This window comes from Lepeophtheirus salmonis, chromosome 6 (assembly GCF_016086655.4).
Source record: "Lepeophtheirus salmonis chromosome 6, UVic_Lsal_1.4, whole genome shotgun sequence".
Taxonomy (NCBI): Eukaryota; Metazoa; Arthropoda; class Copepoda; order Siphonostomatoida; family Caligidae; genus Lepeophtheirus; species Lepeophtheirus salmonis.
This window is the reverse complement of record NC_052136.2, coordinates 11,120,550-11,264,728: the sequence shown is the minus strand read 5'-3', so window position 1 is coordinate 11,264,728 and position 144,179 is coordinate 11,120,550. Positions and strand designations below refer to the sequence as shown.

The 144,179-nt window shown below is 29.5% G+C and overlaps 1 protein-coding gene across 1 annotated transcript; it reads left to right on the top strand.

Moving 5' to 3' along the window:
• The first annotated feature begins 74,249 nt into the window (after positions 1-74,249).
• On the top strand, positions 74,250-131,223 carry LOC121119732 (guanine nucleotide exchange factor DBS). Its single transcript, XM_040714491.2, has 4 exons — positions 74,250-75,416; positions 95,414-95,659; positions 98,350-99,068; positions 129,487-131,223. The coding sequence occupies exons 1-4, from the start codon at positions 74,796-74,798 to the stop codon at positions 130,883-130,885; spliced, it is 2,985 nt and encodes a 994-aa protein (XP_040570425.1). The 5' UTR covers positions 74,250-74,795; the 3' UTR covers positions 130,886-131,223.
• Positions 131,224-144,179: the final 12,956 nt, after the last annotated feature.

The window sequence follows — 144,179 nt, the reverse complement described above, 5'->3', positions numbered from 1 at the left end:
CTAGTTTTCCAAGTAACTTTGGCAACTCTGACGGTAATATACTAAACTGGTATAAGATCTGGTTCATACAATTTCCCTATGTCATAAAAAAAATGCTTTCCAATGGCTAACCCGTCAAATTTATTACCCTAAGAAACAAAATTCTGCTTTATACAAGAAGCAAATATAAAAAGTTTCATTGTATTCAAAGAAGATCTTATACTCGTATGTCTTAGTTCCCCCTCCCCTCTTCCTGAACAAAATTCCAGCGGACGCCCCTTCACGTGGTGGAAACCGAAAAAGTGCAGTTGCATTTTTATAATTGGCTGCATAATGAAACCTCGTAATTAAAAATAACAAACTACAGATAAAAGAAAAATAAACTAGTATTTTAATACTATGTCCCCAAATGTAAAAATTTAAGGAGCAACAACAAAAAAGGGAACGCAAGTGCAATTGACTCCTACCCGATGTCAGTGCCAAGAAGCCTGCAGAGACGATTGCGATCTCCATACGGGATACGTACAACATCAAGAAGTTCCTTACAGTCAAGAAGATCCAAAAATGATTCAGCAGCAATATAGCTAAAAAAAATTTGCCGTCGTGTCGAGGCTTTTAATTACTGTGAAGTAATAAATATTGAATAAAAACATTTCAAAATGTAGTATTCAAGCATATCACAAGCTTGTTTTGAGTTGTTTTTTCTTGATTCAATAAAACTCATTTATTTGTAATTGAGTCAAACTACTGCAATTTTTGAGTTTACACTCTCTAAGTATCTTTATATTTAATTATAAAAAATACTGAAATACTGACAGTTTTTTTTCTACCGGAGCCACTACAAAAATGTTAGTATCATGACTTTACTAATTTGATATGGTTTGATCACTATCCCCACCCTAACCTATATCTTGAGTTTATATAAATAAAAAATAGTTATAACATCCTATAGTTCCACACGTATCTGATTATAAATATACATGTGTTACTCTAAGCCTAAGTACATTTTCATACTTTGAACTTATAACCCCCACCCCCGTCTACCATGCCCATAAAAACCACGGAAACACGAATAGAAATGTATTTAAATAAATATTATAAACAAATAAATATTCAACTGTTATTTTACGCAAATACCTATCTTCCTTTTATTGTATGTAATTGAAATATTATATCCTTAGACTTTTTGAATAAAGAAGATTAAAATATTTAAAATGAGTGTATGTTTCTATAAATTATTGAGATAAACAAATAATATTTCACATAAATGAATTTAAAACTTGTATAAGTATTGAAATACACAAATATATACAACATTAAAAGTTATACAGATTATTTATTTATCTATTTTTGCAAACTTTTTATTTTATTACTAATAACCAATTGGAAGGAATACATATGCATCATACACTCATTTTTACTTTTCCTTATTCTCTTCTGTTGTTGGCTGAAATGAAAACGATTTTTAGAGAAGAATATTTATGTTATCAAAGTGGAATAGAATTAAAAAAGTCGTATATCGTATATGAGTGTGTTTTTCAATGATTATATGAAAATACTATGCAACAGAATTGTGGTCGTCAAAAAGGTAAAACCCCATTTATTACTGTAATTTAAGCCATAGAATACGAAAATGACCATTAAAAATTTTAATAGCAGAAGATTTTGACCTTAAGGCCATGTTTTAAAGATCACGTTTTGAGTATAATTTTGATTCAAACCAATATTTCGAAATGAAATAACTATATACCTAAAAATTATATTTACTAACAATTAATAAAAAAGACATTACAGTATTCGAAAAATAAAATAGGACAGTTCATTTTACTTAATTTTTGTACGACACATTTTTTAGGAGCTCTATTCAAAATAACATAATAAATGTTTTCTCTTTTGAATACTGGAATCATTTTTATCAATTATTATAAGTAGGGATTTACCGATACCAGCCAGTTTCGATTCAGATTCCTTATAATGTATAAAGGAATTTCATAAAATAATAACCAAATTGTTTAGTTTTATTAATGTTCTTATTTTTATTAATTACGGATAGAAAAAATAGACACAAATTTATCTATCATAATTAATTGTTAATAAATTAAAATTTGAAAAGTTGAATTGCTCTCTGTGCTCAGGAGAAAATAAATTTTTGGTTAGTTCATATAAGAGAGTTTGACGCCCCTCATTTTTTAAATATTTTATATGCCTCCTCGCCCCTTGGCCCCTGATCTAATTACAACTACCTCACTGCTTAAAAAAAAAAAAAAACTGGCGACACAATCAAAAGACTATTTTCTATTATTTTACTGGTGCGGCCAACATGAGATCAAATGAATTTGAACTGTCTCGAATTCCTAACTGAGTTTTATATGCTTGCCCCCGAAATTGAAATATGTACAAATCAGTGATCCAGTCCGTTCGTGTCTTTTTTAATGGAACCAAGATAAATACTGATAATATAATTATACAACAAGCATACAAAAGAGACATATTTAGTGAAAAAGTTACTTAATGGTTTTTAGAGTAAGACGATCAACCTAACTCTTATCGTTACGGAATTTTTGGAATGGATTATGATACAATTCAAACGTATGAGGCATTAAAAAATGTGGTTATTTTTTATATGTTACTTTCAAGTAAATTTCTTGTACAAATTTGTAAAATATTTCAATGTAGTTTCTCCCCCCCCCCCTCCACCCTCTTCTTTTCTTTTTTTTAAAATGTCTGAACAATTGTCTTTATTGTTATTTTATTCCAAAATATGACAAAATTGAAATTGTACTCAAAAAATTGATATTTAAAAAAAGGCATTTAAGACTAAACCTACTGCGATTGAAATTTTTAATAGTCATTTTCATGTTCTAGCGCATAAATAATAATAATAAATGTATGTTTTACCAGGCTTGCGAAAATGTTTTTCCATAGTGTAAGGTTAATCAACTGATGCAACAATTACATATGTCGTTAAAATATTCTTATTCCCATATTTTTCCAACTCTACTAGAAAAGTATTTAAAGTTAAAGTATTGTCGTAATACTATCATAATATATACAATAAACTCAATATCCTTTCTTTTAAAAAAACCTATAGAATATTGAACTACGTTTGGTTCCATTACTAGGAGATGATTCGTAGTAGACATACCAATTATTTATAAAACAAATTTACATTTACTTACAAAAAAAAAAACTAATTAAACACCATTTATTATGAGTAATTTTTTTCTAATTTACAATTAAGTATGAAGTGTCCTGATTCTCTCTAAATTCAAGTTATCCCTTGAATTTAACCTCAGGTTGGTACATTTAATCCCTGTTAAAGCAACTAAAAATTCATATTTGTGCAGCTAAAATGAAATAGAGAAAAAAAAATAGAGGGTATACATTTTCGATTTCCTTTATATGTAGGGTTGTAAATTGTAAGCATTTACGGTATGTAACAAAAAGAGACCGAAAATTAGAATTGTAGCACTGACAATTTGAAGATTGTTTTGGGAGGAGAATAAATTAGCTGGGAGCAGCTATGATATAAAAGAAATCAACAGAAGTACCACTTCGTATCTAGCAATGAGATAGACCAGAAATATTAGGGTTTCGAACTTCTATTCTACTATGAGTCGAACAAGGACATTCACTTATGAACCCTAAACAAATCCTCAGTCTTACTTTTCGTCCTTCATGAGCAAACACACTTGTGAGTATACTTTATAATTAGATGTTCTCTCTTCAAGACTGAAAAAATAATTTTTGCATCTTTATAAACAAACAAATACTGTTGAGGTTGACAACAACAAGAACACTCGCACACTAAAGAATGAGTAGAGTTTACGAGGGTTGAAGGTTTTTATTGATATGCCATTGGAGAATCTAATATATATATTTGTTCAGAGGGAAACATTAACACCATGACAAACTATTAAATAATGAACAAAAAGAAGAAAAAGCACGCGCAATAATCTTTTTCCCTTTTTTAAAAGTTATTTTTTCATATAAAATTAATCAAACCCAGCTATGTCCTACCTGAGACCTAACCAGAACTGAAAAGGGAAAAAAATAACAGTTTAGTAACTAAATAAACAAACATAGTTATTTTAATGACGTTTTATTTCCTTCTCATTATTAACGTGAGTATTTTTTAGCTAGACCGGATAAGATCAAAAATTAATGACCAACAAACAACAATAAATTGTTCGTAATTTGGACAATCCAATAAAAGCACCTCTTTTTCTGTTAAGAAACAATATATAAATCTTGTTCCAACACTGATTGAGTTTTTCTTAACATTATGAAATACCCAACTATTTGTTCACACAGTCATTACTTATCCCTGTAAATATTTTATGAATGTATATTGCATATCCTACCATTGAATATAATCTCAAGGTAATTTACAGAGAGTCATTAGTACAAGAAAATAACATTATACGAAGTAATTAAAAATATCATTAACGTGATTTGTGTTAGAGCCAAAGCTTTCAGCACTAATCTTCTAAGGAATGTACTAATATATGTGGCTCGTCAATACATAAGTAAACGGAATGTTTTTTTTTCAAAATTTAGAAAAAACTATATGTGTATCCTTTGATACATTATAATCGTTGTCAACTTTTATTAAAAAATTATCCTTATCAATATTTCGAAGGCCAAGTGACCTCAAATTATGTCTCATAAATCAAATATAATAAATATTGTTGGGCATCTTAACTCATCCGATAAATTTGAACACACAACCTATAAATGATCAAAATATGTCTATAAACTATTAAGTTGCTAGTTTTTTTGTATTTCCGAAGCTGTTAAAATTATTTTTTTAATTTTAAAGAAGATAACATCTAAATATAAAGTTTTCTCTAAGAAGGTCTAGTCATTGTCAAGTTTTCCAACTGATAAATGATTTTTTTCGGTTCTAATATGAGATGACGACTTTTCATTTTTCCCACACAAACTAAAAGGTTTTTTAATATATAATTTGGTTAATTTTTAATCAAATAATAGTTTTTAGAACACAATTTTATTTTATTTTATGACCTTTGATGAAAAAGTCAGACTTTATTTGAGTACCTTTTCTTAGACTGCGTATTATGGTGATGCAGTTGCTCAAACATTTTCAGAATAAACAAAATCTAATTTTGGTACTACAACTAGGTTAGTCGAAAACAAATTCAAAATTTTAGCAAAATTGTTTAACGTTTACCCTTAGGACAATTGCAATTTCTGAACGTGTATCAATCAAAACTTTTTATTATGGGTTCTATAAAAAAACGTGTTGAAGAGAAACATATTTCTATAACAAAATAAAGATTGTCTTGTTATACAATTTATTTTTGTCACTTTACTTTCCTTGATTGAATCAAGCAATAAATGATCGTAATTAGACCGTTTCTGAAATAAATAAATAAACTATTAAACTTTATTTAAGAAAAGAAGAAGAAACATTATCAATATTTTTCCTTTTTTATCAGCTTTATATAATAATGTAAATTTATTATAAAATTAGTAACTACTTTGTACATATATGTAAATACATAGATACCATGTATGTTTTGATGCCATTTCTAACTTACTCAAAAAACAATGCTAATGATACAAGCTTTTCAATTAAGGATAAATTCTTCTTCTCTTCTAGTCTATTGTCCAGAGATGTATAATTGAGGTCCTTGATAATGCGTTAGACTAAATAATAATTTAACTCAACAGTCAAATGTTGACCAATACTACCAATGCACACATCGTGCCTTGTGAACGCAAATTCGTCAATCTGTATTACCCACTTGAAACAAAAACAATAACTGACACAGTAAAGTTTAACACATGTACTAGTAACTGTGACTGTATATGTGTTCAACTGACATTATTGTAGTGCTATAGAACAGTGTTCCCTTATTGCTCTAAACAATCAAGGAAATTAGAGTCACAAAAAAAAAAAAAAATAAAGAAACATCATAATCTTTCTTTTGATCATATATAAATATTTTATAGAAAAACATATTTTTTAAATAACAGACAAAAAAAAAGTTTTGCTTCATACATGTTTAGAAATTGCAATTGTGTTAGAGGTAAACGTCAAATAAATTTGCTATAAATTTTGTATTTGTGTTCTACTTACCTAGTTACAGTACCAAAATTACATTCCATCATCCTACTATATATATTTGGTTATATGTTTGAGTATTTTAAAAAAAGGTACATTTTATTTATTCAAAAGGGCCTTATTCAAACTTTTTGAAGCCAACTCGTAATCAGTATCCAATTGTCGAAGGTATTCCCATTTTTTTGACTTTAATACTTAATGAGGGGCATTCTTCCCCCCCCCCCTCCTCATGGCACCGGCAATGAAATTGGAACTTATAGCTACTTATTAATCAACTAGAACGGACAAACTTTGGTTTAATATTATATAATTACTACCTTGTAAAGTATATTTGGTCTTACTCTCCTTTTTTTTTATGAGCGTACTCATACGTAGCTACTCCATGCTTACATGTTCTATCCTCTAGAATAAAATAATTATAATTACAGTACGAGATTTTATTAAACATGACTTGATATATCAGGGAGTAATTTAGCTTCTTGTGTAACCTTCTTTTAATTCACATTATTTTTTTATTTAAAGTACTTCCAATTTTTTATTTTTTTGGTTTTATTCTTTTTTTCATTCTTTTTTTATACAATTCCATACAAATACTCACTTCTTTTATTATGACGAGCACGCTCGATTGTATTGTTATTGTATCTAAACTCAAAATGACTTACTTTCAATATATATATATATACATTCAAGGGTGGGCAGCAAAACGTGCACTCTGCCAGAAGTTGGCGTCGGATACTCATATTTGAAGAATATCCCAAATTGCTATACACCGTTCTCCTGATGGTTTTGGCAGCCACAAAGAAGTCGTTGGGGAGACAATTCATCGATTTAGGGTGGGCCCTCCTTAATCTTCTTGTAGGAAGCTAGACAGGAAATCTGAAGTCCTCTTTAAATTGTGGCATTATACTTCCTGCTTTCCTGGGAGGTTCTTTCCATCATTCTTCAACTTGGCTACCTTAAAAATCATACTCCTAGGGCATTTCACTATGTCCATAATCCTCGACACCTCAACTTCAGAGATCCAAGATTCGCTTTTTACTCACACATGATGACGGGATTACTAAATTTTTGTTATTGTTTGTTTATGCACAAAGGATGACCAAACCAGAATGTATAAAAATAATCACTAACCATTCTATCAATGAGAAAATTAAAAATAATGAAAAGTTTACAATTTGTTACCAAACCCTACACAAACAGACTTTGCTTTATTAATATGGATTATAAATCCAGAAATCTACGTTCAAAAAACTGATAAAGGTGAAAGAAGCAGAAAATATACAGCTCACAACAAAATACAGCGTAAATTTATATTTTTTAGTGAGATAACGCTATGATACGTAATATACTTCTTTTTCATAATAAACTTTCAATTTATCGAAACGCATAATATTTTTAATCACTTCTTATTTTCTTGTAACAATTTTTGAAACCCATTTATAAATTATAATTATTCATAATGTATATATATATATATATATTATTAGTAAATTAATTCATTTTTATTCAAATCGTTTACTAACATTTAAGGAAATGAAGCATAAATGACCATAAATGGTTATAAGTATATGAATAATTATGTACATACCAACTTATGTATGAATTCATTTTATTGTACTTATGTACAATGTACATATATACTCGTGTATGGATTTTTTAAAAATGAATAAAGATGTATGCAAAATGTAATTCTATATATAATGATTCCTTATTTATAAATCAATTCCATAGAATATTCCAGCCTGTAAAAATCTTAATTTATTCTGTATATGTAAAATCTGTAATAATTTATGATGAATCATTTCCAAGGTTCACCCAAGAATATTTTATACATGAACTCAAACTATTAACACTTTTTTTTTACCAACTAAAGCCTATTATTTCTATTAAGAAAAATATTTATAAAATAAAAGATCAAATTATAATAAAGCAACGGTGTAATAAATCTATTAAGGAATTTAAAAAAAAATTATTATTAATTCTTATGATATCAAATAAATATGTACATCAGACTAGACATTCATTTTATGACTGTTTTAATTCAATATATATCAGCCTAATTGGAAGATATCAATAAGAAACAAATTTGGTGTAGTATTTTAGTAAAAGGGGCTGGAAGAAATGACTGACTAAGATTGCAAATTCTCGGTTCACTAGATTTGGTTAAATTATTATTATTAATCAATGTACTAACCATAGCAATCACTATCACTCTATCGTCTCTATTCACTAACAAGTCGTGCATTGATGGAAGAAGTAAAACTTGCTCCCTCTACCAATACAGCTTTGAAACTTCGGCACACCTGATCTATGGCTGATCTTAAGTAACGATAGTAACACAACTCTACAGTGTAAGTTAAGAGAAAATCTTGAACCCCAGGATAGCAGAAGTTGATTGGAGAAAGTGAACCAACTCCAATTCTCCATATTTTCAAAATAGAGGCGATTCTCAGCAAAATTAAAAAAATATTTATTCTGCCAGATGGAAACAGATTCCAATTTCAAAACATATAAGAACGTTCACTTCTTTCCTAAGAATTTCAACATCTAAGAATCAAGAAATATAATGAATAATTCCAAAGTTTTAATAACTAATACAATCTTATAATTCGTATATTAATATCATATTTTTTTCATTTATGGATCAGTAATTTTTAATCGATCTCGTCATTTATTAAAGTGGTGTTCCATTTGTGTCAATAAATTTACTTTTTTGACTCAATTTTTCTTTGGTAGGAGTTGCAAATTGAAATTATACTATTGAACGATTGACTTGAAATATTTATTTATGTAACATTCATTTGGTAATACTGTTGATGCCATACTAATTAACTAAGAATTACATCATAAATCCTAATAAGAATAAAATATTGTTAAGTAATCATTTATTTTTTTATGAATAATAAAAATCGATTTAAAATCAACAAATTAATTGCATAATAAAAGTTTTTAAAGCCTCAACTTTGAAGTAAGACTTCGCAAAAAAAAAAGTCAATTTTTTCTGTATTTCAGATGCAAAAATTTGGTAACTGTAATGTCAAATGAATTTATTCATTTCAATACCAGGCTATATTTTTTCAACATACTGCGAGTGGAAACCTGTTTGCGGCAATTGCTAAATACTTGAAAAGGATGTTGTGTTACATGAATAGAGATGGCAGGTCGCTAAATGGAAGCTTTAATTATAAATTTAATCAAGTGAGAGAAATTATGGCTATTTATCATGACTATCAGCTGCAGTGGTATGCAATCCATATTATTAGCTTCTAACAAATATAATTATAACATTACTTTACTTCAATAGCTATATGTACTAGGTATTAGTATACAACAACATTTTAAGTAAACTCTACAATGAAATAGTTATATATCCATGAAATATATGCTTTATTATACAATCTAAACAAGTAAATATGAATGAGTTTTATAAAGTTAATATTTATAACAACCATAAATCATTTTTGAAAAAACCTGACAATCTAGTAATTAGGTAATGCCAATTATGATAGCAAAATTTGAATATACCTAACTTTAAAATTAGGGAAGATATAGGCATCCAAATATTGAAAGTTAAACATCTCAGTTCATACTTTTGTCTATGAAGCATATTTTTGCACTGAATCAACGAAATGTTAAAGATAAATATTAATTATAACCATCTACCTTCTTTCCAATCAAATACTATTCAAAAGGTAAAAAAATAATGCAATTACAATCTTTTTATTGTAAATGAAGCCTTTTAATGATAAAATCAAATGAAGTAAAAAGATTTTTGTCTTTAAGACAAAATTTTGCTTATTTCATGCAATGTCATGAGTTTTATAGGTTTAGTTATGAGTAACATCGTATCGTGGACAGAGATCAAAAGAGCTGCAATTGACATTTTGTAATTTTCTTTTTTTATTAATATGTTTATGTATATGATATTTGACATACATCTATCATTTTTCAATTATCAACTTTCCAACAGTTCCATTTCCAAGACCACTTTGTTATAAGTAAGTCAAAAATGATATATAAAAATCATTATTTTATATGTTAAAACAAAGAATTACAAAATATCACTTGTAACACTTTTGCTCCAGACCCCTGGTATGTTTAAAGCTAACTAAAAATTAGACTTTTTGGTAACAATAACTTCGAAAAAATTTTCTAGTACCCTTTCAATGATATTTCAGTCTCTGGGGTGGATAAACACCAAAGGAAAGTAAAGGAGAATTAATCGATGGCTTTATTAGTATCCCGTATGAAAAAGTAAGTACATTTTTCAAGCAGTTCTTTACGATTTATAATTAATATTTAGCCTTGCGGGCACTTTTGGTTCGCCACCCCCTAGAAAAAAACATCAATAAGTTGTGCAATGCAAACATGTAACTCTTATTCACTATCAAATATTTAATTATAAACTTTTCTTTTCAAACTGAATAGATTGTAAAAGTATCCAATTACATAAAATTCCTTAACTTTCCCATAATTTTGAAGACTGTTTTCATAACAAGCGCATACTCAAACCCCTACATACGTTTGTCTTCTTCCGCATACAAAAAAATAAAGATGAATATATGAGTTTATGTACTTATAAATATATGTGTATGTGTGAGCCCTGTTAATTTGTGTTTGTATTTCAAGATATATAAATATATTAGTGTTGGTACTTGGTCTGCAAATTTTAGACCGGTTTGATACCATTATGACTTATGTTGAACCAAACTAATTAGTTCCTTCAAGAAAGTTGGTTTGATCAGTATAAATCTGTCTAAAGGAAATAATCTGTCTAGATCAGTCAAAGGAACAATTCGGTCTATTTTTGTCTCAAAATAATCAGTCTTATTTCAAATTCAGTCTACATTGATATTACGTATAATTTGTTCATTGCATCATATGGGCTTTCATATTGTGAACACGGTGCGATGACGTCATACAAAGTTAAAACAGAGATAGTTCAGACCAATTTTTATTCCTTCGTCCCACCTATAATACGGAACTCTGAATTTGAGCATCTCTTGAGATGGATGATCAAGTTCAAAGCATATTCCCATACCGCCCATTATCCTCCTTAGGTTCTAACTCTTGGAGAACACAGAAGTGCACTTAATTTGTTCTTAATGAATTATGAATGATCATATACCTTAAAAATTATACAAATTAAAAGCCTATTTAATTACAAATTGTTATATATTTTAGTTTTATGGTTATAATTCATATTTTAATAAATGGATGGATAGATTTTAAATTTTTCTGAATGTTATATGTATACAATATTTATTATATATCATATCGTGTGCATTGTAGATTTCAAGGTTATCGGGACATTTATAATCAATGCAAGATGCTTGTTTAATATAATGAAAACATCAGTTACAGTTTGAGCTAGAAAAAAAGAAAAAAATTTGGTCCATAGAATGAGACAAAAAATATTGGTCCACGGTCTGGACTGAGTCTCAACACTAATATACAAGCTATTGTAAATACTAAATATGCAGAGGTTCAAGTCTAAAAGTAGACGTGGCTGAATATGTTTATATTTTTTTCTGTTTATTTAACATTTAAATTCTTTGTTTCTTCTTGTTATTTTTTTTTCCAAAAAATATGACAAAAAATGCAATGAATTTGAAGTGGGGCGGTGTGGTCAAGATGCTTGTTTATATTTCTCAACATCTCACATGTGCAGTCGTCATTTGAATAAAGTGAGCTTGCTGTGAGTATATTTTTAATTTGTGCTGTGTCTGTGCCATTAGATACTAATAGTAATCCTTGTTTCATTTGTGCGTGCTGTTTTATGTTTTTCGTGTTAGAACTCAAAGGTAAGACGCTAACTATAAGTTAGGGATATAGCGGGTCCATAAATTGAACGTCCCACCCAACTCCGTTTTAAATCTGAAAGAGACCGAATCCGACGCAAAAGAGTTACAATAGTTCGATTTTAATAGATATTAGACAATGATGTCATCATCAGTCCATCTTCACATATTTGTTTAACCCTTTGTTAGTGTACCAGGATGTTATACGCACGAGACTTGTGAAAATGATTTTTATTCCTTTGAATCTATATTTTATCGCCAATCTTTGTAACTATGCTCCTGATTTATTAAATCAGATAATATATATTACTTTATTTTGCCGTAAATTTATCATTGAGGCTAAGATAGTTAAATTAATTTTTTTGCTGAAAAGTAGTCCTTTGGTTATTCCTTTTGATTTCTTGGATTTTTATGTTTTTGATTGTGAAGTCTGAGGTATACAACGGTAGTTACAAAATGTAATATTGTAGCTATTATTTTTATATAGTACATGCAACCTCATCAAAAATGATGGGTACCAATTTGAGTTCCAAACTTCGCATGAACTAATGAATATTTCATAGGTTTAATATATTTATAACAAATTATATCTTGTTGAAACTCCAAACTCATGTTGATAGATTATTTTACAATAATAATTATGTTTTTTCCATGTCTTATATTTATACAAGTAATTTTGAGCCGTGTAATTGATATTTATAAGTGCGAAATCAATAGAATAGTTACAAGTATGATAAAAAATATAAATGACTTATTTATAATACGTGTTCAACTGTGTTTATCATGTTGTTAAATACGTTTTATTTTTTTTCCAGATAAAGAACTGTGTAATAAAAGTGATATTCATTAGTTATTTTTATTATATTACGAAAACGTTCTTCCAAAAAGTACCACAAAAAAGGCCCAAATTCATTTGTTACTTAGCCAAAATAGGCAATCATACTAAAGGCTATTTATCTCTTAAGTAATCCCTGACTATGGTTGTTGTAATATTTCTTAACAGTTTTTAAAATGAAATATATATATATTATAATATTAAACTCCTCAAGAATATTTTCCTCAATACTGCATTATAATAAGTATTGCTTAATAATACTTTATTAAGACCGTTGCTATATATTTATATATGATAGGCAAATTCATTCATAGAAATAGTATGATGGAGATGAATGTATTTATATACTAATACGACGAGGAAACAACACGAAATTGTGATCCTGTCCTTTGGAAAACGGAGCAAAAGTATATTATTTATAATCTATTACTTCGTTTATTTATCAAAAAGAATAAATTATGAAGTAATCATAATGTATCAAGTGAGACGAGGTAATTAACAGCTGACAACTAAATACAAAGGGTATTTTTTGTTTTACATGTATCGCCATGAAGAATAAATATACTTTAATTATGCTTAAATTAAGAATATTGGCACACTATTATATACATAAATTTTAATAAAATATTTTTATCACATTAACCATTATTTTTGTATATCTTCAAGTCCAACGACATACGCCTCTACTAGAGAAATAATGCTGTAGGTCAATATTGACCTTCCAACAATTATTTTATTGGCAATAGATTTGCAGAGGCAAGTAATCGAGAGAAATATATTATATAACGAAATTTACTTTACGTTGAATGACATTCTTGCAAAAGAAAAAGCCTTACAATAAGTAAATTTTTTTTTTTAAAAGACCTATGGATTGTCTGACTAATTATCAATTAAGTTGGATTATAAAAAATTAATCAACCTTATGCATAAAAATGCTAAATTACAATTTGTAAAGGAAAATAAAATAATGGGGCTAAAATTTTTAGCTAAACACATATTAAAATGTCTAGAAAATAAAAAAATCTTGTTGTTCCTTGTATTGGTTCAAATATAAAGACCAACATTTATTGTTTTGGCAGCACATTTGGTAAAAGAAACTATGAGAGAATGTGTTTCTTTTCTGAATGTGAACTAAAAATATTCTTATTCGAATATGTATCTGAAAGGGAAATATAAATTCTTTTAACGTAAGTGTTTTATTCTAGATTGGAATTCTTTTTAATAGTAAAATAATACGTTTTAATCTAACTGGGCATAGGGGAAAATAATAAATGTTTTTTGCCACCCAAATTTAATGTGTATTATACAAATTTAGCTGCACTTAAAATCCCTTACCACAAAAGATTCATGAAATTAGGAGTATATGTATTTTTGTAAAAATCTTAACTTCATTTATATTATTTTTTTTACATGTATAATAATAATTTACTTTAAAAAAGTATATTGAATGAAATTTTATTTTATTATTTAAATGAAATTTAATTTTTTTATTTCAATAAAGTTTTATTTTATCATTTAAATGAAATTTTATCTTATTATTTAAATGAAATTAATATTTACATCATTATTCCTAATTGCACTAATTTTCCATTCTTCTCTTTTTTTAAGACCATAAATTTGAAATATTTAAAGTTATGTTGTTATTTTGTGTATGTTTTTTTTAATTACAAAAATAAAATAAAATTTTAACATTCGCTTTGTTGAGCTATTTAAAAGATTTTCAATAATGTATTATACTTGCTTGTCATTGTTTGTTTTTTTACGTTATATATAACTAATCAAACATTCATCAAAATCCTAATTTTTTATAGAGTTGGACCTAACATTTCATTTTTGAGCTGATTTGCAATCAATAATATCACAATTGGAGTCGAATTCTTTTCTTGTGAAAGTTTATGATTGAAAAAACATAATATGCACGTGTCGATATTTTGGTACTTTTCGATACTTTTCGAATAAAGATATAAAATAAATATGTTGTTACGATAAATAAACAGGTTTTTACAAGTGCATGCACTTAATTTTTGTTTGGGATGAGTTCCAAATATTTATCACTTGTATTTGTTAAGCATAATTTTTTTCTTGAGTTTTCATACATTTGAGGGGTTACGTCATCAATGATTAAGTATTTTATGATGTTATGCAGGTGTAAGTACTTTCCCCAACATCAGTTTAATATACCAACACTAAAATAAAAGAACTCTAAAGTGTTACATTTACGAAACTAATTCAATTGGTAAACTGAGGAACGTTACAATAAGATTGCAAGAAATAATGGAAGGGATAACTACTCTAAAATTTGAGACTTTACAAAGAGCGATAACTGGAAGAGGAATAATTTTAATTCCCCCATTAAGAACCAATACAACCCTAATAAAAGTACAGGGTGGTTTAGATAAATTGTGAAATACATATATCTAAAGAACTATGAAGATGGCGTAGAGCCATATCTTTTATATTATTTCAAAAGTACATTTGATGAAATTCAATCATTAATAATGAGATTGGCCCCTCTAGATAACCTCGGCCATACGGCGCCGAAAACTTTGACAAACATGTGTGCCCTCGTGCAGATATGAGTTTACCATTGTAAAGGTTCTGATTTAGCACTTATAACTTATATTCCCTGGATTGAAGGAGTAGCCAAAGCAAAAAAAAAGGAAGACATCTATCAGCTAGACAGTGTAGCGACCCAAAAGCCCAAAAAGTTGCAGGATGTCTTTGCACAAAATTTCCTCACTTTTAGAGCCCAGTTTTTTGGCCAGCAAAGAGCCCGGATCTGAACCCATGTAATTTTTATCTCTGGTAAAGCAAGGGGCATGTGTCAAGTATCATTCGTCTGTGGAGGCCCTGAAGAAGTTCATTACCCGTACAATGGCAATGCTGGATCAGCACGAGGTTGCCCGTGCCTACCAAAGCTTCCAACCCCATGTGACCGATGTTATAAAGGGAGGTAGATCTCATTATAAATAATTGAATGTGATCAAATGTAGCTTACAAACAACAAAACAATTATGGTTCAATCCTATCCAGTTCGTTCATGATAAGTCTTAAAAGATTTTCCCAATTTATCTGGACCACCCTGTACTGCTGAAATTGTGTTTTATTTCCATTTTAAATATCATCATAAACTACGACAAGAATTATTTTCACGGATAAATTGTGTTACTTCCAATTATAATATATCATAAAATTATGGGAGTTTGTTTATCATGTTATTTTGAAAGTAGTATCCCTCAACTTCCAGTCTACCATTTATTTATGTAACCTCTAAATAATGATAATCTCTAGTCTTAGTCCCTTCATGAGTCAGTCAAAAAAAAATATGTGGTAATAAAATATGACAAAGAGATTTGAGATAAACTTTTCAACAGTCTACTATTTACATAGACATAATATCTATGTTTGTAACTTTTTATTATGTTTTACAAAGTTCAATCATAGTTTACCTAAATAAGATTTTAATCCTTTAAATACGTTAAGTTAAATCCTCCAGAATTCTAGACATGCCTTAATTTGATTACATAACTTTAAAAAATTACTTTTTCTAAAAACTTATAAAATTATATACATAATATTATTAGTACTTGACGGGCTGATAAAAAATCTGTAATTTGTTTTTTTCCTGTGGAATCTCATTTATAACCTCACGTATAACCTTTTAAAACAAAGGTTTCTTTTGTAATAAAAACTCTAATTATTTTTGCATCAAATAAACTTCTTTTAGGTATTTAACAATAGAAAACCCAAAGTGTTATTCCTTTACAAACAAAACTCTAACAATATGGTGTTTTTTTAAACGATAAGTTTCATATTTTCAGTATTGAATGATCCAACGTAAGGGCATTGCTAGCTTTCATCATTTGGGAGGAAGAGGGTAAAATACTTTAAAAATTCAAATCAAAAATTATAAGAAATAAGATTCGATACGAAAAAACACATTTACAGATTCGTAATTAAGGGTTCACGTACTCATAGAAACAATTATGTAAATGAAAAAAAAATCTTGCCTTTGTAATTAGTTAATTTCTAACAAAAATGCACATTATCTGTATGTCATTAATTTAATACGTATTTTATGTATATATATATATATTGTTTAGATATAAGTGTGCACAATATAAGTTAATTAACGTATAATTGATAACCTCTATAAAAGTTCATAATAAATACATTAATGGAAGAATACAAAACTTCTCTTAAGACTCTTTTTAAAAGACAAAAAATAATTGTTATTTTAAGCTTTGCTGTTTTTATGATCTCTTTATTCCACTAAAAAATATATATAATGAGGTTTAAACAGGGTTGAATATATAGGCACATATGCTTCATCTACAATTTTTAACTTGTGTAAGCAGATTGTACAAGTTACAAACAAAATAAAATATGAATTATTTCAATCTATTAAATATCCATTTTCGACTGTTTGTCCAACTTCCCTTTTGAGTCCAAGGTTTTTATTTCCTCAGTTTAATAGTATATTTTCCATACATACAAATACGAAAACATAGTATATTAAACAACTGAGTTTAATGGGTCATTGAAAGTTTATACACTTACATACACGGCTGAAAATCTATTATAGAATAAGTAGGGTTATAGAAGTTGCCATATTTAAAAAGAAAAACGATAAACTGATTCAAATTTTTGTCCATGTAGGCAACAATAGCTAATTTCAATGTTACTTTTCCAATAAGTAATTAGTTACTAAAGGAAAGAAACAAAGATTATATTATAACACAATTTATTTGATTTTTCGAAATTGAATCGATTTTTTATATAAATACAATCGACATTATTATGGCGCATACTTTTCTCAGGAAGACACCTTGTAAGAAATCCCACATTTTGCAATAAAGGCACTATATTACCAAATGAGCACCTAAAACTTACAATAGCATTTATTTAAGATATTAAACTTGCTATTTTTTTAACAAGGAAGCTTTATTTTGGAGCCAAACAACTACTGAAAACAGAATAAACAAGTACACTTTTTATTACATTTCATCAAGTGTAAAAATATGGGAGCAATAACAAAAAGGGTAACGCAAGAGTCAGTATAAAGAAAACCGCAGGGACCGTTGGCTTTTTCCATCCAGACTGCCTGCAACATGAAAAATTCAATAACAGCCCCATACAGCCAAAATAATGGCTGACATCTGGCTTGCCTCCATGTGACCATCCTCCACCCTGAATTTAAACCCATTGCCTCTGAAGTTTGGAGTATCTTGGATAATTTTTTTTTAATTTTTTGTGTTATAAAGTCATTTTCCTTTTATATTTTAATTTCATTTTTGTTTAACTTTATACTAGATTTAGTTATTTACATCATCTTTGAAGTAGATTATGACAAAAGTTAAATCTGCTACTCGAACCTGTACGGAGATTCCCTATTTATGCCACCTTTTTTCTCTGATGGAATCATTAACCTAACTAACAGTTGGTCAAGTTTTTAAATATTTTCATTATATAAAACATGTTTAATTACAAGATAGTCAAATACCAGGCAAGGGAATTTAGATATGAAACCAGCTGGAGACATTATCGCTGAAATCCAATTGTTTATGAAAAGGTGCAATTTACCAATAATTACAAACGATTCTGCGAAGAACAAATGTGCCAAGTAATACAAGGAATGCCAAGCTCTAAATAAACACCAAGAAAGTACATCAGAATTTCATATCTAACATGTTGAGAAATTTTTGATATATCTAATCACAAAACAGAAGAAACACTGAGTTGAACACTAAGAATGGATGAAGTTAAAAAATATATGGAGTTTTTCAAAATTCTCAGAGTGGAAGAAATTGTAAATCTGGAAGTAAAAGATAAGACCTCCTAAAAGAAAATTAAAAGGAAAATAACCAGAAGAAAAGGAATATTTAGAAAAAGAAAAACAGCGTCTTAACATGCAAACTATAATGACTTTTCAAAAGAAGAATGGTTTATTATTAAACCTAAAAGTTCAGTTCAAAAGGATTTAAAATTTTGTTCTCAAAAGAGGAAGCTCTCTGATCAATTAGCTTCAAAAAATTAGTTGCTGGCTTAGCCCAAAAAGATTATGGCATATCCAGAAATAGCCAAAGTCATTGATAGAGGAGAAATTTCGAACAGAATGGTAATTTGGCTGATTGCAGCAACAATTATAGCTGATGGAGGATAAATTAAGGAGTTTATTCTTTCAAAGTCATCAACAGTCAGAGCATGGGAGGAAACATGCACAAATATATACAAAGAAGTGAAAGACTCTTTCAGAGAAGTAAAACCCAAGTCTCTAAGGGGAATAACAATTCACTGGGATTCAAAAATGATATTAAATGTAGAGAGAATAGCAGTAGTTACAACTTCAGCCTCTCTTAATGATAAAATATTGGCTATTATTGAACGAGATGATTATTTGGAGTAGACAGGGTTGAATATAGCTTTACTACTATGGTCTTTAAACTAATAGGCTGCAAAAATTTGTTCATTCTTATACACATATATAAACATTTTTTATCAAAAAAAAAAAAAAAATTGGCTGATTTTAGGCCTTTAATTTCCTGGACTGAGGGTTAGCTGAATTTTACATGTATTGATATAAATTTTTTGTTTTAGAAAAGGTTTAGGTAAGCCTCACAATAAAATAGCACGGGGTTCATAATACAAAAAAAAAAAAATTGGGACAATTTAATGTAAAATAGTAATTTCGTTGACGTCACAAATGAAAATGCAGCACCACCAAGCTGGAGGTACTGTAGTAACCTAGTTAATTATCTTTTAAAATAGCATGCAAAGTAAAAAAACATGACCCTAAAATGTGTAAGATCTATTATTAATTCGCAATCTAAAGAGTGTTTTTTCTTCTGTTCCAAAGCTGTTATCATTATTTGCTCATTCTTGAGAAGTAAACATCTCAAGATAAAGTACGTGAGCTTAGGAATGACGAAGATTAACACTTATAATTTATAGGGAGAGTTATTATAAGTTTAAGTCCTTGTAGAACTCGGAGTAGAATTGTGAATTAACATTGGAATAATGCTTCATTGCAAGATACAGAGTGGGATTGATTTGTGTTTATTTATTTTCTAACATGGCTGCTTGCAGATAATCTACTGAAATCTCCTGACAGCTAAACTGCTCTCCTCCTGAACATTTTTTTAATTTTGTTTTAATTTATTTTGATAACATATTGACAGGTCCTATTTTCTACAGCTCTGACTATACACCAATGCTACAAAGAGATGTCGTGTTGAGATCGGACTTGAGGAAATTGGTGCACAGTTGAACATTTAAATAGGTGGTTAATTTTGCATTCATGCTCCATTACATTGTGAAATATTATTAAAATATATATTACAAGCCTATTGTATAGTTGAATGAATGAGACTTTTTGTAGAAACAAAAAGTTTATTTTTTTATTTTTCAAGGCTTACTTTCATTAATTATATAATACTCGTCTATGTACCACTCACAACGACTTGATAAATTGCAGTTCATTATAATATACCAAATCTTCTTTGGAATTGCATCAATTAAGATTTTTTACAAGAATTGTATGAGGCAGTATGTATTAAAATGCATTTTTTCAAGGTCTACCTATTCAATAAACGTATATTTTTATGTAAGATAACTTTGGCCATTCTCAGCTTTTATCCTTCTTCCAGAAAAATTCCGGATTTTTAAATGACACAATAATGCTGTAATCAAGCTGTTGTTATTGGGACCTTATTTTATATTTATTGGGAGTCCAAAAGTATCACTATTAATTGGCTGATAATTACTACTGCTGACAAAATGCATTCCGGAACTACAGTGGAAATATTAGGAGGCTGGGTATCCTCTGACGGAAATAAAAACGTACTTTACCTATTATTGATCTAAAACTGAAAACTTTTTATTCATTTTCAAATTTTTGTGGTTAGTAATTTTTTTTTTTTTTTTTTTTTTTTTTTGTAAATCTCATTTTAAGGAAGAAAAATTATAGTCACGGCTCAGGACCTTCTTGAATATGGAGGTCCCTCTTTAAATATAGATATAGTTGCGGGACTATCTTTGGGATATAAATTTGAAGGAGACATCTGATCTTCATTGTGGTTGAGAGTACTTCTAAAATAAATGAAAGATCTGGATTTATTAACAAGACAGATTTCATATAAGATGTCAATACCTTTATGACCTTTTTGAGTAAAGAACATTTTTTTATTACATGATCAAGTATAGATAAAGATTAGTAGATTGACATTCCTTATTCCTCACGTTTGATAACAGTTTTCAGTGAAAAGGACAAACGTGGCCCATCACCTAAAACAACCTTGAAAGAGTTTGCTCAGATATGAATGTTCTTTGACGAACAATTATAGCAGTAACTTTTCATGATAATCCCTATCCAGGCACCGCCTATTTCACTCAAGTAAAAAAAAATCATAGTTCTACAATAAAATGATTAGAATTTGATAGATTATACATTTTCAAAGGCTATATTAACGAAAAATCAAGTCTTATAAATTAAATAAAGGCTCTAAAATATAGTGAACAATTTTGAGTAATATAACTTATCTCAGAGATTGAAATACTAAACCTATAATTGATCAAAATATGTGTATAAAATATTGGGCTTTATGTATACTAGGTATATGGCGTAAAAAAATTAATTTGAAATCTCTTTGTTCCCTAATTTATTTCAAGATTATTTTTGTGTTAACTTAACACAAATTTGCATTAATTAAGAGCAAATCCCCATCCAATTAGTTACCCTTTCCAGACATTGCTTGTTATTATCGATTAGAATGTAATCATTTGGATAAAATCTAATTTCTTTATTTCATCAATATTGAATGCCTAATAAATGGCAATTCATATTTTATTTGCCCAGATTCAGGTGGGAGAGGTAATTCAGGGTAGTATTAATCAAAGAGTGCCAGTCTCTTGGAAGATTTTATAGAAATCTCATTTTTTTAACGCAGTAGCTGTTTAACAATTAGAAAAAGCTGTGCGATTTGGTTAAGTAGTATAAGTTAAAAATAAGATTCAAAACTTGCAATTAAGTTCTAAAATAGGCAAACCTATAATATTGAAAAATATATTTTAAAGTTGCAAATCTCAAATAAATCTTTACCTCCAATCATTGCATGTCTCTATCTTCTTAATTAAATATGGAAGATGAGTGGCAAATTACTTGAAAACCCCAAGGAAGCAAAATATAGAAAAACCACCAAAATAACCTTGAATTTGCACATAATTTGTATTGCGCAATGTAGCACTTTCTGTTTACCTCTATTTCTGTATTTGTATGTATATCAGGGTGACTCGTTTTAAAAGGGGTTTGACCAACTTCTTTGAAAGTTAAGTTCGGAGTATTTGAAAAGTGGTGTATTTGTATCAAAATCATTTTTGAAAAATATAAAGAGTGGGTTTCAGAGGTGTCCGAACACATATACACTAAAAATGTCTATTTTTAGTTTATTTTGTGGGAATGACTAACCTCATTTATTCTATTGTTAAGACATGAGTACTTTAATTATTTTTATGAGATTTGATAATTCATTAGTTAATAATGATTATTTTGAGTTATTAAGTAAGAAAAAAATGAAATATTATTGAAATTTTGCTCTTGATGCATGAATATGAAAATAATAATTTTTTGTATTTATAAAAAATACAAAATTTGATTTGTTTGATGTATTACTATTTTTATGTGAGAGTTACTCAAACCATTCAATTATTATGGGTTAAAAGTATGAGTTAAGTTTCTTCAGAAATCAAATTTCTTACTGTAACTGGTAATAATGAAAAAATTATTCAAGCAATCTACAAAATATGTACGAATAAAATTTCAACTGAATTGGAGAACCTCCAAAATACTTTTAATCGTCCAGAAATTTGGCATGGAATAGTCATTCGTGATATTACAAATTTCCTTATTATCCGACATCTGATTTTCGACTCACTCAAAGTGACATGGACTCACATACTTATGTTACTTTGCACTATATTGACATAAAATTAAACATAACATCATTTCTTCCCAAAATTGTAATAATATTATTTATGTATTTGATATAAAAAGTATGCAATAATCGGCAGTAAAATTTTCAATGTGTGAATGATATATTCTACTGAGATATTATTTCAAAGAAGGATACTGCTACTTTATACATCATCTATGCATTTATGGGCTCGTGTTATATCAAGAATTTTTTTGTTTTTTTTTAAATGCAAAAAAAAAAAAGAATGATTGTTTCTTTTCAGTACCAATCGACTTGTCTTGAAGAAGAATAATAATACCTCATTAAATAGACACGTAGGCCAATCAAATAGGAGGGAGGAAATGTTCAATCGATTAATCTTTAAATGTTTTTTGCCGCACATATGCAAAATACCAAAAAAAAAACAACAACACCTTTTTACATAATATTCAACTAAAATGTTTCAAATTGCAACTTTTTTTACATCTGAAATATTGTTAAGTGTGAGAAAAATTTAGTAACCACTTGCATTATAAAACACTAACATGATAATAGGGTAATTGTTAATTATATTACTTCTATGAAAATATTTTTCCCGCAATAATATTATTATCAGACAAAAAAGATTTGGATTTTAAATCATAAACATTTAAGCATAATGTTTTTTACAATTTATTTCCCTATATTAATTTGGCAATTCACAAATCTTTTGATCTTATATGAAGGAGTCCATAGTGAAATCTATCACTTAAACCAACCAACTTCATATTCAACAACAGCCTCCAACCGAATTTTAAACCAAGTATTTTTTTTATTGGACTCTCTCTACAAGAGTAGTCAAAGGGGCTCAGATCCATTGAGCCAGGAGGCCACATTTCCTTTGCCTAAAACACTTCAGGAAGTATGGATTACATTTTTTACTCTCAAGAATATAATGAGTGTACATTGCAGGTGTTCCTGACCCACGACTCCTTGAAAGCCTTATCAACATCCTAAACAGTTGATAGGGACAGCTTCGTAAACTGAAACATCTCCTTGTTAATATACCCGCCTCAGAGACACAAAATAATGGGTGCGCGGCGTTTGAATTAGCATGACATCTCCAGGATTTTGTATTTTACAGTTTACCGTTTTGTCAGTTGAATCTAATGAGCACACTTTCATAAATATGTATCTCATAAGTACCTTGATGTTGAGCTCTAAACTTGTTCCGGATTTCAAATCCTCACCCTGTATACACGGGTATTTTTAATACAAAAAATAAACTTCTTAAATTTGAAGCAATCATATTTTGCGTTTAAGTAGAAAAGTTAGAAGGGACTGGGATACTTTTCTTATTAGTCTTAATTAATCAGAGCTGTTTCAACTAAGGGACGTCATAATTTAACAGAAGATACTGAAATTGCTATTTTTGGATATATTAAAATAAAGCAGTTTTTGAACAACTTACATTTGAATAATACACGGTATCAGTTCATACAGCTGCAGATTTTTATTCGAATTTAAAACAAGTCCAATCATGGTTTTAAGTCAAGAACGAGTGCATAAAAAATAGTTTGAGTCTCATTCCAGACTTGAGTACTACAACTCTGTTTTGGTGAACTGTTAATTCTGATGGCAAAAGAGTTAGATGCGATACCAAAAATTGAGAATCGTTTGTTAAAGTCATGCAATTTATTGATATATTATTATACGGTTCCGTATTTATATTATGTGCTCAATTTTGAAAATCTCGAGGAATATTTTTTTTGGCCCACTGAAAATTAATTATTTATATTACTAGAAACCAGACAATTCGTATTTTACATCTTTTAAATTTTATCAAAAATCGGTCAAAAGAAGAGATTTATACGAATACAGAGTCAGGACCCAAAACATGACTAAATTTCAAAAAAAGGGATGTTAATTCAATCAAGAAAAAACAACTTGAAACCAATTTGTGATTTGTATAAATACTATACTCAGATATATTTTTTTATTCGATATATCCTCCTTAACAAGCAACAGCACCAGCGAACAGATTGACAATTCTTGATTATGAAAGCTGTGTCCATGGCGTACCACGCTGTCATAATAGCAACACGGATCGAATCTTAATTTGGATGAGAGATGCGGCAGACATTATTCTCAAAGACCTACACAAACTACAAAGTCCATGGGGTTGAAGTTTTGATTCTTCTTGGCTATATGAGTCTGTAATTGAAGTAATGAAATTGTACGGATGGAGATATCTATAGTCTTGGCAGCCTTCTCAGGACATTTACAGGCGCTTAGGGGATCGCACAAACGTTGATTTTTTTGTTGTTGCTCCAATATTTTTACACTTACAGACAAGAGATTAAAATAAAACTTTTTATTTTTGTCTCAGCTGTCGTTAGGTTGTGTAATGAGTCCTTGTAATTAAAAATAACGTGGCATCAAATCGTTATTCAATGCGACTACAAGTATTTTTTCCCATTCTATTTATAACTAAATTTATCACAGCTCTTCTAAGTCCCAATCACCATGCTGCAAGTCCAAGTAAACTCAGATTCCACAAATTTTCGAGTCTGACACCGTAAAAAAGATACACCTCCTAAAACACTAAACAATGTCTGTAATCTTCATCCCATCAATTCCAGCATCTGGGAGATCTGAGATGCACTTTCTTTTTGCTTAAACTTTTCATACTTAGTAATGAGGAAATAAGCATTAATTAACAGTAAACCTTTTGCTACCCTACCCTGTATATTGTACATATTTTAATAGTGCCTTTTTTATCCAACAGAAGCATCATAGTGCTTCTCTCTCTCTCTGAAAGTATCATCCTATGTAAAATATGTATTGTATTTATTTGCAAACTATAGTATACATAAATCTAATTTCCTTTTTCTTTCCAATCTTTGTAAATATGTGACTATAAATATCAACTCACATACATACCATGATGTTCATACGAGAAAAATCTAATCATGAAACCCATTTTGCGAGGGAATTCCATTATATGTTGTAGGATTTGAAAGATTAAATTCTATCAGAACTCAATTATGGATGCATATATTTGTATATGGGTCCCATAAAAATGACGAACATTTGTAGGGTTCAATAGGTGTGCAGTTGCTGTATAAAGAATGACTCATAGCTTTGATAGAAAATAACTAATGAAATTGTCCCTATATTACACGTAATAATGTATCTGGCAACCTTTTTGCGACATAAAAACAAGGGGAAAGATATCAATACCGTATGTAGCAGTAAGCCAATTCTTCCTAACTATAGCTGTATTATTTAATCATAATTATTAAGAATCTTTACAGCACCTTTACAAAAGCCAATAAACGACAGAATAATCGACAGCTGACAATCAAATGCATGGTAAATTTTTATATTGTTGAAGTAACGCTGTATTTGGTAGTGATTATTTAAAAAAAAATAATTACTGTTTCATCCTTTCACTTTCTTAAATAAAGCACCCATTAGAAATAATCACTTAAGACCGACCTGAAAACCAAATTACTATTCGAGTGAGTCTCAGTAATAGCCATTACTTTTAATGTATCTTGCAACCTTTCTTTTATAAAGAAACATTAAAATGGTCCAGAATCAGTGGATTAGTAGTCTACCAAATCATCCCTACTATGAAAATTTAATAATTGTTGAGAATTGTTAACAACTTATCAAAAGTTAATTCGAATTCCACCCATCAACGTTCAGAACATTGCTAATGAGAAAATAAGTAGATCAAACAACAGCGAAAATAAATTACGGTGTAAATTGTTATGTACAACTCTTTGATTAGGCTGGATTTTATTTGTGTCCATTTTGTGGTGACTGATCACATAATCATCACTTTTTAATGCTCCAAAGATCAATGTTAAACATATTTGATGTTGCCCCAATCCGAGTTAATTCATGGATGTGGATTAAATTAGTAATTGACCTTTGCATTATATTTTTCATCATTGAAGGTTTAGTATAATGTTTGTACATAATGTGTATGTAAGTGTGTACTCTTTTTTTCTATACATATGTATGCATACAGGTGTTTTGTTTATGTTTGAATATGACATTTCCACTGTTTTTTTCTAGGCTACAGGATTGTTTCTCAATTGTGCTCTACTTTTCTATTTATGAATGCGAAATCTATATACTAAATAAATATAAATGAGTACAAAATAGGGTTTCTCGTTTACCGGGAAAACAAATTTTGAATTAAAAGGATCACAAAAACATCTTTATAATGTTAGTAAATAATAAAAATTTAATTATTTTTTGGTATATTTTAAGAATTTAGGCTATTCCTATCCACATGTTATGCATTTTTATATTCTTCACTTTTAATATTTTCCCTGATTTTGCGAGGTTTATTTTTTAGAGTATGCAGGTCCCTAATTATTTGAATTACTTACATTTGCAATTAATACAGCCTCGTTTTGCCGTAATGACCAGTTCCAACCTGGTTCAAAACTTTGTAAAGCAGTTATTCACCATGCTTGGCTCTAGGTTGCTCAAGCATTCAAGATGGCGGCCTACTGTTGGTACTTTGATGTATATCAGCCTCTTGAATCTTCACTTTGAGGTGCTTAAAAATACTAAAGTCCATAAGGGAACAGTCTGGGCTATCGAGAGGCCAAGATTCTTGTGTTTAAGGTTGTTGACAAGGATTTTAGAGCGGTCAAATGCTTTACTCGATCCAAAGGCTTCAAATCCCGACGAGGAGTTCTCTTGTGTTCACCAAGCAGCCCATGATACTTTGAATCCTTTCAAATTCACGAACAAGGGCATTGATGGTCACCTTGCCTCTTCTGCCTTCAATTTTGCGTTTCACTATGTTATCCAATTCTTTTGGCCTCATTGGTTTTGATCTGGGCCTTGTGGAAGTGTCTGGTGTGCTTCTCGTGGTCACTAGGTACAACCCAATACATTAGAGAGCTCTTATAAGGTTTTCCAAGTGGATAGCTCTAAAACTGCAGCTCTGCGTTAAACATTTTATTTAATTATAACACAAGCCATTTTAATGGCAAATATTAGTATAGTTTATCATTTTATTTTGATCTATTAAAATGAACTATTTATAGGTAATCGTAAATAATATACCTGCGGGTATTAAAACTATGTAGTGTGCCATAAAATATTGATTAAGATGCATCAAAAAAAATATTCAATGGTACCACCATCAATGTATCGACCATCCATGGAATATTCAATGATTGTAATATCCTCAGTACATATCCAAGTACAAGTTACAACTTGTACAAGGTACATATATATATATATATATGTTAGAGTAATTCAAATAGGTTGTTTTATTCCTTGCTGTATTCAATTATTGTCAAAAGAGCTTTTATTTATCGTTTTACCACTTAAAAAGGTGTTTTAGTCAATATTAAAAATATTAAGAAAATATTGATGCATGTTTCAGGTAGAATAAAATAGCATATTTGCTTTAAAAAAAACTAATATGTTATACATTGATCCTTAATGCGCAAAAATGTAGAGTATTCTCTTACAGAAATATTAATGTAGAAATACATCATTTTTAAAATACTTACATATAACATACATATAAACATGTATAGACAACTTTCATAAAATAGATTAATAAATCTACCAGCTTACTTCTTTATGGAAATGTTACTACATCTACCATGCGTGTACACTGTACACACGCAATTTATCATTGAGAAAGTTACGTATCGTAATCTCTAAGCCTTAACAACTCTCCCTATCAAATTAAAGAGGTTTTGAGAGTAAAAATATTTCTTGTTTAGTGGAGAAAAAATGCCATGATAGTAAATTTCGTGCTTCTAAAGTATAATTTATGACAGTTTTCCTCCTACCAACAAGACACATTTTAAATCACAAAAACTTCTATACCTTGAAAAGGGATCATTATTGAGGTTTGAAGATTATGACATGTGTACTTGTATTGAGTGCATATACTGATATTCCTAAAAGCTTTCCATATTATAAATGTAATAACCTACCTTTTGACCAAACCGATATAATTTTTTTTTTGGGTCATAACAAATTATAATCATTTAATGGCCCGTGAAATTCTTAGGGGTTGACAATCTGAACAGTGTTTCTTTTTATCCTAAGCGATGAACACCCTTATTTTTTGTATAACTGTTGGTTGTATAATTGTGAAACAAACAAACCAACCTTCAGGCTAAAATTCAACCAAAAAGCTACAATATTTTGTTGTTGGAGTAAAAAAATATCATTCGATACGTTTTTCGTAGTTCTTTGAACATAGTTTATGATTGATTCATTGTTTAATATTAAGCAAGGCTTACATAATCAAAATAATTAAATAAAGAAATGTTCTGAAATTAAATATTTTTCCAGGAATTTCCCAAGGGTGTGAGATCCTGGGATCTTGGAAGAGAAACCCTAGTACACACATTTAGATGTAACATGAGAACCAAAAAATGAGCTGTCACGTGCTTGGGCATATCAAAGGGTTACATTTACATTTTACATATCCACATTATTATACACAAACTGACATATCTTGCGCATAAGTAGTGATTTTGTACAAGTTTTATCTTCAATAAGCCAGTTATATAAATTGCAACCCAAAAATGAGATTATAAATTTTAAATGAAGGATTCTTGGATTCTGTGGCACATTAGAAAATTCCAATGTTCACAGTCATATTGTTCATAAATGAATTATGTAATGTTAATAGATTAAAATGAAATGACTATGTATTGTTAGTAATTCGAATATGAATGCTGTAATTGAATAATGCATTTTAAATCAAAGATTTCTATAGATGTACAAATTGCAACTTTTGAGATGCCTAAAATTGTGATAGCTTGTTTTTTGGTAACGTGATACTCCTTAACATACATGGCTATTCATCTGGCAATTATTTCATAAACCACCTATTTCAATCTTTATATCTAGTTTTGTTTTTTTATTGGTGGGTTCGTTTATCAGTTAACTATAAAGCTCTTTAACAAGGCAAAGTTGACTCATTTCTATTATAATCCCAAAACGGTATTTTATTTATGTAACTATCATTTTTGTGAAAGGGAATTTTATATAAGAGTCAACAAACTTTATTTGTCTGTGTTTGTAAAAGTAAAAAAAAAAAAGTTGGATGTACACCTACATCCAATATAGAAAACTTGTTCATATCTAACTACTTAGCAACAGGTTTAATTATATCCAAATTTGGGTACTATATATTGGATACCTAAGCAAACTATTAACACCCTAAATAAAGATACATCAATTTAGAATATTAATCATTCCAACCTTATCACAAGTAGTAATTAAAGTTATTGGATCAGGAATAATCCGATAATAGATTTTATACTTCAATCTTGATGTACTTTTATGTATTAAAATTTCAATTCATCTACATTTTCAAGAGCAAATCGTCAAAAATCAAAACATTAAAGAACATAGTTTTTGAATTGTAAAAATAAAGTAATAATAACTACATAAAGAGATTTAAATTACTTCTAAGTGGCATAGTTGCTTGATGTGTATGGTGCATCAATTTATCTTGCTTTGTATAATGTGCGACAATCAAGCTGTAGAAGTAGAAGCGAGGTTTCATTATAGAGCGGGCATTCTAAATTTTTCATGGAAAAACAGTCAATTGCAATCACTCGTTACTGAAAAGGGATTAGACATAATATCTTATAAATATTAAACTAATTGCAATTTAACTCATGCTTTGTTATTGGTGAGATTTATAGAAATCAGTAAATTACTTAAATTTCTTATATACCAACACAACTTTTTTATTCCTCTTCATTTTTTGAAATTTGCAAAACTACTTGAAAGTAAATATCTTCACAGATAATAATGCAAGAGAACTAAAATTGATTTTATTAAATTTGGTGTCATACAAAAATTCTAAATTGGTAAGGTTTATTCAAATCAGGTAATCGTAACCAGTGTTGTCTTGGTCCTTATTTAGCACCGAGGACCGAAGTCCAGTCTGGTCCCATCCAGTCCAATCTCACTTTGCGGTTGTTTTTCCTTTTTTTTATTATTCTGTTATATAACAAAATAAATTATGTAACTGAGAAAAATATAACATGTCTGTTCTATTTACATTATAATGAATAAATTAATGTTTTTGCAAGATTTTTGTAATGATCTTAAAATTTATCTCATATATCTTATTTGAGATAATAACTCAGTGGTATTGTTATAAAACATTCCAAGGACCGACAACTTAGGAGCGGTGCCAAGGACTGACAACCCTCAGGACTGGTCAAAAGGAGTAACAGTCCTAAGGACCGATAAGGCCTGTTCTAAAACTGGACTGGTTTGAATAAATAAGGAGCGACACGGTGCTAATTTTAATTCTATTTATTATACTGTCATTCTTATGACCCTTGCAAAATCCCCCATTATTTAAATTTATATCTTTTTGTGTATAATAATTATCTCACTAAAACATCTCAAATGAAAAAAAATCAATATAACGACACTCGGTTTATTTTGTCTAAGGACAATGGGTTATCTGATATAGCTTTCAAAACTGAGTAAACAAAAATTTTAATACGTACTATTATTATGAAAAATTAAGTACATTTTTTTTATTATAACTTCTTTAATTGTCTTTTGGAAAAATGAAGTTATATTGCAGCAGCCTGTATAATCCAATACCAGATATATAGGTTAAAATGATGTCCGAATTCGTAGCATTTTGTAGATTCATTGCTTAATTACAAAATTAATCATTTTGCAGTCCATGAGTATAATAAAAATAGTATTATATACCTTGTTCCATTTCATTAATCATCCTATAAATTCATTTGTTGTTTTTTTTGGTATTAAAACACTATAAATAAAAGTAATAGTAAAACATATGGTATGCAATAGTTGATTTTCAGATTAAAACTTACAATTTATTTGTAAAATTCATAGGCTTGGAAATTAAATAGGACTCTCAAGTTTTCAAACCCATGTGTAGTCTGATTTTTAATCTTACTGTGTGACGTCATTACATAGTTATTAGTGGATGTCAATGCCTTTCAGTATACTCTTAAAACATTAAATCGGATTATATACGACTCTATATTTATCTTGATTATGCCTTGCTTAAGATTAATTCGTATATATAGCAATTTTTAGTCGATATAATTAGTGATTTTAATTAACTATTTACCTAAAAAGTATTTCCTTTGTTTTCCCTTCTGATTTCTTAGATTCTTTTTTATTATTGTGAAGAGCTACAAAAATGTAATTTTGAAGCTATTAATTGATAAAATAGATGCAACCCCCTTCCAAACTGATGAGTAATAATTTGAATAAAAAAAAAACATAAAGTAATGAATACTTCATAGGAATTTTTATCAGTATTAAAAAATTAATGTTCTTACTAAAAAAATAACAAATTAAGATCATTGTTGCTTTAAGACAGGAGAATGGAGAGGTAACTCAAGACTCCACAAAAAGCAAACAAGAAATCTCGTCATTTTACTTCAATCTTTATAGATGTTGCGACTGTAAAAAATAAGGTACCTCCTCCTATTGTTTGAGATGGAGAAAGTGCCGAGAAGAGTTCTCGCTGGAGGATTTAGATGACGTTGGTAAGGATCAGCATAAAAAAATTGATTGAACCAAGCTCGATTCCCCCATCTCACCCCAAGAAATACAATAATATGTAAAGAATTATAAGAAAAAATTCAAATCCCTAGGGTTATCGGGCTTGGCATTTGATTTTTATAATATATGGGTGAAAAAACTATGTCCCATCTTAGAAGCTTCTTAACAAGATATCTGGAAGTTATGCTCTATTCCAATGTATAGGAGTGAAGGGGTTTTAGCTCTGATACTAAAGAAAGACAAAGATAAACTGAATATAGCAAATTATAGATGGATAACGCTACTTAATAGATCGTACAAAATTATAACAAGAATTATCAACAATAGAATAGTCCAGCCATTTCTATCCATTATACCAGAATCTAAAAAGGCCTATCAGAAGAAAGACAATTAGAAAACATTCCAAGATCTATCCAAGACGCTATTGATACAGATAAGGCAAATGGCAAGGACTTTTCACTGATGCTACTCAACTTTCAGAAGGCCTTCGACTCCTTTTCCGATAAATATATTCTGTCGGAGATAAAAAGATTAGGATTCTCCCTGAAAATGATTTATATGGTTCATAAGATACTCTTCTTTTAAAATTAGTTCTTTGTGTGGGGACGATTATTTTGAGATAACTCGGAGATACAAGCAATGAGATCCTTATAGCATTGGACTATTTACAGGAATCTCTACGTTCTATCTCAAAAAATGAAATCCCAACTATGGCTCTATTTTACGCGAATGACTTAACTGTTGTCTGTACGGGCTCTTTAAAGGAGATCACTTCGTATATGAGAGCGGTGATGGAAATTTTATATTCACTAGAAGAACCTTTGACGAGATGTTTTCCTTTATTAAAATTCTCCAGTAGATCAACTCTCCTTAGAGTCTCAATAACAAAAGAGGATGGAGCGATTGACATCAACACTAACGCAGAGAGAGTCCTAGAATCTATCTCTAGTACTACGTTGAGGTACGATTTTTTAACATATTAATATATATGATATAATGTAAAAATATGGAATGCGGTCGCAATACCCAGAGTAGTCCACTTACTTAGGTAACACCTTATTCAGAGAAAATTAAAGACAAAATACATATCATCAAGGAAAAATTTATATGAGGTTCAAAGTGAGCTTATTTTTCAAAGAGCCGACAGTACACTCCAATTTTATCGTGAGGCATAGGTCAAAATAATATAAAAACCTAGTGGACTTTACATGGCTGATTAAACTCAGAAGCTGTTCGGATTTCTGGGCAAAATACTTAAAAGATAATTTTAAAAGGAACACGGGGGTTCCATTCAGCCAAAGAATTTTCATGGGTCCTGCTGAGCTGTTCAAGTCTTGAAGTATGGTTAGTTCTTACTTGAAGAAAATGAACTATTTATGGAAATCAATTGTGGATTTCATTCTTCCTATGCTGGCATAGACAAACCATTGAACTTCAACCACGGATTGAACACTAGATATTAATTCTTTAAGGCATCAGGACTTTCAGCAATTAGACAATTGTGGAGCGAATCCACAGATGCCACAACAACGACCTTCTTGTTGATTAAAAGAATTTAAAAAAATGCTTAAGCCGTATTATACAAAGTTATATAGCCCCCCATCCCGTTCTACATGGGGTTAGAAACTTTTTCAAGTGTCTGCAAGAAAGCCAAATTGTTGGTTCTCCAGTTGATTTGTTGCGTATACGCTTCCTTCGATTAGGTTGTAAACTGTCGGAAGATGTTCTGAATAACTCAATCAAATTATTTTGCAACCCTGTCATGCACTCAAAACAAAAGTGGTTCTGCTACAGGATGGCTACTTTTACCCTTTTTATAAATTGATCGAGAGTTGAAGAAACAGAGAGAGGATGCACATTCTATAGGTCAGTTTAGAGCCTTCAAGACATCAAAGATTTCACTTGAAAATAGAATGCTTCATAACAAAGGTACTATTTATTCTCTACGCTACAAGAAGTCAGAACTCTTGCATACCTAATAGTATGGACAGACACCTCTTAAGATCCCACGAAGTGCTGGAGCGGTTCAATAGGAATGGAATTGTCTTATAGTTTTGTTTTTTAGTTTAATTGTTTGGCAGAGGTTTGCTAAGATGTTATAATCTTTTTTTCATTTGCCGATGCCCTTTTTTTTTTTTTTTTGTTTGAACGATGAACAACAAATGATTAACACAAGTGTTAAATTAATTAATCAATATTATTTTGTGATGAAGTTGCTCCATGTTTTTTAGAATGTATAGATATATGAAATTAAAGTCGATACAGAAGGGAGTGGTACCGCTTGACTGGAAATGCCCCAATATTATCCCAATATACAAGAAAGGAAAGCATAAGGATGTTTGTAATTACTGTTCAATTTCTCTGGGCTAATGGAGAAGCTAATCAATTTTGAAGTAAGAAACTTTTTTGTCTAACACAATTTGATGTCTCCCAGACAACATGGATTCTGAAGTGGAAGGTCTTGTGTTACAAACCAGTTATCATTCTGGGATTATGTCACTTGAAGTAGGGACACCTCACTGGCTACATATGTCTCATACTTTGACTTCAGCAAGGCGTTCGACAAGGTGATGCTTGATGGGCTCGAACAAAAGCTATATTGCACTGAGATTGGGATTTCATTTCGGTTCAGAAATCGAGAACAGGAGTTCTGATAGACGGTATTGGATCCGCTTCAATAAGTGTCCCATCCTATATACCTCAGGGTAGTGTACTTGGACCTACCCTCTTCTCGGTCTATATTAACAACCTGTGTGACAACATCAGATCCAAAATATGTAATTATGCTGACAACACAAAGCTTCTTTGTCACACAGAAGAGGAGGTCAAACATGACCTCAGAGAATTTCTGAGGTGGAGCGACCGTTTGAAAATTCCTGTTAATTTTGAGAAGAGCTCCTTTATGATTTTTCGGCGGCGCTGTTGATCTTGGAGGGATGAAAAATGTGGGTGTCTTTAAGGGTCTTGGAGTGCTAGCATCTTCTAATATGAAATGCAGCACTCACATTTATAATATTGTTTGCAAAGCAAACATAGCACTTAGGTTTCTTAAAGGGAGTTTTAAAACCAGAAATATGAAGCAGATGAAGAAACTTTATGGAGCATGTGTTATGCTCATTTTAAGCTACGCTTCCCAATTGTGGCATGTATAGAAAGGAAATCAAAGCTCTTGAAAATGTACAGGAACGCTTTATTAAGATGGTGTGTGGCGATATATCCAATGAGATTGGTTTACATCTAGTCGGGCTGCTGTGGCTTGAAAAGAGGAAGAAACTTCAGGATGTGATTATGATGTATAAAGTTATGCATGGACTGGCTAATTGTAATATCAAGCCCAAAGTATGTAGTAAGGTGTACACCACTAGTTCGTCTTCCGATTTTACTTAGTTCAGCCATGGGCAAATACTAATTACCTAGAACATAGCTTTTTTAATCGAACTATACGGATATGGAACAGCCTCCCCGAAGAGGTAAATAACTTCTTTTTGCGGTTTTAAGAGACTTTTAAAAATAATCCACATCTACTTCAATTCCACAATGCATTATTTCATTTCATTAGATTTTATCATATTGTTTTATTATACTCTATCATAATGTTTTATTATATCTTAACATGAGTCGACAATATTGGTCTTCTTTTTCTCAGCCAATAGTCGAAACCAAATAAATAAAATAATTAAGAAAGAAATAATAAAGCCCAGAGCTCATAATGTAAAGATTTTTTTAAATATAAAATTTAAGTTATGCCATTATTATAATCGTTAAACTGTTTATTATGTAATTATTGACGTTTTATTTTGGTGTTTATTTTTTATCCAGTTCACTAACAGTGTTATAGAAAGGTTGTTCAATTATGGATGGTTAATTTTGTTTGACTCATGCTCTCTCTGCATCATCTTACAGTCACGAAAGTTTTGTTAGTATGATGAATCCCTATTAGGTATGGAACATGGATTGAACTCATTTAATAAACTGCAAATAAAAAAGTATTAGTTGATGGTTCCCCTTAATTTTATGAAAGGGAAAATTTAAAAAAACTTTAGTTCTACATGATTAAGTTTGTACTTACAAATATTTAGGTTTAGTAAATGTTATATTTACAAAAATAAATATATTCTCTAAAAAGAAATTGATTATATTTACCTATCTATCATTCAAGTGCAAAAGTGAGTTAAAAACATTATTTTTCCCCCATACATTTGAATTCAACTTTCCTCGCTTTATTTTTCTTAGGAATAACATAGTTTTTGTCCTTAATTTTTAATGAACTAACACGTAGTAGGAAAATATCACCTAACTCTAACTAAATCTTTTATTTACAGACATTTGGCCCTCTTTACTATAAACAGTATGTCGTTTCTGATAGAGTTGTATTTGAGTCCACTATCTCCTAGTCTGAGTCAGGTTTATAGAGAGCTTTTTTATATAACGTGAGCATTTTATATGTCGAACATTTTAGGGGCATAAAAAAAAGTTTTATAAGAATAAAAACCTTTTTTTTTCATTAAGATTAAGGTAAATAGTGAATTATTGGATGTCAAAATGTTACTAACAAATAAAGGAACTCAAACCTTCATATCCAAAAAAAAAAAAAAAAAAAAATCTATCCATTATTGCCTAATTTTATTAAATATCTGACCCTATAAAAATGTACTCAATTTTTGATAGAAACTAAAGTATTAAGTCCTTTTAAGATTTTTTATTCCCATTTTGACATCCAAATGTAGGGATAATAGTTCCCCTTTGTCCTCAACATTATTTAGTAAAAAGATATGGTTTAAAGTTTGACATCAACATTGTTAAAGAACGCCATTTTGGGAGCTTAAACAATCAGGTTTTATAATAATAAAAACCCCTTTCTCATAAATATTAAGGAAATAAGTGAACTATTTGATGTCAAAATGGGACTAACTAACAGAGGTCTTAGTTAAAGATGTACCCATCAAATGCCTCATTTTATTTTAGACCCCAAAATATTTTAAAAGTATTGTATAACAATGTTATTTGCATTCGGTATGAGTATGAAAAGAGTATCAATCTAGCCATTTCATAAGGATTTTTAGTGCAGATTACTTAGATTTAATTTGAATATCAGTGTTTATCATAGACATCAAATGTAATTTAAAAAGTTGTTAAGTCTTTTTTTTATTGAAGCCATAAGATGAAGTTTCATTCAGATTTGTAGGAAATTTTTCTATTTGATGAAGTACAAAAATCAACTATGAGGCCTAAATATTGATATGAATAAAATGTTATTTGAATACTTTGGCGCGTAGTTTTTTTATAGACAAAGAAATGTAATATAGTTGCATAAAAAAATATCCTGTACGAATATTGGGAAAGGCCTAATTTATATTAATAAGCAAAATTTGTCTGTCTATACGAATGTATGTGTGAATGAATGTATTTATGAAAAATAAGGATATGATAAATATCATAAACATATTTTGTTCTAAAAAGTAATAATGTAGTCGTATTTATGAAGTATTGCAGGCGTGTGCATGTTACATCGAATTTATAGGAGAGATTCTGTTTATTTTTGTTATTGTTTTGCTATGTATATCTTAAGTCGTATGGATTTTTATTATATACTAAGATTTGAATAAAATATAAGCTCTCCTATATAAAAATCAATTAACTCTTGCAGTTGTTTTATATTTAGCGTTGGAGAATTCCTAGTATGTTTATTTTTGTTAGTGAGCGCTTTCGAGACTAAATCTATCATTAGTCATCCCATCCTTTTATTTGTCTTCTCCAACCCTCATTATTATTCTTTAATTTTGTAGGACAAAAAACATCATATGAATAGATATAATTATGAAGTGGTTACGTGCTCATGAAAAACAGAGAATAACACTGAGAATTTCTTAAGGAGTAATCTTCCGTATTATTAAAGCTAAATTTGTCTTTTAACCGTCCCTTAATTACTCTAAGCCAGGTCGAGTACTGCCGCTAATATAGAATATTACTAATACGTTTAAAAGAGTGTTTGATAAATTTTTATCATTAGGGATTGCTTATAGGTAGGTCGTAGAGAGCTGATCAAAAATGTATGTATAAAATCTTAGTATTCTTTCAGACCTGAATATTTAGAGATGTTAAATTAATAAAAGACTTATTCGTATCTTATCGTAAAAAATAACACATTTATTCCATTCGATGACTATATTATAACTAATTTGAATTCTTGAAGGCTCTAAAAAAATCTGTTTGTCTACAAAATAAATATAATTACATTTTTTGTTTAAATAATTATAATTTCATTAGTATATTCAAAATTATACATATATAACATAAATTTAAGATCCTTTTATGCCTGAGATATTATATGCAAAATCAATTTTTGAAACAAAATTTTATATAATTGTTGCATCTGTGTTATTTAAAAATATGAAGCAGTATGAAATTGCAAAAAGTTCACTAACCTTATGTACATTTACATATATATGATATATCTATGATGATAATCCCCATAAATAAGAATAGACAACAATTTGACGATTAGAGATAATTTTGTAAACGAGCAAATGAATAAATGGTCATTATTTTTAATATATATAACTTCATAAATGCATTGTAATAAACAATTAAATAGGGATATATATATTTTTTTAGTTGAAATACTTAAAAGAAGCCAAGAGAAAATATTATAATATATAATCTAATCGATGGTTTGAGTAATGTTTATTTTTTGTTGTTTGAATCGATTTATGCGAAATGATGTTAAAAAAAAGTTTTCTCACAAAAAAAATCTTTAGACAGTTGTGTTATTGTTCGACTCAGTATCGTTTGAGCATGCATCAACGATGTACTCAAGAAAAGAGAAAATACGCCATATTTTACAGTTTTTCTTATATAATTGCAAAAACACTAGCCAACCGTCTAAAAATGTGAATAGCGTATATGGTTATGATACTGTAACAGTTAATCACGTGCAATGTTGGTTTCGTAAAATCCGTTCCTGTAATTTGGATGTCAAAGTTATACCACACTGTGGAAGGTTAATTAACAAAATTTGGATAAAATAATGGAAATCATCAAATCTGACCGTCATGTAAACACTGTTCTAATCTATCCTAAAATGAAGAAAAGACTCGTTAATAGTCATGCATCCATGAAAATTTTTGTGTTTATAGATTATACATATAAATATATTATTTTTATAATCAAAGAAATCATTAAATTGATTATTAATTAACATTAAATTACAATATTATATCCCCCTTTCCATGGTCTGTAACGATGAACAACAAGTCGTTGTCATATCAGGATGAAGAGGATCAACTCTTTTTACTTCTTATTCGGGATGTTTAAGAGTTTTTATATAAATTTTATGAAATTACAGGTGTTTTATAGTAAAATTGAAGATTGTCCTAGTGTATGATCAGAAATATAGAAAGAACAATATCCAAAAAAAAAATATATATATTTGTTACAAAAAAAAATTACAATTATGAAAATTATTACATATTTAAACTTTGTTGAGATACTAATCAGGCTTCATATCCTGTTTTTAGAAAATCAACTTGTGCTCATTCTAATGGAGATGTTTACAAAATTAAGCCTACAAATTGTAAATGAGGCATTAGAGTTTCATGGTTGTAAACTTAGTTACAATCATAGCAACTGGAATGTATTAGTATGTCAATATTCTCCAGTCTACCCCCCATATATAATTATTTTATATATGAAATTTATTCTAATATAAAGAGAATAACGGAAGCAGAGTACATTGATGACGTTATTTGATGTTATACATACTATTTATGAACCTTTCTTTAAAACAAATAATGATAGCAGATATGTCATACAAATCATTTTCTTAATCCGCTAATTTTTGCCTTCATGTTCTAATAAGATGGAAATAATCATTACTTTTGTGATGAGTATATGTTGAAATATATCACTATGTGTAACTAATTATCCTAATATAATACCATTAATAGTAATAATATACTTTTATTAAAAAACAAACATATTAATTGTCGTAGATATTTTAAGATGAAACAATTTAATATAGATTTTTTGATGCCATTTGTACCAGTGGTTTGATGATCATAGAAGGGCATAACGAGATTTGCATAAAATAATACTTTAACGCGTGCATTTTTTTTCTAATTGGTAATCTGCCGAGTGTTTTCTTATTTTCAAATAATGTGATCATTATTCTTTCATTCTTAAAGAGATAACATCTAAACATAAAGGAACTACTAGTAAGTGTGTTCATGAAATACGGAGTAACATTGAGGATTTGTTAGATACAGGATAATAAGTGTAAGTCCTTGTTACAATCAGAGTAAAATTGACCTATTATAGCAGCTTGCAGCTGATCTAACAAAATGGCACGACAGCTAAGCTGATCTGTCCCAAAATATCTTGCAAATTGCCATAGTTACAACGTCATTTTTCGACTTATTTTCTTTAGTATACTGACAGCTCATATTTTATACAACTTTAGAAATCTGTAAATATTTTATTACTTAGTTGGTAATTTGAGTTTTTTTCCTTTTCCAAAGATGTTATCATTGTCAAAACTTTAGTGAGCGTACATTATAAAAAAGTATTTGTTGGTAAATTCAAGCGTATACCCAAGAAAGATGCATTTTAGTTTTTATTATAATCTTAGTCTACAAATATGTCGTTTATCAAAGTTGACAAGATATACTTTTCTTTTTTATTTACACTAAAGTGTGTTTAGACCATTTTCACATCCCTAATTGTCACTCTTAGAAGGAATAAAATTTTGATTTTGAATAATTTTTTTTATGAATTACATTTTTTATATTTTTTTGGTCGGTATTTTTATTGTATCTTGTAAACTTTCCTTAAAATATAATGAGGAATAAAAGCCAAAAGTCAGTTGGAATTTGCAAATTTAGCCCAATCGAGGGATTAAAATATTTAATAATTATTAAAAATTGTTCATTGCTAAACATGAACTAATTCGAATTCAAACATACAATGTTCAGAACACTGATAAGGTGAAAAAAATCAGTAAAATAAAGAAGTAAAACCAAAATTTATTCTATGTATTTTAGATATATATATGGCCTGTATATGATCTTGCTTTTTTCAAACAAAAATATATCTTTGATATCGTCTACGGAAAGCTCACTGCGCTCTTTTTACCACCGAAACGTTCATCTCCCGCTTTTCACCCCAAGACAAGTTTATCCCGAGGAAAATGCATTCCCAACAATACATATATTTAGAATATATCTTAATAAACAAAATCAACTATAAAATTATATTTTAATCTACTTTTTAGTACAATGATTAAATTATTCAATAAATATACTCATTATCTTAGTAAAGAAGTTCCTCATTTAAATTAGAACTCAAGCTTAACGAAGCAATTTATTTAACCCTTAACCGGGGATTGCAAAAAATTTGCCACGTAGTTTAAAGATATTTTTAGTTCCCTAAATTGAATATAGACATATAATTCATTTAATTATCACTCCTTGGGACGATTATCACAAATTATCAAGACTTTTATTTAATATTTTCAAAATAAATTTTGATCTTGTACACATGTAAGCAAATTATGTAACACATTCATTTTACCTTCTCCAAAAATATATTATATTATATAAAAGTTTTTTCTCCGAGTGAACTTGTCCTTGGATAGTTTCTTTGTGATGAACTAGCTTCAAGATGAACTTGCCTTTGGCTGAAAGAACGCGTTGAAGTTTCCTGTAACCCTTTTAAATTTGCATTTTTCTTAAACAAACTGCAAGGTGCAATCGCTACTGTGTGATCAAGTAAGATACTCTAGTACCCTAAGCAAGTAAATCTAAAACCCTCAGGGACTATAAAAGTGTTCAAAGTACCACGTAGACACTTTTTATGACTTGAAATCCAGTCGCACAAATATTTCCTTACACTCATAAAATATGTGCCATTTTCTTCACTTCGTCTCATATTTTTAAACTATTTTCCCTATGCAAAATAATATTATGTGCTATGTACCAACTCAGGCTTATAGAATATCAATTGTAAACACGTTCAAACGGGGGGATTTGCACATTTGAATGTATGTTGAAAATATAAAAACGCTATTTCTATTCATTTATAAATCCATTTTCTCAATACGTAGAACACAAAGGAATCTATTAGAAAAGTTATAAATATATTTGCAAATTATGTCCCTTCTTTTTTTGTGCACAAGTTTTTAAAACTTTAGAAAACCATACTATACATGAGATTGCAAAAAAAATATTATACACTTGAAAATAATTAATATTACAGACATTTTTGTATATTTATGATTAATTTATCAAATAAATTTTACCAAAATAAATATTTTATATTTTAGCCGCAAATTGGATCATACTCTGTATACGTAATAATAAGACGTATTGCCACATAAATGGGGTTCAAAGTGTGTCATTAATTATCATGTTGTCACTCCATTGATTTGCAGCGACTATAAATGTTGATGAAGAACATATATATAAGATTGTATATTTTTTTGTAAATTTGAATTTTAAAGTGACAACTTATGTTATAAACAATTCGGATACATATTTTAAATAGAGATATGTAACGCATAAAATTATTTAATTTTGTCAAATAAGTGTTTTTTAATTTACTAAAAAATAAAATGAAAGCTAGTGACTGTTGAAGTTGTTCATAAATTATTGCCCAAAATACTCTAACTACGCCTTTGCATACGATACTTACGAATAATCCATTAAATTTATGTTTTGGGTATAAAAGATATATATTTTAGGGGTAAATGTTATTAAAAATTCTTTTATATTTTTTAAACTGTTCTTCATTTATAAAAAGTTGAAATTTTGATTATATTTATTACCTTGAGACAAAATAATAATATTAATGTAATTGAAAGTCACGTATTATATTTAAAACGAAAAGAACACTCTACTTTTGTTGTTATAAAATTATATTTACCTAGGCCTTGTTTTAAATAAATTGAATTATCTACAAAAGCTTATAACTCAATATTATCAGTAAAATATAAACTAATCCTATTTATTTTTTCATGGGTTTCTGGTTTACGGAGGAGCGTCTATTCTATTTTTTTTTCTTTTTATGTTTGGTAGTTATTAGGTTTTTGTACTTGCCCAAAGATTTGTCTTTTCCTTTTTTTGAAGCCATTTTCTATGGCTTTGTATATTTCTAGTATTTATTTTGGATGTTTTTTCGTCAAAGAAAAAAAATTATTTATTTATTTAGGTATTTATGGTCGATAATTCCACTTGGTGACCGGTTCCCTGGATGAAGAGGGAGAAAAGTGTGTATGTCATCATACCTATAAAAAATATATTTTTAAATATTCATAGATAAATACAGACAGTCTAACAGTCTTCCCACAAAAACACATTCCTTAAGTGATACATTAGACATGTATACTCGATGAAGAATAAAGAACCAAAAAGACAAAAATATGTATCTTCAATACTGATAAAGAAATATACAAAAACACATGTCTATTCATATTCTTTAGGAAATCTTGTTTTGGACGTCTGTTTGTTATTTATTGCTTAGTAGTTATTGCTTTGTTTTTTTCTATCTCTAATTCCCAGAAACGCTTTTTCTTTTATAAATGAATATTTATATTTATAGGAGATTATATTATTGCTATAGAATTGGAGTAGTCTTCAATTGTTTCATGTATAATGTTTAGAATTCATTTGTAGTTTATTTTAATCCCTTGTTCGGTTACTCTCACGCAGAGTTCATCAACTTGAATTTCTTAAAGGCTTATTGAATGATCGTTTCCATCAAAATATGTAAAATATCCTATACAATTTATAAATACAGGCTACAGCAACACAACTTCCTTTTTTCAAAAAGCAATAAAATAATTTTTATAACTCAAAAAACTATTTTTTTAGTTTTATAAGGACATAAGGACACATGTAAGTTGTTTTTTTACATACATTTAATAATCATATCACATCAGTGACATCCTCTATTCATTATACCTTGAATAAACTGATTTTCGGTATTTTAATACCTGGTGATTTTTTTTTCTCTTTAAATAACTTTTTATAGAAAAGTTTTTAGAGGGAAATGTATTTTATAATGAGAGAGGCAACATTATTAGAGAAAATTATTTCTTTTGTTATGAATAAATGAAATTTCGAAATGAAATAAATGCCGCAGAGTCCAGTTAAACAGTTGAATAATACCGGAAGGGATTGAGGAAGAAAGGGATGCATATTAATCCTATCTCACTAGAGTCGTAATTAGTAACAATTCTTTATTTTATCATTCAGTGTTCTTTTCGTCTTCTGTTTCTTTTTATATAGATATAATAATTAAATGATCTGCTTTATTTAGAGGGGGGAGGGGAGTTAGGAAGAAGGGTAGGAACGAAAATGGAATGGGGAAGAGAAAGGGAGAAAAAAAAATCTTATAAATTGTATATTTATTAATAAAGTGAGTACTTTAATACTGGAGTGTGAATTATATTTTACACGCCCCAAAAAAAAATCAGGGAATTGTTACAATTTTTTTCAATGATAACTTGTATTTAAATTTCACTTTATCAGGCTCTATGAAGTCATTAATAATAATTATTATCTACTTTTTACATTTTGCATATATGTTTTTCGTTCAAACAATTTTGCAAACTTTAAATTATAAAACTGAATAGAAAAAAAATTGACTTTGTTTATTATAAATTGAAGCAACTAACTGATATTCATAAATCGCACTAGTAAAAACTCAGGACCTAAATTTTGGTTAATTATGTCAAACCATTTTTTACAAATATGTATTTTTGACAGCAAAAGCAGGTTATTCAATATTCCAGTACATGATAGCGACTGACTGTATTTCCAAGAAATTTTTTGAATCTCATCTCTGCTACTAATTCTACAGCCTGATTACCACATATTATACAAAAGGAAGTTATGTTGCTGCACACTGTATATAAGATATAAGTCTTGCTTTTGTTTTATTATGTAATCTATGACTTAAGTTAAAATACACTATTATTGAATGTCACGTATTATATATTGTAAAAATACTATATAAATAGAAAAACTTTTTTTTAAAGGTCGTTTTAAAAAGGGAAATAAATATTTCTTTCTGAAACACCATCAACAAATTATATATAGACATGGACTACAAAAAGTTTTGGCCTTTTCTTTTTAAAAAAACAGATTAATTAAAGTTATTAAAATTATGGATTAAAATGATTTAAATGAATCCACGAGTTTAAAGTTATAGAATTAAATTGAATAAATTTTTTGAAAGATGAGAAAAATTATACTTTAGTTGGAACAGCCATTCTTACTGCTTTTTTGATTAATTATTGATACTGGGATCTCAAGCATTATTTTAAAACTGGAGGAAATTGACAAATTAACCCTTAAAAAACTAACTGGGTTATTTAACCCATTTTTTAAATTTGATTGGTTGTCTTTCTTCTCCTATTGGTGCAAGCGCCCATAATTTTAGGACTTGGTATATATCTCTAGAGATTAAGGGTTTTTGATTTGATTTTTCTATTGGGCTTAAAAATAGTTCCTTGATTTGTTCTTTAAATTCTTTGATTTTTTTTTCTTTTTTTTTTTGTATGCAAGAACTGAGACTTACAAGTTGAAAATATAAATATACACTTTTTCGGAGTTTCTTTCTTACCCAGTTCACTAACTGGGTTTTAAAAAGGATGTTCACTAAGGGATGGTTAAAAAACTGAAACTAAATATGGCCACTTTCATTATCAGCCTTAACCCGTTCCCTGAAGGCCATACAGGATTTGATGACAAGCTCCTCTGACAAGTTGTACCATGGAATCATTATGTAGGACTTCAGCGAGTCCACATTTGGCTGTGAGATCCTGTTGGTTTCCCATTCCAAAGTCTCCCATATATAAAAATCAAGTGTATCTAAATCTGATGTGGAAGGGGACCATATCACTTTGGACCAGAATTGAGCCAAGTTATCTACACAGCATTTTTGGCACTTTGGAAAAGTGTGAGAGGGGTTCCATCCTGAGTAGTTACCCTACGGATAGTTGGTCTTCAGCCACGGCAAGATGGTGTACCTAAGCATCTTATATTGGGCCTCCTGGCCGATTTTCTATCCAGCCATTAAAAAGAATAGTCATTTTCTTTCCACCAGAAGCCCCAACGCCGAGGAACATTGTTTTGGGCTGGGTATTTAGTGCAGTAAACCCCTTGGACCTCTTCTTTTTGTTTCTGCAAGCCAGCAGTCATTCCGGCAGTTGTGGAATTGATCAACTGTGGAAATCTTATTTTTCGAGAAAATTTAAATCCATTTGCCTTGAGCCATGTGAGGATTTTCTTGCACCTCTGGAGCCTCCTGGCTTTCAGAAGGTATCGTGGGATCCTTGTGATAGAAACTAATCCCAATTCGTGCTTTATAGCCCTCTTGGTGATCCTAGGAGCCACATAGAAGTCGTTTGCGAGGTGATTCATCGACTTAGTGGGATCCTCCTTTATATTCTTCTCCAAACTTAAAAAGAACTCTTTAAATTATGCCCTCCACTTCTTGACATCTTGGAGAGATCTTCTTCATTTTTTTATCATCTGGACCAACTTAAAATCCAGGCTCCTAGAACATTGTTAACAATGTCTGTAATCTTCATCACACCAACATCCACGAGATCTGAGATGCGCTGCCTTTTTGCTTATTGCTCGCTCATGACGATGAAATGACTAAAATATTAGTTTAGATTGTTTATGTACAAAGGATGGTGGAACCAAAATATCAATAAATAATCACTAAACCTTCTCATAGTAATGAGAGAAAAAACTTAATTAACCATACACAGTTGGCTGCTCTACCCTATATATCTAATCGACTTAATTATGGATAATATGTGCTTTGGTACGATAAACACCTCGTAATAAAGCCCGTGTTTTGTGATGAAGGCATAAAAATATGTGCAAGAGTAAATATATGTCCAATGGACACATGCAGTATTATATGTGCTGTAAATTGTCTCGGGGTTTAATGACTAATCAGTTACATACACAATACAACAAAATAAAAGCATTGTAACGGCCGCCAGATAAAATACAAATTTAATATTATATTTCCGCCATAAAACACGAAAATGATCTTTAAAATTTTCAATTGAAAAAAGTTTTCGTTTAATAGCCTTTATTTTTTTAAATATATTTTTAGAATATAATTTCGATTCAAAGCCAAATTTCAAAAGGAAATACTTATATAGATAAATAAAAATTATAGTAAATACTAATTAATAAAAAGATTTCAGCATTCAAAAGAAACTGACTTTGCCTCCAATATCAAAGTGATACCGGCATCGTACATATCAATAATATGTTTGTGCATTCCAAAATCAACTCCGAAATCCCCAAACTTGTATCTCATGGTATTCCCAAGATCTTTAATCCTTGCAGCAAAAAGTAGAGGAGCTGAAGGACAACCCTGGCGACAGCTTTTTTTTTTAAACTACGAGAACACTTTCCAAATAACCTATTGTAATGGTGTACGTACCATTGAATTGAAAAGCTTTGATTGGGTTGCAAAATCTTCTAGGAAGGCTCTCAAAATATGTCCCTGTAAAATTGTATCAAAGGCCTTTCAGAAGTCAATTACAATTATTGTACCAAAGCTCCCCTTACTTTGTACACTATTAATTCCAGTATGAATATTTCTTGATGTGTGAGAAATCATGCTCCCCTTCAGGAATTATTTTTGTTCCAGGCCCAGCTTATAATTTAAAAATTGCTCCGTTTTGGTTACAAGAATACCAGAAAGGATTCTATAACTTTCATTAAGAACAATAATTGGTCTGCAGTTATTTCATCCGTAGGCAAACCTTTCTCGGGAATCAAGGTTATCTTGCCTTTCGTCAACGACTTTGGAAGATGTCCATATATGTCCATGAACTTTCCTATCTCAACCAGGTAAGGAACAACACCATCGATGCACCAAGTGAAAATTTTATTTAACATTACAGAGATCAAATAACATCACAGCATTTTATTTCAATTTGAAATCTTCAAGATCCTTTTTGAAACCTTAGAATAAAGACTCCGTGACAAACATATATTGTTCTTATGTATTATTAACATAAATACAAGAGTCTGGTAGTGAATTTTTCTATGTCTAGATATTTAGATATGTGTCTTTACGCATATATAGATAATATATAAATATATGCGTAACTAACGTCACGATGTGGAAATATCATTATTCATCATCGAAGTATAGTTCAATAAAAAAAATGAATAGATCTTGTTTGATTTTTTGTTGACTCATCCAAGTCACAATTTGGTACTAGTTAAGTGAAATGTCTACCAATTCATAAAAGGAAAAATTGTAGCTGGCAAAAAAGGTATCTATATACCGGACTTTGACCCATTTATACTTTTACCCTTCAGGCGCTCATTTTTACATTTATTTCCGTTCATTTTTGAAGGAAACGATGACCACTTGAACAGTTTTGTCCAAATTTAGTAGGCTATGAAATAAATTCCATGAGATTCCCATTTTAGGTACCAAAGATGAAGTCAATTATCATGATTTTTCCTTATTACTGAAGCATTTTTTTCCCAAAAATTAATCAACTCATTATTGAGGTTACGTTATAAATCATAAAGTATGATGCCCCTAGTAAATAAAAAAGTAATATTGATGTAGTGGTCTGTTAATTATCTTATTAATGGGTAATTTAGTTAGATTCTATCATTTAAAAAAAAATGTAGGTGAATAAATTGTTTATTAAAAACCTTTTTAAGTATCTCACAAATCCCGAAGAAGTGTTTCAATCTGCTGCCAAATAAATCCATGGAGAAGACGTAAAATATGTCTATGGACAACAATAAAAAATTATTGAAGAAATCAACAAATAAATGAATGCTGTGGAAATAATTATTCTATAAATTGGTCAATTTTCCAATGTCCAAACGCTCAAAATGAATGGAAATCATGAACCGTGCTCATTTACCATTCAACATCCAAGCCTGCTATATACCTATATATATATAAAATATGTATGAACAAATGTCAATCTCTTTTAAAAGAGTATAACATCAGGTGTTACGCATGCATGTTTGTTGATTTGAAGATATGATCTTTAATTAAAACGAGACACGAGTCTTCTTCCATTTCCGTATTCAATGTACATAATATCATGTTTATTCAATGTTTTAAATGACTTTTTTTAAGCACTCAGGTATTCAGTATCTGGAAGGAATTGATAATTTTAAGTCTTGAGAATGCAGATGGTACCGGAATTTGTATGAAATAATTAAACATAAATTCTAAATATGAATAGAATACTGATATTTATTATAAATTGATATTGAAGTCAAATCAACTTAATTTTTGCCGTAAACAATTTTACTAAAGGGTATTTTGGCTTAGAATATAAATGTACAAAATTGATACATTGTTTTTGTTATTTATGTTTAAAAAAGATAGTTCCCTTGGAATTTTTAAGCCAATATATAATGTGCATTAAATGGTTGTTTTCTATAGGAAAATGACGGAATCACGCCCCAAAATGTCAATGCATACACTAACCAAACTTCCTTATGTAATAAATTTGAACCAGAGACAAAATAGGTAATAAAATTAGTAATATATAAAAAAGAATAATTAACAGACACAGTAACAATTTGAATAGAAAAATTGCTAATCACTTCTCCGATAGTAATTATTATTAAAAATAATGGATTATTCATAATAGAAAATAATCATGTATTGACGAACAAGTGTAATAATAGACAAGATCATAATTCCATCATTATTTCGATAGAAAACAAACATTTAATGGGTATTATAGTAATAAATATTGCATATTTCAATTTAAGAATGTCAATGGGATGATTAATTTCACCAAAAATAAACTATATAGACGTATACACCTTATTTATTCATATATTAAGTCGAAATATCCTTTAGGCGTAACGACATTCAAGCAAAATGTCCTGAGACAATATATGTACTTTAGGGCCAAAATACCAGACACCAAATTATATGACACTTTTTATATAAAACAATTTTCACTTTTTTTTTTTTTTTTTTTTTTTTTTTTTTTTGCTAGTGAAAAAAATTAAGTAGTTAAGCAATAAATTTTCATTTAAAGAAATTTTGCTGAAAGTAGAGGTTACAAAAGCAATTGAGTATAGTACTGTTTGAAATGTTTCAGATATCACTATATTATTGTATAGAGCGTTTTCAGTGACATCACAAAAGTACTTACAGCGCTACCAAACTGGAGGCCTAAGTACTAATTAAGGTTGGTATATTTCCTCACGTTCGGTGGCTCTATCTGTTCTTTGTGACGTTACGTGAAAAGGTTATATTTAGTGTTGGATCGGATTTTAAAAAAAAAACTAAACAGAATGCATTCTTGTCACTCCAGTCCTAATAAAATTTGTCAGTCCAAGGTCCGATCCTTATTGTTTTTTTATGGATACTAACTATGTCATTTCAGTTGCTCAAGTTATATGATAAATTTCTTCAAAGATACATGATACCTGAAATTTAAAGTAGGGAGTATGTTCCTAGAACTTATTATTATACCTTCTAGCTATTATTCATTATTTTCTTCGTTTTTATGTTCTTTACTCCTAGCTCGGAGTGAGGAACCGACTAATAGGCCCTTGGGACTGTTGAGTTGTAAAAAAGATCGGAACGATAAGAATAAATACTGAAAGGGGGAGGGGAGAGACTAATTAGGAAATATGCCCCAACATTAATTACATACGATGCAAAACTATTATTTACTCTTGTGTCTCAGTGAAGATACTTAAATTGGACATCCTTTGTCAAAGATTGAAATGGGTTCTCTTATAGAAGTGAAAAAAAGCAAGAGCCTTGCAATCAATCATACTAAATACTAAATCCTACTCCCATACTAAATGAAAAACTCTGGATACTTAAATAAGTACAAAACATTTGTCAACCCAAGCGTCTCACAATGCAAATCATAACTCCATTGGATAGTATATTTACAAGAAGATGAGCTTGTGCCTTAAAATATACTTTTAAAAGACATTGTAAAATAAGGTTGATAATAAGATAAAAATAGTTATGTCTGGCGATATAAAGAAAACAAGGAAGACAAATACTTATTGCTAGAATATTTATTTGTATAACAAAAATGTCATTCAAATAAATGATATCTAAAAAGATGTCTTTGGAAACTGATCAAGTTTGAATAAATAATAAAGCATATACTTTAATAGTATCTAGAAGTCAAATGGATGACGATTGAGAATAAAATCTCTCTTTCTCATTCACGATTTCTCATTTTTATTCCAATATTTATATTTTATCTAATCTAAAACGTCTCATTAATCAATTTTTTCACATACAATGATATATTTTTAGGTAGAATCATTTTGTGGATGTAAATTATATCTACCGTATAGATATAAAAGGTTCGAGAAATAACAAAAATATAGAAATCGATTTCTCTCTGTTTTTTTTACATAATATTTTAAGGGGGAGAAAAAATATAAAGTAATGAAATGAAATGGTTGATAACAGATTTATGAACCTTATTTAGGTCAAGTATTTGTTATGAAATAGCTATTTACAAAAATGTTCTCTTCTCTTTTGAATTGTTCTCTATTTTCTGTCATATCGAAATAAAAAACTGCTTTCTACACAGATTTTGAAAGAAAAAAAAATTATCTAAAAAGCTGTCAACTAATAATTAATTTTAACAAAAAATACAATAATTTATTATATCTCCAAACCTTCTTCGAAAAAGAGACAGAAAAAGGCCGTAAATCAGTTGCTAATTAGCCCATTCTTTCCAACTTTAGAAATATTATTCAATAATTATCGAAAATAAATCACAATTAAAAATGAGCGTTATGAATTGGTCCAATCATAGGAAAAAAAGGATCAAAAATATTTTTATACAAATAGAGGGCGATTAGAAAATTATTATCATCGAGTGTCATTATTTTTCATACTCAACATAAATGAAGACATTAAATATTATACTATTTTATTTTTTTTCTAAAAAAGTTATAAAAACATTTTATGGTACTGCATATTTTAAAGATTTGGTAATCTTAAAATTTTTGCAACAAATTTAATTTAAATCGTCTACTTCACTATTGAAAATTATCCTTGTAAGCTAATCATTCATTTATTATTAGTTTACTTTAACTTAATCAAATTAATTTAGTTTTCAGTTTATTAAATTATTTTTCTATATATATCAAAAAGATGTATTAAATTATATTTTCTGGTTTTTGTGTTGTATAGCTCTAAATATATGATTATAGAAACCATCATTGATTAGTGAAGGACGGAGTAATGAAACTCAGATGATATGTATTTAATAAAATTATTTTTTTATCAATCGAAGAAGCTTTCTATCTCTTTGGTATTTTTCTATCTCTGGACTGATTGATAGTTTGGTATGAGCGAAAACTTAATTTTACACTTCCAAAAAATTATATCTCATTATTTGACTCTAAATTTCTAAGTCTTTAATAAGGTTTAAAATAATCCAAATAGTATTTCATCGAACTTTTATATTCTTGTAGCTAATAAGCTTTATCACAACAACCAACTATAATAATAATGATCCTTTTAGCTCAAAGCTTAACTATTAATGAATAATGATCTTTATATTTGAAGGGTAGACGGAGTTTTATGGACTATTAAAAAATGTAGGCATAAAGTTATTGCATCTACAGACCGATAAATTACTTAGTTAATTTTATTATTGTATTATAATCATATTTTACTCTTAAGTATATATATGTTTAATATATATAATTCCTTCAAGTATCAAAACAAGGTTTCAAGGAGTGTTTAAATACATACACATACTATTAATAAATAGAGCTTAAAGTCATAAAGCTTTATTTTTGAAAAATTTATGTGTGTAGTGCTGAACATTTTTGAAAAAAATTCAGACACGATATTTCAAGAAAATAATAATTAATAACATAAAAATAAATTGAGTTACAATTCAGGGTTTAAAAATAAGTTTACTCAAATGATGAGGATATAAATTGTCTTGTTGTTACAGAAAGTAATAGTCTGAAGCTAATTTAAACAGTACTCTATTTTTAAGGACAAATACTACCACTAGAATAAAGATTGACACTTTACTACTTATAGGTAATTTGTTCATATACCCGAGGAAAGTGGTGCACCTTACCTTTATCATTAATTATTAGTAGTGTGTATATTTATTTGTGTATTACAACAACTTAGTGTAACTGCTCCATCTTTAAAATACGGATGATTTTTTTTAGTTTCCCCATGCCCTATTGATATCAAAACAAAGATTATTTGTAATAATGTGGACACAATTGGTTTGATTGTCTTTTTCTTCAAATGAACCAAAGAAGTTATATGAAAGATAAAGAAGTGATGTCATAACGTTTCCTAAATTTTGACTCATGTAGGTGTAAAAATTCATTTGAAGTAGGATATTTAGAGTTTTTGAAAACAGTTGTATGGCAACCGGTTCGTAATGTCTTCCCAAGCAAAGAAACTTCCTTCGAACTGGATCCAACTTCGTCCACAGAGTAATTTTGGAGTAGAGATCACTTAAAACAATTTGGGGACAATAGTAACTATTCTCCCTCTTCACCAGACCTGCACTCCTGAATTTTTCCATGCATTTTATGGGTGACAGGGAGGTCAGTGAAGTTTTTCAGAACACACAATAAGAACTTTTTGACCATATTAATTCATATATGGGAAAAAAATTCAAGGAGAGACTATTTGAGCCACTTTTAAAGTGCTAACAAAGTTTTTGCACAAAGTAAACGAGACCAAGAGTGACCATTTTGTAAAATCTGTGTATATGTACATATATATATAATCATAGATAAAATATTGTAATAATATGAAATTTTGGTAATTTTTGTATTATTCTTTATTATGTTTATATATTGTAAATATATTAATAAACCCATATAAACCTCAATAAATGATTTTTTAACAAATTAAATTACATCTATGTCATTCGGCAATAAATATATAACTATTGTAAGGAAGAGATATTATTATTGTAACTTGAATATTTTAATATCATACCTACAAACTGTAAGTTTAAATTTTCATAAATATTGATCGTGGAACGTTAATTTATATACTTAATGATTGAGAGAAAGAATATATTTATTTACTGATTAGTTATCAGACTAGTGGGCCATAAAATTTGGTACCTTCATCATATTTCCACTTCACAAATGAAATATATTCTTCCCTTTACATTTCATTAATGAGGGTGATTTTGATGAGGTTGTATGTTTATTTATTTTGTTATATTCTTGAAGTCAGCTCATAATCTTCAAAGGACAAAAAATAGTATCGCGTAGATCACTACTTGGGACAAATATTGATCATTTGGTCTTGGATTTCTTTTATGATAACTTGCTATGGTCTCCACTACAGTAAAGAAAACTCTTTAGAAAATATTAAATTGTCTAGTATTTTGAAGTATATTTATATATTTTTTACAAATCAAATCTTTTTTAAGCCATAGTAGTACTAATTAGCCGAACCTACGAATCATGGAGCTTTATGTGGCTTATTAATGAACCAAATAACTCTAATTAAAGTACATATATGAATACTTTCAGATAAGTAACGACACATTTTCTTCCTTACTAATCATTTTATATCCTTCTACTCTTAATAGCCACTTAGTCACTACGTTTTATCGGTCTCATATATACACATATGATTATCTGAGATACAAAAAGGTTTTTAATATTATGTTTTTAATCATAATAGTACTAAGTAATACAAGTTTTTTATAATAAGTGCTTGTATTATCCTTTTTCATGAGAATACGGATTTGTTTCCTTCTATGTATTAATTTTTACTATAGGCACACATTCAAAGAAAGAATTAGTTATATATTTATCAGCTTTGACACAGTTACAATTCTTATTCTACGTAAATCACACTCGAGGTTTGTTTAAACTCATGAAACATTCCTAATGAACCTTTTACTTCCAAATAATAATTATTCTCTATTAAATGCTCAAAAAAGATCCATACTGTTTATCTTTTACATTTTCCCTACATAAAATGCAAATTTTTTAGGATATCGTGTTAGTTTTTTTGGGTTTTGGCGCAAATACTAATTGAATTTAGCAATATAAATCAAATGAAATAGTCGATGCCAAATATTCGAGCTCCTCTTTTTCCTAGTTCGAGTCAAGTCCGAACCCTCATGCTCCGTATCTATATAGAAGAACCGTTTTACTCAAGTTCTGGTTTTCAGTGCTCCATCACAAAATTAATAAAATATGTTTAGACCTTTTTTAATAGAAAAGACAAATTTCACAACAAGCTTTTAGTCAGGGCGCTATAGCATCCTGCCCGAGTCAGTCCAGATGGTTCCAATCCAAAGTCAATTTTGAGTCCATAAAAAATGACTAGAGTTATCATTCAGATCCTTTGCAGTCATTTTCTTGTACAATTAAATATACTTCTATGTAAGGTGAAGTAAAAAAAATCATTATTTTTAATGGAATTAGAAAGAAAGAAAATTTCCATTAATTTGTATCTCTCTGGCAATCAAAACAGTGTTTATAGGACGGTTGGACTCAACGATTTTCATTACATTATCCATAATTTTTTTACTAATAGCCTTCCAGAGCGTGGTAAGTCTTTGACATCAAAATTACCAAAATGGAAACCAACATGGCGAGTGATTAGCTTTTACAGTATCACAACCAATAAGACTCCTCACATTTTCAACCGCCTTACTTGCGTTTTACCTTTTATCGAAGAAAAACTATAAAACATGTCGAATTTTCTCTTTTTCTATTTCCCTTCTTTAACAGGCACTCCAACAAAACTGACTTAAACAAATCATAAAACAATCTAAGTAATTTTAATAAAAAATCTTAACTTTTTAACATCATCTAGCATAAACTGAGTGCACTTATTTAATACCATTACATTTACCATTACCATTATACATACACCATTTATATTTTAACCATAAATTCTTCGAATTAGGGTCTAATGACGATATTTCATGGCTAAAAATTACCCTAAATTTGTAACCTGCATATGTGATGATAACATATTAAATCATTTGACCAATTAGTGCTGGTTTTAGAAGGTACAATGTATTTTTAGTCAATGTAGCCAGATCAGACAAGAGTTTTTTATTAATATATCTATTTTATAGAAAAGATTCTTCTGAAATTAAAATGAATTTTGTTGATTCCCCCCCCCGTCTATATTTTTAAATTTATTGTATATATATTCTAAACTATATAGGGGCAGTGCCTCAGATTACGTCATAGGTAACGGTACACAAGTATTCTGTGCACAACGTCAATCATTTTTTAATATGCACTATGCGTCCCACATCCAACCAAACATTTAATGAATAAATAAAAAAGGTATCAGGATGTTAAAAAAGACTTGCCATTTACAAGAGAACGGTTTGTCACCCTGGCCGTATGGTCAGTAGAGTGATTACCTTTTTTACTTTTTTTCTCCAAAATTATAAAAGTAGTGCTAATGGATAATTAATTGTTTGTCTAAATATGACGACAATCACTTTTATTTAATTGAAAATCGCATAAATCATTTATACGTAGAAGTCATTTATTATAAATAAATATATGTATACAACATTGGTGTAAGAAGTTTTTCCACATTTTTTAGGCCCGACAAAGAAATTTACTTTTAATTTGGTAGTTTCAGGAAGAAAAGGTGTCTAACACAAATATTGCGTACCTCGTTCCTACGCATTTTTAGTGCATATATTTTTCTTGTTTATTGATGTAGAATATAATGAGCTCATAGGCTGAGAATTATATTTGTTGCTGACATAAGCAAGGGGAATACAGGCAAAAATAACGAAATTGGGGTTATTTTTCGCCTACACTAAGACATGTCAAAAACAATCTTGTATTTATTTTATTCCGATTCAAAAGGTTTTATGCACACACGAGGAGGAAATCAACTTAATTTGAACTGGTTAATAATGTTGTTTTCTCTAATAGGAATCTTATTGTTACTTATTAGCGTTAGTACCCGGTATTTCATGATTTATTAGGTCTCCACGAACAGACATATTTTGATATCATAATAGAATACGCTCCCATTTTATATTCACACATAGTTACTCAATACGTAAACGTTCTCTCCGACACTCAAAATTCTTGAGTGAGAGAGGGAGCGCCCTCATCATTTTAGAAGAGCGATAAAATCGCTCGAATTTCTGCTCATTTATTTAAGTTTGTATTACTTTTTCCGTTTCTACCTCTTATGAGATAACATCAAAAAATTTCAGAGATAAAGAATAATTTTAAAGATTGCAAGAAAAGTCGTTTGAAGTTATACTCTAGATAAGTTAGAACCTTTTTTTCTATGATGTATCTGTGTCTCTCTGCTGGTTTTGATTTGCGAGTTTGCCTCTCATGTAAGCTGGCCCATTTAAGAAGTCTCAAATATGTGTTCTCCCGATATACCATCAGCTCCTTTGTGGAGATACTGTTGGAAGATAAATCTTTATTTTTCGTAAATGGATTTTCCGAACTGGAATACGATTTGTTTTATATATTTTTATGTAGTCAATTGACATAAGATCTCAAAATTTCGTGCAAGCATAAGTTCAAGAACTTGAAAACCCTTTTTTCAAGCTCAGCCTAATTATCAGACCTAACTGGATAATAGTGGCCGAAACTTTGTAAATACATTTCACCTAAGGCACACCAAAAGACGGATAATTTTTTTTTGGCACACCTATATTCATTAAACATTAGGTATTGTAAATAATGTACAATTTCTTGAGCGGACTAATGCTCTACCTAAAAGTGAATTTAGTATTATTAAGTTATTAGTAAAAATTCATTTAGACTGTTATCCTCATCCTAGAATAGTTTAAAAATTTAAGGATGAGGTCAAGTTCAAATGCTGTATAAAAAGTAATAATTTTAAAGCAGGAAAATAAGAACAGCAGGTTTGAGTACAAAAAAAAGATATAAAACCAACCTCTAAGGTAATTATCAAAAGAGTATTTATCAAAATAGTACGTTAGGTTGTTGCTAAACCTCATCTAAACTGACATTAATTTTTTGTTTTTAATTTTTACACAGTGTATTCCTTTTTCTTTCTTTTATAATACAAGTTGAACTAAACGCCTGCTCTTTTGTATTCCTTTTTCTAAACCGTCGTTATATACTTTAAAAACTCTTAACATATGCTATAAGTATATACGAATTATGATATACTCTTATATCAGAGGGCAATATCATAATCCCAGTAAAGTATATTCCCTCTTTTTTCCTTATAAAAGAGTGCACCATGGATATATACTAGATACTACATGCATAAAGACTGCAAGACTTAATTAATAAGACAAAATTGTTAGTTCTTAGATCAAAAATGTCTATATTATATACTCAATCCCACATGGAATACTTTTGCAATATTTCATTAGTATGACTACGTTGTTTTTTCTTAGATCAAAAACTCCTGTTTTTTAATCAAAGAAAGATACACTTTCCTTTATGAATATAGGTAATAGGAGAGCAAATGAGTGCGCTTGGTGTGTCAAATTAACTTTTTCTCCTAATTTGTACAATTTACAATTTATTCAAACAAATTGTACAAGTTATTTTACTGACTTAACGGTGTTTGTTAGATTATTTTACTCTAGGAGCCTTCTTCTTTTATTTCTTTTTTAAATATTATATTAATTGAAAGGCAAAGATGGCTTCGTGTAGCTGCAAAACCAAAAACAGATATATAATTTGCGTTTTGCTCGGGAAACATCTCCGTGTGCCTTATTATTTTAGGATAAAAACAGAATCAGAGTGGCATGACTTTCACAAGGAACATCATACCTAAATTTTATCACATCTACGTAACATATTTAGAAAAATTAATATATCTTTTTACTTGAAGTCTCCAAAATTATCTTTTGGAACTGATTTTTTTAAAAGCTTATTTATTTTTTGAATACATTATTTTTTGCAAATTTATGCCCCCTTTAAAATATTCATTGGGAGGACCACACTGTACATTGTACACATAGTCTGAATGGAACAGAGTTATTGCCACAAGAGGTAAAGCCTCTAAATTTGTTAGGAGTTAGATATCTTTTTATTCATCAATTTATGAATGGAATAGTCTTTAAATATGTTTTAGGTACTTTGAAAATATCACTGTTTATCAAAAAGTGTTTTTATATTATTATAAAATCATATCATATTGAAAAACAATACAAATGAACACATGTTTTAAATAAAATTATTCACCCTCAATTTTAATATCTTCTTTTTTGAAGACTGCCAAGTAATTTAAAACATCATATTTGATATTACATCATTTTTATTTTTATTTATCTTAGGACCAAGTGATACTCTTGTACAATCATTTTGGAAAATAATAATAACGCCCATACGAAAATACTAAAAATATTTATTTCTTCCAAAAAGCAAGTTCATATTGATGATGGCGCAGATTTATAATTCAAACATAAATTTTGAACATTTCTTTTACGTTTATTAATACGTCATTATACACCTCTTACTTTTTATTATCTATAATTACAACAAAGTTATTTTAGATATTTTTTTGATGAGGTAACCCTAAAACAATCTTGGAATATATTTGAGATATATCTAATGTTATTTTATTATAGATACATACAAGCCCATCATTGTTTTAGAGATATTTCGGCCAATTATAGGTTTTTTATTCAATCAAGCCTTCATATGGTCAATTTGGCCGATCTCGACATTAACAAGTAAGAACACTCATGGCAAAGAATCATTTATTTACCCCCTTTGTCAATTTTGCAAAATCAAATTGTGGTTGTTAGCCTTAGAGCAGTACAAAACATCAGGGAACATCTCAAATATTAGCAAAAAATCTCACTTACAGTAAGTGTCCCTATAGGAGTGTATTCCATAGCCCCCGCAAGAAATTTTTTGTATTGCCATCACTGGCCCGGAGTCTCTACTTTTTGTTAATGCAAAAATTTAGTTGCTCACATTTGGCCTTTTAAATAAAATTTATCAATTTATAATTCCTGGCTGTGACGATGAACTTTTGCTTCTTTAAGTTTCTTTTGCAGCGGCTGCAAAGGATTAATAAGAATAATACAATTATTAGAAATCGAGGATAACTTGTTGAAGAATACAACAAATGTATTCCAGACTCATTCATGAACTAAATAATTATTGCTTGATTTTGTGTTGACGAGCACATTTGTAAACGACATTATAATCATATATTTATTATATATTTAATGGACGTTCAAACTATGTTTACAATAACTAAAGTTTTAAAAATATGAATGGTAGTACAGTTGTATCTCAAGAGATTTCCTTAATATCTTGAAATAATGTTAGTAAATATGTTATGAAATGAACACATAATATAAAGCAAATGTTATCTAGTAACTTCATAACAAACGTCATTGTTCGAGAAGCTAATGAAATATAAATGTGTCTAGTGTGGTTCACTAAATAACACAGGATAACAAAAACAATCTTGTAAGTTTTATACTCAACTCGAATAATACTTGACGCGTTGATAAAAAATCTGTCATTAATTTTTTTTCATATTAAATCTGGTTTACAGGAGTTGCCGAATTAAATTCCCGAAGTATTTTCGTTTTTTTTTATGTTTGAGCAATTTTAGAGCAAGTAAAAATTGTTTAGGAGTAGCAAAATTTAATACTAACTTCAAATATTTTATATGGAAACATCATATACTCATATTTTCAAACTTATCAAAAGAGAAAAAATACTTACTAACTACAAAAGAAAATTGTCTAAATTAAGACTCCATATCAAAACACGAATTACATATTCGTAATGGAAAAGTTAAGTACGATTGTATTATAAATTTTTTTGTATATTTTTTTGTTTCCGAAAAAGTATAATTGTGCTAACTAGTACTATCAAGCAGTTCAGTGATTCTCGAACTTCTTACAATGTGTATCACTCACAGGCTGGTAACCACTGATTTAGAACTTTTATTCGATAAATGATACTTAATTTGACTCATATCGAGGTATTATTATTCATCCATTTCTAATTTTTTGATTTTCCCTACTTTAAGTGGAATTTCCAGAACTTACAAATGATTAATTATATTAATTTATTAACTAAATTTGACAAAAATTTGTCTAAGATAATGAATAGAATATAGGCTCAGTTTTGAGAGATATTACTATTGTTTGCTTTGTAGACGGCTTGTATGCATGGAGATCAAAGAAGTTTCAAATATGTTACATTAAGTTCTAATAATATTTGGAACGTCAGATATACAAAAATAAAATGACATAAGTCTAAGGAATAATTTATAACGCAATTTTCAAATCAAAAATTTTATGTATATGGTACATCCCTCATCTCAATGAAAAATCGATTAAAATATTATTCCTTGTGAAGAATTATATTTTTTGTATCGACAAGATTTTTTGAAATTGTGTTGAGTCATCATAGCTTTTTGGAGAATGCCAAAGGGGACAATAGATATAGATCATTAGATGAGACTATGATGGTTTTTATTAGATTAAAAAATCGTCAAAAAACCATGAAACATCAATTGCTTAAACTGTCATTAGACTACAATGAAGAACAAATCATGTTTAAATGCCTAAGTAATGACTGACTGAACCCTGAGTAATTATTTTAGTTTGATTTGTGCACAAAAACCTGTACAAAAAATGCATGCAACATATATATATTTTTTAGATGTACGTCATAGGTTTCGAAACTCATTTCACAACTTTCACTTTCAATGAAATCATTTTCCAAAAATTTGTCGAGTTATAATACTGCCACTTTTTTAAATTTAAGTTGTTGCATTTTTTAGTAATGGGTAAAGTGTATCACAAAATCAATCACATATTTCTTTTAAAATTGAATGACATCTTTACAAATTTCAAAGTATTTTTAAATGTGTTTGAATTTTCAATATGTATGAATTATAAGCCCTTTTGTGATCAAACTAACAGAGTATAACTTCTCAACACAAACTCTTTTTGTAACAATTAACTTTATAAAATAGCAAATGATTTCCAAACACTTCATGCCAACCAGGCATGGTAGACCCATATCGACTATTTTAAAATGTTACAATATAGTCAAGGTTATAATCCACTAGACTAAAACAAGGAAGCTAATAACCATATCATTGGTATTTTCTAAGTTTTAACAGCTCGAAACTCTCAATTAATGAGAACAGATTGATTCAGCTGTTTTATTTATCAAATATATCACATATGCTAAAAAGTCCGTGGCTGAACAAAGAAAACACGTTTTTTCGTTCAAGTTTGACTTTTTTTTTTAAATATTATTATTATTTATTTATTTATATTTTATTTTTCTTATTCGCTTTATAAAAGAGCACTATCTATGTGTGAAACCCAGGACTTTTCAGCCTATGTGTTAGGTTACCTCCATTTGCCTACAAGTAACATTTTTAAAAAGAAACAAAACTTAATAAAGAGTATTTACATACAAATAAACAATCCGACACTGAAATTTATGCATTGATTTTGTCGATAAAAAGTGACAAATCTACAATAACAAAAAGTTTAATTTTCTATTTCACAGAAATAATTTGACCAATTGGTGTTATGAGCTACATTATTTTAGTTTTTTTAGAAAAAATTTAGTTTTGAATATATAAAATCACAATGCGTAGCATTTGACAGCACTTAGATAATCATAAAGTCATCAATTTTTTTGGAGTCTGATGAGGGTCAAGTGAGATGTTGTAAAGTATTTAATAATATAATGGGTCAAATAAAACCTACCGGTATTTTAAGGGTTAACAAACAATTTATATAATTTGTTCTTTAATTGTAAGGGGATAATTCGCGAAAAATCATTAAAGGATTGTAAAAAAAAAACTTCAAAAGTATTGTAAGATTATATATACCATGCTCTATAAAAATTCGTCATTATATAAATTCTTTAAAAACTGAAAAAAATTTTAAGCCAAGCTTGCTTATTTGTGACAATTCTAAATTTGATAAATTGATATTGCCGCTTAGTTCTCCGACACGCTTAAAACAGGTAATCGTTAGACTAGGTGTAAGTGTATACATATTGATCACAAAATGTGGATATTCGTGGCTTTTTTTCACTGATTAATATGACCAGTGAGTTTGCAATCGTTGCATCACTACATGAACAAAAAGTGGGAAAGGTGAAAGGACGAAAATTTAAACTTGTATCTCAAAAGTACCCTTAAAAGCTCAACATTCTTCATCAAAAAAAATGTTTTTTGATAATAACTCCAATAACAAACTTCATTTTATACGTTTCACGAACAAATTGTATGCATTTTCTACTCTGTTTTAGAATATATATATATTTTTTTAAGTTTTTTATCTTCTAAAGAAGAATAGCGCATATTTTATTATACTTTGAGCAAGTGGTCAATTTGTTTACACTAGTGTTGTCAAATATACCAATATTTTTGTAGGCGTTCCGGAACCATTAATTGGTCTTTCAATATTTTTTGATACTTTTTCCGTTAAAAGTAGTAATCAAAACAAGGACACTTTACATGCACTTAAGACCCTGTCTTTAGGTTATTTGTTTGGTTTGTATTGGGATGAGGAAAAAGTTATTGATGACGTTTACGAGTGTGCTCTGAAAAGTTTCCAACAGTAACGTGAAGATGGTAGCACCTCTAAATAAAAAGCTAGTCACATCTAAACCTTTAAACCAAGATGCGAAACGCGACTGTTAGCCTAAGGAGATACAATTGTGCAGCGTGTAAACACTTTTTCTATAAGAGGTCGCTTTTTATATGATGTCACTCTGTATTTTTCTTACTACTGACAAAGGTTGGGATGTAATAAAAAGAGGGATTGATGAAGTACGGCTAGCTGTGGGGAATTGCTGTGGGAAAAGAAGAAAATATTTCATTCTTTGATTTTTCCTTTTTTTGAATTTCCCGCCAAAGAGAAGAAGCCAGAGTTTTTAATTATAAATTTATGATTTATTGATAGTTATTACAATATTAAATGTATAATTTAAGATACAATAGTCAATTATTGTCAGAGGTGGGAACTTGGACTCAAGACTTGACTTGGACTCTATAGTTTTATGTCAAATATATATTTCAACATTAATTATATTTGAAAAAATAATGCATAATAAACATAATAATCGTTTAACTAGAATAAACAAGTTATTCGGTTAAAAAACTCAATTTTATAAAAATATTATCCAGTTAAGCTAATTCCGTCTTCTGGTCCTCCAATGAGCATCTTCTAAAAAGTAAAATAAATTAGATAACATCATAACTCCTAATTATATACCCAAAGAATAACTAAACAGTAACTCTAGTGAAAAAAAAAAAGTTTCTATGCACCAATATATTTTTAAGCTATTGATCACACGTGGGGCCTCGTTTTGCAACTTGGTTTAAAGCTTTAGTCACATCTATTCAGGATCTGTTGACAGTGACTCACAAAAGTTTCTGCCATTTTGAAAGCGCAGTTGTTATGTGAGTGAGTTGAGTATTTTAGTGAAAATGTACAAAATCGAGTATCTCTCTATTGGAACAGTTTAATAGCAATAATTCTTTGATTTGGCGATTATTGATTTCTGTAGATTAAATTTGGATACGTCATTATACGCCCAATACGAAAATAAAGTCCAACCCCTGGACTGCAAATATTTTCGTCAAATGAAGAGGAACAATTATTTTATAAAAAAGAACGCCGAGTACTATTTGGACGGTTTACAGAGATGGGAGCATAGCTGGAAGAAGTGTGTAGAGTCATAAAGTGACTATTTTGAAAGACAAATAATATAAATTTATCGTATTATCGTTAGGTGAAAACCATTTCAGACCACACTAGTATTTATGAAAGACAATATTTATTCTTACGTTAGTTAATAAAGGACAATTTTGTTTGGAACGTGGGGAAGTATTCAGAAATTTGGAGGTTACGTCATCAGTGGGTAATTTTTTCCATAAAATGTAATGGCGCTGCAAGTTATGTATTAAAAGTTCCATCACTCAAATAGAACTATTGTACCGGCATATCAAACAACACTAGTATAAACTATATATTTGTGGTCCGTCAACAAAAAAGCAAAGGTAGTATGATTGTTCTCACAATGAGTATAGATTACATTTGCAATTTACGACGAATTATCGTCTCTTTCTATCACCAAATTATTTTTATTTAACCTTTCGTTGTGTCGTAAATTGCACTCTTAAAGTAGCCAAAATATACATATATAATAAAATAATGATAATTTGACATATTTTATTTGAAGACAATGTTACGACCAATATATGTCGCACAAATCAAATAATAGTTTTAAACTACAGTTAAAAATTTTGCGCAGCAAACTCATTCCACAAATTTGAATACAACGCCTAGAGTTGACTCAAATATGTTTATAAAATATTGAGCTGTATGTACGGGTAGTTGCATAAATACGCGGAATAATTTTTAAACGCTTACTTCTCGAGGTTCCGTGACTGGAAATAAAAAATTCTAGCACAAATAACTCGGTAAATCTTTTGGCTTTGTTTTTGTTGTTCTTACTTGCATCAAACAAAGTCGTTTACGTTGAATGACGAGGCCAAACGTCATATGGTTGACACTCTCCTCCGCGCCGGTTGGTCTGTCAAGGAGATAATCAAGGATACTGGACTATCTAAGACTACTGTAGTCAAGGTCCAGAAGCTTGTCAAGGAGAGAAAAGATCTGAAAGACCTGCCCATACCTCTGGAATGACTCAGAATTGACTCGCAAGCCATTTTGGAACAAAATATTTGGCCACCTCAATGTCCTGATTTGAATCCCCTTGACTACAGTATGCTGTGGCAATTTGAGAAAAAGGCCCATGATACCCACCACCCGAATTTGGACTCATTGAAAGCCAGCATCAATGAGCAATGGGTAGCCATGGAAAACCATTACATCATCAATGTGTGCAAGGCCTTCCGCGGGCGCTCGGAGGGTGTCATAGCAGCTGATGGCGGTTATATTCAGTAATTATATTAAATTTTATACCAGAATAAATTCTCTATTATATAATTCTTTAAAAAAATACGCCATACGAATTTTATTACACATTTAATGATTTGCAACAAATAGTCCGCGTATTTATGCAACTACCGGTATTTATATATGATGTAAAATATTTTTATTTTTTATTTGTGTTCAAGAGTATTTTTATGTCAACACCCCACATTTATAATTTTCTTAAATGAAAAAATGATGAGAAACTTTACATATTATACTCTCTTATCTAAACAGTCAATCTCAATATAAATATTTCATTCTACTTTTTTCATGTACACGATAAAAAAATAAAATATATAATATTGACGAAAATAACCCCTATTACAAAATAGGAATCAAATTGTATGTAAAGTTCTTACATAATAGACAAAATTTCATTAGACAATGATGTAGATTCTTTGGATAGTTATAATCATTTGATTATTCATGGTCAAAAAAGTAGAAACTTGCAGAAAATCCCATAAATTTCTACACATACCATCAATAAAAAAAAAAACGCATTTGTACTCTATGCTACAGTATTGGGGGAAAAAGTGAGAACACATTTTATTAAATATGAAGCCAAATTTAAAGTCTCTCAAAAAAATTGTTTTTTTGTTTTTTATTCATTATATATATAAATGTAAAAAAAAATAAAGCAATCATTAATACATCCACCTTACTTTTGAGTTATAGTCTCCAACCCGTTTTTCAGAGCGTTGCAGGAGTCACGAACAATAGCAAGTTTTAAAATCATGATAGCTGGATTGATTAACCTTCTTCACCAGATACCTCTATGTAAAATAACCCAAAGGATTTTAATTTGGTGAAAAATGCAGACAAATTTCCTTATGCCAAATCGTATACTCGCTACCAACTAATGTTGTAATTTTTAGAAGGCATGAATGGATGAAAAATCTTAAACAAAAACATAATTTTTATTCCTTGTTGTATTTTCTACAAACCAAGGTTTCACTATTAGCTCCAGGATGGTGTCTATGTAGGCTTAGGAATTGAAAATTGAAGTGTCTTCCATTTAAATGAAAATGCTAACAAGACCATGACAGATGGAGGATTGACATGTATAGCTATTATTGTCTGGTACCTTAGAGATGTATTTGACTAGAGATATCCTTTATTATTTTTAACAGCCTTCGGAGTGAAAAGCTGTTCGTCACAGAAAACGAAATGCCCACCTCCTGTAATTTTTTAAAGGATGCTTATAACTTTTTCTCTTATTTTCCTCCTACAATCGTTTTGAAAGTTGATGTCGCTGTATGGATTTATACCAATTCATCTTCAGATCCTCCTTTGAAATTATTTTTATTGTTTTAGGACATTCACATTGGATGACCCATCGTAAAAAGTCAGCATAAAAATTCCATATCGGTTCAGGCTTCCTTTGTCTATTCTCCTCTACAAAAATAAACATTATTTTGATACTTGTTTTGGCTCTTTTAACCAAAAACAGTATGTGGCATATCAACTCAAAAACAAGCTTGAATGACTTGAATCAAAATTTAAAATGTAATCTTATTTAAATTTTCGTCTATTAATAACGACAACTTATTCTTATCAATTTCTGGAGAGCACGTAAATTGCACTTAAAGAAGCAAAAAGATAATCGTCACAATGAAAAAATACAAAAGTGATTGATGATTTTATTAAAAAAAACGTATTGTGGCAAAGTTATGTAAGATAGATCAAATAAGGGGTTAAACTTTATTTAACATATCTTGAGTTCTCAACACATTCCAAAAACGTAAATGCAAAGTCTATGATTGATTGAAATATTGGCTAAATAGGATATCAAAATTTATTGGACATTTTTCCTTTTCCGATATTTGATCAAAATTGTTTTGTGTTAATTCACCACATATGTATGTTGTCATTGATCCAATGGGGGTGAAATAATATTGATGTGTATATATTGACACAACATTGATGAGCACATCTGTCGTTTACTTCCCTCTTGCAATGACGATGGACTCATCATTATTGTTAAGAGCATATGCACTGAAAGAGAAGTATAATGAATGACACCCCATGTGTTAATTTAATTAGTGTTAGTCCATTGATTAGTCTTCAAAAGGAGATTTGCGCTACTTTATATTTACTCTGTAAAATGCAATTTTAAACGGAAAAAAATTTGTGTTGGATTTGAGTTATAACTATCGATTTCGAGTAATTTAGTATTGAGTCAAGTGAGTTCGAATTTGGGAGCATTGAGCCAAGGTGAGCTTTGTAAAAACATCAGGCAAAAAATTATATTTTCTTCTTTAATTGATACATTCCAAGTTCAATAATTTAGTTAGTTTGACTACCTCAATAAGATAGGCAATAATTATTAATCAAATTACGTAAGTAATTCATGAAAATATTATTTATTTTAAAAAATTGTACTTATATAAAGAATAGGGACACAAAACGGGCATTAGCATGATTAAATAACGAAAAACAGTTAACAGCTTAAAAGGAGCTTATTATAATTCAACTAATCAAAGCTCAAAACCTTGTTTAGTAGAAAATAAGCATAAACATTTAGAGATGATTTCAACGAGATGACACACTGTACGTGGTTATTCAAACACGGCGTTACATCCCTAAAACAAAATTTACTCTGTATTTGGTTGTCAGATGTCGATGTTTCTTTCCTCTTTTCCAATAATCAATATTCTGAATATTGTTGGTTTGGAATCAAATTCGTTCTTATCAAGATGTAAACAATTATCGACTATTGCTGGATAATAACTCTATAGTTGAAAGAATTACTTAACTAACAACTGATTTTGGGACTTTTTTTTAATTTTTTGAGAGGAGAGGTTGTGTTTTATAGTCCAAGTAACGACTTGTCCAATGTTCAAACAATAATTCCAATAATTATGTTTTAATAGTAATAACATTGGGTTATTAATTGTTTCGGAGTCAGTAAACAAGTTAGTGAAATTCGGATCATATTTTATTAAGGTATGAACTTCGGGTAAATTGCACATAAAGTTAGAGACAAGTATACAACTAATTTGGCTTTCGAATGTTCGTCCAAAATTCGGAGTACGCGAAAATTACTTGAATATTTATTATATAAATATTCAAACCGACTCAAATCATTGTTAATGTAGACTTGTTATATCTTTTTACATGCATGCCCCATTAATCTAAAGTAAAAATATGGCACCAAAACGAAATTTATATGGAACTTAATAATTAAAATGTAGAAACAACTAAAGATGAAATTAATCTATATATATTCGAATAATTTGAGTATTTATCATTCAAATTTGAGTGTAGGTATATTAAGTTTTTTAATATTATTTGGAATGAATTATAGTGATTTTTATACAATGGCCAACTTTAGTAAAGTCGATTTTTTTTTCTTTCAAGTTTGAGTAATTCTCCAAACTAACACTACTAAAAATATAATAAATATACAGCTCCTGATTTACAACGAGAGTTTTATTTTATGTGAAGAGATATAAAATAAATGAAATAAGGATCATATTATGCATATAAGAACCATTTGAATGTAGCTAAAATGTGCATAGTTCTAAGCAGAAATTAATTCCGTTCTACTACCTACAATAAATGGGGATTTACCTACATAATTCTCCCTACCCTTTCAAAAAGAAAAAAACACACACAATCAAAGTTAATTAAGGTACATCGTTTCACGACTAATATATTCTAATTAGGGGTTTTAATTCCTTTTCATACAAGAAAGTAAAAAAAAAAAGAGAGAGAGGATAACTAGGGTTGAAATAGGAACCAAAATATACATACATAAAATAGGAAGGCTTTATGAAGAAAATCTGGAAGTAACTTCTCACATATTTTGTTTTGATGTGTTCAAACAAAACAACCTTCTAATTTTGATCCACGCGAGAATAAAGCCCAGGAGCATTACCAACCAGTTGAGTGCTTGTGCACCGCAGTGTATTCTGTAAGGGACAGAGTTGAGGTATCCAGGACAATATAAAGGTTTAAAGTCTAAAGTTAGGCCTGAGTCTAATTTATGATGTAAAATTATCCAAAAAAAATGAAAAGTCGAATATAGTAAGTGTTATAGAACAAAAGTGAAATAATTTTCAATTAATAAGTCCTAGTTAAAAAATACAAAGGACGTTCTTTTTGGTCTAAATTCAACCAATAACATTACCCTTGGCCAAATTCAAATATGACTACATTTAAGACATTAGTCTTTCTCTTATCTTTGCACTGAAGAAAACAGAAGAAGATTATCCGATTGATTCATTTCATACGTATATCTTAAACTATTTTATGTTAAATGCTTATAGAATATAGTGCCAATGAATGATAAACTTGCATTGAAAAGAACGTAAGGGAATCTTACTTATGCTCTGTCTGTCAACAAACAAATGACATAATCACAAGAAAAAGAAAGACGGTACATTAAAGCTTTGGAACAAAGTGGCGAAACGCTCTTATTAACAAAAGGAGATGCATGATCCTTGTGAAATCTTTTTGCCCACGCAAGATGACACTTTTTTATACCACAGATGACTTCACCATATAATTTTGTGTCATTTTATATTTTGCGAAAATTACCTTGTTAATTCAGTATTAAATTTATGGAAGTTATGTTGTTAGTTATGGAATAATGGAAACGCTCCTAATGAACAAAAAATTCTTGCTAAGAATACTACTTTTTTAAATACTGATCACGTGATCTTCTTTTGCCATGTGGTTTACAGATTTGTGGTAAATAAAAGAAATGCTAATGTGATATAACATTTTGAAAAGTATCGTAAATTAGTACAAAATCACAACCGGACAATAACTTTTTCCCGTTAAATTTTATAACACAGATTGAAAAGAAGATATTTAGAAAAACCTTGATTCTTAATTTGTTTAACATATGTATGTCTGACTCTTTTCGTTTTGAAGAAAAGATTAAAAGATGCAAATAAGATCTCTACGTGTTCTCTGACAAACAATTTACTCCACATAGAAAAATAATAATTATTAGATAGATGCGTGTTCCATTAAGGATGTGTTCACTTACACACCCTAATTCCACATAATGTGCCAAATAGCTGTTGGAGAATCCCTAATGATAAACAAGGACACGTAAGCAAAGTAATGACATAAATGATGACCCACAAAATAAATAAACATATATACAATCATTCAGAAGTAAAGATATATATTATGATAAGTCATTATTTGACTAAGAAGTGAGGGGGGGGGGACTCAATTTCCAGCCTTCTTGTCGTCGTGATGGAGACTATTTAAAATAATATATTGCTTTTGTATGAGAATGTTTATTAACAAGGTGATACCATATCCGTCTGTCAGTTATATCAGTTTCAGTTCTTGAACTTTCAGAACTCGAACCGAAGAATGAGAGCCAAAACCGGATAATACTGGTTATTGGTCTTCCTTTAATAAATGAGAGAACAATAGGTTCAATTCATTACAATAAAATATCAATAGAGTTGTGTCGATCCTTATTTAGGAGCAAGGGTTGTAGTCCAGTCCCACTTGTTAGCCCCTTGTGACGTCATTGAGGGATTTTCCTTTTTTAATTATTTTATTATATGTGTAGCAGAATAAATAATAAAGTCAAAATAATATCTGTTAGTCATATATTTAATTATAATGAAAGCATGAATATGCTAACTCTTAATACAAATCTCATATATCGTATTTGATTTAATGAACCATCGACATTTTTAAGAATGGGCCGAAAGGACCGGTCCTAGGACTGGACTGGAGCAAATAAATAAGGACCAACACAATACTCTAAGTATATCTTGATGCTGGGACGTTGTATTTTCTTTGGGAGAGTAGGGGGGTATTTTTTTCAGAACAAGACGATCCAAATTTTTTCAACACCATTCCCCTCCCCCTGGTTATTAATAGTCCAAAACTTCCTACATATATCCAAAATTTGCCGACTTAAACGATCCAAGGTGTTAGTTCACCCTCTTCTCTCTCAACACGGGCCCACCACCTTATCGACGACCCTCTCTTGTAAAAAGTTTTAGTTTTGCTTCTGACGTATTTATTTAAATACCAGTTCTATAAGATGCAATCAAGTTAAAGTTTGGGATTGACTTGACCACACAATAAAAAAATTCAGTTTTCACTCCATAATTCAAACTTCTATGGAAAGGATAGTATATTAAACAAAAGAAAGGCACATTTTCAATGTAAAATGAGAAATGATAGGTTTAATATTAATAGATATCCTAAATCATGACTAATAAGTCACTTAACCTGTTTTAACTATTAAGGCAAATAAAAGAGTATGGGACAATACTCATCTTTTAGTTTGAACCGATTTCTGCACTAAAACTAGAACCCTTAAACTAAACTGAGACAAGACCGATTTAATAAAATAATTGAGACCTGAACCTAAAGAACCGTTGAACCTGAGCCAGATTCAACCATGTTAATTTACAAGGATGTAATCGTCCTAAATTTCGCAATTTGCACCCGAATCGGACGTTAATGTCATTTTTCAATGCAATATTTAATAAATGACGTCATCATCAGACAATATCTAGAAAAAAATATTTAAGACTAATAAATACTTTGATAAGGCAAAAATGAAGGATAAATTATTATCATGCATGAAAGATATATCAGGCTTTATAATACAAATTCAAATGGTATACTGAGGTATAGTATAAAGAAATCCATTATTTTTAATGATTTTTTTTCCATTAATGTTTGTCTCATTGGTAATCAAAACTGTGCATACAAATTGGTCAGAATAGACGATCCTCATTATTTTATCCACATACTCAACCATTGACCTTCATGAACGTTGTGCATATTTGGCATCAAAATACCTAAATAGAATCGCCGAAACCAAAATGGCGCGTAATTAGCTGGTAATTAAATACTAATAACAACTTCAGCTGCCTGGCTAGTGTGTTACCCTTTATTGAAGAAAAACTGTAAAATATGATAGTATTTTCTCTTTATTGGTGCTAATCTTTGCGCTCAAACAATACCGAGTAAAAAAATGGGGAAACTGTAATAAAAAAATAAAAAAAAAATAGGACAAAATTTAATATTCCTTACGTCAACTAGTGTAAAATGATCACATTTATACCACGCGTGATTCACTTTAGTTAACCGATCTATTGAAAAATAATGGATTTATTCTTAGTAATCTATTTATTAGTGAAATAATAAATTGTAGAAAATGTTTTAAAATTTGGAACCGATGACTTGGAATTAATGATAATTTGATTGGTAGTTGTATTGATTACTTTTTTGTCAGAGAGGTTTTTTGATCTGAAAATATATTATAATGTATATGTGGCCAAAAATAACAATACACACTGACTTACTTTGGGATGCCCCAATACTTCATGTCAAGGTGTAACATTTATGAGTCGTAACAATTAGGTCTGCATAGAAATATACTCATTGTTCTTTTTATGAGCTTATGTACATACCCAATACATTGTACAATCTAAATAACATTCTCTCTACGAGTACATATTCTTTCGATACGCCCTACTTACAATAACATAGCTCCATTGTTTTCTTTCGATTCATCTGCTGGCAGCTATGAGGGAAGGGGAAATATGATATGGATACAAAAAGAGTCGTGAGTGTCAGGAACCCCTTCCCCTTCATTTATAGGGTCCAACTGATCTTATACAACGCGTGTCTCAATTTTTATAGCCAAGCTTAGTACATTATAATATAAAAGGGATATTTGTTTACAGTGCAAATACATCATGCATCGATCATTTTACTCTATACACAATGTTTTTTTATTAAGGAATTAACTAATATCATCATTCCCTATTTTTACTCGTACTTAATTTCTTTAATACGAGAACGTCATCTATGGAGAGGAAGTGAGATTCGTATATTCACTATGATATTTTAAACACATAATTCTTACATAAAAAACACAGCATCCATATTCTTCTCCTCCTTATTTTTTTAAAAAGAAGGAAGAAGGATATGATGTGATGTCTGGTTATGGGTTTGGCTTGGGTCAAAGCGGTTTGTTTCCATGTATGCGTACGCGCGGGAGCGCGTATTTCATTTTAAAGAATTGATGTTCTTTTATTTTACATAACATTTTTTTTACTACTACTACTAGTTCGGAAGATCCTTTCAAGGGGTGTGCGTGTGTTAGAGTGATATAATATATATATTATTCTCATAAGTTAATTTATCCACAATTCATTTGGAAAAATAAAATAGGAATTAAATAAAATCATATAAAAAAGAAAAGAAGAATATATATATATGCTCATTTTTTGTGTGTTTGTGTGCTTTATAGAGACGGAGAGAAGGGGAAAAACGAAAGAGAGAGAGAGAGGGAGAATCCATGTACTGCACTACATGTAATACAGTCTTTCCTTTATGAAAAGAAAGCCCTTACGTTTATCTAATGGATCAATAGAGACTGTGGGAGAGAGGGAGAGAAAGAAAGAAACAAAGAGCGAGAGGGAGGGAGAAAGAAAAAGAGAGTTTATCGTTTACCAAACGATAAAGGGGTACTCTACTCAGTCGGTTCCTAAATGTAAAAAAAAAATCGCAAATCCGTGTTGGTCATTCGTAACATGAATATCACCAATAAATGAAATAATAATATATATATTATTATAATAAAAAAGAAAATAGGATTGTTCTTCACATCATGGATAATGGACCAGTGATTGGGATTCCTCCACCACCGCCTAAGGCTGCAAGTATCCCAGCAGCAGCCGCTTTAGCAGTAGCATCCTCTTCTACAAATAACGTAAATCCTTCAAAAGGAGGAGGAGGATCCATCCCTATTTCGCTCAAAGATGTTGTTCATCTCATTCGTACCAATGTCGTTACTGTTCCTGCGGGTTTTACAAAATTCGGTCATCCTGTTCTCTTTTTCCCAAGTGTGCAACTGTATCCCATCATTCCTGAAAGTGACATGCTCCTTCTCTTTCGATATTATCTCTCTGTCGTACCACGGACAGAGCAAGCCACAGGGTTCTCCCTTGTCATGGACGGACGAACCTCCGACTCACTTGGTTTAGTACACACTGCTTTCCAAAAAATAGTCACTCTTTTTCCAGCTCGGATCCGCGAAGTTTATTTAATCTACCCCCTCAATAAGGGAGCATCAGAGCTAGCTAACGAAAATCGGGATTTCCTTCTAGACTTTGACGTCTTTCATATGGAGGAGCCGGAAAAACTTACTCACTACATTGACTCTAAATACTTACACACCTCCCTTGGGGGACACTTACATTCTGATACTGAAAACTGGCTTTTACTTCAGGTAGGAGAAATAAGGAATATTTTCATATATATATATACTGTCAAATTTGAGTCAGAAGGAATCTTATTCCAGGCACAAATATTGCCTTACCCAAAGTTAAGAAAAATCCCATTTTATGATTACTAAAGTACTTTGATGACCTACAGAATAAAATAAGGCAATTTGCTACTAATTTAAAAGTATATTTATTTCATACAGTCCCATAGTTTAGTTTTTTCCCCTTCTATTTCTTCTACAATGGTATTTTCAAATCCATTATATGGAAAAAAAATCTTCTTATAAGATTAAAATAAATGAGACAAAACGATATTTTTTTTTAAAAATGCCCATAGGAATTCAAAAATCTTCATAAATTGTTAAGAAAAATTATCTACGTAAAAGTTATGTCCAAAAGTTTTACGAGTTGTTTAGCATCATGTTAATATCATGCAATATAGTATATGTTATAAAATATTTGTGTCTTAATTTCTGGCTTATCCGGATTTGATTGTACTCTTATTTGATGTACCCTCAATGAATGAGTTTTGAAATATTACTAAATACTGAATACTTAATTGTACCCCTATGAAGTGTAGCTTTTGTGCGCTCTCTACCATAAATCTCTATTAACATGTTGTCCTCCACACCCATAAAAACATATGAATCAATTCACACACAAAGTTTGATTAATTGTTATTGTATCCAACTTTGGATTCTCTAATATATCTATAAAAATACATTTTTGTAATTAGCATTAATTAATACATTTGTAGGAATACTTTCTACATAGTGGCATATATGTATATACATATGTTCGTGTTGTACCTTTCACTTCTTAGAATTCATTAGTGCGTACATACAATGTACAAACTGACATTATAATCTCCTTTAAATAAGGTTTAAAATTGCACTCAAAAATTTCGTAAAACCAATTAAGATATTTGTACATATACATAATTTGTGCACAAAATTATCAGAACGACGCAGTGTTGGATTAGAGTAATCTGTTTGTTCGAAATAGGGAATATTGAGTCAAGTTCAAGTTTTTGAGGATTGGTTCAAGGGATTTCGAGTAAAGGCATCAATGGGGGAAAATATCAACAATTAAGTCAGTTTGACTCCTACCTCAATAATAAAATAGTCAATCATTATACATCAAATAATGTTAGTAATTTTTGTAAATATTTATTTACATAAATAAGAAATTATTTCAAAAAATGTTGTATCCATGTAATCACAACTAGTGGTGTGTTCGGTCCAGTATAGTCCTAGGACTAGTGCTATCGGTCCTTTGGACCTACCTTTAAGACTATCAGCCCTCTAAGATTCTCAGTACTAGAACTGATAAAAAAATAAAAATAAATAGAGCTGTTATCAAGAACTGAGCTTTATATGTTTTTAGGACTGATATACAGGATTAATCTCTACTGAACCGAGACATAACTGGACGAGACTGCAGTTTTCAGTCCTAAATAAGTACTGACACAAGAGTAATCACAGCAAAGCAATTAATTGATTAATTTAAGTTGCTATTTATAGTGATTCACATCACAGTTGCATCGCCATCAATTTTGTTTCTCTTTTATTTCAAATGAATCTAAACTTGTATATTTTGAGTTAGAATTTAATCGAGTTTTGAGTTAATAATTCGTGAAGTTCAAGTAATTTTCATAAAATTGTCGACTTTAGTAAAGTTGATTTTTTTGTCGAGTTCAAGTAATACTCGAATCTAACACTAATATTAACTATTGATTGATATAATTCATGTTTCTTTCATTGTGGTTATTTAGCCAAGCAAAGAAGGACCGTTTTAGGAAATGTTGATACTAAGTTATCCACTAATTATCATTATTATAAAGGAATAATAATGATAAATTCACCACAAGTTTATAAAACTTCATATATATGTCTATAATTTATATATTTTATTGTCTTTATTTTCGTTTACTGCTTGATATCAAAAAAATAACCACATCATTAGCAAATTTCCTGTTGAAACTTTTAATTGCTCTCTTTTATATCTTTCAATATGGAGCAACATAGAATAATGTGCATAGTTGTAAGCAATATGACTTCTCTCAAATTACGTGCTAACCCTTACAAAATGAAGAATGTTGGAGAAGTGAGCAGCTTAGCTCTTATGACTTTTTTTAAATTACCTACAAAAAGCAATGACAGGAAGGAAATAAACACAAATATCACTCCATATTCTGTAAAAAAATTTACAGGAATTACTTCAATGTAGATCTTACTAGAGTCTAATAAGCACTTATTTTAAACAAATCATCAGTGTTAATCTCTGTGGTTCATGAGTAGTCACACAAAAAGTTAATTTATAATTTGATGTTCCCTCCTTAAAATTTAAAGAATAATGATAACAGCTTTGGAAAATAAAAACATAATTCAGATTGCCAATTGTAAAAAGTATCGCACTCATTCCAGATCATATTTTGTACAACCTTAATACTAAATTAGTACATATACTGTACTACATATAGCTCTTTGTGGATATTTCATAGTCATTTTCTTGATTTTATACGTATGAGTATACATTATACATCTATAAAAATGTTGAAATCAAAAAGACTCTACTTAAAAAAAGAAATGAATTTCTTTATTCAAATATCCTTTGTGATAAGGGCACAAATTGTTCTTCCTTCTTTTTTTTTTGTTATCAGATTATCAGACGAGGCTGTAAATTTATAAAATTTGTACGATCATTAAAATTCTGTTTAAACTTTCCTACGAACTCCAATTCAAGGCTTAACTCTATCAATATAGCTACCTAGCTAAATTATGCCAAAGTTTTGAAAGCTAATTTATTAATCACGGCATTACAACACATAGTACACAAAAATGTACACGGTATTTCGTTGTCAGCTGTCAACATATATGTTTGTTTTGCCCTAAAATAACGTTGTTGATTAGCTGAAGTTGAATTATATCTTATTAAGCTATAAAAAAAATTCGGGAACAGTTAGCAAATTATTACCAACTAATTTTGAGCCTTTACTCCTGTTTTTGTATGTTTTAGAGGAAAGGTCGCAAGATATCATAAAGGTAATGACGTGTAATATCTAATTGCTATTGAGGAAAAAACTACCTACTACTTAAATGCCAGCGTTCGAATACCAGTCAAAAAACTACTAACTATATGCTAACTACCGAATGTCTAACATAAAAAAACAATACTACAAATATGTGTCATCTAATAGCTAGATAACGTTGTCATATAGCTGTAAAAATACTTTGTAAAAATTTTAGGTTAAAGCCAACATTACACTGCTCTATACTTGCATATAGTGTTGTTTCGGTCCTTATTTAGGACTAAAGACTGCAGTTCCATCCAGTACAGCCACGGTACAGTTAAGTCCTAAAACTTATTAAATTGAGTCATTGATGACGTAACTCAACCTTTTTTTAATAAGTTATAGAGCTCAAAAGACTGACAGTCTTAAGAAGCAATCCTATGACTAAACTGGACTGGACCAAATGAATAAGGACTGACTTGCAATTAAATCGCTAATATTTGCTTAGTATTTACAATTCTTTCAAATTTTTGAAAGGGTACTCTCTATAAATATTATTTACACACCATCAATACTTTCCTTGTTGATGTGCGACATTGATCCTTTTGTATTTTGACATTTCAACCCTTTGAATCTCCTGAAAGGATATTTGAAAAATAATATATATTGCATTTACATTCGACTATATGCATTATTTTCGATGTTGCTGCATCAAAGAGAAAATGTATAACTAAAAAAAACTATTTGTTTGCAAATAGTTTTGTTGGTCCACCTTGTATTAATTGTCAATTGTATACCAAAAGAAAAAGGTTCTAAAAGAATAAGGAAGTCTTATAGATGGGAGGGGGTGTTTTTCACTCTACTCTTTCATGATGTCCTTTTATTAACCAATATGAGAATGTATTTATTATTTGACAAAGAAAACTGTTTAAGAAAGAGTTAGTTTCTTAATGTCTATTGCTCGTTCACAGAGAGTGGGGATTGTGAAGAATAAGAGGCCCCTTCTCTTTTTATAGGTATGCCTTAGGGTGTCTCTTTTTCGGCACTTAAGATATCAATGTTTTAATTTTTATTCTCTTAACCCCTCAATTGGTTCTGATAATGAAAATATGTTCATGAGCAAAAAATTGTTTCATTTAAGCTACATTCAGAACTGGCTTTTCAACTTATGACTGTAATTGTAAATTTATCAACATTTCCTAACGGGTGGATTTTTAAACGCAAATCAAAAAGGAATCGATAATTGTTGCATGTATCAAAATCTCAAGATAGCGACAATTTTATACTAATCTTTCCTAACGTAACATCAATATCCCAAGGAGTGGCATCTCTGGGTGGTGATACAAGTAAAAGTAAAAATAATAGTTTATAACGACCACCCTACTATGATGTTGAATATTATTCGGTTCTTATAAATGGAAAACTTAAATTGCACTGCAGTAGTATTTTCTATGTATGGAATTAAGTATTATATGATGTTTTAAACGAATTTGAAATCTGTTTTATGGTGCTATAATTGTTAATATTTATTTCATGAATAAGAAACACTTTTTATAAGATGTACATTATAAGAAATGCATTTTTATGGGTATCAGGTAAAATGTATATTAGTATTGGGTTCGAGTCAAATTTTTCGAGTTCGAGCGAGTTCGAGTTTTTGAAAATTTCCACATATTATGTAATGTGGTTTCTTCTTTTTAATACATCAGCTCTTTTAGAATGAAGTCGATTTAAGTGAATCTAGAAATTTGACCTATCATGACGAGAATGTTTTGAGTTCTGATTATTCGATTGATCTTTAAAAAAAATCATGACGTTAGCATTAATATTATAAAATTGCCGTCTTTAGTTCGAGTTCGAGTAATACTCGAACCCAACACTAATATATTGTATACAAGTTGTAACTCGTTTAAGCTAGTTGTAAAGCTTACAACCAAGAAATTAGATTAAGAATTTTAAATAAAAAAATAGAAGGTTCATCTATAAATGACTGTAATTTTTGATTGTTTATTGAAAACTACTCATTGATAAGTGACATATTCTGTGGCACATTATAATGTTTCAAATGCCTACAGTTATTATATTACTTGTAAATACATATTTAATACCTAATTTGAATTGATGAAAGCGTCAATGTATGGTGGATAATTAAAATGGCTGATGTTGTAATTAAAGCTAGAAATTCCAACTTGTAATATCTTTTTATATAAGTTACAACCTATACATCAATCACAGCTTGTACACAATGTACATTTAAATCAACTAATGTTTCTCCATGTTATGATTAATTAGGGACTTAACCATTGGGCGTAAGGGAAATGGGGTCCGTATATTTTTTCCCAATAAGAATATTTATCAGTCCTATTAACACATATGGTGACTAAATAAACACGGAAATTCTCTTTACACTTAAATCAAACACCGATTTAATCTTCACTTAAAAATATGAAGTACTATCATATTTTATTTTCTTCATAGGCTATCTGTAATAAATTTGAACAATTTATAAAAATATTTTGATTATTTTCATTCTATTTTTTTTAAACAAGATCTTTATTCAAATTATGATTTGTAAAAACATACAAAATATAAAAAGAATCAAAAGGAAGAATTATGAAATATTTAACATTAATTCACATAATAGATTAAAATTAGTCCTCCCTGCAAGACCTTTTAAGTTCAAGGCACTTTTCTCAACTAAACCATTTCCATGAGATTTTATTCATCTATTTAAAAATAAACTCTTCGCCACAAACAAATAAATAAAATTCTTAAAATAAAGAAACAAGCAACGCTATAAAAAATGAACATTAATTCGATCAAACAAAGAATACTTGAATTCAAATGTAATTTTTCATTAATATTAGCTCTAATAAATTAAAGTCCATCTTCTTTTCTTCATATTTGACTATGATTGACAAAAACAATATGTTTTAGAGTATGAAAGTATCTTAAGGAGTCCGACGTATAATAGAGATCCATTTGTGAGCAAAATCCCCCGAAACAAGTAAAAGTCAACGTCCTACCCTCGTAAAGTACGTTGTTAGACAAAGGCTTCACGCTGTACATAGATTCGTAATAGATAAATTAAATAATTTTACTCAAAAATATTTACAAAGATATCTTGATGCTATATATCATCCTAGTCTCTCCAATCACCCTCCCAACTAAGAAAATCCCTGATTACAACACTGTTAGTTGATGAATTATTTCATTATTTATATTTACATATATATATTATATTATAACACTATTAACGCTATTGAAAATACCTTTTTTGTTAAACAAAAATCCAAAATTTGATGAATAATAAATTATTTTTAATAAAGAGCTTCCTTTGATTCCTCCAGAGAGGTGAGGTGAGGTAGGCAGTAAACCATAAAGTTTTACTTAATAATTTATCTTTTCATAAATATTTACATAAATTTATTATGAATCAACTTCTTTTGTCATTTACAAAAGTCATTCGATGTTAAATATTAAACAAACAAACAAACAGTAAAACAGCACTTTATTTTGTATGCAAGCAGTTTATTTACTCAATCGTCACAAATGATGTATACATTTTTTTTGGCAGTAGCTCATCAAACAATGAATAAATAATATATGTAAATATATATTTGTCAACTTTTCATACGCTATGTACAAGAATTTCTCATTTCCCGGGAAATTGTTATACTACAGCAAGATTCATTTTTAAATAACGAGATCCCAATAGTACCCATTAAATATTGTAAAATTTAAGCACTTTTTTTATTTTTTGAGGTTAGTATAAATTTTAAGCTTGTCGTACTCAATTCCAATGTTCTTTATCTATATGATCATCAATAATCGTGATTATATCGATTCTTCTATAGCACGGTATAGCTTTATTTTTTAGAGCCCGCGAGTCCTGTTTTTCTTTTTTTTGTAAGTTCCGTTACCCAATCGGGCTTACAAAAAAAAATAGTAATCGATTTACAAGTTAATCTTTGGTTAACCTATAATTATGAAATACAACATAAACCGAACCACGGGCTTAATGTCAACTCGCTTAAAATCCATGTAACTCTTTTTATAAATTTATGAACCATCTGAAATGTAACATCTCCTAAGTCTTCAAAAACAGTTTTCATATTCTAAAATATGTAACTTTTACAAAGTTATGGAATAGCTTACATCTAATATTTGAGTGGATTTTTGGTTAAATACGGGATTTCCTTTGAATTTCCGTAGATATAAAACTCTAAGAAAACCCGGAATACCGTGAGATAAACCCTTCTAAGTACTATCCATTTTTTTAAATATACTTATTGCCATTCTAACTATTAAATAAATAATGCAAAACGTATTTTACTAAAGTAGAATATATACTTCATCATTCTGTACGTAGCATATCGAAGTTGAAAGATGTAAAATAATTGAAAAAACAAATTTGCATATTTGTATCAAATGGCATTAATATTTTTACTCTTCTCGGCTCTCCTCATTTTTGCATAAAATATGGCTAAATATATCATCAAACTGTTTGTAGTTTGTTTTAATAGCAAATGTCAACTCATAATTCATTAATTTACATTCAGTTGTATCTTATGTAGAGTTGAATTAAATTTAAAGTAGAAACATATGAATCGTACATACTTACATATTCGATCCGGAAATCTAAGATCCGTCTGAAACCCTTATAATTTTTGTAAGCGGAAACATTTTGGTCTTAGTCTACTCGGGATCGGTCACGTTGTATCATTCGGTCTACACAAAAATAGATCTTTATTGGTTCAACAATAAGAAAAAGTTAGGGTTTTTTTAAGAGAAGAACAAACATTGGCTTTCGCTTACTATTGGGCAAAGTGGGAGGACATGAGTTATTGCTTCCTATAAAGAGAAGAACCTTCTAACTTTTAATATCATAAGTGCAGGGAAAATATAATAATTATATTGAGGTTCATATATATTTATTTTATTATTCATTTCTTCAAACAATTAACGACAAAAAAAAAAAGTTGAGAATGCTCACTTCAGAGAGGGAAGTTAACGCCCCGACGACCTATTAAATAGTGAACTAAAAAGAAGAAAGAGGAGGAAACAGTGTTTTCTTTTCTAATTTCTATACATCGTGTTTTAAATCAAAAATATCAATTCTATACATACGACAGTATAGAGTGAAGAAGAAAAAATAATCAATCTTGGACCGAGTTTCAGCACTAATAAATACATTTTTTACAACACCAACTTCATCTTCCTACATCATTTATTCGCATTTAGATTTAACTATATTATGCATCCTAATATAAGCCCGTCTACATATTTAGAGTCTTATTTAAGTTGAATTAAATGCTTCTGCAGCATGAGGAATGAAATAAATAATTACTTTAGTTATCATGGTATTCTTCATCAATGAATGTATTAAAATACATCCATGGTGTCATTGTTACTTCTACAATATTAATAACCTTATATATGAATAGACAAAAGCCTATTTATGGTTTTACTAAATAATTTATTCTTTGAATGTTATTTATCCTAATCATAGATCTTTGATTATTTCCTACTTTTTTTTAAAGAAGAAAAGATGCTTCAAAGATTCTCACTCCATTACAATAAGAAATATGAAAGAATTTTTATTAGATTATAAATTGTTGAGAGAACAAAAGGGGGTTTCATGGTCAAAACGCACGGTATTGCTTTGAACATCCCATGCTAGAATGTACTAACAAAAAAAGCTTATTAAATCTTTATGTGTGTATCCTTGATAATAATAGTATTAACTCTCTGCTTTGTTTTTCATAAGGGCTTGTAATCTCTTTTAACCCTCATTCACAATGATCAACATTAGTAGGGTTGAGACACACTTCGAGATCGATTTTTTACGATTCGGGACGAAATGTGTTTTTTTAGACAGATGGAAAGACATATTTCGGTCGTGGAGACTCCAGTATCAGATCGTTACCCTTTTTTTAGCATCACCCTAAGAACTCATCATTAAATTCCGTACATAAGGGGTTCTCAAACTTATTATGTTGCGTATCAACTGAGGAAGTATACAGATTTTCAAATACCACCATAATATAAAATCAGTGCAGACAGAATTATAAATGAGACTGGTTTATACCGAATTTTTCTAAGTGACCGTTCCAGACCGAAACATGAAACTTGTAGTATTGTAAATTCTATAGTTTTTTATATTAAAAAAAAGTAGGTAGTATTCCCTGTATCCAAAGCATGTCTACCTTTTGAAGGCAGTGGGTGTATTCCTCAATGAATAAATACTTAATTATCTGTATTTATCTTGTAAATATCTATATAATCACGTCTATTTTTGTTTTTTTATCATATCTGACGTCTAATACCTATATAGGTATATGTACATTTATAAATATCTCAGTAGAAATTTCACATCAGTGATGCCAAAAAAAACAAAAAAAAACATTAATTTTTTTGAATCCATTTTGTCACAAAATATGTCTGTTTTATTTATTTTTGAATTGGATTTGTTTTTCTTTTTGTTCAATGAGAGGTGTTTGAAGGCCAAGTACTCGTACGTACATAAATTGTGATATCAGATTGTATTCAATGACTTAGATAGAATAGGTAGGTGGATAAACTTTTTTTTAAATGGGCCACATGAGTCGTATTGCGAAATGACATATTTTACATTTCTATTCTTTAAATATATAATATTCAAAAAGTCAAAATATTTTATATTTATATAAGAAAACACCATGGATTTAGCAAAATTATAACCCCAAACTATGTTTTTTTGTCAGCTCTCATTTTTATTCGTTTTTATTTTTCGTAATTGTAGTCTTCTAAATGTTGATTGTTTGAATTTGAATTAGCTGTTTTATAGGCTGTTAACATTTATTTACTACACATAATTGAAGAATAGTCGGATAGTTGTAGATAATTGACTAACTATGAATTGGTGTAGTTCTGTATACGGGTACTATAATGCTACTGAAAATATGCGAAATATGGATTTTAGATTTTTTTTTAAAAATATGCCTATGAATATGCCGAATGCTTAAATATGAAACTTTAATTTTTTTTATAGTAAATGCACCCACCCCTACTCATCGTCAGATATACATTTTAACCACCTGTTTGGCAGCTCTTTTAAGCCAAACTAGTCATATACCCATTTTAACACATCTTCGTTAGATGTGCGTGCCCCATCGATGCAAACAACCCCTTTTGAATTTTTGTAACCACTCAAAGAATTTTGATTTACAAAGAGTATGTTCACCGTAAGCTTCGACAGGCATTCGATGCGATTCTGAATCACTTTTCTTCTAATATCAAGAGAAAAATCAATGCTATCAGCTATTACAACTGAATTGTTATATCTGTATTGTATTTGTCAGTAGTAAGAACAACGTAAATGATGCAATGGCGTTGTCAGACGGCTCCTACATCGACTGATATGGCCATCTATTGGTACATTCTGACTTCATATTTACACACCTTGTAGTTGTATATCAGTACAGTTAGTACATTTGGAAGAAATATTAATCTTTTATTGTAACTACGAGTATTTGAGTGGAATTGTAATTTCTCATCTTTTCCTGTAGGAGTCTGTATAATTTTTTTCTTTTTTAAATAAACACACACACCCCTCTAAAAACACTTGCCTTGATTTTAAATCTTATGTTAGTGCTGATTAACTTTTATATTTTTTGAATCTTTATTATATAATAAAAATAATAATTAATTATAAAGAGTGTTTTTTTTTTTTTTGAGTGTTTATAAATCTCAAATACAACACTAATATTTCTCTTTGATATTACAAGTTCATATATGTAAACCCTTGGTTTGTCGCATTAGGGCGTATATTAAGTCATGATTTACCACTACATACATATGTATAATATACTTTTACACGTTGCAAAGCAAACTTATTTTCGAAATAAAAATATTTTTTTACATAATAATTTTAAATTCAATTTGCATTCGTCGTTATGCTTTCGTGACTCACGTATATAATAATACAAAATTTTAAAGATTATATAAATTCATGTATAACTATTGCTGGCTCCTTTAAGATTCGTGCTGTAAATCTCATTTCATGAGAATCAATGCCTACGTTCAATATAAAGAAAAAAGATATGTGACAAAATTAACTGTGTTTTCTTTTTATGATTTATGTGATTGTATCGTGTAAGTATATATTGCTGATATAAGTCGATATTATGTTATTGTTCTTACTTTAGAAGAATAAATATGTGTTAAGCCAACACGAATACAATATTGAACAAAAATCAAGGAAAGAAGCAATGCCTATTCAGGGGCGTCCGCTCGAGTATATAAGTTTTTTGAGGAGAAAGGCTTGTTTTTTGAAAAAAAAATCAAAAAAAAAAATTTTTAAGAAAAAAATTAGTAAAATCAAATTTTTGAAGAGAGAATTTCGAATATTAAAGTTTTTCGAAAAAAAACTCCAAGAAAGAATTTCATATATTAATTATTTTTTTAAATTTCAAAATTCCATTGTTATTCTCAAATTTTCAATTTTTCGGAAAAAAAAAAAAAAAGAACTACAGATGTTAACAAGAAACATTTAGAGGTTTATGATGGATAACTATTAAATACAAAGAGATACATAGTTTAATGGGTAACATATTTTGTATGATAATGGTGGATGATTAGTTCATTGAATAATTAATTTTTTCGCAATTCTGTAAATATCATAAAAACGTTGGATTTTCCTTAATAAATCTGATTTGAACAAACTCTACTAATTTAGAATCATCTCTAGCATTATTATTTGTAGAGTTATTTGCGTACAATAGAAATTTTGCATATTTCGAATTATGAAAATGAAAAAAAAATTGTTTTTTTGTATATTAGAAGTAATTCATAAAAAGCACCAATAAAAAATCAATAGCTAAATTGTAATTATTTATATTTTAAAAAATAATATGTAAAACCATTTTTTTCCAATATTTATTTACGAAAGCAAACACAAGTTCTTCACTACTCCAACACAGGATAACGACTGATTGTATTTCCAAGAAAACTTTAAAATATCGTTTCTAAAAGGTAACCACGTTCGCCCCGTTACATCTACAGTCTACAGACTGATTACCACGTATTTTTATCAAACAGAAAATTATGCTGTCCCACCTTATATATTAAGGTCAATATTTAATAAACATATTTTGATCAATTAAAGGATTTGTGTTAAAATTTTTGGGATGAGTTAAAAAACCCAAGAATGTTAACTATAGTTTAAAATATTCATTTGATTTAATAAGCATAATTTTGTTCCAATATGTTATTCAAAATAAAATAAATTGATTTCTCATTATTTCATTGTGGCGATGAATTTTTGCTTATTTAAGTGTAATTAGGTCGACTTTTGAGAATTAATTGACGATAATTTGTGGAAGAATACAAATTTTGCGAAAAAATCTAGCTTGCTTTTTTATCGACAGATTTTATGTTGATTTTGAAAACATATTTTAACCATAGTTAAATACTTTTATATAATTCATAAATAAAATTGCATTTTATTTTTCTATGGCAATCTTGAGTCTAGTCCATTATATCAAAAAACAACCTATACCGATTCTGATGCATTGTTATATTCTTAGTTTATATCATTTTTTTGAAGATCTCTAGAGTTTTTTTGTTTTTTTTTTTTAATTAAGGCTCTACCTATTTGGATTTTATAGGAGCAATACTAATTATTTGGAGGTTAAAAAAATTTATAACAGATTAATCAGTATTGTTTTGTTTTTTTGACCTTTTAGATCCCCGTAAAAGTAATGAAGAATAATTCCTAGTATTGACATTTTTGCAAATGATTTTTTTTTGTTCCTCACTGTAGCAATGCAGATCATTTGCTTGATTTAGGAAGCGTATTTTTCTTACATAGATGTTTATATTGTTGATTCAGGTTTGTTTTATTGATGAAATATTTGACAACGATATAATTATTATGTTTATAAGTAATGATTATTATTAATTATCTAAAAATAATAATAGTTAAAAAGGATCTTAAATAATTTCAATGACATTGATAGTTGTCAGGGTCAAACATATAATTTAAGGCCACCAAAAAATGGCAACATTTGATTCTCCAATGAGGAATAGAATTTGTTTCCTTATATTAGTTTGTATATAAAGCTACATCGAGTGGGGCTGTCTAGTGGTAAAATAATTCAAATTTTTGGAAGTATAATAATATTTGATATAAAAGATATACACTCATATGGAGGGCGCTGACAAAATTATTTTCAAAAAAGCTTACAAAAGTCCATCAAAGACTTACACTTATAACTTTGCAACATTTCTCAGTGTTACTTTTCGTATTTTGCTCACTTATCATTACTTTATACTTGAAAGTAATATGTTCTTTCTGGAAGAACATAAGAATATTGGTAACAGCTTTGATAAAAACATTTATTGAAGTAGCAACTACAATTATTATATTCAACTATGATTATAGCTACCCAACAAATCATCTGTGTTACTCATTGGTATTCATGAAAAGACTAGGTTATTTTATAGTAGGACGTTCTGTTTTCAATAATTAATAACAACTGCTTTGGAAAATAAAAAAAAACAAAGTTCTAATTGTCAAATAGAAAAAAAACGCGTTCTAAGTCATATTTTGTACAATTCTACTTATAAATACGTCTATTAAATCATTATGATATCCATTGCTGAATAAATTATACTCTTTTGAATCCCTGCATAATTTTATATATTAATAATAAGTATTCACTTACCTGATTTTTGTATTAATTAAGAATGAGCATACCCATATTTACATATATACATATTTTACCGCTCTTGACCCCCATCTGTTTTACATGCCTCGTTTTGGTACTCAGGCTCATTTATAAAAATATATGAGGAGGATTCATTGTTCACAAATATCGAAAATCTCTTAATAAAAATATTGCATACATAATTATATTGTTCATATATGTACATATGACATAGATAGATGTATATTACTTACAATTAACATCTCTCAACCTTTCTTGTAAGACGGTAAATATATACATAGTCAGACAATGAAGCTAATTTCTGGACCCAAAGTAATAAAATCAAATGGAAAAATGACGATAAATTGATCATTTTTTGTTTATATTTATGTGGCTAAGCATATTTTTTTTTTATTCAACAGGGACATTGAGTGTTCCATGAACAGAAAGATTAAAGGGGAGTTCAAGATTCTGTATAGAATATGTCTTGTTTTATTATAATTTATTTATTTAGAAATAATAAATTTAAGAAAGCATAGATTCCCAATCTTTTATTAACTACTAGCACCTATAGAATTTTTAAATATATTACAACGTATACAAAGTGTTCCTCCAAACGTGTTATTTACCTATTTAATCTCTCACGGAGCACAAGGACTCTGAAGAAGCCCCTGTTGGGAACCTCTGCCCTTAAAGTCTACAAAATGTATATTATTTTCTCCAACTATAGCTAACTAAGAAATCTTTGCGAATTCACCCTTTTAATTGAATTAAAAAGAGGTTACATTCCGCAATGAAAATGATATGTTGACAAAATCTGTGCGTACATACAAAGCCACATGATGAGAGAAAAAAGGTTTTTTCCTAGCCTTTGAAATATAATCAGACATACAAACGCGTTTAGTCACATTGTTTTATTACTTTACTTTGACCTATCTTTCACATAGCAACTTTTATTGTATCTCTCAACCTTTCGTTTAAAAGTATAAATCTGTTTACAACAGCTATATCTAATAAAATGTTATATAGAGAAGGGTTGTTTCTGTATTTATTTGGCACGGATATTTGAGAGCAAATATGGTTATATAATCTTGTGTCAATATCAGGAAAATCAATCTCTTTGATTAAATATTAAACTAGTGTTCTTTCAGCATAAAAAAAGAAATGTAGAATCAAATTGATTCGTATATGTATTCAAGCAGATGGAACATTAATATTTTAGATTTTTTTTTATATTTCTTAATTCACCATTGTTTAATCCGAATAGCCAAATAGTTGAATATTTATACACTTGCAAATATCCATTTTTTTAAACATAAATATAAATAGATATATCATCTTTTAATTAAATTTATATTGAGACCTGATTATAAGCGTATTATCCTAAAATGGATTTACTTAAATTAAGTATGTATATTTGAAAACCATAACCATTAATATGCATAACAGAAAAACTTAATTCATTATTCTTAAAAGGGAGTCTGGATTACTTGTACAATTGTATTCTTTCACGAGTAATATTCGTTAAGCCATCTATCAACAGATTATTTCAATTAATCTTTAGAAGCACTTAAAGTACTAAAAATTAATCGTCAAATAATTAAAAATTGATAGATTGTATATACTTGAAAGGGCTTCATGAATAAATTAAAGGTTCTAAACTATATTTGACATTATTGGGTATATCCCATCAATTTGAAGACAAAACCAATAATTAAGCGAACTATGCCTACTAAATATTTGGTATTTATATACAATGAATACTTAATTATTGTGTTACGATCATAATATCGTCAACTAAAGGATATTACTTTTAGGATGTTTTTACATTTAGTTTAAACAGGTTTGTCGTCATAACAAGAACATCACTCCAGCATAAATTTATTTTATCCATGAACAGTAAGCATAAAAATTTTTAGTTGACGATATCATAATAATGAATAAGTATTTATCTAATATACTTTTAAAAACAATTGGATATTAATCAATTTCTCCATTTTCGTGGAAGATTATTTTTATATTAACTCACAACAAAATGAAGGACTTTCATAATTTTGAATTTATATATATTATCACATATTATTATTCCCATGATATTTTAATCCATCTATCTGACATTACTATTTGTTTCATGTTTTGCAAGACATAGATGCTGGCTGAAGGTGTCAAACCCTGTCATCATTATTAAGGATTTATCCCTTGAATAAGAAAGTCAATTAAATTTCACTTCTCTCGTAATATATTTTGGCAAGCAAACATCCCAATTCTTCTTAGTGTGTTATATTATTATTACATGCATAAGTTGTACCTTAGGTTAATTAAAAATAATTGACGCAAGATTTTTCGTGTTTTTCTTTTTGATCATTGGAGTTATAACCAAAATTTAGTTTGAGACTTTGAATAACGCATTATGGTATTTTATAATAACGTTATATAATGGAGTAAATAATATATTAGATAATAGTTTTGAGACTCGGTCCGAAACCGATTTTTTGGTTGGTTCAGTCTTAAGTGACTCTTTGTGATTAATATGGGGCCGTATTTCCATTCAAGCCGAGATTCAATTTATAGAAATGTTTTTTTCCTATGAAGTAAACCTCACTTTTTCATCATTTTTTCAAAAAAAAACGGACGTTGGTCCGATTAGTTAAAATTATGATGGTCTCAGACCGGATCCCAACAAAAATAGTTATCTAACGCTATTCTATGGTTTTTGTTATATTGAATTCAATTTTTATATGAAAATAAGGAGAAGTGATTCAACTGTTATTCCATGATCTTTTTCTCTCAATTACTATTCCATATCAAATAACTAGAGCATATGTGTAAATATATTTCATAGTGGCATATTTATTATTAAAGGATGAGGAAATTTCATTTAACACCTATATCAAAGTTATATAATCTTATTTTGTGTTTTGGGAGACTTTTGTCTGTCTTTTATATATAGACTCCAAAACGCTTGTATAATTTTTCCCATTTGATTCCCTTAAAAAACTACACTGAACATTTGGGGCATTGTTAAATGTAATTTTTTATTCAACTTTAGTACTTTTGTAAAAGAATATAGTATACAAAAATGATGGTCCTATGGGAAATTTGATATGCCTTGTTTGAAAAGTTCGATAACTAGATCTACATTAGTTTTTTTTCAATTTAATACAGGGAATATTATGAAAAACATGGGAAGATAGAGGAAGATTGCCCCGTCTAAACTCTCACACAGCATACACTATTGATTTTTTTGGCTTTGATCAGTAGAATCAACTTCTTTTTCCACAAAATAAATTTTTATAGTCAAATCTAAGGGTATCACACAACGATATATAACTATTGAATTTACAGACGCCCCAAAGATAACCTGGCAGATGGGTGAACAAAAAGTAGCCCATTTTCCGCTTATTAGTAGCAATCATAAATAACTATAAACAAGAAATACGGATACATATCCCAAGTGACCACGAAAAAATACTTTCTCTGAAAGGTAAGCTAAGGATATTTAATAATCTATAAAAAAAAGATATAATCAAACACTGGTTGCCTCGAAATGGGTGAGTTTCAAAATGAGTTACTTACAAAAGTTTCCAAAAAAATTGCGGTTTTTAGTACGCTTCAGATATTTATAAGAAAAATAGGAGTTTCCTTTATCCGTATTTGAGCGTATATGTATCAAAAAAACATATGACGATCCAACCCGGCGAGTTCAACTTATATAAGACCTGTAGTACTCGAGTCCAGAATTGAGTCATTTTTTCATGTACCATAAGGGCTCGGACTTGACTAGAAGTCGGAACCATAAGGACTCAGGCTTAACTCAGAACCATGTAAACTAAGAATTGCAGTCGTTCGGCTATAGTACTCGACTCTGGGCTCAAACTTAACATGGACTTGAAACCAAATGGGATCATACTTGACTTGAATTTAGAACAATACTGACTGTATCTATAATTAGAATGTTGACTCCAATACAGTTCTCGTATATAATAAGGCAATATTGAGAGCATTTAACTTTGTATTACATATTTGTAAAATAGATTTCAAGGGATGAGATAGTAAAACTAATGACTTAAAGTCTGTGAGACTTTGATATAAGTGTAAGATATATATACTTATGTTGGTTCATAGGCATTATCATTTAAATCTTATTCATTTCAACAAATGGAAAACTCTGTCTGTGTTCTTTTCCATAACTATATACATATATACACAAATAGGCAGAAGCGTATAATAGGGCTCAAGACTTATGGTATGTGTCTTCATATACCTATGTAATATTTACCACCTTAATTACATAGAATATATACATATATATGTAATTTTTTAAACATTCATAATTCGTTTCAAGGCTAAGAGTGGAGAAAAACCACAAAATTTTCTCATTTACTCCATGATTGATCCCATAAGATAGTCAATATAATCAGATATATTATGTATGTGTATATACAAAATGTGTGTGACGTCATATGACAATGAACATGTTCTATTTTTAATGGATTTGAATCTCTTAAGCAGACATTACATCTTTACATATTAGTAGTAGAATATTTTAGCATATACATAAGCTGCCACGTATTTTAAGTCGGTCACTGTACTAAGAGTCATATCCAGTTTTCAAATTTAGAATTTTTACCAAATAGAAAACCTGGTTTAAGAGATTACCTGCACAAAGCAGACATTTATTCAGTTTTTAAATACATATTTGACTGCACTCAATAGTGTACATATATTATTAGTGATACGCAGTTTTGATTTTCTAAGGCTCCTGTAACTTTTTAATTATTTAACTCGCCCGAACACAACGTATTATCTTATATACAGGGTCTATATGCAAAAAAGTCCAGTTTGCGCTAAATAATTTATGAGTGAAATTACGGGAAAACTGGAAATGATATCATAAATTTATTTTAAAGTTATCCAAAACTAAAATATTTAGATTCAAAATTCAAATTGTCCACCATCTGCGGCCACACATCCCTCATGATGAAATCGGAAGCTTCGGCATGTTCTGACAATTTTGGTGGAATCAATTGAAGCCCATTCCTGAACAATGCAAAAATTTTATTCAATCATACAGGGCTCCTCTCAATACCGTCCCAAAAGAATAATCCAGTGAATTCAAATCTGACGATGATGCCGCCCAATTCTTCTTATACTATATTTTCTTTAAGTTGCCCTAGCATCATTTTTTGGGATTTGTTGCTCGTATGGCATGGAGCTCCATCTTGCTGCGAAATATGTTCCCATTAGTGTAATTCTAATATATACTGGACTATTTCCCTATTGAGTTAATTGAGAATTTTGGATTGTATTCCACTTATTACATGAGGATATAGTCAAATTGATCTCGGTTATTTGATTTAACCAATCCTTTTTGTCTTGTGACGATAATATCTGAATATTTTCCAGTCCTGAATCCGCTCAGGTTCTCCGAATTTACCCATCACAAATGACGACAATCCCTTCTATTTCAGAAGGAAGAATTTGGGGCAAAGTAAATATACTAATTTTTACCTTCTCTCTCCGACATTTCTAAATAAAATGACCTCAAGCTTTCGCCAGTTGATGGACAGCGTATTTACACATCAATTGACTTCATTTTGGTTGTATATTAGCTCTTACTTTAGATACAATGTTCGCAGAAAGAAACCGGAATTTTTTGCTTATAAATCCTGTAAATACATAATATATTATTTTTTACCTTACATACTTATTCAATAAATTCCTTTAAATTCAATGTATTTAATTGAAATTTAGAAATTTATTTTATACAAAATCCTCATAAATCTTTTCACTTATAATAAAACTACTTTCTGTATATTTATTTTTTTAGTGTGACTTAAGGTTTGAAATAGAACCACAATTTATATAACAACTCGTCATTTAAATGGAAAAACCCGTCCCTTTCAATCATACTTTCTTTTATTTTCCAAAAAAAAAGTTTCACATCCAATTTTGGATTACTTTTCTATATTTGATAAAAATGTTTGAAAGTGCAGTCTGTAGCAGAGAAACAAAAGAAAAAGTTGACTTGCTTAATTTTCTAGTCTAACGTGTGAGAGCCCTGGAATGAAAACACTTGTATATCAAGAACTACAACGTTTGAAGTGTTAAAATACTTAATTACATTGTGATTAACGTATTGATTTGTGTTGTAATCTTTATTTTAATCTATTAATCAGATATTGCATCTTTACATATTTACAGTACTGGGATATTTTAGTATACATAATGATAACATATAATACATCCTTATTTGTACTTTAATAAATAATTAATCCATGATTTTTTAACCTTTCAGGAACACGTAGAATCATTTAGTTTCAATGCACGTCGCATTGCAAGACGCCTTGCTCAGTTTGTTGGGGTTTTGAATACTGAAGAAGTTTCTTATCGAAACGAAACTCTTCGAGACGTTGCTACAAAGAATCGTAGTAATTACAGACGTTTACGAAAGGAATTGGAAGAGCTCACGGATCGTGGACTTCTCATGCTTAAAAGCTTACAAAGACCAGATGCAAATGTGATGCAAAGATTGGCCGTCCAAGTAAGTAAATTATATTGAAATATTAGAGTGATCAAGCAATTTCTTATTTCATCCTGCTCTGATTGTCAAGGGACTTTTTTATACATACATGATATGTCTGGTTTTTTGGTGTAAGGTGTCATTAGTACACCCGTGATTCTTTTTTGGCATAACTTTTAAGCCCTTTTCCCTAAGTTGCATGGTTTTTAAATGTCATGAATGATAATTTTTATTCGAATTTTATGGAGGATTATCACATCTATCATGAGTGTACACGTATAAGTGAAAATATATATAAACTTTTCTTAAGTGATTAAAGGCAGTCATTGTGAGAGGAAATCTTCCTCCTATGGTATATATTCATAAATATATAGTTATGAAAATTGCATGTATTTTAGCAAGTTAAAAAAAAAAAAAACTCAAAATCAACATAGTAACCATGATAATTTGAAGAATGTTTTCAAGGAGTGCAGCTTAAAATAAACAAGGGCATTCACAAGAGTTAATCCAATGTCGATCCTCAATTCTACTCTGATTATAATTCTGCAACAAATCCTATGCGAAATTTATTTGGACACACGAATATTCAATCCAATTTTGTATATAATTGACTGTGGTAGAAAATGAAGTTTACTACTCGGGAGTTAAATAATAACGACAAAAGCTAAGAAACTAGAATTTATTCTTCCGATTACCAATATAAAAATTTAAAAAAACAGAGCAAGCTGAAAATATACGAGATATGCATTACTACATATATATATACACGATATATGTGGATACCCACCTTTAAAGTAAAATTAAAATTTGTGTTTAAAAAAAAAAAAGATCCAACGTAAACAGAAATCATACTTCATTTATATTTTAAAGTTTTGTTTTTTTAGAAATAAAATATGAACTTATTTGTGTTTGTTCAATAAAGATTTTATGAATGCTATTTTTATAAGTCATGCTCGTGTTTTGACAAAAAAAAAGGATTAATCAATTATTCATTTTTATATTTATTGTCTTTTTTGCGAGAGCAAATTCTTGTCAAACAATATCCAAGATAAACAAAGGATGAGATTACGTCACTTTTAGTGAGACGAAATGTTATTCATTTATTTGTTGTCCCTTAATATATTAAAATGTTTTCGCTAACATTATAAATTGGTTTATAATTGAAGGCAAGCTATATAGAAGAGCTCATAGTTGATATTTTTATCATTTTAAATTAAACAAATTTCTAATTAAAAAAAAAACTTTAAAAAACTTCATCAAATACCTTAAAAAAATAAATATGAAAATACATCACATCTGTATTGAAAGTTACTTGATGTATAAAAAAAAGTGATATTTTAATAAAATTTAATCAATTAATGGTTATGAAAATCCCTATAAACGGTAGTGTAAACTTGTAGCTTAGTATTTTCCTTAACATTCATAATGAAAGGGATTATATTCGTATAAAACTTGGCTGTTTAGCCTTCAAGATGACCAACATCTTCAATGCTAATATCTTATGTAATAGCTTTATTACAGTGTTTTAGAGCTATCAGTACTAACTGCAATTACTTTTCCTTCCCTTCCAAGCTATAAACATAAAATAAATGGCGAAACGCACCTGTTAGATTCCTTGTCTTATTAATATATACTTTGCACGCAAGATGTCGCTTTTTATGATAACACCTACCCATTTTCAGTCATTTCCCCGTATGATGTATGTAACTTTTTCACCTTTTCGCAGAAATTCACATTATATAACATTCATGTCTACTCGACACCCACGGCCTATTTTTCTTTTTTTTTAAATAAAAGATGTATAGTATTTTCCTTTCAATCTTTTCATAAATTTTTATAAGTTGTGTCTTGTATGATTTAAAGCAGCTGACTCTACGTATTATCAACTCAAAAATGTATTATATAGAATTCGTGTTATTTTATACTCTCTATATGACTATCATGATCCGTTAAATGATAATAAAGAATTGGCAGTGACCGTATGTTGTTGATTTGTTTTTTCAAATTTTTCATTTGCCGTTTGACAGTCGAGGTTGAGAGTGGGTAAAAAAGCTAGTCGTGATGCCTAGGGAACAAAAAAAGTTATAACATTGGCAACTATGTTGGTACAAATATTGATTCCGTAGTCTTTTTTAACCACTTGATAAAATTATAAGCTTGCCCAACTCTAACAAAGTAAAACCATTCAGGAACATACATTTAAAACCTTACGTAATTAAACATTTAATTTTGATACACATGTTATATAGTTGTACAAATATTTATTCAATCAAATCAAAAATGGTGTATTATATATGTACATAAAAGAATAATTATTAATATATCAGTGGAGTCACATTATTTACGCCCTAATAATATTTGTTGTTTAAATGATTCTAGTTCTTTTTTTTTCGTATTCATTGTTTAATTGTTGAAATAGAAATGCCTGATTTTGTAGCAATACATTCATTTGTTTGTCTCTTTTTATAAATAAAAAAAGTTAACAAATGTACTACCATTGGGCATTCAAAAAAGTACATCCATATACGCAAAGGTATGAAACACCCACGTAGGATTTGATAGTCTACCTTTAAAGAGTTTCATTGTATACGTACTACGTACAATATTATGTATGTACATAATAATAGTTAGGTAGGCAAAGTGATTTGTTTTTACAGCTAAGATTTAAGAATGATGAAATGATGGTGTAATTCATTTTTTTCTATTTATAGGTGCTATGCAAACAACTAGATCAAGCTTGGACATACTTCAACCGCTCCTGGAAAATGCAAGATCATATCTACGTACAATACTTAGAGCTTAATACCTTTCAACATCAGTTTCGTGAGTTGGCGAATGCCTTTGCTGAAAATGAAAGGGAGTCACGGAGTATACCCGTCTCTGGAAATACAAATGAAGAAATAAATGTGGCCCTAGATAGGTTGGACTCTTGCGTTCAAACTCTTGCAATAGATGGATCCAAGGCTCGTGATCTCGTTAAAGTAGGGCAGGAACTCCTTGCAGATCATAACTTTGTGGACTGTATTCAACCAAAATGTACGGAGTTGAAGATCATGTGTCAGAAATTGGAGATTCTCCTTATGGAAAAACGGCGGATCCTTCATAAATTCCTTGATTTAATGGACAGCGTTGATTCTATGAACAAATGGAGCTCTGCTGCCGGGGATCATCTTGATCGGAAAAAGTCTGTGGATGAAACTGACCGAGATGATAATATTTTCTCTCTTATTCGTCAAATTGATTACCTATTATCAAAGTCACGCGATTTGAAAATACGAACTCGAGTGGATTTTGAGGAGCTTTTTGACGAAATCAAGGATCTTATGTCTGCTCAAACACTTTTTAGAGTAGATGATGCCTTGGAACAATTGGACTCTGTTACTCATAGAGTCATTACTCGAAGAGAAGAGCTACGATCTCAAGCAACAAGGTAAATATAATTATAGGTTTAATTAACTTTTTGTTCTGTTTTGTGTACTTTAATACTCCCTTCCACAATTTATTCATCTTCCTAGTGAAGGGGGTTAAATCACTCCAAGCTCAATCTTTAATTTCCGTATTTTTATTTTTTTTCTTCTTGTGGGATGTCATTGTTTTTTTTTATGGATAAAAAATATTCTGAGTGCCTGTGTGAGGTATTAAGAAGTCATGTATGTTGAGAGGATTATACTTCCTATATCCTAGAAAATAAATAACACTATCATATGAGAACACTGGTGACATATGACATACAACATGACGTTTGTGATCATATATTTGACCCCTTTTTGTGACTTCCAATCAATTTTAATTGTACGAATGTTTGATTTTGACAGGACATATCCGGTTTCCCGTTATACAATTATTTAAAACATATATAATTGTTACAAAATATTTTCAACTCATAAGAATGAGTGGCTCAGTCATTCCGAACTACTCAATATGAGTTGATTTCCCAATTACTCATTAATTATATTTAAAAATATCATTGAGAACCCTCTAGGGCATAGTAAGTTATTATTTGTATATTTCTTATTTGACTCCCTAACAATCCAATATCAGAGTTTGATACTATTTATTGGAAGAATTCAATTCTACTTTTATTTTAAGTTAGCTTTACTACTCAAAATCCATTTTTTCCAAAATCTCGAAAAAAAGAGACAAAAAGTTTTTTTGTTTTGATTTCATAGTAAGTTTAATTCTTTTTTACAGCTATTATACAAATGTTGTATCTACAATTTGTTTGATGTACATGAAAATGTACCTGTTGCAATTGTTTTGTCTTGCAAACTGTCCTCAGTATCTTCTAATCATATTTCTAAGCAGTTTTAATTGTCATTTAAAAATGTATTTTGATCCATTTATATCGTATAATAAAATCCTAACTTTTTATTAACGGAAATGAATTTGCACCATTTTTATATTTAAAGCATTTGTGGTTTGAAAAACAAATCATATTTATATACATACAAACCAAGATTTTGGTCAATAAAATGCTTTATATTCCAATTTCTGAAAAGAGTTGAGATACTCAAGAGGGTTTAATATTAGTTAAAAACCTTGATTTGATTTATAAGACTTAATTTGAGTTCGATATTGTCCTTTAAATACATTAAAGCTGTCAATGTAATGTTATTGTAATAATCCATTTAGGCTACTTTAAATGCAATTTAAGGCTCCTCCAATGTATAAATTGGAGTTATTCGTTAATAGACATTATAGATAATTCATTCAAGAACATAAATAAATAAATAAAATGATTTCAGTTTGTTTTTGTGTTAAAAGGTGCCACTTATTTTTCTGAATTCCTAAATAATTTTTAACAATGAATGACTTATTATAAATAAGTTGTATCCGGGTTTGTTCCTTGTTTTTTTTCTTTGCCATGAGAATTGATGAATATCCTTGTATATACATTAGTGTGACAGGCACTACTATTAGCAATTAATTAATTGCTCTTTTATGGGTAAAAGTATCTATAGTCACTAGAAGAAGGAAGTTATTACTATAGACTGAAGTCCTTGAACTCTGTGAATAATTTTATTCATATTATGAAACTACGTAGTAAAACTCAGACCGAACCAAAAAATGTTCCCACCATTTTAAATGAATTAACGCAGTTTTTACTTCATTATAATACTGAAATGACTTTTTTTCTTAATTAAATATTCGGGTTCTTTGATTTCAAGGAGTATGAATATGCAATATAATACTTATAAGTATACTCATAATGAACCTGTTGTATTCCCAATAGCTAGAAATGATATTAAATATTTTTCAAAAATATAATTATTAATTACTTATATTTGAAATGTTTTTTTCTAAAATAACTATGGAATGAGATTTAATTTTCTTAAACTCGTAAATAATACCTACTAGGAACGTAATGGATCCTTAAGTTGAGGCCGTTTTTTTTTAATCAAAATATATTCCGTTTTTAATAAAATTCTCCCAATTGTACATGTGAATTGCACAATAAGGCATGAGGTAACTAAAGTATATATATATTCCACAAGGTGGTGGGACAGTCTGTAGCTTGTTATTTTAAAACATGCTTAGTAATATACAGCTATATTTCTTTATTAATCAATATTATTATTCAAAGAGCTTTTTATTCTTCTTGGAGTCGTTTTATTTCCATGGAATATGGCACCACTCGCTGAAGCCCTGATAACAAAGTAATAAAAGTTAACAGCGCTCATGCCCAATTGTATCCTCACACACATAAAAATGCGCTCATTTTTACTTATCCACAACTGAGCTGTCCTCCCTAGCCGTCTTGCCCTTCTCTTTGTTTAGTACAAATTCACAAACCGGTTTATTTTGAAATAATTGTTATTTTTACATATTGTGAATAACCTGCTTTAATCATATTAGCGGTTGGCGAATTGGTTCGAGCCTGCTACATCACTAGTGCCTACTATAACAACCAGTCTTGACTGACTATCCCATTCTTCCGTAGTGTAAGCAAATAATATGATTTTTATTAAAAAAGAAGAATATCGAGGAGAGTGGAGGGTAAGGTGTGTGTGGCAGGGCCAAATAAAAATTATTCATAATATACATACATAAATACTTGATTACAACAGTTTGAATAATAGGTATCCTCCTTCAACGTCACGATCTCTAAAGGCTATAGTTTGAAGTACATAGTACCAATGTTGAATATATGTATACATATATAAATTATCGTATTTTTTAGAAGAGTGGTGGTAAAAAAAAAATATTAATGAACATGATTTAAATAATAATGACCTGGCACTATAATTATACCTAATTTAACAATACAATCAAAATGTCATCAGACCAATTTTGGAATCGGTTTTTTAATCAGCGTATGAGTAATAATATTCTAATGATTTTAGATTCCATCTTTGTACATAATTGCTAGTGTTGAGACTCTGGCGTAGACCGATTGCTTTTTTGGTTGGATCTTAAGTGTTTTTTATAGATCGATATTTCTGTGGAGCCTATTGTCTAAAACATTTCAAATCATGAACCTATTGACCAATTTTCTTACAGTCCATTTCATACGAGTTGTACACATAATGGTGTTACCTCTTTTAAATAAAATTTACTCTGCATTTTGTTGTCAACTATCAATTTTTCTGCTTTTTGTTCTACCAATGGGTGATAAGTTACATTAGAATTAACTCTTGTTAAAGCACTGTGAACAATTATGTTGTACAAATTCCATAGTTATGAAGAAGTGGCTAATAAACATCTTTCTGTGGCCTTTTTCCCCTCCTTATATAGCAAAGGTTGTGAGATACAATAAAGGTAAAGACTGGTATATAAAACACTTTAAACTTCATGTGACGTCATTATAGAAACACATATTACGTCATCAACCATTCTTACGAAAAAGGTATATACCGAATTTTTAATTAGACCATTTTTTATGGGATTGATCTAGACGTAATTAGTTTGATAACACAAAAATTAGTTTAGGATTTCCTGACCGAGCCTTTCCTTAGATAGACTTACATAAACACACATCAAATCCTTTTTTGGCCCATTAGTGGGATATTCTTTTAGCACATTCGTCAAGAGATTTGAATTAAATTGTCATTGTCATGTTTCACAAATTGATTTTCCAATCCATAAGTCATTTCGTCACAATGGCTTAGTAAAACTCCATATAGAATATAGAAATAAATGACATGGTTTGTCTCACTTCCTATTAAAGCCATAAGCATATTATTTCTAAAAATAAGTTGAACTCACTGTTAGGAATGTGTTGTGAGGATACAAGATGATGTGAAGATGGAATTCATTCACAGGTATGTACTGTATGCTGTATCTGCTTAAATAAATATATTTATACTTGAATAAGTTAGTGTCGCAATTCCGCGGAAGAATTATTTGTATCATTCTAAATAATAATAATTCCATGTAAGGATATAATATTTATTGTATCTTGCCAATTTCTTTGAAGAAATAAGTATTTTTAAATTCATATATTTATTTCGATTATTACTCTACGTACTGGTATTGGGCCAATATAGAAGCACTATTCATAGTGAATAGTGATAGATGGACCTGTAAAAAATATTACCTTAAACAATTGCAAGACTTTTTGTTGTTGCAAACTGAGCTGTTTTTAAAGGTGTAGTCAATATTATTTCATTCTTGAAAAGGGACCCTCTAAGTGAAAAATGCATGTGCTTAACAATGAGTTGAGTGATAAATTTAATTCCCTGTTCGTCAGAAAGTTTCAAAGAATTGAGCATCGACATCATAGAAATTCCTGTTGATATTTTTACTAGATACAGAGTGGTATTTGTATTTATTTCCTTCCTCAATTAACAGTTTGCAGCTATTCTAATAAAGTGTCATTATAGCTAAGCTCCTTTTCTACCAAACTTTTTCAAAATGGTCAGGGTTACGAGGCTCAACTTTGGTTTCTAGTTTAATTTTTTTTTAGAAAACTGACATGTTATAATTTTTTGTAAAGTTCCTGGGGTACTGGCTCATCCAGAACGATACTATACAAGATTTATACTAGAATCGGTACGTGCATAACCATTAAGTCATTTTAAAAAATAGGCAAACCCTTTATTTAAACAAAAGAAAGAACAGCAAGGGTCTTCCATTTAATTAAAAAAATCATCAAATTTTTAAACTATCCCCCCCCCCCTTACAGAAATACTGCAGAATCCCCATTAAGTGAATTTGAACTGCCCTTAACGACATTTTGTTGTATTTTTTTTATAGTATTTATCCACCTTTAATAGTTACTAAATTCTGCTCCCCTCGCCAATAACAAAACAGTAAGTACTGCACTGATACGTATAAAGATTTCACAAATGGTTCTCAATGAAACTTTGCAATAGAATAGATTGAGAACCATTATCCCAATACATCAATAAATACCAGAGCTTTAAGTGAAAAATGTTAATGTCCGATTATATTAGATAGAGTAGTGTAATAACCAAGTCTGAAATTATGTAATAAAAATAATATGGTAACTCTGAGAGACATCATATCAGCTCATATGCCGTTCAGTCATCTTTTTTTTTACTTTTCTTGGCTTTTTCATCTTTCACAGCATTTTTGGGATTTATTTTGGGATATTGCAACCACGAACAGAGTAATAACCAAAAATCATTTTGTAACAAAAATGTGTATTTTGTGCATATTTTTAATGCTAAGAATATGAATTTAAACATTATTAAGCAAATATAAAAGTTTGTATTTTTTAGCATCCATATTAGATTATATTCGAGTCATCACAAATAGGTGCATGCCTATTCTAGTGTTTCTGACCAGTGACTGAGTAATTTGAATTAATTCTACCATACCTTTCTTTAAATATTTATGAAATAATAATTTTCCTTGCGAATGTATGTCCTTAAAGGCACACATATTAACTCATTGGTAAATCTTCCTTGTTTTATCTTCCTGGCATGGTATTTCAAAGTATTCCCTCCTTCACCCCATTGTACATTCATTAAAATGTCAAGATGAGCCTTTTATACATATCTATGCTCAACCATGGATTTTGTCAATGATACAGATTATTTAGGGGTTAAAAACTGATAGTAATTTGTTCGTCAAACGGTTCTATATTCTATTTTAAAATTAACATCTGAGATCCTAGTAAAAATAATTAATTTTGACAACTGCATAATTTTTATCATCATCATGATTGCAAGGACTTTGAAAACTAACATCATTGTATTTCTTTTCTGATAATTCCTAAATTATGGATTCAATTTGGTTAATAGTAATTGCCAGTGATAAAAGGATTTTATTTAAGCTGTTCATTTTTTTTCTTTTTCTTTTGATAGTACATCACAATTAAAAGTGATGTCACATGTTTTAAATTTCATAAATTGCTAAGGTCAAAAATATTAATTGAGGGTGAAATAACTTATAGAAATGACTGTGTTCTAGTCACATTTGTGTTTGCAATGGATGAGTAACTAATAAAAAATTGGAATGTCATTGTTTAAACTCCCACTCTGCTTCCATATCTCTGTTTCATATTTATCCTAGGTGTTACATATAAATAATAGGAACGCATGCAAAATATTCTTTGAAACCTCGATGATAAAATTAAAAATTGCTAAATAACTTTGGAACTTATAAAGTATCAAAAAATTAGGTACAGGAACTACATTTTGATATCAAGAATTTATATACATAGAAGGTGAAACAAAAAGATGGTCATAAATGAAAATAATACTATCTACCGGTATGTTAAAGAAAAAGAAACCATAAATGAATCTAGTCACCTTCACAATTTGAAAAATGTTTTGGAGGAGAGAAGCTTATGACATTTCATTAAATTAAAATATGACTATGAGAAATAAAAATAAACACAGATCCCATTCAATATAAGTCAAGGACATATAAACTAAAATTACTCAGATGTCGATCTTCAATTCTACTTTGAGTCCAACAAGGACTTACACTTATAAATCCTTAGTGGTCCTCTCTGTCATTTATGAGTAAACACATTTGTGGTTGACACTTTATAGTTTATACATATATTATGTTATCTCCTCAAGAATGAAAGAATAATGAGAACACCTGGTGAAAATAAAGAACATATGTTTAGGTAGCAACTACAAAAAGACGGGTCTTCTTCCATTATAGTATTATTTTCATCTATGAATGAATATGATATACAAAAGATATTACAAGGATATTTCAGTCTATGAGGTTGATAAATACTCGAAGGAAGTAACAAAGTTTTAAAGGCAAAAATCAGAGCCAAAAAAAAAAAACAGACGTCTGCTGATTATTGATTGATTTTAATCTGCCTAAAATCAACCAATTTATTTAGCTATGGAATTATTTATAAATGAATGTAGTCAAAAGTTCCAGCTTCATATATAGATGACTCTATTATTTTTAAATCACCACATTTACAGTTAGCTCAAACCTTCAAAAGAAAGCTGTCAATTTTTTTTGTTTTAATTTGACACTGCTTCTTGATGGGAAAAAATACCGCTCAAGCTAAGCAATTACTTGAAAAGTATTCAGGGGACTCCACTTTATCAGAAACAGCAATTAAACGTTGTTTGGCGTACTTCAAATGTGATTGTAGAGATACCAATGATGCAGAACGCTTCTGTATCCGCATTACTCTCCAGATTTGTTTCCCAACGACTACTGGCTGTTTGCATACTTAAAAAAATGCTTGCCTGCAAGAAATTTCGCCCCAATGAAGTGGTTATCTCTGAAACTGAGGACTATTTTGAGGCAAATGATAAAGAGTTTTATAAAAGTGTTAGAGTGGCACAGAATGATTGTTGCTCTTAATGAAGACTATATTGATAACTTTGAACCCAAAAATAAATATGTTATTTGTAAAGCCCGGAAATATTCAGACAATATGCTGTGCATGCTGTGGTATTAATTGATTTTAATCAATGTATGCAGTCAGTGTCCTGCAGAGAGTATAATATTAAACCTCACATTAATAACTGACATTTCGTTTATATGTATTTTTTAAGAGTTCTTAATATATTTTGTTATTGTTGTTGAAAAATATATAAATACATATTTATGTTATAAGAACCGGTTATTTGAGAAAGTTATGATATAATACAGATTAAGAAAATCCTAAGAAGTAAGATGTTATATGTACATATATTCATTTTTCCCTGTAGTAAAATGGATGTTTTTGCAGTTTTATGGAATAAATTGAACCAAGATTGAGGTCCGCCTCAGTCCAGGATTCAACTTTCCCCATTCATTTTCCACGTCAACACTTATTTATATATGACTGAACCTATCTAAATATGTAGCATTGATAGTCTTATGCGTAGATTTGAATTTTAGATGTAATAATCAACCAAAAACAATCAATGATTGAATTTAAATATCATCAATAGTATTAATCAAGTTCTCAAATATTTACCAAAAATATGCTAATTTAATTCACATCGCAAACAAATACAAAATTACAGTGTTTATTTTTAGAAAACGTTCAGTCTGCAGTATTAGATGATGTCATAAGTCATATGTCCTACATCGTATTAATTTGTATAGCAGTATAACTGAGGCTATGGATTAAATTAGTCTTGGTATATCTGGAAAAATACTTATTCAGGGGCTATCATTAGTATGTAAATATTTAGTTAAATATGGGGTCTTCAACAACACTATAGTTAACTAGAATATCTTAACCCAAAATTGAGTCTTGATTACATTTGTGTTACGCAACTAATTATCGTATATTTCTGTTAATAAAATATCTTGAGACGCACCTAAAATTTGACTCTTAAGTAGTGTTGTGTTAGTCTTCTCCAGTTCACTCAGTCTTGTCCAGTTTAGTCCTACAGATCAGTCCTAAAAACTTATAAAGTTCGGTCCTTGATGATGCCAACATCAAATTTAATGATGGTTCCTTTTTTTTTTTAGTGCTGACAGTCTGAAGGACAGGTCCCAAGGACTGATAGGTCCGGTCCTAGGACTGTACTGAACTTATAAGCCACTAAAATTCCCTGTCTTTTGTTTCTGCAAGCCAGCGGTTGTGTGGAATTGATGAACTGTGAAAATCTTTTTGTTCGAGAAAATTTTGACAATTTACCCATTTCCATTGACCCCTCGAGCCTCCTGGCTTTCAATCCCTCTGTTTGAAGGTGGTGTGAGGTCCTTGTGAAAGAAACTAATACTACATTATGCTTTATTGTCCTCCTGATTGTCCGAGAAGCCAGAGAGTAGTCGTTGGCGAGGAGATTTATCGACTTAGTGGGATCCTCCTTTATATTCTTCTCCAAACTTAATCAGAACTTTGTATCCCTCTTTAAATTATGCCCTCCAGTTCCTGACATTCAGGAGAGGACTTCTCCATTTTTTTCATCTTGGCCAACTTTAAAACCATGCTCCTAGAACAATGTCCGTAATCTTCATCACATCAACTCCAGCATTTAGGAGACCTGAGATGCATACCCTTTTTGCTTGTCAAAAAATAATCACTTTCATAGTAATAAGAAAATAAACATTAATTAAAAGTCCACGTTTTGCTGCCCTGCACAATGTTAACTTGCAAATTTACATAAAGGAATTCAATAATCAACCCTTGATTAACCATGCAAAAGATACACATATTCGGGATCCATACTTATACTAAATTAGTGCATTTTTTTTCTTGCTACTGAGAGCGTATTTGAGGAATTTTGTAAGAAAATATTGAGTAATGTAAAACGTTAAATACAATTATGATTTAAAATGAGAATAGTCCATCTGTCTGAAAGAATTACCTAGCTACCAATTGATTTTGGGACCTTATATATCAATTAGGAGAAAATTTGTTATGTCAACAACTCTACTAAAGTTTTGGGCATCAGGGCGACAGCTGTTCCAGATATAAAGGACATTGAATTTACATAGGAGAAAACGTTACTGGGGTAAGAATCCGTTTCGTGCTAATGATTTGGAAGGTTCTTTTGAAGACTGATGATCCAAGACAGGTCGCTGAAGTGACTAAGTGAGCACTTCTATGACTTCATTGGATAAGAAATATGCCGTAAATCAGTTCGAATCTTAATCCAATGGACTATTTGGTCTGGGGCTTCGTTGAATCTATAACAAATAGAACATATCATTCCATTAAGGAGCCAATTACCAACATGCCAAAGAACTAGTTCATCAACGACTCCTTCTCCTTCCGAGCCCTGATCTAGGTTGTGATTGATGCTCGAGGTGGGTACATCAAAGGAGCTCTGGTTCAACATTCATACATTCAATTAAAGCCAGAAAAATGTAATCTCAGAAACAATTTAAATATTTTTAAAAATGCACGAATTATATCTTAACCCCATTATATCTCACCCTTTTGCAATTGTGAGATACAATAAAGATAACGTCGTCTTAGGGATCGGGTAACACTATAAAAGATGTTTTTATTAGTAATTTTAATTTTAATTAGTGGCATCTAAATCTTTTACAATTTGTATATGTATGGTAGGTATATTTACCTATATAAGTGTATACCAACATATGTAAGAAAGTTCAAAGTCAAACTTGAACTACACAATCTTTTTTGTTCAAATATGCGTAGTAATAAGTAGTCTTGAAAAATAACTTTGCAATGTGTAGATATATTTAACAAGGATTTACATTCATGCAAATTGCATACCAGTTGCGTTAGATTCTCTAAAAACGTATTACGCATTTATGAATAGACGATGTTCATTATGCTTTAGTTTTTTATTTTGTTTTTTTTTTTCAATGCTGGAACATAATTTTTTGTAATGCATCAAATGTGAGAAAAATTGAAATAATCTAAGTCATCTCTTTCATAGGATACGCTACGGGTTAACCTTGGGGAGCTTTTCGCTACTAAGTGCATATGAGCCCTACTATGAGAAAGCATATGATTCTATATTATTCCATTTTCTTCATGAGAGAAAATACATCTATAGTGATGAAAATAAGGTGTATTTTTTTGTTCACCCGTTTTTATAATTGGTAATCAGCTCTTGTTATCATCATTTGAACTTCCTTTTCTACTGCATGTAATTATGCACAAAACCTGATTTAACATTCGAGTGTGTTCATAAAAAACAGAGAGTAACTTTGAGGATTTGTTACGGAGTTTAGTATTGTAAGTCCTTAGTTGGACTAGAAATAGAATTGAGGAGGGAAATCGGAGTAATTCGTGCCAATGTCCTTCTTTACTTCCTTCTCCCCTCCTCTTCCGTCACATCTGTTTGTAGCTGATCCAATGAAACGTCATAACAGCTCAAGGTAATATAAATACAAGGTTATCGTGCATGCAAGAATTTTTACTTTGGTGTATCGTGCCGACTACTGGCAAGACAGACAGATTTTGACAAATCACGTGCAGGTTAGATTCTATGACGTCACTATTAAAAAGTATGGTGGAAGTCAAAAATCAGTCATACATACGTTTTGGTATAACTTTATATTACTATTAACTTTTATAACAACTAAGCTGCTCTCTGGCAAAGAGATCAAATCTTCAAAAAATTTAGTGTTATTATTTTGATTTTCGGTTTCAATTTCAAAAATCATCCAAAAATCTCTAGACATCTATAAGTAAACATTTAAACATTGCAAGTAAGTCTCTTTTAATAATTAAGATAGCCCATTTAACCAATCTCAGACCTTGTGAATTCATTCATATCTTAGGCGATGTACACGTATACAACAATCACATTGACGATTTAGAAGAATATTTTAAGAGAGAAACACCCCCATTTATTCTCCTCAGTGAATATGGGGGTTGTGAATGTCCCTTTTTGTACTAATAGCATGTTTACATATGTATACGTAAAACCCGATTGATGTGGACATTTTATGACCGTTACCGAGCAAAGAAAGAAGACGTTGATGGTCAGAGTAGGGTTCATTCATTTTTCATATCTGAACACATAAAAATACATCGTATATACATTAAATATAAATGGAAAACGCACAAGCTACGTGTTATTATTATTGTTGTTGTCAATGAACCTCGAGGAATGCACTTTAACTAAGATTAGATTCAATTGTATTTCTATTCTGATTAATCGGCCAATAAATAATATTGCAAATCAACACTGAAAAAAACTAGTAAAAATAATCAAAACAAAAGACCACGCATGGACAGCGTTGCAATGCAGATCCTTTAGAAATTATATCTTAGAATTTAAATCGTGGAGTCAGTTTTATTTTATTATTAGTGGATTTATGCAATTTTTGACCATAAATGATCATTAATCATTTCCAGAAAATAATGATAATTGAAAGCTATATCACATCAGGGGTCAAAAGGATTAATTAAAAGTGAAATTACTTTAAAAAATGGTCATTATATCCACGTTTGGGTTTTCAATAAGTGAGTAAGAGGGCATCAAAAAAATTCATAACTGAAAAATGAAAAAGGAATGCTGAGTGTAATAAACAATCAAGTAAGCAACACTCATATTGCATTTTTTTTTTTAATTAATCCCTTTCTTGTTTAGCAAAAAAGTGCAGATTTCCTATTGTTATAGGGGAAAAATGGATTTTGGGTGCAAGGGAAATCAAATATCGGTCATCATGGCAACTTAGAGATTAATCTAGAACTAGTTATCAATTGAAAAATTAAAGCAGCTCCCAGATATGTGACCCGTTTCGCTTTTTGGTCAAAACAAACATTAAATGTTATCTTTTGCTGTTTTCGTTGATTAAATCTTCCTGATTAAAAGCTTTAATATTTAATGTATTTAAAAAGATATTACTAAATATTTAGTTGTTTGAAGGTATCTTAGTATAGCTCACATTACCTTTCTTGTATCTCCCAACCCTTCCTTCGAAAATAAATGGAAAAAAGAACTGGAGCAGTAGGTAATAAGCCAATTCTTCCCAAATATGGAATTATTATTCAATAATTGTTCGGAGTGGTTCACAGGAGCTAAATTATTATTTAACCAATCCACGGTCACAACATTAATTAGAGAAAAAGAAGCATAAACATGGACAACTAACAAAAAAATACGGAGTAAATCTTTGTGTTGATGAGGTAACGCCATGAGCTACCATATTTTTTTGTCAAATTGTGTGAATTTAAAAGCTTGTTGTGTTACAATGAAGATTCATTGAACCCTGGTGGATAAGATTTGAGTCTTTTAAATATGTATGTACGTAAATTTAATTTTTCTATTGCAATCTGTCATGTATGTATATAGTTACATAAATATTTGTTTTATTAGTTTCGTATACGGTGTGAAAAATAACACTGGCATGAAAATTTAAAAATATATAACTATTCAAAATAATGTATGATATATCATCACAAAAGAAGCTACGATGATTGTTCTCAAAGTTCAGTGTAGACTACATTTATATTCTTCAACGAATTATAGTCAACTTCTATCAACGTCTTATTCTTATTTATCCTTTGGAGGAGCCGCAAATTGCACTTAAAGTTGCCAAAATTTATCTTCACAATAAAAAAGTGAGAAATTGATATTTTCTTTTTTTGAAAGACCATATCGGGGCCAATGTAAATATCTTAAATATAAAGTGAGGGTTTCAAATTCTAGTCAAAATTATTGGGTAACTTAAATCATACTAAATACTTGAATATATTCAGTCTATTATTGACTCAAATATGTCTATAAAATATTAGCTCTATATATACAGGTATACATTGGAGTTTTTCTCCTTTTTTTGATGTTTGTTCAAGACTGTCTTTATGTTGACCACTTTTATTTTTTCATATTATCATATAATCAATACAATATTTTTGTTGAAAAATCTGTCTTACAAATTATCCTAAAAGTAATGATCGTTTTCCTACATCGACTTTCATTCCACTAGATCAATTTTCTATTCATGGAATGATACAATTCAAACCCCCCCCCCTCCTCTAGGAAAATTAGTTTGCCATATAAGTAATTTACCTTAAACAAAGATTTGGATTCTTATCTTTATAGACCTTTGTTGTACTTGATAAATATTATTTGAATCAATAGGTACATATGGATTGGGCTTTTGTTGTAAGAAATATAAATAAAGTGTTGAATTATTGGCCAGGTTCCATACCTACAATTATCCCTGGCTTTGTTGGATGAGCTGTTAGATCTTAAGTGGAATTAATTGGCATGAAGAACGTGCAATTGTCTTATGTTTCGAGTAAAATAATTATAATTCAGTTAGAATTTTTTTAACATCATTTACCTCCTATTATTAATTATAGAACATAATTTGTAAATACATAAACATCAATTTCCTTCCGTACAAGTCTACATATCTGTTTTTATTAATTAAAATTCATAGGGATTCCCTCCATTATAATAATTTATGAAGCGTTTGATGTATGTATTAGTTTTGTATGGACTTGGATCGAACCGAACCGAAAAAATAGATTCAATATATTATTATTCGTCATCAAGTCGTTACCTTTATTTTTACCAATTCTTCATCATAACTACAACATTTATTTGTTTGAATCCCTAAAATTCCTAAAAAAAAGTTCTTATTACTCATTAAGAAAAATCTATAATATCAATAAAATATGAAATCAACTTGGTTTTTTTTTTGTATTTGAAAGTCGTATCATCATATAAGTCGAATCTATATTTGTTCGAGTCGGTGCAACACTAGTATGAAAAAATAGTATCATCAATGTATTAATTTTATTACTAAATTTGAAAAGTAATTTGTTAAAACAAAAGGCTGACCTTGAGGCTGGGTACTTCATTACTCTTCTTCTTTTTTTTTTTTTTTTTTTTGTAAGCATATGTAATGTACATGTTTAGTATTCAAGTGAGAGAGAGTATGTATTTGATGGCTCTTCCAAAAAGTCGTTCATGGGTATGTAACTATGTAATACTTAAATAATATGTCTTTCAAACCTGTTCTTGGGTCTTTTCTTTTAATAAGAATTATAGCCTCAGAGAAATCAAAATATAAATAGACAACCTATTCCTTTATTACACTGTATAGTCTAAATATAAAAGAACTGTAAAAGACTATTTTACTCATAGCTCTTGCCTGTGTGGGCGGTGATCAAAAAATTGATTGGAGAAGAAAATTCTCATGTTATTACACGAGGAATACTTTTACAATTTTTCAAGTGTATTTTGCTATATTTCTACGTACATATTTTGGCATTAAATACCTTACTAATTAAAGGGATTCCGTGAGAGGATTTCTTGATATAATGTAGTATTGAATTAGAGTTATAAATTGTGATGTACCACGAGCTAAATTTTGCTGTTTGAGTATTTTCGAGTTTCTAAAAAACCACATACACGACGAAAGACGAGCTATACTCGTTAACACTTATAGATAGCTTATAAATACGTCCGTTAAAAACATATATTTTTAAAAGAATGATTGAAAACGTGTCATTTAAATTTTTGTCCCATAATTTTATGTTTAACAGATTAACTTAAAAATTAGCTTAACTTATTTTGAATTGTGATGATGAGCATAATTTAACAGTCAATTTTTTACTATAGTTGGATTATAAAAAATATATTTTTATTGCCACGGTTGCTTATTAATTAATAATGATTGTAGAAAGATTATAGTTTTTTAGCGGTTAGCATTTATTTTTAAATTTTTATTCTTAAAGAGGAGAAATTAATATTTAAAAAAAACTCTTCTTTAATAAGTAATAATTAGTGATGTAAATTTTGTGTATATTTCATCTGGCCCACTTTTTTAGAATGGACCATCTAAAGAAAGCATTTTCTTTTCCTCAGCTGTTGTCATTATTATTGAACTTCCGAGTAGTGAACTTATTTCACTACTACATTAAATTAAATTCAAACAATGATAGAACATTCGTGTGTGCTCGCAAAGAAAGGAAAGTACCTTTGAGGATATGATGAAGAGTTTTAATTGTAAGTCCTTTGGAGTCATTCTTGCCTATTTTTTTGTTTATTTCATTATCCTCCTCCTCCTTTGTCACAGCTGATTGTAGTTGACCAAAGGAAATAGGTTTACACCTAAGCTGATCTCCTCTTAAACAGTCTTCCACCTGTCAGGGGTATCAATTTAATTTCCACTTTCTTTTTAACATGGCCAAAATACACACAATTTTCATCTCGATCCATAATTAAGATCATCATTAGATACACCAACATTTTTAACCAGATCAAATTAAGCAGATATCTTTCTCGTGTGGACGCGAGACTTTTTAAATCGGAATAAAAGTCGAGTAACAATTGACGAACTTTGCTCCAAGCACATCACTAGTTATAGCTATCGAGTTTGAGTTTTTGAGCTTTGAGTCTAGTCAAGTTTGAGACAAAGAATTTCATTTATAAAAATATAAGTTCAACATTTAAGTCAGTTTATCTACTACTTCAATAAGGCAGTTAATAATTATTAAAGTAACAATGTAGGCATTTTTTGAAAATATTTATCGAATAGCAGGAATTAAAAAATCTCACGTCAAAAATATAACAAAATGTATATGGAATTACATAATCAATCAAAATTAAGATTCAACTGAGGATTAGATAAATCTACACCCGAATATATCAAGCTATGATCATTCGATTTTAGTCAAGTTTTTCAAATAATATAGCAAGATAATTCGAGTATTTTTTTTTATTTTTTTTCAAATTGTCTACTTGAGTTTATTTTTGGAGTTGGAGTGAACCTCAAATCCAACTCTAATATTGCATGAGAAGAGTAAATAAACACATTTATCTCTTTGTCTCTCCCTTTTCTTCAAAGTATGGACATAAGTACGTACATATGAAGTGATAAACGATATGAGACGAACCCGTAACAACTACAACATACTCCCACGTAGTCTTTTTTTCATTCTTTAACATTACGTAAGAACTAATATTCTTATGTATTTATTGTTATAAATAATAGTATGTCATTAGAATAACAAGATTTTAAATCTATCTAGCAGAAAGATGTTTTCGAAGAGAGTGACCTCATAATATAAAATATGCAGGGGAGACTGGTGTCAGTTTTAAGAGTATTTTTGACTCAGACACCCCAAAAATTTGACATAATATAGCAATGTATGTCTTCTATTGTTTGAATGTTTATTTTATTTTTACATAAATTTTATTTAAATGCAATCTCTCAAATGTTTTTGAAACGAGGTTCATTTTATTGTATCTTGCAACTTTTCTTTAAAAAGCAACCGGGGAGGGGAAAGAGAGATAGGACGGACCTTGGAGCCAGATTCGAAATACTGGGGTACTGTATAAGTAAACTTGTACTAATCGAAAAAAATAAAATAATTAAAAGTCGCAATATTGTAAAATGACTCTTCAACTAATTAAGGACTTTTTTGCATCTCTTAAGCCTTAAGGTCTTAAGCTCTTAAGGGCGAGGTCATCATGGCATGCCCTCCTGATGGTGATCTCGTCTACGTTGAACTCGTTTTCCAAGCAACGCATTGATGCTATTGGATCAATCCTTGATCTTGACCTCCAGGGACTTGGGAAATGTTTTTTCATCTCGCTTCAAATAATTTCCTTCACTTCCACCCTTCCTTTTGACTCTTTTCCCATTCTCCTTGGCCACCCTGATGTTCTGTTCTGACCTCAAGGTCACGTCCACAATACCTTAAATTCTTTTGGGATCAACATCAATGTCGAGAAGATCCGAAACCCATTGTCTTTTTGATTACTGTTCTCTCATTTTTTGTCCAATTTGATCGATTCAAAACAATGCACAAGAAAAACAAGACATGTAGCATAACATTGCTGGAGATGTCACCTGAAACCTTAGTAAGCGCCAAAAAATTAATTTGAATGACATGTGAAATTTCCCTGTTGTACTCTGTATTATCCGAAAAGATCTGATATCCGAACTGGCTTTATGTATTTGAACTTTTACAGATGATAAAAAGATACAAGGCATTTTCTGGGTCTTAAAAAGCTTATAGTATTGATTGGTACTTAATCCTAGTTATAATTAAAAAGATTTTGTGTTGTGTTAGCTGTAAAAGTTTGTTATTCTTTTCTTCCAGTCACTGTTCTTAACATTGATAGGTGGATACAAATTAGATCTGATTAAGCTGTTAATAGTTATCAACCATTATTTAATAATAATTTCACAGTTGGAAGAATTGGCCCAATACCAACTGTCAAGTGCCTTTTCTGTACATTTTCGGAGGAGAGGTTTCTAGATAAACCGTCTTCCAAAAGTCAAAAAGTTTGAGTAAGCAATTTAGAAAATTAGAATAAATTATATTTTTGAGTATTATATAACTAAACCTGTAGAACTATTAATTCTTCATTTTCATTATGTTATAGCAAATTTAGAGATAATAGAATTTATGTTATAAATCGAAGAAATTCACTTTTCCAAAAATGATTGACTATTCAAAATTATAATGTTAGTTTTGGGGCTGTAGCTTTTTTGATGTTCTAGAAAATGGAACTGTCTCCCCTAGACATTTAATATTTGAAAATGATTTTGCAACTTACTGAATGATTTATAATACATAAATTTATAATTATCCTTTTTGAATATATACATAATATTATGTTGACAAAATAAAAATGCAGGTGGTTCTCCAGGATGATATATATATTTTTTTTTTTTGGGGGATTTTATTTTTTTAATCTGAAAATTAAAATTTTTACACAAAAAAATGAAAAATTAAATTTTTGGAAAAAAAATTTCAAAAAACCACAGCCATTTATAAAATAATTAAATTTTTTTATAAAATAAAAAAAAAATCAGAAATTATATTTCAAATACAACATTTTTGTAAAAAAAAATCAAATATTAAATTTTTTGGAAAATTTTGAAAAATCTGCACCTATTCAAAAATTTAATTTTTGGGAAACAGTTTCAAAAATTAAATTTTTTAGAGAAAAATTTGAAAAATTGTATCAAATTTTTTGAAAAAAAATTCCACTATTTAATGTTCTATTAAAAAGATAAGAATTCTTTAATTTGGGGGTGGGGGCTATAGTCCCTCCAGCCCACCACACGAGGACGCTCTTGATGTGAGTCATTGATGTCACAAAATACAACAACTGACCAACTGTCGTTTTATTTCGTTGTAGTTGCCTAATGGCTGAAGTACTGATGTAATAATGTTTTATAATATTTTCTTTGACACGAATCCAATTTTTTCGTAGTTGCTTAATTCCTTCGTCCTTTCAAATGTATACATAATATGTATTACCTGACATTGTGTTCATAAATAACTTTGATATGTGTAATTATATCACAAATCAAGAGACAAAGAACAAATTTGTGTGTGTGCTTTTATTCAAATAAATCGCATACATAATAAATTTTCGTGTTATTCTAGACCTGATCAAGGATATCCGTATAATAATTAACTATTAGATTTTTGTCTGCAAAATAACATTTCTTGTGCGTTCATAAATTATGTTTCGTGGTTCTGAGTATAATATGTCCGAGTGGTAACTAAGTCATGTAATTCAAAATTATGAGCCTGTTAGAAAACATTTAAAGTTTTTAATTGAGCTCAGAATATCATCGAGCAGGAATCACAAGGAGAAAATATCAGCGAGACTTATGGTGATATTGAATTAAGACCCTTGTTAATATCAGCTGCCTGTTATATGAGTTTGGTGAGAAAATAAATTACTTCTACATTTAAAATGGTATTAAAGTAGGAAAAATATTAAAATTAATCTATATTTTAAAAAATTATACAAAAAATAGATAAGAAATCTTACTTTAGGTCGACCTATGAAATAATGAACAAATATCACCAAATCAATATTGGCTAAAAATATCATGTACTGAGAGAAGTGAAAGTAACCACCTTATATCTCAGATTCCCTAATTTCCTTCTGAACACATGTAGAGAATATCATGGAAGTGTTGAGTCAATGAAGGCAGCTGTTTACCAGGGTTGGATTGAAATGGTTTCGCATTACATCTGTAATTCATGTGTCTCTTCTCGTAAGATAAAGATTACTATAGTAACAGCTGATGGTGACAGAATTGAATAGATAAATAGCGGACAGTATTGGAGATAGTTTTGTAGGAAATAATATTTTTGCAACATAGCGCATTCAAGAATAATATCCAAACTTTCCTTATGGTTAGATGTAGTACATTTGCAAATTATGATTAGCATACTTCTTATTGCAAAAATGTGTACTTTTATATTTTCCTGTCAATTTCCTATATTTGTAATTTATGTATAAATAAAATTATGATGATATCTTTCTCCTCTGATAAAACATGTAAGTTTGCAACTTTCATATTGTGTTACTTATAATTTATTTACAGACTCATTTTGAAGACTTTCAAATATAATTTTTTATGACAAAGGATTTCGAGGAACTTGAAATATATATATATATATATACACAAAATAATTAATTGAGAACTTTTTCATAAATATTTTTAATCTTTGCTATTTTTCTTTCTATTTTTTGGGGACAAGCAAATATGCATGTACTATGATATTTTTGGCCAAATATGTGGCTGTAACATTTTTTTCTACAAAATAAGAATATTTCCTTATAAAAAAGTAGAGTACAGTAACGTCTCGGATTGCGAGATATATATATGTACCTAGTAATGTTTTCTATTTAACAAACGAGTGATATCACAGACTGATAATAAGTTAACTCCCTTGAGATCTGTGCTGTAACTTGGGAGACACAAAGAGACCATATCCCTCCCAAAAGATGATTGTGCCTCTCAGAACTGAAATATTAGTAATTCCATAATTTTCAATAATGAGCTACTAAAACTCCAGACTTGTGACCTTATCCTAGATTCTTGCTCATAAGAATAATTTATTTTTAACTGTGCCATCTTTATATGAGTACATGATTAAGAGTTAAATAAATTGACAGTTAATAAAACGCAAGTCAAAAAATAAAATTAGTTTCAAATTTTGGTGCTGTTATAAAAAATTCATTGAAAATTTCAACAATAAATAGATAAAAATGTAATTTTAAGGTAGTCCAACCCGAAATAATATTTTTTAGTCAGGATGCTGTCCCTCATAAAATTTGGATTGCTCCGTTTTGAATATAAGTCTGATTATGAGACACGTGAGTCACTCTTCCAAAAAGTAATGATGTGAAAATCATTGACACATTCAAAAAAAAAAAAAAAACATTTTTAAAAAGCAGCTCTGACATAATATTGTATCCCAAAAAGTTACTCATAATCTTACATACTTTCCTGTTGTTATTGAATGAAAATTTGTTGTCACTTATTTTTTGTGCGGAAGAAGACAAAAAATCAAATTGACTAATTATAGCTCAAATATTTCAACTCAATTTTTCTTCAAGGGGTAGGGAATAAATACCTAATTACGGATACAAAAAAAAACACCTTGGGGTGCGTCTATCGACTATGTGTGAGCATAAAGTCAGGTGAGGGAGTTTTATTTAAAGAGATAATAATATACATAAATACTATATCAGTACTAGTGTTGGTATTCGGTCCGTCCGAAAATCTTAGAATGTTATAATTTTAGTAGACAAATTCGGTCCTTTAAAAAGTTCATGGGCCGAGTATTAACACTAATAAATACTACATCAGTACCTACATATTATAGAATTCCTTTTAGTTGAAATTTAATACATTTATTTATACATCTCTTAATTGTTTTAAATGATCATGGAGGAAGGGAGGGAAGTGGGATTGACATCGATTCTCTTTTTTTATAAAAAAAATAGTAATTATTATTACTGGAAATTAATTATAGAATAGTTTCATACATTCAATATTTATTCATTTATTTTGTACGTACAAATTTGTGTATGTACATGATACAATATTATGTAGTTAGGTGCGCTTTGCCTTCCTTGAAATTATATTACCTTACATGTACGTACATTCAGACATATTGAATGATCGTTTTTGGAAGTAGTTATAATTGGTAATCTATGTGTATGTAAAAGGATTTATCTGCCATGAAATTGACCTTTTCATTTGATTTTGTGAGCGATAGCTAGCGAAAAATGAGGAAAAAATTGAACACTTTACAAATAAAATCATTAAGCAGAGTCCATTATTTAGCCTGTCATTTTTAGCTCATTTTATTATTCTCAAAAGACTCAAAGATCGTTGACCTCAGTGCCCAAGCTAGCGAAAAACCAAGTGGTGCAATGAAGACCGCAAGATTAATTTTTCTTCCAATTTAAATGCCTACAAGTTATACTTTTATGTCCGTTAGAGGCATTGAGAGTGTTGTGAATTACTTAATAATTAACAATGTAATCTGGTGAGTTCTGCGAAAGATAGAAAAAATATATTGGGTATCTCAAGTCATCCGAAGAATTGGAATACTGAGTCTCTAATGGGCTAAAATATATTCCTAAATTATTGGACTCTAACATATTACATAAATTAAACTTATATTATTATTTTCTGGATTTTTTGTTTAATATTATTTTTATTTCAACGCTTAACATATATAATATTGCAACATTATTTCCAAATTTCACGTTTTTATTATTCTCTAAAATCTTTTGTTTTTTTCAATCAAATATGGTTCTGTGTTCATTGCTTAGTTTGTTCTTTCCATAATTGAATAAAACAATTGCTATTTACGCTGATACTCCATTATAAAAATAAATAAAAACTTTCATTCTTTGAAGAGGTTGGGCGGTTTAATAAAATGTTCCGTGGATATTATTTTAAATTTCCTTTTCTCTTTCATTTTTTCTATGCTTAAAAATGAAGGTCTGTATATATATAATAATTTATTTTGCATTATTGAATTATCCTAAATGAATTAAAATATTATCAGATGATATAAAATCAATGAATGCATTCATTCAATTAAATATTTTTATATTTTTTAAATTCATAAATATCTATTAATAAAGGTCAGAGTTGCTTGAATGACTATCCGTATGTAGATACTAGATACACACACATTTATAATATGTTAAAATATGACCTTATCCAGTCAAATACCTTGCATTTTTTGGAAAATATTAAATTATACGTACACATATAGTAATACACCCATTGTGACTGTAGTTACGATTTAGAAAAAAAAGTGACTACTGTGTATTTAAATATATCATGAGTTTACCCCCACTCATAACTTCGTTTCCCTTATTGCATCTTGCAACTTTTCCTTCAAAAAGAAACAGACAGAGATCCAAAATCAGTTGATAGTGAACAAATTTTGGGTCAATTCTTCCCAAAAATGGAATTATTATTTAATAATTGTTAGGAACTGTTCACAACACCTTAACAAATGGTAAGTCGAATTATACAATCAACAATACTGATAAGTGGAAATGCTAGTCGGAAACATTTTGAGCATGTTAAAAAAGAAACAGACAATCAACATGGTAACCATGATAATTTGAAGAATGTTTTGGAGGAGAGCAGCTTAGCTGTTATGACCTCTAATTAGATCAGCTACAAACAGTTATGATGAAAGGAGAGGATAAGAAGGAAATAAGCAAGGTTGTAGAGTAAAATTGAGAATCAATATCTGTGTAATTCTTGTCTGAGTCCAACCAGGACATACAATTATAGTACTGTAACAAATCCTCAGGTTACTCTCCATCATTTATGAGTAGACACAAATGTTCAATCTGGAGCGTCCAGAGGATTGCATCTTCTTCTTTTTTTTTTCCCCCCCGTTTTTTTGGGGGAGGGGGTGGGGTAGCTGGATTTTGTAATTTTTTCAAATAAATTTCTAAAGTCCATAACTATTAACAAAATATTTTAAAAATTAAATTTTTAGAAAAAAAAATTCAAATATTAAATTTTTTGGAAAAATTTATTTAACTATTGTCAGTGTTCTGAACGTGGAAGATTGGTTAAATTCAAATTAGCTGTTGTCAACAAACTGGGAACAATTCATAACCATTATTGAATAATAATTCTATAGTTGGGAGGAATTTTCTAACTGAGCCACCAACTGGTTTTGGTCCTTAAATATTCTTCATATTGAAAGAAGGGATGTGAGTTCCAATAAAGGTAACAACATGACAATATTTATGTAGTGAACAGACAGGATGATTCCGTAATTACTACATTGTCATCACCATAACTTATACGTGGTTCATTATTCCTGTCTTTGTTGTCTGAAATGTTTATGTATATTATTATTACTCCAACTCAAAATGACGACATCTTGAAAAGGTAATGTAGGAAATGAGGGAATGCAAAGAGTTATTTAAATGAACAATAAGTTTGAGTTGAACTTCACTTTACTCACTCCTCGTTAAAGAAACAAACATTAAAAATACTGCTATTCATTTTCCCATCTTGATTATTTGCAAAAAAAAAAGTTAAATAATTACTTCATACTAGAGATGTTACGGATCTTTAAATTGCAGTTCCGGGTTCTATACTGTTCTTTGCTCTAATGATTCCGGTTCTTAACACATTATGATCTAAATTTTAGTAGTTCTGCTCCGATTCTAATACGATTACTCTCTTAGGCTGGAGATCCAGCTCTTTCTTATACCATTTTCTGTAATAAAAAAAAAATCTATATTATATGTACCAGGGACGAGCAGTAAAGAACAGAGGCAGGTCCCTACCTATTGTCACTGTGAACGGCCTAGGGAGACATCCTTAGAGGGACAGCAAAACATGATCATCAATTAAGTAATTTTGTACTTATTCCCTAATTTTTCGGATATAAATTTTATATTTTAACAAGGGTGGCAAAAAGGGTAGAGATTGTTTAAGGTGATTCCCTCTTGTATGGAGGGAGGAAAGTCTACATTTGATCAATTATGACCCGTGATGAAAATCAGGTGTATTTTTTAACTCCCTCTTTTTTTTTTAGAGTCGGAAAACTGAAGAGTAGCTAAGTTTTATTTTTCTAAGCTGTTGACATTATTATATAATACAGGAGGAGTGATCTTTATTTTCTACTACATACAGTTATATTAAAAAACGGATTAAACATTTGATGATTTGTTGTGGAGCTATAGTTGTAACTCAGAGTAGAATCGAGGATTGATATTAGAGTAAATCTTGCCCATATCTCACAGCTGCTTTTAGCCGATTTAATGAACTGGCATGACAGCCAAACCGCTCTCCTCCAAAATATTCTTCAAATTATCAGGACTCCATTTTAATTTTCTGTTTATTTTTTTAACATACCAAAAATGCTCACAATTAGCATCACTGATGGTGACGTTTCATTATTTATGGATGGTCATTACAAATTGACGGTTTACGAACAGTTTATTTTACATATTTTGAAAAACGGTTCGTGATGCATTTACTTTTCCCAGTTTATCAGTTTGCAAATCGGTTTGGACCCTCGATCCGTGGCATCACTACTTCATCCTAGTATGTATATCATGAAAATGTTGACAGTAAGATATGTATATCATACGAATACTATATGAAGTATTACATAATGACACGAAAAAGTCATTTCAGCTTTAAAAATATGTTAAGGCAGATTATAACATTAGAAAAAGACAAGAAACATTCAAAGGTGTACATATGTTTATAAATTACACATTATTTCGCTACTCCAATAACTCTTACACCAACTAGAAACAATATTTCTTATTTAGTTTTTTGTGGAATGACTTTGTATATATTATGTTGCGTACAAGTTGCAAAATTTATAAGAATATTGTAGAAGTTAAAATGTCTTCTTCTCCGTCAATTATTCACAGATGTAATAAATTTTATTTTGATCTATAAAATTATGTTTTTATTGTGTATTTAGTCTACATAGTTTTGGATTTCGGTCTGAAAAATCAAAACCGGTGGAAGATCGTTAAATTTGTAACTATATCTGTCCAAACATCGGCGGCCTGTACCGGTCTTGTAGTAAAGTTCAGGACTATTAAAAAATCGGTATTGATCCAGTCCGTTACCATTTATTTAGACTAATTTAGGCACAACATTTTAAAAAAATGTAGCTCTACGCTTTTAATTTCGAACCAATACACGTCGTTATTTTTATCGTAACACGCAACCCTTCCTCCAAAAAGAAACAGAAAAAGGTTCGAAATCAAATGGCAGTTAGCCAAATAAGTCAATCACACCAACTGATATTGATCTCTTAAGTACTTCCATACTGTCATTGTCATATTATCTAGCTACAATTTTTTAAATGAATTATACTACATTTCGTTATATTACATACTTAATAATAAAATTAAAATCCATTTTATTCGATACTGTATTATAATTTATAATATTACTTAGTAACATTTTTTAAAAGTGCAGTTATATATTTTTATTTCTATATGATAGGCAAACTGTTTTTATAGAAATAATACGATGGTCGATGACCAATTTATTAATATACTAGCTAAGGATTATCCGGCGTTAAAAATGATCAAATTTATTGAGAAAATTAAAAAATTATTCAGAAAATACTTCTATATACTAATAATTATAATATGAATGTTTTGTTGTTGTAGACAAAAATCCTGATAATTCTAATTTTAATTCTCTTGGATTCTTCACAATAAATCAATCCGGCTAAGTATGGTAATCTACAAAGTCTCATCATAGCAACTCCCCCCTCCCCCCACCCCCAAAAAAACTCTTATTATTGCCTCTTGTAACCATAGTAGTAGTATTTTGAATATAAAAATAAATAATGTTATAAATTTCAAATAACATACCAACATATATGCATTGTATAGATGAGAAGTCCATTTTTTATTAGCTTCAATAAATTCCGAAATCGAAATTCGCAAAGAAAATTGCACAAAACTTTTTTGCAATAATTTTACAAAAAAATAGTTAATAGCATTTATTGGAATTGTAAAAGAAACACAAACCTACAGATATTTTTTTCATACTTGCATAAAAAAAAGTTATGAAGAATAATGTTGTCGAAAAAATAGCCCTCGATTACTGGCTCATTTTTGAAAATATTGCAAAAATTATGTAATAAAATGTTCCGAAATTAAAAATAATGCTTGAAGTAGATAGAGTTCTAAATTTCATGTCCAAAATGTATCGTTTCGTGGCATTCCTTTTAAAAAAGTTAAACATTGACGTTTGATGAAAAAATGGGGAAAAAATTGAAAAAAAATTAAAAATTATTCAGAAAATGATAAATATTTCAGTTAAACCTAAATTTTCATTTTGAAAAGTTATGTGCAAACCAATCTCAAAGACAAATTTCTACAAACTTTATCAATTTACTAATACCATATTCCATTGAAATTTCATTTTTTTTGTACCTGAAATAAACGAAATTGCAATTTTCAATCATGTCTTTTTTTTGCCCACAACTTTTTTGATTTTGAATAAATTTAGAAAACGTAGTTATTTGTATAGTTGTTTTTTGAAACAATTATCTCTTTTTGATAAAAAATTTAAACCCCAATTTAGTCTCCTTTAGCTCCAAAAATCGTTTTTTGGTGTTTTGGGTATGGCATAAGCACCCCTTATATTACTCCCAAAAATCAACACCCCGTCTTAACCTGTCCAAGCTCAAAAGAGGGGCCCATGCAAAATTTCAGCCTCCTAGGTTTAATGGTGTGGGAACGTATAAAGGACATCAACACACACACACACACACACATTCTCTTTTATATATATACCGATACGACGAGGAGTCAACAAGAAATTGTATTCATGTCCTTTAGGAAACGGAGTATTATACTTCGTATATTTTTCAAAAAAAAGTAATTATGAAATAGCCATGCTGAATGAAGTGAAATGAGGGAATTGATAACTGACAACAAAATACAAAGGATATTCTTGTTTTAGTGGAGTAAGACCGTGATCACGGACTGAATTTTGGTCTTTAAAAAATATAACCATATAACCGAAACATAATTTTTTTGGCCTTGTATCCCGTCTTTAAACAATTATTTACGAGCAATATAACTGTAAGCATATTAAAATAAAAATCTGCCAGAGGATACTCATGAGTAATTAGTCGTTTTCCACAAAGTAGTCGCTAATTAATGTGTTGACAATCTAAGTAATATTCAATTGTGCAATATCCTTATCACTAAATAGTAATCTAAGTTCTTCATTTAAAATGATTCATCTTATTTTTGGTTGCGACTTCTATAACTTGTTTATACAAGTTACAACTTGTACAAATTGGTAACTTCTACAGGGCATATACATATTAGGATAGAAAATCATAATTCATCCTTTCCCATTTATATGTGGCAATCCCTTGAGATGACTTTTAAATGACGCTCATGACTTAGTCATAAAGAATAACAAATATATATATGTATATTTTTTTGGGAAGTATAATGAACGAATAATCTCTTTATTAGAAAATAAAACTCTCGTTAATTTTATCATCTCAGTATGCAATTTAAAGTCATAGTATTAAGCATAATAATTATTTGTCTATATTTATAATTTTTTTTTTTTTAAATATACATTTTTTACAACTGGGGTATGTTTTCATGTCTTATCTGTTTTTTCTATTACCATCCCTGCATGAGGTATGAATGGATGCCTTGTTTTTGACAGCTTTTGAAAGTACTTTGAGTACAATAATACTTCAATCTCAATGAATGATATTAACATTAAAGTACATTAAAATAAAAAATGCATAAATAGTCAGGGAAAACTCAGGTTATAACAAATCTTTGGATATAATGCACGGCTCACTAACATAAAACTATCACTATATTGTACTGTCAGCTGTAGATTTTTCTGTTTTTCCCCAATTATCAGTGTTTTGAACGTTGATTGGCTAAATTAGTTTTTTAAGGTCCTCATAAAAATTACTGACAATGGTTGAATTAAAATTCCATAGTTGGGAATAATTGGCTAATGCTACCAACTGATTTTGGGCCTTTTCCCTTTTTCTTCTTGTAGGAAAGGCTGATTTAATCGAATTTTAAACACATGGTGATGGAATAATCACGCATGCAGCTTAGCCTGTTGTTTTTTGTTTTTTTTTTCATTATGAAGGATGGAGTAAAAAAGGAAATCAATTCATATATTTTTTTTTCAACCAATCACTCCTTCTATATTTATTATCCTCATGTAGGATACGTGAGTTTTTCATGGTTACCATACACAATGGATGTAAGGCCGAATGTGATGACCTCATTAATATAAACAAATATATTGTATTTTAAAATCAACTCTCGATTTTTCTGCTTATTTTCCACTTATAAGTGTTCTTAAGGTTGATTGGTTGTATTCGAATATATCTTATGAAGGCACTGTGAACCATTCTCGACCATTATTAAACCATAATTAATAGTTGGGAAGAATTGGTTAACTGCTACAAACTAATTTGGCACTTATTTATGTTTCTTTTTGGCGGAAAGGTTACAAAATACAATAAAAGTATAGATGTGAGTAAATTTTAATTTCCAAGAAAAAAAGACAGGTGGGCCGATTAGCGACGAGGGGGGAGGGGGGAAGAGGACACCTGTATTAAATATAGTGATTCATAACCGGGGCTCAAGGGAGCTATCAATGTCATCAATAAATATATTTCTAAAAAAAAGTCAAATAAAAGATATCCTTCACTAAAAAAAAACGTCATCGAAAAATGCATTTTCTTAAACAACAGGAATCCAAGAAATGTTATAATGTTACTACTAGACATCACCCCCCTAAAATGTAGTATTGTGATGTTCCTTATTTAGGCCTGAAGTCCCATCCAGTTCCGTTCAATCTTAGTCTAGTTCAGTTCGGTCCTTGTTGCCGTCACTAAATATTATTTTTTTGTTTTTAATCAGTTCTAGTACAGACAGTCTGAAGGACTGACGGTGTTAAAGACTGGTTCTAAGGACTGATAGGACCAATCTTAACTTTAGACTCGACCAAATAAATAAGGAATGGTACAACAATACGTCTAAGGACTCAACCAAGGTACCACCAAGTAGGTGGTTTGTGGAGGAGGTGATATTGGTCATTTTATCTATTTAAAAAAAAAGTTAGTTAAAAATTTATCTTATCAAAAAATAACCTAAGATATTTCAATGGAGAAAAATGGGATGCCAGTCTAAAAATTTGATGTTAAATTTATTTTCTTTAAAAAAAGGACATTTAAAGAAAGTTTTTTTACAAATCCTAGCAACGGTCTGGACTCTTGGGCCTTTGCAATGTTGGGAAATATTGCTATCATAAGTAGCTTAGAACAAAATTGTCTTTTTGGCTACCTTATTATTTTACATATTATTATATTATTATTCTTTTGAGTCGGATACAGGGTAGCTGTAGCAACCTTGGAGCTCATATTTTCTATATCATATGAATATGAGCGACTCTTCTTCTTTCAGATATATAATAATAAAAAATAAAAAATTTCTTTTTAAATAAAAGTTCGTATATTGAAGGTTCAACCGTTGAGGCGAGCGTTTATTAGACTTTACAAAAAATAACTCTCGTTCTTTCTTATTTTTTTGGAAAAAAAAGAATAACAAAAAATAAATATAAAGGAAACACAGTATTCAACAACTGTCTTGGGGGTTCAGGTGCATCATTAGCTGGATATCCTCTCTTCTAATTCACTTAGTTTCCATCGACATCCCTCCTCTTTATTACCCATTTCTGTGTATTAGTATATTTATACATATATATTTTTTGGGGGTGTATTTGAATGATGGAAATGAAGGACGGTTGTGTTTTTCCCTCGCATCTTTGGAAGAAGAATAACTATTTTTAATAAAGGGAGAAGAATTATTCCATCCTGCAGACCTAGTGAGCTTCTTAAAAGTTTGTTCTTATATTGTGTTGAGTGAGTGTTGTTATTTGCCTTCATCCTCTGTTGATTTTTCTACCGGTATTATTAAGGGTGAAGAAATGCATTCATGTTCTTATTATGATCAACGATCTTTGTGGATCAAATTACTCCAAAAAATAGCCAGGTAGCATTTCAATGAATGAGCTGTTATTTATTTGTATTTTGTTTTTCAATGAAAATGGTGGTGCTTTGGATATAAATAACTTTTTTGTCAATTTTAATAATGTAAGAGTGGAGTGGTAATTAATTAAAAAAATTGTTTAAAACTATGAATATATATTTAAAGTAGATTTAATATTATAAATAACATGTACTATATTTTCCACTTATATTCCAGGTCGGAGAAAAAGTTTCAAAACGGAGATTTTACAAATTCACCCAATTCAAATTCCGAATCCATGAAGACCCGAAGAGAAAATATCATCAGTGAGCTTCTCTCTACAGAGTCTCGATATGTATCAGATCTCGAGTCTGTGCTCCTCAACTACCGAGACAAATTGGTGATTGCCAACAATAAAGCAAACATCATCTTTGGAAACCTGGATGAAATTCATGATTTCCATTCCAATATTTTATATCCGGATCTAGAGAGATGTGGAGTGAATCCAGCAGCAATTGCTCGAACTTTCTCAGCCTGCTGTCAGGATTTAAAGACTTTGTATTGTGCCTATTGTCAAAACATGCCCTCAGCGAGACAAGCTGTGGCAGAGCTTGGTGGTGAGGCTACACCATCCATCCTCTATCAATGTCAGACAGAAGCTGGTCATCAATTACCACTTAGTTCCTACCTCCTAAAGCCAATGCAGCGTCTAACTAAGTATCAGCTTATGCTTAGAGATTTGGTCGAGAGTTCTAATGTTGTGTGTGGAAAAGAGGATCTCGATGATGCACTCAGCTCTTTACTCAATGTTATTAAAGTCGTTAATGACTCTCTTAATGAAGTTAATATCAAAGGACTTCCTAAAGCAGTCTCCCCCCTTGGATCTCTAGTTGCTCACGATGTGTTTCAAGTCACTTCTGAGAACAAAAGTCAAAGTCAGATTCTCTTTCGTAACCGAAGTCAGAGAAGACATGTCTTTCTCTACGACAATCACATCCTCATTTGCAAACCAGTCAATGAAAAAACACAAAACTATCAATTCAAATTCTCTCTGGGGACTTCCTCACTTGGAATGTCAAGCATTGTCAAAGGTGAAGACAAAAAAATAGAGCTTTGGGTCCATGGCCGAGGGGAACTTTACTCTCTGGAAGCCAAAACTAAAAAGTCAAAGGAGGACTTTGCAGCTGAACTCCGAAAGGTCATCATTCGTCAAAAAGAACAAAGATCAAATTCCATGAAGCCTCAAATATACTATGATACGGCCTCTTCATCCACCACGACAACTACCACCAATTCCTCAGGAGCAGAGAGTACTCATGATTCTCGTCTAACACGCTCACGATCTCTTGAAAGCTCTAGAGTTTCTAATACAATGAGATCTCGCTCATTGGACTATGCTGGAGACAGGAGCTCAGATGAGGAAGATGAAGATGGAGTTCGACGTAGGCATAAGGGCCGCTATCTTGTACTAGCAGATTATATGGCGCTCACAAGTAGGGAAATTGATCTATCAGAAGACGATTCCGTTGAATTAATTAAAGTGGGATGTGCGGGTTGGTGGTATGTTCGGCTTACAGTCTATCCTTATCCTGAAGGTTGGGCTCCATCCACCTACTTAGAGAAAATAATTGATTAAGGAGCGAGCAAGCATCATCACCCCTCTGGATTAGACTAAAACATACCTTGCCTTTTTATTATATTAAATTAAAAATCCTTAGTTTCGTTTGTTTTCGTTTATATTTATGTATCTGAATAATTATTACCTTTATTTCCTGATGAACCTTTTTTTGATAGCCAAAGATCTTTTTCATTTTTTTTTTTTTTTATAATTTAGAGTTTGAAAAAGAAAATGAATCCAGTCTTTTATAATCATATATATCGAATGGCTTCTTTTTCCTTTTAATTATGATTTTGTTTTGTATTTGATTATAAAGAAGTTAATATTATAATATATATCTTATTTTTTCTATTTAATCAGTCGTTTTGTTTTCTTTATTTTCCTTCATTACTTTCGTTTTCATTTTATTTATTATTATACATTAGACTGGCTCTTTTCTTCGAAATGATGGGGACAACATACTACAAAAATGTTTCTTTTGATAAAATTTGAAGTTTGAGCATAATAATCTATCTTAGTCGAGGTTAAAGCGCGTATTGCCCTTTAATTTTCTTAATAGGTATGCATTTTTTCAAATTGAAAAGCGCTATTCGAAAAAAAATTAGATCCTACATAATGGACAAATATAGTGCTCGCTCTACGGGGTACAACAATTCATTAATTTATAATCATTTCCTCATGAGAAATAATCATTTTTGGGAGAGACTATGTTGACTCTTTAAAAGATTGTTTACTCATCTGCAATAGTTATTTATTACGTATTGTTCTATTTTGAATATTTCTTAGGTAATAATTCAAGTTGACTCAAACTTAATATTTCTTAATTTTTTATCAAATGGAACATTTTTTGGACTGTCCTCCTCAATATTTCAAATAAAGACATTTAAGAACTAGTCTATTATACATGCATACAATCTCTAATAATATCTCAATAAGAAATACTGTCAAGTTTATATAATTGGTCAGAGTTTTTATCAATCATCATGAAAATTTGCATGCTATAATGTACATTAACAAATATATTTATCCTACCTATCAGATGGTATCAATGGCGACGCGCGAACTACCTACAAAATAATGACAAAACTTTAAAAAGAAAATGTATTTTTGTAATAAAACTAATTCAAATTGGAAAAATAAATAAAGATACACAAGACAAAGATCATAGAGAAATTTTTCAGGTCATAATGGGTTGACTCTACATTTTTATGGGCGTCCGCAGGATTATATTTGGGGCGGGCGGGGGGCATGTTCAAAAATCAAAAGCTTTTCACAAAAAATGAAATTTTTGGAAAAAAATTTTAAATATTAAATTTTCGGAGAAACATTTCAGAAGCCTATCTAAAACAAAAATTAAAAAATCCGCAGCTATTTACAAAAAATTTAAAAATCCACAGCTATTCACAAAAAATTTCAAAATCCAGAGCTGTTCAGAAAAAACTGAAATTAAATTTCATATATTAATTTTTTTTTAGGAATTCAAACATCAAATTTTCTGTAAGAATAAAAAATTTCTTAATTGGGGGGGGGGGACTACAGTCCCTCCAGCCCTCCCCTGCGAACACTCCTGATTTTATATTATTAAAATATAAATATTTACTCCCTGACCTAACAACAATGGGTGAAATTTTTGTGGAGGATGTGAAAGTGTGTTTAATATTAATATATATGTCTTTTCGTGACCATTTTACATTGTACATATTTTTAAAGTACAAAGTCACTTTTATCATTGTTACATGTAATATAACTAAGTATCATGAATGAAGAGTGTGGCGTCCTTCGATGTTCTTTGAGTTGTAATATCTGATTTTTGTATTGCATATATATGTATTTCAACATAAAGCAAGCTAGAAAGATTTGTATCAAAACTGAGGGTGGATTGCATTTATTTTTTCCCGCAAATTATCGTCCTTTTTTATAAGCAAATTAGTCACATTTAACTCTGTAGTGGTACCAAACTTTATTTACAAACAAAATTTATCATAAAAATAAAAGAATGAAAAATTTATAGATTTGATTTAAAAGACCATATTGGAGACTATTAAATTTTCTTAAATCAAATAAGGAATATAAACAATAGCTAAAATTCTATGGTATCTTAACTCATCTCACAAGTTTGAATAAGCAGCCAATAATTGGCTAAAACATATCCATAAATAATGGGCCCGTCAACATAAAAGCAAGGTATCATAATTTTAATTAAAATTTAGTCTGAAGTACATTTACAGGGACGTCCGCAGGGGATGTCTGGAGAGTCTGTAGCTGTAATGCATTACTACAATAGCCCCCCTCCTCTGCTAAAATTAAAGAATCTTACTTTTTACTTTATATATTTTTTCCTTTTTATGCGAAAATAGGGATGATTTTTTTTTCAAAAAAATTATACTTTTTGTTAACAGCTGTGGATTTTTGAAATTTTTTTCCACAAAATTTAATATTTGAATTTCTTTTAATAATATAATATTTGAAATTTCATTTTCAATTTTTTTTCCAAAAAATTAAATTTTTTATGAATAGCTATGAGTTTTTGAATTTTTTTTTCTAAAAAGTTTAACTTTGGAAATGAATTTTTTTGAAATGTTTTGTCAATTGCTATGAATTTAAAAAAAAATCCAAGAACCATGCAAACCCCTTCCCCCCCCCCAAAAAAAAAAAAATAATATATATATATATAATCCTGCGGACGCCCCTGATTTATATACTTGGACGAATAATTAATGTCAATTTCAATCAACAAGTCATTCTAATTAATATAGAAATTAACATACATTTAATGTGAAAATAAGAGGGGAAATTTTGTTTGTCAACACTAAAGGAAGGTAGAATGATTTCTACTTAATTTACTTTGAATAACATTTTTATTTTTCGATGTATTAATTATTGTGAGTTAATATTTTCTAATTAATCCTTTAAAAACTCCGTAAATTCCATTTAAAACTGCAAAAATACATCGTTACAATTATAAAATGATAAATTTATACAATGTATTTAAAAAAAGGCTATATTGGGGCCAAATTAGATTTCATACATCAAGTAAAGGTTTTAAAATATAGTAAACATTCTTGGGTATATCATTGCTCCCAAAAATTTAAATAAATAATTTCTAATTGACCGAAATATGTCTATTAAGTAAGTATATATGACGTTTTAAAAAGTTGACATTTGACTTTTCTTCATTTTTGTTCAAGATTGTTTTTGTCTCAAGTCTGCACAATAGAAAAATGAACAATTAATTATCGTTATAGCCGTTTAAAAGCATTGATATCAACTCGGATCGAAACAAAATAAATTCATTTCTCCGAATCATACAATCTAAGTTAATGCATAGTATAGATTGAGTCAAATCTCTAAGTCAAATAATTGAAATACAATCATTAACCTATTTATTATCGACTATTTGTTTTCTCTCATAAAAGTATCTAAACCAATTACCAGAGGATTCCTACTGTAATAAGTAGCCACACACAGTCTATGAAATGTATTTTGAATTTTAGGAATATATCTACAAATGATTTCCCTTTGCATTGAGTAAAATTTTGTTAGTGTCGGTTAATGAAAAATTGAAAACAATTAAGCTACAGATTTTAATTTAATTTAAATTTTCTTAAGACAGAGTTTTATATAATTATAAATGTGTGATCACTAAAGAATAGCTTTAACACTTTGAACATTTCTATCATAGAGAAAAACATATATAGAGACGACAAGTTATTTTTGATCCCAGAATTGTGAGATAGACGTCTTTTTGAATATAAAGCTCGAGTCAATCAATATACTTAGAGACAATGAGACGAATAGGCGAATTAGTCTTAACAAACTGACTTTTTTCATGGACGCTTAAGATAGATATCCAAATAAAGAGTCAGTTGGTCAAATAATTAATCAAAATCACTTAGTATAATCTGATCAAATCAAAGAGATTTCTTTGCCACGTTGAAATACTAGAAAGTAATTAAGATTTTTTATGAATTTAATGAAATTTTTTATGAAAATAGCGTCTCTGATATACCTGATCTCTAAGTATCATGAGATGAATTTTTTATAGTCACAATGACTTGGGTAGAATAGTTCAGCTACTATAAAAATAGATTGGGTATATTCCGTCTTTTGTTTGAAGAACAAGTTTAAACTTTTTTCAAAGTTAACCCTACTCCTTTTTTCTTGACATCAGCTGATTTGATTTAATTAATTCAACGATTGGCCAAAACAATATCCCAAAAGGAAGAAACAAATTAACTCTACTCTACCAACTCTGTTTCTTAAAAGCTGACATTTGGATCAAGAATTTCCCAACTTATAGCCTTAGAGACTGTTTGATGTACAAGAATATTCACTAGTGCACCCTTTTTCCAGTTAAAACCTAACAGGATCTAAAATTTTAAACACTAAGTGGAAGTCGAAATTCTTTCTACAAATTCGAGTTACTCCGTGCCATCATTTTATTATCATATACAATTTGCATTGAGGTTGGATTTTTCACATTTCTTAACGCTTTCAGTTGCAATTTTTGTTGATAATTTTACTGAATTTTCCCGAGGTACTAGCGCCTTGTATCTGTAGACAAGTCGTGATGTTAAATAGTCTCTATATATTTCTTTCCCAATGTTTACTATAAGGAGTAATTGATTTACAAGAATAGCTACAAGGGCACCTTCTAAATAATTAAAACTTAATAGGATCTCCAATTTTAAACACTAAAAGAAAGTGAAATTTTTGTTGGAAAAAGTGATAACATTTTATAGTGATATAAACCTTGCTTTGAGGTTGAATTTATCCTATTTCATGATGTTTTCAGTCATAATTATCATTAAAAATCCTATAGAGTTCTTTTACGATACAAGAGCCATGCATCTGCAGACAAGTCGTGCCAGACGTTAAATATGACAACTATTACATCATTAAATGCGAAAAAGTCCATACTCAAAGAAAAGTTTATATGACGAGAAATTGTTGCCACTGAGTAATTTGAATTTTTCGAGCGAAATTCGACTTCTTTTAGATGTTTGAAGTTTGAGATCCTGTCAGGTTTTGACTGGATAGAGGGTATCTCAATAACTAGTCTCCAACATCAAAAAACACTTACATTATGTATATAAGATTGAATGGGTGACATATAAAGAAATTATAAATATTGTGATAATACTGTAGCCAAGAACGTGATAAACATTTGCCTTGCCAATATACCTTTGCATCTCTCAAAATACTACAATTACTCAAAATATATATTGGTATCCCATTATCTATTTTTGTAATCAACCATGGACAGCGATATAGTAATTTTAGATATCAATTGTATTTATTTAAAAAGTTTATGGAATTTTATATATTTTTTTTAGTTACTTTGTGTGATGTTTTACATCATAGCAGTAATAGCATGCGAAAATTTGTGATGATTTAATGACAACAATGATTATTTGAAGGTTCACGAACTAGGAATGCAATCTTAAAACTATTAAAATATAATTAACTAGGTATCAAATAAGTTGTTATAAAATTTTCTAATATAATGCAGCCTTATAAAACTACGTCTCATTATTTCATTTTGTCCTTCCAAAATCTGAATCCCTTTTTTAATAAATAAATTGGTTAAAATCTTGTGAGAAAAAAAACATTGTCAATTTATCGAACGTTTTCATTGACGACACAGAATTATAAAATAAAATTAAAACAAAAAAATCCCAGAAATCTTGACATAACTTCAATAAATGGCTTAAAAATAATAATATGACATGATATTTGCCAGGGCTGCGACTTGTTTTTTTTTTTGTTTTTTTTTTGGGGGGGGGCTTTTTGATAAATCTTTGAGATTTCATTTTTTAATAAATGTTAAATTTGAGAAATATATTTTGTGAAAAGTAACCAAAGACAAAATTCCAGAAATAACAAAATCTTCTTTGCAAAATTGAAAGCTTATTTTTTTTTTAATAATAGAGACCATTTTTAAATTTAATTTTTTTAGAGAAGGCTTTTTTACTAATTTAATTTCGTATAGATTGTAACCAACACCCCCTCTCTCTCTCTCTCTTACCACACACACGCAAACTTGGTCGGTCACAAGCCGGACACCTGTATTGAATGATACCTGATGGCAAATAAAAATAATTGATATTTGAATTAAATCTAATTAACGGTTGTTAAAATCTAAATATAATGATTAGATTTTTAAAAATTAGTTTTGTTTCAGATAGATTTGGAATGACAGCAAAGGTTTAGAAATATATTTGTGAGTCCTTTTTTAATTTGTAATTTTCCTTCATCTATATGAAAATAAGTTTTGTCACATGAAAACGCTCTAAATTTTTATTAATAGACACGTAGTAACCTTTATTGTATCTCGCAACCTTTATTATAAAAAAAAACCAGAAAAAGGGCAAAAATCCATTAGGAGATGGCCATTTTCTCCCCCCCCACTGGAGCGTTATTACTAAATAATTATTGTTTGGAATTTTTCGCAATTTAATAACATGCTTAATTAGAACTCATCCAATCATTGTGAAGAACACTGTTTTGGGGATACATGTAGAAACATATATAACATATGACTACAAAATACATGATAATTTTTTGTGTTTGTAATGTTACATATTGTAAATCATCAAATATTCTATTTGATTCGTTTCTCCATTGTAGAATTTCCCAAAATACACCTAGTGAAAAGCTAAGTATGTTGATTGCTAAGACAAATCAAATGAACAAAATATTTATCCGCCTGTTTTCCAAGAATAATGTATAAGCATAAATTTCTTCTTCAAGACTCATGTTACTTTCATTCTTTGTAAATTGTATTAAACAGTATGAAGTTAAATATGTAGTGTGAAATAGCAAAGACATTGCAGTGTTATAATGTTAATATTCTTGCATTAGTAACAAATGTTGCTAACCCATCGACAATGGGTTAGCATTATATGTACGTCCTTTCACGTTTACCTTTGACCTTTTTTTATCGACTCATAACCTCGACTATCAAAAGGGAAAGGAAAAAAATTGGTCAAATTTTTTAGAAATCCTTCTGGAAGGCATTATTTTCAATATTATTAGAGTAAAGCACCTCAGTTTATCAATTGAATTGATACTATACGAATAAAACTTTCATATACAGGAATCATTGGCTATTATTTTAAATTTAGAGAATATAATTATTTATTATTTCGATAGATAGAAATCCGATTGCTTAATGAGGACGTCATTTAGCAAATATTTTCTATGAATGGGCATTTTGTGTCAGATCTGTTTGTATTTTTAAGATTTAGAAGGGGACCGGACTGGACGTAAAAATTATGAAACTGCCACATCTTTAGATTTCAGTATTGATACCAGAGAGATATTAGATATTATGTTAATGAATAAATTACCTTTGTAGTAATTTATTAAATACACTCGTACAGGAAGTTCCACTAAAAAACTCTTGTGTGTTTTAGATACAATGAATCCCAAGGGGTAGTAGAGGGGTTGTACCTCATAAAAAATTAAATCAATTAGATCTTCCCATTGAATTTTATTCTTAACTGATAAATGTATTTTATCAAATTAAATACTTATGTTCTTAATATTTAATCAATTTTTGGTTTGAATAATGTTCCAAGAGAATGTGTATTTTAATTTTCCAGACAAATCAATGATATCTAGTGCGTCAACATAAGAAAAATATTGAACAAAAATCAAGAAAATAAGAAACTCCCAATTTATTTTTTACCTCATACATCTGTAAGTGCTATATTTCATTTCATAGGCATTCATGATACAATTATGGGCCTTGTATTTAAATTTGTGGGATGAATTAATATACCCGAGAACTATAACTATAATAAAATCCTTTTATTTGATTTAAGAGACTTATATTGGCCTCCATGTGCCCTTTTAAATAAAATCTATCAATTTCTCATTCTTTTATTGCATTGATTAATTTTGTCTACTTTAAGTGCAATTTGCACCGCCTCCTATGGACAAATAATAATGTTTTATTTATAGAAATATGCAATAATTCTACAAGTTCTATTTCATGCTTTGAACAAACTCTTTTATACTTGCTGTTGTGTTGATGGACCTCATATACTTTTTACCTAGTCATCCTGAAATTTGAAATTTATGTTGAATCTTTCTTTGTTACTATATATTTACTGAGCCTAGGTATTCAATTAAGCAAGTTAATAATATCTTTGATTTCAACTATTGAAGGTTTACCCAAATTTGGATTAATAAAACAATTCACTTTTTGCCGGTAAGTCAACACAAAAACAATCTTAAATAAATATTAAGAAAAGGAGAAATTCAAATGATTTTTATAACATAATTAATATTTCACTAACAATTCGGTCAATTTTGGTCTGTATAGTTAAATTTCTTGGATTATATGAAATACCTAATTATACTAGCGCTAGGTTATAACCTTTATTTGATTTATGAACATTATTTGATCCCGATATGGCCTTTCAAATAAATTAAATCTTATTATTTAATTACGACAGGTCAAATTTACGAACTGTAAGCATTTTGCAATCTTGTTATCAAATTGTGTTATTTATGCAGCTACTTAATCAAACATAAATGTGTTTGCCTTCCACCTGTAAAGCAATTTTGAACATCTGGAATTTCAATCTTATGTACAAAAACATTTTTGGAACATGGAATTGTAATCGTCAATTTATACCTATATATAAATCGTGTAACCTGTTAGTCAATAACAATTCTTTCCTTTTTTTCACCTGTCTGTCTTGTTCATTAGTGTTCTGCATATTGATTGTTTGTATTCAAATTACTTAAACTGTTAAGTTGCTAATAATTCAGTCTATTAATTGAAAAGTAGTCCCATAAATTATGTTCGTTTCGACGAATCTGATGTTGGAAGTCATCACCGGTATTGGAATGTATTTGAAAGTGGGGAGGGCCTCGAATTTTGGTTTTATTTTGAACAATTTCAACAGGATGTTTTTGATTTTTTACAAATCAAAAATTTGAAAAATAATTTTCTTTCCAAGTGAGAAAATACTTTTTAGAGTTTAAACTTTTGGGAAGAGACTAAGTTTCAACGAATAACTTGAAGCAAATATAGTGTAAAAATGTAAATTGAAGGTTTTTTCCTCCCAAAATGGAATTCCAGCTTATTGATCTTGAACAGAGATATTCCATGTTAACTCATCATACAATTCTAATTAGGGGTTACTTCTCGAGAATCCAGGAATTTCCGGTAGTTAAAAAATCCTGGTAAAAGTTGTATTTAATTATTCTAGTGATGCGCGAGTTGTCTTTTAGACTGTTTATTTTTATCAATATACAACACCCAATTTGAAAAAACAAGCATTACTTACTGGTTAAGTTTTTTTTGTAGTGAGTCAGGTCTATTTACGGATTTAGAAAAAAAACGTGACCCACGGACCTTAAAAAAAATTCCTTGTACAATTAGTAATAGTTATAAAAATGAAGAAAATGAGAATTGAGAATATATGAGTCAGACTAGCATAAAATGTAATATTTTATCTTAAAATATAAAACAAATACTTAAGTTTTAAAGTATTTCTTATTTACAAACAGGATCCCATTATTTCCTGAGATCCTATTAATCAAAAATTTGATTCACGGTATCCGGCTCATAAACAATTTCCAGATAAATGAGAAATTTCTTAATGGAATCACACTCATATATTTACTTCAGTTTTACAACTGTCTTAAATGGTATTAAGATAAATTTCTTCTCAAAAAAAAAAAAAAAAAAAAATGCAACGGAGATATGAAGTTTTAAAAGAATAAAAAATTGAAAACAAGATCAAGGCAATCCTTATTTTTCCATTTAGGTTCTTCAAATTTGGCAAGTTTGATCATTTTGAACTTATAATTCAAAAACTGATTATATAAATATCTTACCATCAAATTGTATAACGATTTTGACATTAGTTATGGGTAACCAACATCTGGTTTTAAAAAAAATGTGTCAAGCCACTTTTACATATCTAAAATTTTAAGTATAAAAAAATAACAAAGTTATACTATGCAAAATTTAAAAGAACTTATTTAAAGCTATAAATCTTGTAACCTTTTGGTTTTTTTGTTGTCTCTTACAGCCTTGACGCTGACATAAAGCAGGAAAAAAAAAAAAAAAGTCAGTTGGTAGCATAACAAGAGCTTTATCAAACGCAACAATCAACATTCAGTACAATGATAAGTAGAAACATGAGAAAAATACCCAAAATCAGTTTGTAGTTTGGAAATTCTTCAAAACTATGTAATTATTTTTAATTATTGTTGGGAATTGTTTATAGCTTTACAAAAGCGTCTAAAAGATTCAACCATTCAACGTTCAGAATACTGATAAGGGGGAAAGAAGTATAAAATCGACAGTTGACCACAAAATATAGTAAATTTTTATGTTAGTGAGATATGCATCTATTTGAGAATCAGATATGTCATGCTATGAAATAACTTATTATGTTATTATTTTACTTCACCTTGAAAACAAAACGAAAAAAGATCTCTAACATAAGTTGAATGATGAGATCAATAAATCTTTAATGATTATGATAAATATATTTAATATCATATGTCCTTTGATTGATATGATTTTAGCTTAAGTCAACGGATTTTCTCATACCATAATTGTACATATAAAAAGGATCAGATCCTTCACACACAAAACTCTTCTGTGTGGCACATCAATTTTATTGATTTCAAGACATTTTGTCTCTTGGGGAGATTGGAATTTACAGACTGGATGATTTTATTTTTTATGACTCTTATCTATATTTTCAATCACTTCATTTTCAAAGATAGGTTTATAAGTATATATATATATTATCTGTTTACACATGTAGCGTCCATGTGTTTCACATTTTTGGTCCAATCCTTTGTATATGAAATGTGTATTTAGCTAGAATGTAAAGTTTTAATCATTTTTCATTCACTATTTATGCAGGACAATTCGATTGATAAATATTGATTAATGAAGGGCATATAGTTGTTGTACAGTGATATAAAATGTTCTTACTGTTGCAATGTTGAACTCTATAGCCGAAAACTTTTAAAATGTCTTTTGTATTAAACATGTAAAGAAAATGACGTAAAATTTTAAGTGATGCCATCTGTGATATTATAAAAAGCAACATCTTCTCAGTGTTTTGCTGAACGTTGATTGTTTGAATTTCTATTAGGTCTTTTTAAGCAGTGAACAATTCCACATAACTTTATTGTTTAATAATTATTCCATGAATGGGAAGAATTTTGAAACTATGAACTGATATTTAATATATTTTTTGTATCTGTTGGTTAGAAAGGTTGCAAAATATAAGAAAGGTAGTGTTGAGAGTCTCTGCCAAATTGATTTTGTTTGGCTTAGTCTTAATTTATATTTTTTGACCGATTGAAAGATATATTTTGGTCCAGACAGACCGTAGACCCACAATTTATGAAGGATTTCTTTCTTTACTTTGATTTTTTTTTCTACTAAGACCCACCCAAAAAAATATAATGCGAACGCCTCTGGAATATACTAACCGATTTTATTCTGCTCTTATTCTTTGAATAGATTTTCTCCCATACCATGATTTATGATTTTTATGAATTTGGAAGACATTAAAATTCACTCGAAGTTTTTTTTTTCGAATTCCCCACTTTTTATTGAGACAACTTTCCATTTTCCACTACAGCATCGGTCTTTAACAAATTTGATTTTAACCCATACAGTCTTTGGTTCTTAATTATACAAGTTGATTCTTTTTTTGCCATTTTACTGCCCTTAATTTTGGTTTGTTTATATTATATTTTTTACTAAAAGTTGGAAATAAAATACATATGAAAAGATTCGGTATGTTTTTTTTCCTCAATTTATTTGACTCATAAAAAACATACAAAAATGCAAAAGTAAGCACATACAGGTTAATGAAACATTATATTTGTTTTTGCCTTGACGAGTGCCTTAATGTTTGGTTCGACTTTGCAATGGCGAAGCACAAATCAGATTCAAGGTCAACTGGTGGTTTAGTAATTTGTCTGTGATCTTAACCACGCTCAAAAACGCAGTGTTGTCGATTTAACTAAAATATGACTTTCAATACATCATTTATTGGTAGTTTTTATTATTAAAACAATCAGTAAATGGTTGTAATTTGAAATTTGGTTGAAAATTGCGAAAAATTGCTTGAAATTGGTGAAATGTTGAACTAGTGGTTCTTCGATCTGACCAATTATTCCCACTTGGTAACTCCACAATTCCCATCTAGTCGGAAACTCCCCATAGCTTGTGACCACATGTCTAGTTCGAATTTTTTTATATGACTCTCCCAAACCAAACTTCTTTAAAGAACCGAGTACAAGAAGAATTATAACGGTTTTAGGCTGTTCTAGAATTTCCAGACCGAAAACGAACACAAGTAAGGAAGTATTTGGTGATTGATTTTTTACGCCTCCTTTAGTGCAAGTAGAAACAAAAGTAGATACTCTAAAAAGATTAATAAACGATTAGTGGCAAATCCACCAAGATCTTTTTTGTTCCTTCCCTTGTCTGTGTTACTTAGAACTCATTTAGATAAAGAAGAATGGGGAAAGAAATCAGGGGATTCATTCCATCACTTTGTTGTTTTATTTCTCGTATATAGAATTTCAGAGCATTTGAAATAAAAAAAGAAGAATTTGAAGTGAACAATATGTTGTCGTACAAACACTTATTTTCCATACCGTGTTGATCAATTCGTATGCAATAAGGAATAAAATATAAATGCATTATTGATACAATTAACATCTTATCAAATCAACTCATCATGATCAAATGATGGCTAAAATACTCTTTAGAGATGTGTTATTTACTAAAGGTGGGACGGTCAATTTATGTGTCAAGTCTTTGCACACAATTGGAGTTTTCAAATTACATTTGATTTCATTTCAATCTCATACACATCTGTCTCGAATTGAGTTTTTTCCCTTTAAAAAACACTTTATATCCCTGTTAGAATTTTTTTTTGAAAGGACTTGAAGAAAACTTGTAAAAAATGGTCTAACATCCAATAAAGCTTTTAGTCCTTGCTTTTGAGTACAAGACTTTGATTGTGAAATCAAATTTAGTTGCAAGTCTTTTAAAAAATGGACTCAAGTTCAATCGAGTTGCAAATCTCGTGTCCAAGTTCCCATATCTGTTATTTACTAATGTTTAAAATGAAGTAAATACTTTTTGTCATTTCTTAAACATTTTTCTTATTGAAAAAAATATATATATATATATATTTTGTAATTATTTTTAAAGCTTACTGTTGTAAGGGGTCATGACATTTATTTATATGTCATGTATATTTTAAAAGATTTCCATGTAAAAAGAAACCCTATGTTATACAAA

Bases quoted from the DNA above. Each gene is read 5' to 3' on its own strand.
- LOC121119732 (XM_040714491.2), top strand. From the start codon at position 74,796: ATGGATAATGGACCAGTGATTGGGATTCCTCCACCACCGCCTAAGGCT. The intron at 75,417-95,413 runs GTAGGAGAAATA...TTAACCTTTCAG, and splicing joins AAAACTGGCTTTTACTTCAG to GAACACGTAGAATCATTTAG. The intron at 99,069-129,486 runs GTAAATATAATT...CTTATATTCCAG, and splicing joins CTACGATCTCAAGCAACAAG to GTCGGAGAAAAAGTTTCAAA.